The following is a 121,896-nucleotide window of genomic DNA, read 5'->3' on the forward strand; positions in this document are numbered from 1 at the left end:
CCCACCCCCACCTCCAATCAAACTCAGGCCCTTAAGCATATGCTCTATCACTGAAACGCAACCCCCAACCCATTTATTTTTCTTAAAAGAGAAAAGTTCTGGGCTGGGGATGTGGCTCAAGCGGTAGCGCGCTCGCCTGGCATGCATGCGCCCCAGGTTCGATCCTCAGCACCACATACAAACAAAGATATTGTGTCTGCCGAAAATGAAACAATAAATATTAAAAATATTAAAAAAAAAGAGAGAGAAAAGTTCTCACTGTGTTGACTAAGCTGGTCTCAAACTTGCCATCCTCTCGCCTCTATCTCCCTTGTAGGTGGGATCACAGGTATGGGCCACTATAGAGCAATTTCTAAACAATGTCTTACAGGTAATAAACATCTTTTTTGAGTACACATACAAAATGCTTCTTCTCAACTGTTGTTGGTTATGGTTTTTTTTTTTTTTTTTTTTTTGTGTGTGTGTGTGTACATATATCCTCAGCCCTTTTTATTTTTTATTTGGAGACAGGGCCTCACTAAGTCGCTGAGGCTGGCTTTGAGCTCAAGATTCTCCTGCCTCAGCCTCTTGAGTAGAGGGATTACAGGCATGCCTGATTACTCTTTTAGCAGTAGAATTAGAAGCCTTGTTTCAAGTTGTCTTTTACAAAATGATCTTCAGTGGTTTGACAATGATTTCATCAAGAGGTTGTGCTTGGTTTGAATATGATTTGAGTGTGTTCCCCAAGGGTCCATGGTTAGAAGCTTGGTCCCTAGTATGCTGATATTAAGAGGTGGGACATTAAGAGGCCTTTAATAGGTGGGACCTAGGGGAAGGTCTTAAAGGGTACTTTTGCTCTCAGAATGAATTGATTGGGGGGGGGGCAGGTTTGGCAGCAGGGGTGAAAGTGCTTGAAGTAAGGAGATGGAAGCAGTTGACTAAGGGAGATTCTGGACTTCCCTAGAGACTAGGTAGGGGGATCCCTAAGCTGTCCTCAACTCTTCTCTTTATAAATCCCTGAATTTTCACCAGGGAATTGGAATGACATGAGATTCTGAAACCGAAGACTAGAGCCAACACCTACTTGCTGGATGGCCTTAGTCATATTACTTAACTTCCTTTAGTCTTTTTACTCATTTATAAAATTACGATAACAATATTCCCTCCAATGATGTAAAGATCAAATCAGATAATGGATGTGAAAAAAAATTGAAAATTATAAAACACTGTAAAAGTATTAGTCACTATTATCTAATAGATAAGTCTGGTTTATTCTATCTTAGGTTTGTCTTTCTTCAACCTTACTTCTGTTTCTCCTCCTACCCTGATTTGTTCAGGATTTTCTCCATAACAGTAGACTTCTTTCTGGAGTCTCAAATGTTCCTAAAGGACTATTTCCAAAGAGTATACTTAAAAACTGTCTAAGACACTGGAGTATGTATAGAATAAGCAACAAACTCCTCAGCTGAGCACAAGGCTCCTCTTGAATTTGATTTGACCTGCCTTTTTAACTTTAGCTCATGTCCTCCCTACACTTCAGTCTCACTGAATTTCTTCCCATTGTTCAAATATCCTACTCTTACATAGTTCTTCATTTTCCCCTTCTCAGAATTCCTTTTCCCTTTCTGAACCCTTCCTTCCACTGCTTTTTTTTTTTTTTTTTTTTTTTTTTTTTTTGAGCCAGGGATTGAACCCAGAGGTACTTAATCACTGAGCCACATCCCTGTCCTTTTTATTTCTTTTTATTTTGAGACAGGTTCTTGATAAGTTGCATAGGACCTTGCTAAGTTTCTAAGGCTGGCTTTGAACTTGCACTCCTCCTGCTTCAGCTTCTCAAGTAGCTGGGACTTATAGGTGTTTGCCACTATTACCAGCTTTCAATTTCCTTTCGCACCCTGTTTTCACTTTTCTGTCTGGCTCATCTATTTGCCTTTCAGGCCTGACTCAAGTGTTGTCTACTTCCCAAAGCCTTCTTTTATACCTTTGTCATCAGTTCTCTCAGTAGCACTTTGTACACCCTTCTATTATGACACTTATCACACTGTTTTGTAAACATTAGTTCAAGAGCCTGTTAGATTATGAGCATCTGGAAAACGATACCTGTTTATTGTTGGATCTTCCTTACTACTTGAAACAAATGGACCTTTCCAGCTGAAGTAAAGGTTTCATTTGAAAGATTAGAGCCAGAGGTAGGAAAAATGGATTGAAGAGAGAGATTAAGGTTTGGAGATGCTATAGACCCTTACTTCAGAAGTTTTAGTTCTATCCTTTTTTAAAAAATTATTTTAAAAATATTTTTAGTTGTAGATGAACACAATTCTTTTTAATTTTTTTTAGTTGTAGATGTACACACAATATCTTTATTTATTTTTATGTGGTACTAAGGATGAAACCCAGTGCCACATACATGTGAGGCAATTGCTTTACCACAGAGCTAAAGTCCCAGCCTGACACAATAACTTTTATTTATTTTTATGTGGTGCTGAGGATTGAACCCAGGGTCTCACACATGCTAGGCGTGCGCTCCACCACTTTAAAGAGTTAAAAAAAAAAAAAAGGCATTGAACTTAGGTAAGAAAGGAATTAACAGTGAAAGGCATAATCTAATGGACCCCAGAAGCCCCTAGAATATGCAAATCTGGTAACTAAGCTTGAGTAAGCAAAAACAAAAATAAAAGTTTGGGGACTAAGATACCACACAAAGATGACCACATAGCTATTTGCTGTCCTATCAGATTTCCTCTTTTTGCTAAATGTTATTTTAGCATCCATTGTAAATGACAGAAGAATTAATTCCCCTCTGAATTCTCAATTTTTGTAGTAGTCCACCATTTTGTTATAATGCCTCTATCCTAGAAGAGTCAGCTACAGGAATCAGGAAAGTATGTGTTTGGGGTAGTGGAGCAAGAATAGAGATGTGAGTTGTTGGTTTGTCCAACTGGTTAAAGAGACTGAGCTTGAAAGGAGAGGGTTTCAGTGATCTACAAAGGCAGGGAATCCACTTTTTGGTTGTACAGAGCAGAAATTCAATACAGATTGATATAGAAAAAGAGAATTAGCTTGGTGCAGTGGAATATGCCTGTAATCCCAGTGATTGGGAGGCTGAAGCAGGAGGATCACAAGTTAAAAGCCAGCCTCAGCAACTTAGCAAGGCCCTAAGCAATTTAGTGGAACCTGTCTCAAAATAAAAAAAAAATAAAAAGACTGGGGGATGTGGCTCAGTGGTTAAGCACCCCTGGTTTCAATCCCTGGTACCAAAAACTAAAATAAGGAAAAAAGAGAATTTACTAGCTTTAATAGCATCTATATGTTTATGATTTCCAAATTGATATTGCCAGTCTGAATCTCCAGACTTATATATCCAATTGCCTAGTAGATACCTCTAGTTGGCCATTCAATAGGCAAATCAAACTCAACACAACCAAACACTGATTTCTAATCTTCTCTTTCCAACTTCCCCTTACCAAACCTACTCCCTTATAACCTTCCCCTAACCTTCAAGTATTACTTGATACTTTCATATCAAGTAATGAAAAATCTACCCTCCCAGTTGCTCAGGTCAACTACTTTGGAGTTATCTTCCATTCACTGACCATAAATTGTCAAGAAATTTTATTGACTCTACTTTCAAATCCATCAAGAGTCTGACATTTCTCTCCATCTGTACAGATACCACCTTGGTCCAAACCACCATCATATCACCTCAATTTATTTTAATAGCCTACTATGGGTCTCCCAGCCCATTCCTTTATTTACTTTGTTTTCAATGTAAGAACCAGATGGAATCTATTATATAAATTAGAGCATGTCACTCTCCTCAAAATTCTCCAAAGGCTACTTATCCTACTTAGAGAAAAACCAAAGTCCTTACAATAGCTTATAATGCCCTACACAATATGTCTTCTAGTTACCTTTCTGACTTCATCTTTCACTACTCTTTCCCTTGCTCATTGCATTACAGCCTCTTTGCTGTTCTTCTAACACATAAGACATAATATGCATTGGGAGTTCCCTCTGTCTGAATAATTGTCCCTCAAATATCCATATGGCCTTTAAATGCAATTTATTAGCAAGGCCTTTCTTTTTTAAAAAAATATTTATTTTTTAGTTGTAGTTTTCAATACCTTTATTTTATTTATTTTTATGTGGTGCTGAGACTTGAACCCAGGGCCTTGCATGTGCTAGGAGAGTGCTCTACTGCTGAGCCACAACCCCAGCCCCAGCAAGGCCTTTCTTAATCATCTTACTTACAATCTTAACCTCTCCCCCACCTCTATCCCCTTTCAGTTTTATAACTACTGATCACCAACACTTTTACATTTTACTTATTTAGTTTATTACCTGCCTCTTCTTCTACAATGAATACCAGGAGGGGAAAATATGTCCTTTTTTCCCCCCCCTTTGGTACTGGGAATTGAACTCAGGGGCACTTGACCACTGAGCTACATCCTTCTAGCCCTATTTTATATTTTATTTAGAGACAGGGTCTCACTGTATTGAGTTGCTTAGCATCTCCTGTTGCTGAGGCTGGTTTTGAACTCATGATTCTCCTACCTCATCCTCCTGAACTGCTGGGATTATAGGCGTGCACCACCGCACCTGGCTGTATGTCCTTTTGGTTAACAAATGTATCATCAATGCCCAGAACAGTATCTGACATATACATTTCAATAAATACTGATTTAATAAAATAATAAAACCCCTGATGATAACTTAGGCATGATTCGATCCAGGTATTCAGTATGTCATTAGAATTGTGTCTGTATCTCTTAGCTTTTTTTTTTTCTCTGCACTGGCTTCATTCTCATGCAGGTTTTTGGTGCAGAGGGTGATGCCAAGATAGCCACCAGCAGCTGCAGTTTTGCACTCTAACAATTCAGCAGCCAAAATGGAAAAAGAATGCCTATTTCCTGATTGTTCCTAAGAAAGTTTTTTTGTAAATGAGTCTTATAGTCAGAGTTTGGGTCAAGTGACAATCCTTGATACAGTCTCTAGGGTAGAGGAAGAAAATGTTGTAACTGGTCATGGAATCATAGGGCCTCCTGGAATGATAAAACTGGCTCCAGTTGGACTGGAAATGCTAGAGTGGTAGTTCCTTAAAATAAAATGGGGTGCTATCCCTGGAAGAAGAGGAATGAAGGCAGGCTGGCAGAAATGACAGATGTCTACCACATCATCAGTGATGACCCGCCAGTAGATGAACCCAAAACAACACTGTTCTCCTGCTCCTGGGTTTCACACCAGCCAGATGAACCTTGACAAGGTCCTTTCCTCCTAAAAGCCTTTCACCCAATAAGGTCTTTTTCAACGCTCAATGACTTTTTTTTTTTCTTTTGGTACTGGGGATTGAATTCCAGGGGCACTCAACCACTGAGCCACATTCCCGGCTCTATTTCGTATTTTATTTAGAGACAGGGTCTCACTAAGTTGCGCCAATGCTGAGGCTGTCCCACCTCCCTAGCCGCTGGGATTACAGGCGTGGACCACCGCACCCGGCTCTTAGTGATTTTTAACAGACTTGGTCTCTCCGTTTTCTGAGTGTCTTAATGTATCTAATTCTTTGGTAGGTAGTTTTGAACACTGTGCTTTATACTTATTTGAATACAATAGTGCCTCATGCCCTCCCGCGACCCTAACGACCTGATACCCACCTGAGCCGCCAGGGCGCGCTCCGCTTCAGGCGCAAGGGCATAGGGGGCGGGAGTCTCTGTGATTGGCAGGTGCGGTCGTCAATCGATCGTAGGAGGGCGGGGCGGGCCGCCCGGGAGGCCGGCGGGCGGGAGGCGGGGCCTGCATGAATGCGGCGCGCGGCACGCGGGCTGCAGTCGGCGCTAGTTCTCGAGCGAAGCTCGAGTTCTGGCGGAGAGTGGGTGGGAGGAAGCGAAGTGGGGGGAGGGGAAAGAGCGCGGGGGGCGGGGAGGGGCAGCGCCCAGGCGGCGCGCCGAGAACTGAGAGGCAGCGGGTGGGAGCCAGAGTCGGCCGTCGCGGTCCCGGACGCTTCTGTGTCACTGTCTGCTGTGCTCTGCCCCCATCCTCGCCGCGCGCTGCCCTCACGGGACTCGGAGGAGCCCCAGCCGCTCCCGACGGGACCGGAGAGTCGGGACTGGGAAGCCGGCGCTAAGGGAGGGATCGGGTCCGAGCGGCCGAGCCCAAGGCCCCCGGGCGTGGAAGGGGGGGCTAAGGCCCCCGAGGGGGCCCCGCCGCGATGGGCAACCTAGAGAGTGCGGAGGGGGGCCCGGGCGAGCCGCCGTCGGTGTCGTTGCTGCTGCCGCCAGGCAAGATGCCGATGCCTGAACCCTGTGAGCTGGAGGAGAGGTTCGCCCTGGTGCTGGTGAGAGCTGAACCCAGCCCCCTTTCCCCTCCTACCACCCCCCGGGTCCCGACGCCCCGGGTGGGATTTTGTGCTGGTCCTGGTCCCGCCCACTCCTTAGCCAGGGCGGACGACAGACCCCGGCCTCCAGTGTCCGCCCGGGAGCCTCTGTGCAACCAGTGGCTGAGCGGGGACAGCGGGTCGGGGATCTCCAGGGGTCGCTTCAACCAGTGGGCATTCTGGAGGAGGAGAGGGACCCCAGTTCGGTACCGCCCCAGGATCCGGACTTTTCCCTCCTTCCTTCCTCGGTGCTCACTTCTCCCCACTTTTCGTCGTTCTTACGGGTCTGAGAATTCCCTTTTCGGAGGCTTTTGATGGGGCTGGCTCACTCCTCAGCTACTTCGGACTTAAGTTAGTAGGGAAACTGCCTTTCAAGTTAACATGGAGGCTTCTCAGGGAGTGGGTCCCTCTCCCAGCCCAGACCAGATGTTTTGGGGGAGAGGAGGAAAGAAGAGGGGGCTGGCTGCTCTTGAAGCCAGTAGAATAAAGAGTAATGCCATTCTACTTATTTTCAGGACAGCCTGCAGGCATCTTAAATTATAGTGGATATGCCTAAAAGGCTGAACATGTGGATAAGCCATTTTAAACTAGAGTGTTTTTCCAATTGAAACAATACGTAAACCATCCCATTCTGCCTCCTCCCCCCCTCCTTTTCATGTTAAACCCTAGTGACTGGTTTGTGTTCTTTTGCTTGTGCTTCTTTGTAGTTGTTCTGTGGGTTCCAAAATGGTCGGTATGGATAGATTTTTAGAGCTGACTTTTTGAGATTCTACTATGGCATGGGAATTGGACCTTGATGTCAATCAATGATCCTGAATAGAGGTTCTGAGCTGATATCCCTAGCATGAAGCAGGAGAATATGTTGGAGCTAAACATTAAGTTTTGGAGAAAGAAAATGAACATTTGCTAACAGATGAAACTTGCAGAAATACTTAGTTTACCCAAAGAACTCTCTAAGAGGTAGCAATAATTGTGGCATTATTATTGGTATGGCTGAAGGGGCTAACTTTGCCAGTGTTGAGGGATAAGCATGGAGTTAGCAGCCTTATTGGGTTTCATCTGCTTTAGAAGAGGGAGATTAGATCTTTTGGCAGCATTGGAACTGTCTAGAGATCCTGGTCTCTGGTGGAGAGCCTGCCATCAGCCCATTGGCACCAGAGCTGGCTCAGAGAGGGTCCATGATGTTCCAAGGGGGAGCCAAGTCCCTGGCACCTCTGCTTGCCAGTACTGTGAAGGGCCCGAGGGATCTGGGCCACACATCCTGTGGCCCTCCTCATTTCCCCCAGCTTCCTCAGAGGAATGGGGGGGGGGGTGTGAGTCAGTGATTACTAATGTGCTGTGACCATCTCAGGCTGAAGAGGAGAGACCGGGACATAGTGCCCTTGAGAACAAGAGCTCAACTGTTGGGAAAAAAGAGTGGGAGGGAAGCTGCGCTTGAGCAGGGGTGTGAAAACCCCCAGGGAGCTGGCACCAGTTAGCTATAGAAATTAGAAAGAGATGGTCTGAAGTGTATTGAGTGAGGGGCTGTCCAAGGTAGGGGCTGCCATGCTTTTGGGGGAATACAGAACCAGTCTATCATGCCCTTATTGGGGTTTTGTTGGCTAGTTTGTTTAATCAGCAAATTGATGGCTTAATATTCACAAAATGTACATGATGTCCTGATTAATAACCAGAGCACCCAAAGAGCCCAGGTCAAGTGGGGGACTAGACCACCCATTAATAACCAGAGCACCCAAAGAGCCCAGGTCAAGTGGGGACTAGACCACCCACTTTCAGTCCTTCCTTTCTGTATAAAGATTTGTTTCCTTGTGGCTTTTGTTTTGGTCCTGTTTCTGTGTGTCTGAGCTGCTGCTGATGGAGGGTTTGAACAGGGCAGGCCAGGGCTGGTTAGCTGTCTCAGAAGAGGAGGGAATTTAACCTCAGTTTTCTAACACAGAAATATCACTTGAAGATTTGAGTTTTTCTCTGGGGACTCTTCAAGCTGTCTCCTTCTACCATCCTTTGGGAACAGTACTGACTGTGAGTTAGATATTTGACTTAGGTATAGGCTCATGTATTTCCTGACCAGTTAGGAGAAGAAGCATAGTAGTAGAAAAAGCAAGGACTCTTAACCTCTTGAACCTAGATTTCATCATCTATAAAATGGGGCTAATAATTCCTGATCTGGAGGGATTGTGAGACCCAGATATATGTAAGGTGCTTGGCACCAGTAGGTACTTGGTATAGATGAGTTTCTTTGCATGGTAATATGAAACAGACAAGTTGCTCCTTAGTTTTTTTCTTTCTTAGTTTGTCAGCTTCACTGTAATTGGGTTTGTGAAAAAGCTATTTTGGAAAGGAGGGTTATAGATGTGTAACACATTGGTGTCTCAGTTAAGCATGTGGACTTTCAAGTCAAAATGAGTTTAAATACTGAGAAGGAGACACTTTCACTCATAGAAAAGTATTTGCCTTAAGTAAGTTACTACTTAATCCCTTTATGTTCTGTTTTCCTCTTATAAATGAGAAAAATAATATCATTTGCCACAGGGGTTGTTGTGTGGATTTAGTGAAATTAGAAGTCAAATACTTAGCAGAATCTGTCATGTATTATATGCTCAGTAAATGATAACTTTTAAGTGTACCTCTCAGCAGTGACTAAGATCTAAGATCACTTGAATTCCCCAAATGTGTTTTATTTATTGATTGATTGATTGATACTGGGAATTGAACCCAGGAATGCTTTAACTGAGCTAGCCCTTTTTATTTTTTATTTTGAGAAAGGATCTCACTAAGTTGCTTAGAGACTCAATAAATCACTGAGGCTAGGCTCAAATTTGTAATCCTCCTGCCTCAGCCTCCTAAATTACTAGGGTTATAGGAATGCTCCACCATGCCCCACCCAAAAGTGGTTTTAAGTTCAGAAATCTGATGAATCTAGTTACCCCATTCTGTATACCGAGTCTCAGGATATGCCTTCTGCTGTCAGATGGAGGCCCCTATGGAAACCCCCCTGAAAAACACCCTGATTAGGGAAGTTGTATCAGTGCTGAGTCAATACCAGAGGCTCCCTCTTTTTATGTACAAATTACATGATTTGACCTATAGCCTGCTAGCCAGGTTGACTGCATTTGAGGATTCCCCCACCCCCACCCCAGCAACAATTTGCATTCTGTTGAGTATTGAGAAATTTGGGGTTTAGACAATAATTGGAGTTCCTCTTTATTAATATCAGAATAAGAGCCAGTCTCTAATCTGATAAGGCATTTTGGTCCCAAGCTGAGTTGCTCTGAAGCTAAAATTTTGGCTAGAGCTGGACTTTTCCTTAGGGGAGGTAGAAGGCTCTGAGAAGATAGCTTTCTGCCTTTGGTTGTTTGTATCCTGATTATTCTCTTTGTTAACTTATTATAGGCTCAAAAGAGATCTAAAAGTTCTGATGCTGAGGAAGCCCTGACTATCCTTCAGATGGAGGCTTCCTGCATGAGGGTGGGGTTGTTTGGCAGAGTTGTCCCTGCTCTTTCTCTCACATTTCCTGGGTGAGGACTGATAACTTGGTTTGACCATAAGTGTACTAGCTAAGCTGTTGTGGGTACTAGTTGTCTCAGAGGCTTTGAGGGGCCTCCTTTGATACAGAAAGGGGCTGGGAAAAATTTGGTTTAAATATCAGGTTCCAAATTGCCATGGTTGAATTTTTTCTCCCCAGCCCTGGGGATTGTGGTGAATTAGTTCAGGCTGGAATAGAAAGAACTTGGAGAAGGGAAAGGGCCCTTGACAACAGCTGGTTAGAGGAACCTCTTCCTTGTTCAGAGAACCCACTGAGAAGACCAGAGGCCACAGAGAGGAACCTCATTCCCTTGCTTGATTTTTCTATATGGCCCAACCTTAGTCTGAGGAAGGCGTTGTGTGTTAGGGATGGGTAGAGTAGATTGTCATTTGGGTCTGTTTTCACTGCCCACAGGGAGAGTCAGCTTTTGTTTTTCCTCTTTAATTCATTATCTAAAGTATGGGACAATTCTTAAAGAAGATGAGATTGAAGGAAAATATCTTTTCTTAGTACCCTTACCAAATGCAGCCAATGTAGTTTAAATTCTGTCTCCTTCCTTCCTTCCTTGCATAGAGTGTTATACAGTGTTATGATACATGACAATATGTATTTATCCACTTTTTAAAATTTTGCTTTTGTTATATCATTAGTTTTCCTAGACTAGTAATTGTAAACATTTCCAAATGCTTGTACAGTGGTCCATGAAGTGAATGTACCATTGTTTACCTAACCATACTCCTATTGTTGGACATTAGGTTATTTGCTTCTGTTTGTCATCATACACAATGCTGTGATGAACATCTTGCATACAACATCTTTTCAATATTTAGAGTTTTGCTTAGACTAGAAACCTAAACTTACTGGATTGTGGATACAAATTTTTTTTAAGGTAGTAAATACATATTTTTAAGTGTTTTTTTAAAAAAGAGATTAATGTGCTGGGCATTGTGGTACATGTCTATAATCCTAGTAACTGGGTAGGCTGAGGCAGAAGGATCACAAGTTTGAGGCTTCCTGGATTTAGGATTGGAGATGTAGCTCAGCAGTAGAGCACTTGCCTAGCATGCTTTATCCCGGGGTTCAATCCTCAGTACCAAGAAAAAGAAAGAAGAAAGAGTTGTGTGTGAAGGTCCTTAAAAGGAAAGAAAATGATTAAGAATAGTTTCTTGGACAGGGGATGCTCAATGGTAGAGTGCTTGCCTAGCATGCTGCAAGGTTTCAGGTTCAAACCCCAGCACTGCCAAAAAAAAAAAAAAAAAAATTTCTCTTGATTATGATTTTTTTTCTCCTAATAGCATGTTTATTAAGCAAATTTGGAAGATACTAAAAAGTATAAAGAAATTAAATTAAAGTCACCTATAAGTTCACCATCTCGGGCTGGGGATGTGGCTCAACTGGTAGCGCACTCGCCTGGAGTGCGTGCGGCCCGGGTTCGATCCTCAGCACCACATACCAACAAAGATGTTGTGTCCGCCGAGAACTAAAAAATAAAATTAAAAAAAAAAAAAGAAAAAAAAAAAGTTCACCATCTCCCCCCCCCCATGTTTTGTTTTGCAGTATTGGGGAAATGAACCAGGGGCACTTTACCGAGCTGCACCTCCATCTTTCTCTTTTTTTGGAGGGAAGATACTGGGGATTGAACCTAATAGCACTTTACCACTGAGCCACATCCCTGGCCCTTTTTTATTTTGAGACTGGGTCTTGCAAAGTTGCTTAGGTCCCTGCTAAATTGCTGAGGCTGGGCCTCAAACTTATGATTCTCCTGCCTCAGCCTCCTGAGTTGCTGGGATTACCATCTACTATTAACAGTGTGTGTGTGTGTGTGTGTGTGTGTGTGTGTGTGTACAATTGGGATCATACTGTGCATATTGTTTTATAAAATGAATTTTTCTTTACAGTTTTATGCATCATCTCACTTGCTAAATGTTCTTCATTAGCATGATTTTATAGCTGCATAGTACTCCATAATACAGTATTTATTTACTGCATTATCTGGCACTTTTTTTTTTTTTTGTACTGGAGATTGAACCCAGGGGCACTTACCTACTGAGCCATATCCCAACCCTTTGTATTTTTTATTTTCAGACAGAGTTTCACTAAGATGCTTAGGATCTGCTAAATTGCTGAGACTGGATTGAATTTGTGATCCTTCTGCCTCAGCCTTCTAAATTGCTGGGATTATAGGCATGTGCCACCATGCCTAGCTTCTTGCATTTTTTTTTTTTTTTTTTTTTTGGTACTAGGGATTGAATTCAGGGGCACTTGATCCCTGAGCCACATCCCCAGCCTTATTTTGTACTTTATTTAGAGACAGGGTCTCACTGAATTGCTTAGTGTCTCCTAGTTACTTAGTCTGGCTTTGAACACACAATTCTCCTGTCTCAGCCTCCCAAGCCATTGGGATTACAGGTGTCCGCTACCGCACCCGGCTCTTGCTTTTTTTTTTTTTGATTTTCATTTTAGTTGTTGCTGGGCACAGTACTTTTATTTTATTTATTTATGTGGTGCTGAGGATCGAACCTAGTGCCTCATGCATGTGAGACAAGTGCTTTACCACTTAGTCACAACCCCAGCCCAGCTTCTTGCATTTTTAAAATCTCTCTTTTTCTTTCTTGTTATTATAAATAACACTGTGATGAACATCCTGTGCATAAATATTTGTGTTCATCGCTGATTATTGTCTTAGATAAATTGCCAGAAATGGAATTGTTGTGTCAAAGGGTTGTACTTTTTTTTTTAAAGACAGCCTTGCCATGGGCTGGGGATGTGGCTCAAGCGGTAGCGCGCTCGCCTGGCATGCGTGCGGCCCGGGTTCGATCCTCAGCACCACATACCAACAAAGATGTGTCCGCTGAGAACTAAAAAATAAATATTAAAAATTCTCTCTCTCTCTCTCTCTCTCTCTCTCTCCTCTCTCACTCTCTTTAAAAAAAAAAAAAAGACAGCCTCGCCAAAGTTCATTGCTAAATATACATTACGGCCTTGTTTCAATAGCTGATCCTTTCCTAATTGTATGGACCTTTATTTTATTCATTTATTTATATGTGGTGCTGAGACTGGAACCCAGTGCCTCACACATATGAGGCAAGTGCTCTACCACTGAACCAGGATCCCAGCCCCAAGGGCTATACTTTTTAAAGGCCTCTAACACTTAAAAATTTTTTTAATCAGTTACTTTTTCTACTGATATATACTTATAGTATATAAGTGGCTCCTTTTCTCTATAAACTAACCATTTCTGGGTGGTTTAGCTTTTTTTTTTTTTTTTTTTTTGTGGTGCTGGGGATTGAATCCAGGGTGAACCCAGGGCCTTGTGCATATAAGGCAGGCACTCTGCCAACTGAGCTATACCCCCAGCCCCTGGGTGGTTTAACTTTTTAAAAGTCTTCATTAACTTGATTAATAAGAATTGGTATCTTGCCTTGTCTTGAATTTTTTCTGAATATTTCATCATAAATATTTTGGGCATCGTATGTTTGTGTCCTTTGCTCTCTATTGGGGATTTATTATATATACATATGTCTGTGAAATAAATATATATATTTTTGGCACTTTCAATATAAAATATTTTTCACTTATGAAACTGCATAAACACTATATGTAAGAATAAATACTAAAATGAACACCATTGTATCCACTGTGGAGTTCTTGGAATTGCTTCCTGCCCCTTGTTTTCTTCTTCCTGCTGCCTTAGCTGAGATGTGAAAGGGTTTTAGTTCAGGACTCCTTGGGTCTGTGTTTTGCAGCTGGGACAGTCCAGGTGGCAGCCACACCAGTGCTTCCTAACTTTGTCTCTGAGGAAGCAACTGCTACAGCTGGTGAGAACAGGAACTGGTCATGGTGGAACTAAGTATTTTTTAATGAAAATCTTAATAATCCTTTTTTATAACATGCTCAGAATTGGCACATTTAAAAAAATTTTTTTAGTTGTTAGACATTTATTTTACTTATTATGTGGTGCTGAGGATCAAATCCAGTGCCTCTCACATGCTAGGCAAGCGCTCTACTACTGAGCCATAACCCCAGCCCCTTAATAATCTTAATAACTAATCTTAGGTGAAAAAGAAGCCAAAGTTGAGAGGAAATGAGATCACAGATCCTCCTCTGCTCTTGGATTGCTTGGGAATGCTGGGTAGAACCAGAGCCCTGGTTGTGTGATAAAGACAAAGTATGCACAGTAAGAACTGACTAGAGTGAACCCAGGGAACAGCAGCACTGTGTGCCTAGTCAGCATGTCATCTGTTCTGCCAGTCAGCTGGTCACCTCCATTCTGGAGAATCATTTCTTCTAAATCTGAGTTGAGTTGCAGCAGAACCAAGGAAAGACCAGGGGGTTATTCTAGATCAGAAATGACTTAGAGAAGGAGAAAGACCTTTTTCTTTGAAGATAAGAGAGGGTGCTGTCATCACATAGCCTCCCTCTCTTCTCAGCCTCTCTGGATACTTCAGGACATCGTATGTTTGTGTCCTTTGCTCTCTATTGGGGATTTATTATATATACATATGTCTGTGAAATAAATATATATACTTTTGACACTTCAGGGAAGTGATTAGCAGGGAAGGGATTAGCAACGGATAGGAATTTAGAGTTTTAAGGTTGTCTTTCATGAAGAGGAAGGAATTCCAGAATAGAGCCTACCTGGGTAGCTAGAGTTCCTCAGTTTCTGTTTCCGGGCCTTTTTTTTTTCCCCCACTCCATGGCAAAGCTACACTTTTTATCTTGTTTTCCATCCACATGGGAGTGAGTCCTCATGAAGGGTGTATTGGTATCAAGCTGCCTCTTGGTCCTGAGATCCACTTCTTGTCCTTTTCACAGTTCTTTTCTTTCCAGGTTCTTGCTCCTGCTGGCATGTGCTACACTATTGAGCTATACCCTGAGCCCCTTTCCAGGTTCTCTTACCCTTTCCGCCTTCTAGCACCTCACAGCAAAGGTGTGGGTTGGGAGTTTGTGTGTTGGGTAGGGGAGGACCTGGAGAGCTTTGGGGATTAGTGTCAAAGTCCAGCTTTACTAATCTTCATGCTCTTCTTAGTTTGTAAAGAAGTATGAAGTTGTTGAAAGGTGTTCTAAGTAATATTCAGAACCATGAGGTGCTAGCAGAATTAATTACATGACAGATTTTTTTTTTTTTTTTTTTTTGGCCTATGGAGGAAGGATTTAGGCTGTTGTTTTTCAATGGCTGTTCAGTTATTGTCCTTATCTCCCCTACTTACCTCTTTAAACTACTTTTCCACCCTCACCCAGGATTATGGCCAAGGCTATGTTAAGAACCAGAAGTCTTGCCTTTGGGTCCCCAATAGGAGAGAGAGGTACTGTTTCTCCCCTACTTAATCATCTGTGCTTAAATTCTGACTGGAGACAATCAAAGTTCTCTTCTAATTGCCCCAGACCCTTTCTCCAGGTAAGAGCTGGATATGAGCCTGAGGTTGTTATTTTGTTATAAGAACTATTTAATCCCTCTAAAATCTGGAACAAGACAGGGATGCCCTCTATCAGCACTTCTATTCAATATAGTTCTCGAAATACTGGCCAGAGCAATTAGACAGACGAAAGAAATTAAAGGCATAAAAATAGGAAAAGAAGAACTTAAATTATCACTATTTGCAGATGACATGATTCTATACCTAGAAAACCCAAAAGGGTCTGCAAAGAAACTACTAGAACTAATAAATGAATTCAGCAAAGTGGCAGGATATAAAATCAACACGCATAAATCAAAGGCATTTCTGTATATCAGCGACAAAACTTCTGAAACGGAAATGAGGAAAAACACTCCATTCACAATATCCTCCAAAAAAATAAAATACTTGGGAATCAACCTAACAAAAGAGGTGAAGGATTTATACAATGAAAACTACAGAACCCTAAAGAGAGAAGTAGAAGAAGACCTTAGAAGATGGAAAAATATACCCTGTTCATGGATAGGCAGAACTAACATTATCAAAATGGCGATATTACCAAAAGTTCTCTATAGGTTTAATGCAATGCCAATCAAAATCCCAATGGCATTTCTTGTAGAAATAGATAAAGCAATCATGAAATTCATATGGAAAAATAAAAGACCCAGAATAGCAAAAGCAATTCTAAGCAGGAAGTGTGAATCAGGCAGTATAGCGATACCAGATTTCAAACTATATTACAGAGCAATAGTGACAAAAACAGCATGGTACTGGTACCAAAACAGGCGGGTAGACCAATGGTATAGAATAGAGGACACAGAGACTAATCCACAAAGTTACAACTATCTTATATTTGATAAAGGGGCTAAAAGCATGCGATGGAGGAAGGATAGCATCTTCAACAAATGGTGCTGGGAAAACTGGAAATCCATATGCAACAAAATGAAACTGAATCCCTTTCTCTCGCCATGCACAAAAGTTAACTCAAAATGGATCAAGGAGCTTGATATCAAATCAGAGACTCTGCATCTGATAGAAGAAAAAGTTGGCTCCGATCTACATATTGTGGGGTCAGGCTCCAAATTCCTTAATAGGACACCCATAGCACAAGAGTTAACAACAAGAATCAACAAATGGGACTTACTTAAACTAAAAAGTTTTTTCTCAGCAAGAGAAACAATAAGAGAGGTAAATAGGGAGCCTACATCCTGGGAACAAATTTTTACTCCTCACACTTCAGATAGAGCCCTATTATCCAGAGTATACAAAGAACTCAAAAAATTAGACAATAAGATAACAAATAACCCAATCAACAAATGGGCCAAGGACCTGAACAGACACTTCTCAGAGGAGGATATACAATCAATCAACAAGTACATGAAAAAATGCTCACCATCTCTAGCAGTCAGAGAAATGCAAATCAAATCCACCCTAAGATACCATCTCACTCCAGTAAGATTGGCAGCCACTATGAAGTCAAACAACAAGTGCTGGCGAGGATGTGGAGAAAAGGGTACTCTTGTACATTGCTGGTGGGACTGCAAATTGGTGTGGCCAATTTGGAAAGCAGTTTGGAGATTCCTGGGAAAGCTGGGAATGGAACCACCATTTGACCCTGCTATTGCCCTTCTCGGACTATTCCCTGAAGACCTTAAAAGAGCATGCTACAGGGATGCTGCCACATCGATGTTCATAGCAGCACAATTCACAATAGCTAGACTGTGGAACCAACCCAGATGCCCTTCAATAGATGAATGGATAAAAAAAATGTGGCATCTATACACAATGGAGTACTATGCAGCAGTAAAAAATGACAAAATCATAGAATTTGCAGGGAAATGGATGGCACTAGAGCAGATTATGCTTAGTGAAGCTAGTCAATCCCTAAAAAACAAATACCAAATGTAGTCTTTGATATAATGAGAGCAACTATGAACAGAGAGGGAAGAAGAGCAGGAAGAAAAGATTAACATTAAACAGAGACATGAGATGGGAGGGAAAGGGAGAGAAAAGGGAAATTGCATGGAAATGAAGGGAGACCCTCATTGCTATACAAAATTACATATAAGAGGTTGTGAGGGGAATGGGAAAATAAACAAGGAGAGAAATGAATTACAGTAGATGGGGTAGAGAGAGAAGATGGGAGGGGAGGGGAGGGGGGATAGTAGGGGATAGGAAAGGTAGCAGAATACAACAATTACTAATTGGGCATTATGTAAAACTGTGGATGTGTAACCGACGTGATTCTGCAATCTGCATTTGGGGTAAAATTAGGAGTTCATAACCCACTTCAATCTAATGTATGAAATATGATATGTCAAGAGCTTTGTAATGTTGTGAACAACCAATAAAAATTAAAAAAAGAAAAAAATAAAAAATAAAAAAATAAAAGTAAAAAAAAAAAAGAACTATTTAATAGTTTAGAACAGAGTTTCTGCTTTGTTTTTACCAGTTTCATTGCAAGGTTGCAGGGAACTGGGTGGGGAACCAGATACTAGATCTTCCTAGAGTTTCCTATGAAACAGTTAAAAAAAAAAATGCTGGGGATATAGCTCAGTTGTTTAGAGTGCTTGCCTCACATGCACAAGGCCCTGGGTTCAATCCCCAGCACCACAAAAAAAACAAAACCCCTCTATTCTGGAAGGAAGTAACAGGTTTGAGATTTCTAGGCTCAGACTTTCTTTTTTGAAAGAAAGACCATTTTTATTACATGGATGAGGATAAGACTTACTCTTCAAGGTTGTGAGGATACTAAGGGAATCAACATAGTGAAAAGACTTTGTAATCTATAAAGGTTCTACAAATAAGAGTTTATTACATATACATCACTTGGTATACCACCTCTGATCTACATTTCATGTGGTTTTCAAACAAGGAGGAGGTATTGTCCTAGAAGGGTTTTTGAGAACAAGTGAGGAGGTCTTGTATCATACTGACTGGGAGTGGACTTAGTGTCTGAGGAGTATGGATTTAAAGATCTACAGTGTTGGGTCAATCCTCCTCTTAGCAGGAGCTCCAAATGCTGGTAGCACTCCTGTTAAGATTTGCCTTTGCTTATCTGAACCTTCCCTGTCCTGTGTCCCTATAGGGAATGAAGCTCTAAGAGGAGTAAAAGTCAATGCAGGGTCATAGTTCCTGGGCTTTCTGAGATTTCCCATTTCCTGTTCACCTCAAGAAGGACAGCCCTCTTGTTATTTCTGCCTATGTGTTAAGTGCCTGATTTTTCTGTACTGTGGGCTCTACCCTAAACCAGCCTAAACCTCATCACGGAGCAGTTTGGAGTATATATACTACACCCACCCCTTGGTTAGTCTCTCAAGTCAGTGTAAAAGTCTTTGTAAGTTGGGAACGAATAAATAAATAAACAAACAAACAAATAATTCCCCCCCCTGTATTTTTATTGGTACATTATAGTTGTATATACTGGTGGGATTTGACATATGCACACAATTTAACAATATATTTTGGGGTATATCATTGGGAATATGTTTGAGAAATATTTTTTTTCCTTAAATATTTTTTAGTTATTGATGGACTTTGTTTATTTATATGTGGTGCTGAGAATAGAACCTAGTCCCTCACACATGCTGGGCAAGTGCTCTTCTACTGAGCTACAACCCCAGCCCTTGAGAGTCTTTTTGACAGTGCTTCTGAATCTTTTGGGTAATAGATCCCTTTGAAATAGATAGATAATAGATATAGATAATAACATCCTTTTGAAATAGATCCCTTTGACCAGGCCAGGTGTAGTGGCACAGACCTGTAATCCCAGTGGCTTGGAAGACTGAGACAGGAAGATTGCCTCAGCAACTTAGCAAGACCCTGTCTCAAAATAAAATATAAAAAGGGATGGGGATGTGGCTCAGTAGTTAAGTAGTTAATGGCACCTGGGTTCAATCTCCAGTACCAAAAAAAGAAAAGAAAAGAAAAGAAAACCTGTGACCTCCCCTCACGCTATGTGTGTATACACAGTATTTTGGGAAGCTTAATAAAATTCATTCTTGAATCTCCTTGGGAAGTTCTGGTTTCAAATCTGGAGGAATGGGAAGGGCCAGCAGATGAGGACACTCCTATAGGAGCTCCTCTGCGCCAACAGTATTCTGAGTCTGTTATCAGAACAGATAAAGTGATGCCTCTGTTGGTGGTTCCAACGAAGAGAGCTTGTTGGAACTTGGCTGGTTCCCATTCAAAGGGAGATAGGCCCCTGGACACTTTGGTTTCACTTTAATTTAAAGATCTGTTGTGATGGGGCCTAGCTTTCAACCTCCTGGAATATTCAGCTAGAGGTGATAGAACATTCTTTGATAAATCCCAGGAAACTAGTGGTTCCTTGCAGTGGGGCCAAAGGTTAGGATCCATCCCGAGTTTGGGAGATACAATGCTGACATTTAAGAAGAAGAAGCTGGGTGTGTTGGTGCATGCCTGTAATCCCAGCAGTTTAGGAGGCTGAGGCAGGAGGATCACGAGTTCAAAGCCAGCCTCAGCAAAAGCGAGGCGCTAAGCAACTCAGTGAGACCCTGTCTCTAAATAAAATACAAAATAGGGCTGGGGATGTGGCTCAGTGATTGAGTGCCCCTGAGTTCAATCCCCAGTCCAAAAAAAAAAAAAAAAAAGAGAAGCTTTTCTCTTTCTCTCTTTTTTTCCATTACTGGGGATTGAACTCTAAGCCTTACCTGTACATGCTAGGCAAGTACTCTACTACTGAGTTACATTCCCAGCCTAGAACTCAACTTTTAGTGTTAAGAAAGAAAGCTCTGTCTCTTCTCTTCCACTCTCTGCACTGAACCAAAAGAAAACAAGAGAAAAGACATCAATGGGGTCAGCAGCTTGCCACAGCCCCATTCCCTGTCCTGTGCTGAGTTTATCACTGGTTTTTAAGAATCCTAAGAGAGGGTTGGGGATGTGGCTCAAGCGGTAGCGCGCTCGCCTGGCATGCGTGCGGCCTGGGTTCGATCCTAAGCACCACATACCAACAAAGATGTTGTGTCTGCCGAGAACTAAAAAATAAATATTAAAAAATTCTCTCTCTCTCTCTCTCTCTCTCTCTCTTAAAAAAAAAAAATCCTAAGAGATATACTCTTCTGCCCTGGGGCTATATTTTAAGTTCTTAAATATATGCATGATCCCAGTTCCCAGGCACAGGCAGATTGTGTATTTTTAGTATTTTTCATTTCCAGGCCAGTGAAAGCTGTAACCTGCAGTCTTGGCAGAGCCATGGCAGTGGAGTAGGCAAAGGGAATAAGCCCAAGCTCTGAGCTTCACTGAACCTAAGCTTCTCAAAGTCAGCTCAGTAGCCCTGACCCCCATGGAAATAATTTTCTCTAGATTCTTGTCTCCTAGGAATAAGTATGGCAAATAATTTTAAGAGCTTACAATTATTTTTTTTTTATGTTTTTTTTTTTAATATTTATTTTTTAGTTCTCGGCAGACACAACATCTTTGTTGGTGTGTGGTGCTGAGGATCGAACCCGGGCCGCACGCATGCCAGGCGAGCGCACTACCGCTTGAGCCACATCCCCAGCCCCAGAGCTTACAATTATTGAATAGTTATCCCAAGCACTGTGCAAAGCACTTCACATACATTATCTCACTTAATCATCACAACTGCAAAGCAGGGTTTTTTTGTTTTTGTTTTTGTTTCTGGTACTTGGCATTGAATCTAGGGCTTCATGCTTATTGGACAAATACTCTACTACTGAGATACATCCCCAGTTGAGTTTTTTGTGTGTTTATTCTTATTTTGTTTTGTTCTTAACTGAAGACCTCGGTTCTTATTATTTCCATTTTATAGATGAGGAAACTGAAGTCCAGGAAGGCTAAATAGTTCACTAGAATTATACAGCTAGTAGTTAGTGAAGTCAGGATTTTTTTTAATATTTATTTTTTAGTTGTAGGTGGACACAATCCGTTTATTTTATTTATTTATATGTGGTGCTGAGAATTGAATCCCTGCTATCCCACTAGGACATTTGCTATTTAATAAGTTTGTTTTTTTTTTACTTGCCATATGCTAGTGAAACCAGTGGGTATAAAGTTGTTAAAAAAAAAAAAGCAATGCCATTGCCTTTATGGAGTTTTGAAGAAAAGACAAATATTAACAAAGATTTAATTACAAATTAGGATGTGTCCTTAGGAGGCAAAGAACACATTGTTAAGAGAACATAATAAAGAAAATTTCATTTAGATTAGGAAATCTTGGGTCTATTCTAAATGTTCATTTTGTTTTCCTTCCTTTCTTGATTTATTAAGAAAATATATTTTAGATACTTGCTCTATACACAGCACTTTTCCAAGTGCTTTGGAGTATATCAGAGAAATAGGAGATAATGCCACCTGACCTGTTGTAATGGAGTCTTTTTGCTCTAGTCTTTTTTTTTTTTTTAAATATTTACTTTTTAGTTTTTTTTAGGTGGACACAATGTCTTTATTTTTATGTGGTGCTGAGGATCAAACCCAGTGCTTCACGCATGCCAGGTGAGTGTGCCACTTGAGCCACATCCCCAACCCAGTTTTGCTCTAATCTTGCAGGACATTTCCCTCAACCCCTGCCCCATCCATTGTCCTAGCTAAAAGAATTAGGGAAAGGGTTTTCTTTCTTTCTTTCCTTTTTTTTTTTTTTTTTGATACTGGGGATTTGAACCTGGGGGCACCAAACCACCAAGCTATATCTTTAGCCCCCTTTTTAAAAAAATTTGAAACAATTCTCGTTAAGTTGCTTAGGGCCTCACTAAATTGTAAATTGTTGAGGCTGGCTTTGAACTTGTGATCCTCCTGCTTCAGCCTCCTGAGCATGGGGCGGGGGGTGGGGGGGAGGGAGGGTTTTTGAGGAAAAAAGAACAACCTGTGCAAAGCCTTGGGGTAGGAACTGAAAGGCCAGATTGGTTGACAAGGATGCTGAAGAGAGGTCCAAGAAGGCATCAGGGAGGTGAGCAGGACCCAGATCATGTGAGAACTTCTGGCTTTGGTAAGAAGTTTTAAAATTAGTTGTAGGGGCAGTTTTAGACATGGTAGTACTCTGCCTTGCTTAATAGTGTTAAGTTCACTGTGGCTTCTGTGACAGTTCTAGAATCTGTTTCCCTCTGGGCAGCAGCCACCCTGAATGAGAGCCTGGCTTCTTGCGAGGCTCTGCTACCAGAATGATGGCACCCTTTGCTCTTTCAGGTTTGACTGGTACTCAGCCCTCACTCCTGTACCCACCCTCAGGCCAGAAAGGGCAGTGTCTGAACCAGGCTGTCCCCAGTGTTTGGCGTGCCTATCAGTGGCCTGAGCCTATAATTTGGTGGGTTGGATGGTTACAAAAATAAAAAGTGTGACCTATAACTAAAGCTGAGTGGATTCAGTGAAGAGGGAGCTTTTAATTTGCAGAGATCCTGGGCTGTACTTAAGTGGAGGAGAAACGGGTCTCCTCCCCGACTCTCCTGAGTTCTGCTTTAGTACTTGCTTTGGGGTGGTTGAGAGCTTGGGAACTTGGGGGTGAGATGTGGGGCACTTTAGGGAGGTATTTGAAAGGATGATGGGGGTTTGATAGGGCTTCCTTGGAAAGTAGGCATTATTCAGCCCACTGGAAATGGAAATAGTTGAAAAATGCTTGCTGCATATTTGTTTATGTGTTAAACAACTATTGAATGTATATTGTAGACATTAGAGATACCAATGGCAAAAGAAACAGACCATTCTCATAGAATTCATATTGTAATTGGAGAGACAGAAAACAAACATACAGATATATAATATAATGTTAAGCAGCAATCAGTGCCATGTAGTAAAAGAAGGTAAGATAAGGAGATTGAGAATAATGGAGGTGATAGTGTAGAAAAGGGGTGATAGTGCAGAAAGGTGGTCAGGAAATTGGGGGGTTAAAGTAAACAAGAAGAGTTAAATAGGAAAGGGTCTTTCTGTGGACTCTGAATCACAGTGCCTGAGTGTGTCTCTGAGGAAGGGGGACTTCCAGTGGTAGTGCAGCCATGTGGGCAGGGATCAGAGGCAGTGTTCCTCTGGGGACCCAGCTGGTTCCTAGGCCCAGGTGGGTCCCAGTCAGGGTCTGTGGTTACTTCTTCCTGGCTCCAGTTGCAGAACTGTCTACAGAGCCGGGCAGGGTGCTGATTAACTGTAAATTGACACTTGTCTTTCTAGGGCTTGTCAAGCCTGATTCTTTCAAGATTTCCTAAAGTTGCTATGTATTTTGGGCTAGAAGAGGAATACAAAGTCAGGCCTGGGAAACAGCTGTGAGGAGTGAAGGGATTCCTTCAGCCTGTGTGCATGTGTGTACATGGGCATTTTGTAAGAGCTTTGAGGCTCAGTGGATTTGGATTTGAATCTTGACCTCTGTGTATTGGCTCTGTGACCTTGGGCCAGTTCACCTACTTGAATGTAGTTTCTTTTTCTGTAATTAAGATAGTAGTACTTACCTTTCAGAGATTTTGTGAGGATTAGCTAACATATATAAAGGATCCAATGCAATGTCTGGTATAGTTGGTACTCAGTAATAAATTTAAGTAGAAATATTCTAAGGCTATTAACCTTTTGAATCAAGAATCTGATATTGAGGAGCCAAGTGAGAATGTTCAAGAAATATGAATTGTCATTGATAGGTAGAAACTGTTTCTCTGGCCAGGCATGGTGGCACATGCCTGTAATCCCAGTGGCTCAGAAGGCTGAGACAGGAGGATTGCAAGTTCATGGTGAGGCACATAGCAACTCAGTGAGACCCTGTCTCTAAATAAAATACAAAATAGGGCTGGGGAGGATGTGGCTCAGTGGTTGAATGCCCCCGAGTTCAATCCCCAATACCAAAAAAGAAAAAAAAGAAAGAAAGAAAGAAAAGAAACTGTTTCTCTGTACCTCAAACTTGTAAAATCTCTGAACTGCACACCGACATTAGTCACTGTTTTTTCCAGCTTGATGATATTAACCTAGTCATGACCTCTCCACAGATCTTAGGGGCCCCTCAGGAGCTGTGTAACACCTGGATCCTGTGCACCTGTCTCTTAGCATATTTTTTCTCTGATGTAGCTATGGAAAGACTCAACTTTTTTTTTGTGCAGCAGAGGGCTGCTGGGGATTGAATCCAGGGGCACTCTATCACTGAGCTACGTCCCCAATACTTCTTTATTTTGAAACAGGGTCTTACTAAATTGTTGAGGCTGGCCTTGAACTTGCAATCTTCCTTCCTCAGCCTTCCAAGTCACTGGGATTACAGGTGTGCGCTATCACACCTGGCTAGGACTTGACTTTGAGAGAGTGCTGAACTGGGGGCTTTTATAAAGGTCAGAACAGCCATATGGGCCTGTTGAAGCCCAGATATGTCTTCCTTGGACTGTATTGAACTCTGGAGAGGTAGGGCCATTGCTGTGCAGATTCATTTTGCAGACTGGAGATCACCTCCTCTCCTCCCTTCATTGTGAAACTTGGAGAGGCCTGAATGTATCTAGAATGGATGCACCAGTAATATCTAAATAGGTTTATTTGAACCTTCTATGTCCAGAATGTATTTGGACCCCTTTGAACAGAGTTCTTGATTGTGGTTGTGGTTATTTTGTTTTTACTTGCTGCTCAGCAGAATCGGCATCACAAGCACTCATTATCTTCAGGCCCTTGGCAGTCAGGGCACTTGGTGAATCCTGTTCCCTTGGGATGTGCTCACGTCTGCAGATTATTTCCTGATGCATCTGGCATGAGTTCCAGGTTGATGGTCCAATAGCAGCTACTAATTGCTCCCTTTGGACTTGTTTAATTACTGCTGGCATGGTGGGTGACTAAGGAGTTAAGAATCTCTTGTGCATTTATGGGGCAACAGGCCCTGGTGAGGTCCCAAAGCATTTATCTGTTATTTCCCTAGAAAATCCTTATTAAAGATTGTAAACATAATCTTGGGTCTTGAGCCAGCTAGAGTGTTGGGTGGCATTTGGTCTCTTACTGGATTCCTTCCAAGAATTATAAAGAAACTATCTAGGGCTGGGGTAGAGGCTCAGTGGTAGAGTCCTTGCCTAGCATGCATGAAGCACTGGGTTCAATCCTCAGCACCACATAAAAATAAAATAAAGATATTGTATCTACCTAAAACTAAAAAAATAAATATTAAAAAAAAAGAAACTCTCTAGTACTTGTTGCCTACAGATACCCAAAGAAATGTCAAGATGGTATCATAACAGTAACAAAGCACAGTAGCTGTTTCCAAGGTCTTGGAGGCATAGAGCTTATTCCAGCCTTTTTCTGCAGCAAAGTCATATGGAGATTCCCATTGGGCTGGAGATATGTATGTATGTATGTATATATATATACATACATATATATATATATATATGTATATATATATATATATATATATATGTATATATATATCTCATTTGATAGAGTTCTTGCCTTGCATGCACAAGGCCTTGAGTTCAATTAATTCCTGGCAACACACACACACACACACACACACACACACACAGATTCCCATCAGTGAACCAAGAAAGGCTAAAGTATCATCTTCCCTGTCTGAAAACAGGGAGAGGGACAAGATACCAGCCCTCAAAAACTCAGCAGGTGCAGCATAGTGCTCATCCCCTTAACAAGCATTTATTGACCACTAAGAATTGTATTAAGCACTAGAGAAGTAAAGATGTCAAAGACAGTGTCTGCCCCCCAGGAGTTCAGCCTAGAGAGGGAGAAAAACACATTAAACACATAATTATAATATATAGCTGGGCAAGTGCAATGGTATAGATATACAGGGGTGCACAGAGCAGAGGTGGGGCTTGGGGGAATACTGCCTACATAAAGAAATATTGCCAGCCAAAAGGCTAATTAGGAGTTGGACAGAAGCATGGGAAGAGAAAGCATCCAGGTAGAGGGGACAGCATAGGCAGAAGCATCAGGTGAGACAAGCATGAGAATTTTCATGAAGCTGCTCAGTGCTGTTGAAGTGTGGTTGGAGTGGTTGAGAGTGGTTGGAAGTGAAGCTAAAGTGGTCAGGAGAGGGCTGGGGATGTGGCTCAAGCGGTAGCGTGCTCGCCTGGCAGGTGTGCGGCCAGGGTTCGATCCTCAGCACCACATACAAACAACGATGTTGTGTCCGCCGAGAAATGGAAAATAAATATTAAAAAATTCTCTCTCTCTTAAAAAAAATAAATAAAGTGGTCAGGAGATATTGCATGCCACAAGGAAAAGAATGCACTTCATGCTTTTCGAAAGGATAACATGGTCAGATTTTGACTTGTGGGAAGGTTAGTCCTGTGAGTTCCATGGGAGGGAAATCAGCATGGAGGGAAGCAGCTAGGTAGAAGGCCTTGGTAGTTTGTTATGACAGGAGCCTGATAGGAGCCTGTTGTCACAATGGAGATCATGGGACAACATCAATTGATAGTTAAGATTAAATGTTCAAGATTTCATAACATCTTGATTAGATTTTTGTAGGTGGTATTGTTTGTTACTGGGACTTGAACTCAGGGGTGCTTAACCACTGAGCCACATCCCCAGCTGGTTTTATATTTTATTTTGAGACAGTGTCTTGCTAAGTGGGTTTGGGCCTCGCTAAGTTGCTGAGGCTGGCTTTGAATTTGTGATTCTCCTGCCTCAGCCTCCTGAATCACTGGGATTACAGATGCTTGCCACTGAGCCTGGCAACTTGATTAGATTTTAGACATTGAGCTTGTGGAGATAAGGAAGAAGGGAGCAATGCAGGATGACACCCAGGTTTCTGTTAGTTGAATGAAGGTGTTATCAGCTAAGGAACACAGAAGAAATATCTGAGAAGAGAAAATGATGAGGCCAAGGCCAGTTTAACACTCGTGAGGTTGCAGAATCTGTGGGCATCTGGGCAGAGTGTCTAATGAATGGTTAGATATTTAAAGCAGAATCTCTCTTTCTTTGGGGGGAGAGGTACCAGGGATTGAACTCAGGGGCACTCGCCTACTGAGCCCTATTTTGTATTTTTTTATTTAGAGACGGGTCTCACTGAGTTGTTTAGCACCTCACTTTTACTAAGGCGGGTTTTGAACTTCTATCCTCCTGCCTCAGCTTCCTGAGCTGCTGGGATTACAGGTGTGCCCTACCTCACCCAGCTTAAAGCTGAATCTCAAAGGAGAAACCTGGGATAGAAGTGTTTGAGAGTTACCAGTGTACAGCCAAGTAAAATTTTGAGGACTTTCTCTATATCCCCATGGACATTTCCATGCCTTTCTCTGTATTTCCAACGACAGCACAGCCCATCAGCAATTGGGAGGGACAATTCCTACGACTTAAGTAATGTCACAAGGAACAAAACAGATTTGTTGAGTAGAGTGTTTAGTTGCAGGGAATGAAATCAGAAATTTGTGGCAAAATTGGATCTTAATCTGAGGAAGTCTAAGACAGATAGTTGGGGAAGTGAGGGATTTGAGGTTAGCCAGGATCATCAGAGATAACTTGGCAAAACCTCTAAATCTTCACAGAGAATGAAACTATGGCCCCAAAAGTTTATTTGGACTGTCTCAGATCACCCACCTACTAAAATACAAAGCCACTTAGTCCTTGACTCTATTCTGTCTCCCTGAGTTCTGGTCACAGCTTTATGATGAATCCCCTGGGTGACTTTAGGGGTCTCAGTCTTGTTTTGAAGTAACACATACCTCGCAACTGCTTTAACCTAGAGAATTAGTGGATCATGCAAGATAATGGAATTATGTTTTGACTGTGTTAACCTATACTGTTCAGTTATCTCTCTCTCTCTCTCTCTCTCTCTCTCTCTCTCTCTCTCTCTCTCTCTCATGTGTTTTAAGTACTGTGAGATTGTATTTAACATATGTGCTGAGAAGCCAACTTGAGTAGGTTATTCCAGTTACCATTTATATGTCCTTCTGTGCCTGGCGCTATGCAGATTCCTTTTCATTCATAATTTGCTTAATTTAATGGTTATAAATAAGAGTTATTTTATAGATGGAGAAGCTGAGGTTCAGAGAAGTTCAATAACTTTCCCACTGTCTCATGAGATGAATGTCTAAGATTCATGATGCTGCTCAGAATTTTATGACCCAGGATTCAAATGCAGGTCATTCCTTGATTCCAAAGCCCATGCATGCTGTTAAATAACACACTGGAAAGTTTAAAATTCTGCTCAGGTATAAGGAATTTATCACCACATGTTGTTCAAGAGGATAGTTTCTTTAACTCTGTCCTCTGTGTAGTCTCCCTCTCCCTCTTGAACTTCAGGTGTCTGTACACATTCCTCAATCAGCTGGTTTTACCCAGTCATTTTGGATAGGAAAGCATTGTTTAATGATCAACCAAAGCCATCAGGCAAATTCATTTGGACCTTCTAAAATTAGAAACGTGGAGGGTTTTTTTGTTTGTTTGTTTTAAAAACTTTAAAAAGCCTATAAGTTGGGCTGGGGTTGTAGCTCAGTGGCAGAGTGCTTGCCTTGCATATGTTTTTTTTTTTTTTTTTTAAAGAGAGAGTGAGAGAGGAGAGAGAGGGGAGAGAGAGAGAATTTTTTTTTTAATATTTATTATTTTTTTTTTAGTTCTCGGCGGACACAACATCTTTGTTGGTATGTGGTGCTGAGGATCGAACCCGGGCCGCACGCATGCCAGGCGAGCGCGCTACCGCTTGAGCCACATCCCCAGCCCTTGCCTTGCATATGTAAGGCACTGAATTCGATCCTCAGCACCACATAAAATAAATAAACAAAATAAAGATATTGTGTACATGTATAACTAAAAAAATATTAAAAAAAAAAAACCTAGGGCTGGGGTCTTGGCTCAGCGGTAGAGTGCTTGCCTAGCATGTTCGAAGCCCTGGGTTTGATCCTTAGCACCACATAAAAATAAATAAATAAATAAAAGGTATTGTGTCCAACTACAGCTAAAAACAAAAATAAACAAATATTAAAAAAAAAACAAAGCCTATATGTTGGAGGCCATATGTTTGGATTTGAATCTGCTTTCTGTGTGATCAGGTGCCAGTTGATTTCAGATTCTTAATTCCCTGCCTAGTTAAACAGGTACAATAACTTTTACCTGTAGTCATTGCTGAGAGCAGTAAGTGAGATAATGTGAGAAAAACGCCTGGCATATAGGAGATGATCAGTAATGCTTGCCTCCTCATTCCTGGCCCTTGAGTAAATATGGCATTTAGGACTCCAGGAATTTTAAGAAACAGAGTCAGTATCTCTAGGTGATTGGAAAGGAACTTCAGAAGATTACAAAGAGGTATCTTTTATAGCTGGACAATCAAATGAAATATAAAAAAGCTAGGACAACTAAAAAATTAGCATTGAGGTGTGGGGAGCCACAACTATATCTATGTCAAGCTGTTGTTTAAAGGTGCTACAGTGTTCAGAGGACAAGAGCAGCCACAGGTAGTTATGATTCCTCCCCAAGGGGATAGAAGCACTGAGGATGTATTCTCATTTGAGAGCTGCTGAAAAGCAAGGAGAGACAGAGGACTAGAAGCACTGAGGATGTATTCTCATTTGAGAGCTGCTGAAAAGCAAGGAGAGACAGAGGACTATAGTGTGTTTCTTTAGCTCATACAATGTGTGACAGTTGTATGTCTGGACTGAGCCTCAGTTTACCTTTCCATAAAGTTATGGCCCTCCTACCTAACTCTGAAAGTAAGAAGGGATTCATAAAGTTGTATGGTGGGATAATAAGCTCCTAGATATATAATGAGGCTCCTGGAAAACCAGAGCTATGCACACTGGGTGAGTTGGAGTGCTGGTCCTCACACAGCCTCTGCTGTCCACCTTGTCAGCCCACAGTATCTATTAAACTTCTTCAGTGTGCTAGGCATCCTTGCCTAGGAATAAATGTGTTCAAAGCTAAGTCCATACCCTCACACAGCTTACAGTATAATTCAGGAAATAATACAAGATATAAGTGATGAATAACAATATGAAAAATAAGTAATTTTCCCATGAAATCTTATAATTAAATGTTCTAGCATAGAAACTGGCCTAGAAAGGATGTTTATAATCTTAGCTTCCCCTTTTTTGTAAATATACAGGTTTTTCTAAGGCAAAATAGGTCCCCCACTTGGCACAGTACACTGTGCATAGAAGATATTAATGCTGTGGAACCAATGATCGAATGTGATTGCTAATACAGGTAATGGCAGTAAATCCTGCAGAAGTTCAGAGGTCTGAGTTGTTGGGGGCAGATTTGATGAGGAAAGTTGCTATTGAGCTGGTTGGTCCTGAAGGATTTGTACAATTTAGAAAAGTGTGAGAAGGGCTGATGCATTTCCTTGTCTCAGAGGAGGCACTATGCGGGGTTAAAGCTAACGCTTTGGGGTCAGGCTGGGGGTCCAATCCCAGCTCTGCCACTTATTTGCTATTGACCCTGAGCAAGTTCCACAGCCTTTCTTCATTTCCTCACTTGTAAAATAGATAATAATCGTCTCTACTTCATTGGGGTTTTGTGAAAATTAGATAATCCATATAGAGTGCTTATTACATTTCTGTTAATAAATGTTAGCTTTTGTCATTATTATTATTTTCATTTTGATAGTATTATCATTATTATCTTACCTTTGCCCACCTACTTAACTCATAAGACCCTTTGTTATCTCACTGCCTGCTGCCTGCTGTAGTTTCCTTATAAAAACTTATTTCATTATAGCAAATCACCTACTCTTAGATTTGTTGTGGTGCTTCGTGCTTCCATGTATTTGTAAATACTGTTTCCTTGTCTAGAGTATTACCGTCTTCCCCTCTATTGCCTTTGTCTGACTCTGCTTGATGTTTAAGACTGAGTCGTGAAACATTTCTTCCAGGAAACCTTTCTTGACAGGGTCTGATTAGATGTTATCTCCCTGGGTTCCCACAGTGCCATCTCCACCTCTTTCATAGCAGTGCCAACTGTGCTTACCCTGGTTCGCTCACCTACCTTGCCTCAGGATATAACTTCTTGAAGATGGTGATCATACCTAGTTTATTTTGATATTCCCAGATTCTAACTTAGTGCTTGGTGTATAGTTGTTTCCCACTAAATGATGGATTAAAAACCTAAACATAGAGCTGGGTGTGGTGGCAAATGCCTGTAATCCCAGCTACTCAGGAAGCTAGGGTGCGAAGATCACAAGTTAAAGGCCAGCCTGCACAATTTAACAAGACCCTGTCTCAAAATAAAAACAGAAAAGGGCTGGGGGTTGTAGCTCAGTTGCCTAATGCATGCAAGACTGTGGATTTTATCCCCAGGACTGAGGGGAAAAAAAAGAAACCCTAAACAAAGAAATGTAGCTCGCATTATGTGTAACACCTACTACGCACGATCATTTACTCCATAGTTTTAAGTGCTGTATGTATTTTAACTTATTTACTTATAGCAATATTATGAGGCAAGTACTATTCCTACTTCCATTTTATAGAAGAGAAAACTGGGGCTCACAGACATTAAATTACTCCCCCCCAGGCTACATAACTAGCAAATAGGTAGAGCCAGAATTCAAACCCACCATCCTGTAGCTCCACAGTTGTGCTTTAACCATTGCATTGTGCCTATAGGAGTGTTACGGAGATTTGTTTTTGTTTTGTATCAGGAATTGAACCCACAGACATTTTACCACTGAGCCACATCCCCAGCCCTTTTAAAAAATTTTTTGACACAGGGCCTTGCTAAGTTGCTGAGGCTGGCTTTGAACTTGCGATCCTCCTGCTTCAGTCTCCCAAAATGCTGGGATTATAGGCATGCACCACTTCGTCCAGCATGTCACTGAGATTTGTGATAAGGATGTTTATTGAATGTCCAAGAAAAGGTGAAGAAACATTAACCATAAATCACTCCATGACACATTTCAGAATTAGTCAGTGTATGGAGAAACTGTTGTGGATGGATCTTACCACTCATTTCTATAAACTATTTGCTAGAGAAGTGGAACTTTATCTGTTGTGAACCTCTCTAAGGCGTGATGAAGTATAAAATTTAAGGGCAAGAGGAAGGAGGGAGTATGTGTATGGAGAAACTAAATTTGCCCTGTCTTTATTGAGCACCTATTATGGTGGTTAATAGGCTAATGGTGATCCCTGTGCTGAAGAGCCTATGGTCTAGCAGGCTATAAAAAGATTGATCTGGTTAAAGAGAAAGGCAGGAAAAGAGACTTAGATTAGGCATGAACTGAAGAAAAAGTTGAGACTCCAAATGAGAAGTCAGAGTTTGCTGAAGAAAAAGCAACATATAAGGAAAATTACTGAGGCTGTAGTACAAAAGGCAGATTATAGGTGAGAGAGCCCAGAAGTAGCAAGGACAGTGATGAGAATGCTCTCTGCCAACCAGACAACCAAGGGACAGCATAAGGGACTTGGTGGTAGGAAAGGTAGTAGAAGAATCAATCAATTTTTTAAAAATTAAGTGTCTGCATATGATTCAGAGAAGAATAGGAGGTATGGGGATGTAGCTCAGTGGCAGAACACTTGCCTAGCATGCATGAATCTCTACCAAAAAAGAAGGAAGAAGGCATAATTTCTGCCCTCAAGGAGTTTCTGTTCTAGTTATGAACAGAGGAAACACACACATAAAAAGACACTATATAGAACACATTCAGTTTGTACTAACAGGCCATGGTACCAGGGATCAGGCATTTTTCTTGATTGTTAGATTTCATTTCCAAGGTTACTTCATGGTCCAGAGTAGCTGTTGAAGTTCCAGCTGTTACTTCTGCATTCCAAGCAACTGGAAGAAGAAAGGAAAAAAGAAGATATACTCCTTCCCTTTAACAACACTTCTCAGAGGTTGTACACATTACTATTCACATCCTACATAGTCACAAAACCATACCTAAATGCAAGGGAAGCCTTCGACTGCATATTACTAAGGAAGATGAGAGAGGTTGGGGGATAACAAGTAGGTCTCTGCCATATCATTCTTCACATATATTTATGCTTGGAGCTCAGAAGAGGGGCCTATTGTTTTAGGTTAGGTAATTTGAGTTAGGTAGTTATAGGTAGGGATTCTGGAGATCAGGGAAACACTAGTCACAAACAAATCCTAGGGTTAGGGAATGGAAGGAGAGCTGTCCCAGGAGGGAGTCCAGAGTAGGGGAGGATGAAGTTGATCAGAGGTGCTGGGCCAGCTTGTGGAGAATCTTCAATCAGAAACATTCTTTAAGATACTAAAAGCACCAGCCAAGGAGTTCAGATTTCTTGTGTAAATGAATAAAGAATATTTCTGAACCAAGGAGAAATGTGATCTATTTTCCATAGTTGGAAGTTCCCTCCATGTGTGCAGGAAAGTGGGGAAGGCAGTGCTGGAAGCAGATGTGCCAGCTAAGAGGTCATCCCATAGGCTGGGAGTGAGCAGCGAAGGCCCGGCTAGGTGGGATGGAAGAGAAGGTGCAGGTGAGAGGCCTTGGGAAGGAGACTTACTGGGCCTCAGTGAGAGATGGGCTGTGATGTGGGATAGGGAGAGATGTGACCCCAGAAATACTATGTCCTCCAAGTGCAGTTACTGCCTATTGGGCTTCCCAGGCTGGAGGACAGAGCCTCATGAAAAAAGAGTGAGGACCTTGCTTGGCTGCAACAAGATGTGAGGCTCTGCCCCAAGATTCCCTGGCTTTGGAAAACCAGCTGCCCCCAGTGGAATAGTTTCCATTCTGCGTAACTAGGGAGTGTGTGGGTCTGGCTAACCACGGGGAGGGGCTGAGGAGCCAACAAACAGATCAAATTGCTCTGTGGTAACTTTTTAGCTAGGGCCTGGGGGCTTAGCTGGGAAACAGCAGTTCTCCTATCTGAGATTGTATACTTCTTGACTGGTAGGTGATGTGTGGTTTCAGCCCAGATCAAGTTACCTGTGGAGGTTACCTGATGTCAGGTATGAGGTCAACAGTGGGGCAGAGGGTAGAACTGGTACTTTGTTGGCATTGGGGACATGGTCAACTTCCTTTGCCTTCTCAACATCCAACAGAGGAATCTTCCAGGGTAAAGAAGAGTCCTCAAGAATGTAATTGAATTTAGAAAAAGCCATCTCTTTGTCTGAGTGATGCTGGCCTTCTAGGACCTCTCCTTCATTTGACTTCCCTGGTGTGAATTGCAGAGCTCAGCCGGAGACATCTGGCTAATCCATTTCTTTTTCCTGCAGGCTGCTCAGGAACTTGGCCCATGATTGCTCAGCAAGTCATTTCTGGTTATAGAGTCATCAGTGACCACAGAAGCACGTTCTCCAGACATGGCTTTGAGCCTGGCAGTTTGTCCCCAAAATGGCTTCAAGCTATTGCAGACACTTAAGTCAAAGAGCACCCACTTTTCTGATGCCTTTTTTTCGGGGGGGGGGGGGCGAGGGATTGAACCCAGGGGCACTTAACCACTGAGCCACATCCTCGGCCCTTTTTAAATTTTGTTTAGAGGAAGGGTCTCGCTGAGTTGCTTAGGGCCTCACTAAGTTGCTGAGGCTGGCTCTGAACTGGTGATCCTCCTGCCTTTGCCTCTAGAACTGCTGGGATTACAGGAATGTGCCACTACACCTGGCTGATGATGCCTTCTGTTATAAGGAGTCTGAGCAACTTTCCCAGACATCTAACAGAGCATCCCTAGAGAAATCTGCACGTGTGGCTAGAATTGTGATGAACCCATGTGCTTCCGTACACAAGGTCCTATTCAGAGGGAGAAGGGGAACAGTGGGGAGCTGCGCTGTTGAGGCTGTGGAGTTTGACAGAAAGGGACTGGAGGCCTACAATCCAGGGAGGCCCTACATTATTAGAACTCTGTGTCATTCTACCAAGGCGGAGAGGGGTTGCCTGTCTTGCTAGTGTGTTTGTTCCAGTGATTTTCCTTCTGCTTTAGGATAGATAATTCTTCACCCAGAACCTTTTGCAGTTGGTTCAGGCTCATTCTAGACTGTCTCAAATTCTCCAAACCCAAGCTCTGGAGAGGAGCATAACAGGAGGATGGGAGGGAGGCGGGCGAGAAGAGCAGGTTTGAGCTTAATCTCCCCAGGATGGCAACAAAGCCAGCTTTGGATCTGTTGGTTCTGCAGTGAGATATGGCCATCCGTCCATTCCTTCTTCTCCCCTGTGCTACTCCAGCCAGTCATGGGACTGGGGAAAAGTGTGGGTGTTTGGAGGGGCTGCTGTACTTCCCGTGTCTGAACATTTTTTAATTTTAGCTCTTGGCCCTTTGATCAAACTCTGATTTTTTTGGTTTCCCTTTGACAGGATTGCAGTTTTGCGGGGGAATTAGGAGAAGTTGTGCTAAAACAAGATAAACAAACAGTGACGTGGAGGTGGCAGTGTTGTAGGCCATGGGCTGGGCTGGCTGACTGGCCAGCCTGCTGTCTGGGAGGGCTGGATGGAAGAGGACTCCCGCCCTGCACACCGGCCAGCTGGCTTGTGTTAGAGCACTGGCTGAAAATAACTCTCATTGTCTGGGAGCTGCTACTGTGGCAGACTGTGTCTGCCAAGGAGCCAAGCTGGAGGAGTTGGTGCCTTCTACCTCCTTGAGTCCTCACCCTTTGGGAGTAGTGCCCAGCTTTGCCCACTGTCCACCAGTAGACACATGGAGGGCAGGCTGGACTATTCTGACTTTCTTTCCTTTGTGCCTTGGGTTGCTTTGGCCTGGGGGGGGCAGATTTGTTGTGTAAGGGGGATCCTTCTGCAGCAGCTTCCTGGACTCCCATGCATTGTGCCTCCTCACTGCTTTCCACCTCTGCTTATCTTTCCAATGGGCTGATCGGCAGATGCCAGGGAGGACTTAGCAGGAGCTTGAGCCAGGGGCTTAGTGGCAGGTTGAGAAGCATAAGGAACCTCACTTCACCTGTGGAGTTGTTCTAGATTTCAGCTCCCCAGGGCTCTCCATCCCTGTGGGTTGAGCACAGGAGCTGAGGCTTTCCCACTGGGAGATAGTCCAATCATAGCAAACTTGATAGAAAGTGGTTATAAGAAAGAAGGCATAAATAGAATCACTAACTCACTTTCTTCTGTATTTGCTCAAAATAAATGGCCTCTTTGCTGGCCTTCTCTAAAGCCTCCACAATCCCTTTCCCAGGAACATTTCAGAAGTCTTTCTGCCTTTCTCTCAGAGGAGCTATGCCATATTTATCTCTGTTCCTAAGATTTATCATGATCAACTAGAACCAACAGAGACAGCTGAATAGGGAATTTTTGGTGGTTCCTATTTCTGTTACTTGGGTTTTCCCCAGGCGTGAGAAGACTGGCAGAGTAGGGGTAAGTCCCAGAGCAGGGCCTACAACTTTGAAGGAAACTCCAAACCCCACCAGCATTTCCCTTCTCCTGCAGTGGGGAGGAAATGGGGAGGGGCTAAGTGGCCTGGGGGTGCAGAGCAGGAAGGAGAAGGGAACCTCTGTGGGCAGAGCTACCTCCCTCTCCTGTGGCTTCACTGGGGCCAACAGGGATCAGGTAGGGAGTAAGGAAACTTTGCTGGCAGGACTGGGCCCTTGCTCACATGGAACCCACCAAACAGGCAATCTGCCTGGCCTCCAATTTGCAGTAAGATAGTGCAGCTATGCTGGAGGAACATCAGATCCACGCCTTTTGGCTTCTTCCTATTATGGGTTTTTATTACCAGGCTTCTTGCTGGTTCCCTCTGACTTAGGAATCAGTCCCAGAGTTGCTTTCAGTTTGAGTTCATCTTCCCCTTCTTCTCCTGTTTGGTATTGTGACTGTTTGGATTGTGACTTGTCTCCTCTACTCCATCTTCCTTTCCTAACTCCAAGGATGGTACTATTCAAATTACCTACTAGTCTTATATGAAACAGAGGGATCAAAGAAGGAGTAAAAGATTACTCTGTAGCCAGAGTGTTGAAACAATTGCTGAAGGAGAGATGAGCAGAGATAGATAAGCCAGAAGCAAGAAGACAGGTCCCTAGATGTCAGACTTTGTACAGATTTTTGGGGAAGAAGTAGAGAAATGTGTCAACACCCACAGTGTTCCAGACACATACAGACATATGTTGTTTATCATTTGACCCTCATAAAGCCCTGTGAAGTAGTGAGATTATCTCCAATTTATGGATAAATTCACTGAGGTTCCATAGTTATTTTGGGCCCTCTGGCTCCATATTCAGTGCCCTGTCCTCTCCAACACAGCTACTGCCTTCCTTGTTTAGTGAGGCTCTCACTGAGGAGTTAAGAAGAACTTCACAAATGGTAGAGAAACAAGTCTTTGACTGAGACCAGAACCATGTCAGGACACTGGAGCCCTGCCATCATGCATATTATCAGGTGGAGTAGGAGCCTTGGTTCCTTGTCTGGCAGGAAAAAAACTGTCCTGGTCCTGCTGCGTTGGCTGGTAGCTCCCCCCAAAGTTGGTAACCCGCTTCTTTTGAGAATCCTGAAGGTTGGGGATTACCCCCTACCCATCTTCTTCTCATCATACTTTAGTCCTCCCTGAAGAAGTAGAGAAGGCTGGGGCCACTGTCCAGAAAGTGCCACCAAAGTTCTAAGACAAAAGGATGTGGGCATATAGTCAGGGCTGTTTCCTGCTTCTGCCACCTGTTTTCAACTCCAGGAGTCCATTTTTCTGAGACACTAAAGTTTGACTAAGTCCCTGATTTGTCTCTTCTATGTTTTCAGATTAGGGTTTCCAAAGGGTATGATTTTGTCCATTCTTGAAGCCCAGAGAGGATCAAGCATTTCATCACCAGTTCACCTGGTGAGGAAGTGTGATGCTGTGGCAACTGACAGTGTTGGCCATGATAGGAAGCTGGCATAGACAGGACATGAGTGAGGTCTGCCATAGTAGCAACAGGCTACCCCTCCCTCTCCCAACAGCTTCTGTCAGGGGAGACAACAGCAAACTATTTTCATGGCACATTCTTGGGAGAAGCAGTCAGATGACATTGATGTGCTTAGGATATGTACAGCCAGGACCAGCCCTAGTGACTGTGTCTACTCAGTTCTGTCTTGTGTTCTGCTAGTAGAATCCTGGCCCCCAGGTAGGATTAGAGACCAGCTCTGGGCCTGCCTTAGACCTTTGGGTTCCCTATTTGTTAAGGTTTCCTGCTCCTGTCCTGTTATCTAAACAAACATATTGAGATTGGCCCTTAGCAAAGCAGTTCCAAGGAGAACGTGGACTTCGCATTTGCCCCTCCTGCTGTTAACTGCACAGGCTGTGGGGAGGACTGTTAGCCCCTTTCCTGTGGATGTTAAGGCAGAGTGGTGGGGAGAGGTGCCATGAGGTAGTCTTCTCCCCTTCTTTCCTCCTCTTGCCTTCTACACTTCTCTTCCACTTGTAAAATCCAACCAGAGACCTCAACCCTGCTTCCTTTTTTGAGGCATAGTGACCCTGTTTCTATCTAGTATCCCAGAGCTATCTAGAGCCTCTTTCCTCGTGGTTCCTCTACCCTCCAGAACTGAACTAAGGACCTTGCCACGTGCTCTGCACTGAGCTAACTCCTCTACCCCTACCTGGTGCCTCTTAACCCTCAACTTACCCTCAACTTATCTTCAGCTTACCCTCCACTAGGTGCATGCCAGCATGAGAGTCTATAAAAATAGACTAATCATATGTGAGATAAGTACAAGATAAATACATAGTATGGTAAATAAGTGATATTTAAGGATCTCCTCTCAATCCCTTAGAAAATGGAGGACCTCCTTCCAGTATTCTGCTTCTGGAATAATGCAGGGCCTATGTGACTTCTCCAACCCTAGCACACATAATTCATGTCCCCAGGGATGAGGATGTCAAGGAGTAGGTAGAGGTAAACCAAGTGGTCATGCTTGGATTACCAGGGAGTGGGAACTGGACACAGAGCAGTAGGCAGAGGAGACAGATGAGAGGTTGGCTCTCCAGGAGGCTCGGGAGAGACTAGATCCTTGAAAAGTCATGTGGCTTTTCAGATGGCTATGGCACTTCAAATGAGGGATCATATTTGATTTAGGTCTGTGGGCAAGGTGCAATGATCTGAGCAAAGTGTCAGACTGCTTAAGAGGCATGGGTGGGACCTGGCCCAGGTAGCCCTACTGATGAGAGAGGAGAAGTGTGTGCAGGGAATGCGGGAGGGGAAAGGAGGCTGGCCTCTCTCACACATACTTTACTCAGTCTGTTCATTTAGCAAATAGTAATGTAATAAAATAAAATGATTCCTAGGCTCTCCTTCAGTATTCTACATTAGAGTATCTCAAAGAGGGTTCTTGATAGTGCTCTGTGGTGTGTGTGTGTGTGTGTGTGTGTGTGTGTGTGTGTGTGTGCGCGCTCATGTTACTACAGATTGAACCCAGGAGCATTTTGCCTCAGAACTATATCCCCAGCCCTTTGTTAATTTTTATTCTGAAACAAGGTCTTGCTAAGTTGCTGAGGCTGTCCTCAAATTTGTGATCCTCTTGCCTCAGCCTCCTGAGTCACTGGGATTATAGTTATATCTGGCTACTGCTGTGTCTTAATTGGAAGAGGTGTCATAAAAATACTACTAATACACAATTATGTAGTTTATGCAGATATCTCTATGTTGACAAATTGTTCTCTAGCTTCTCTATTTGGCTAGATTTTAATGACTCATTTTAACATTTGCTATGTTATCTATTAGTGAAATTAAATTATGATTGATACAATTTCTGAAGAACTTCTGAGATTTGGTTTTAAATTTAACTTTACTGCTTTTGTTTCATAATTGACTATCAAACTGTTTTACCCCTAAATTTTTATTTTAAAAAGCCTTCAAAAATAATCCCGGGCTGGGGATGTGGCTCAAGCGGTAGCATGCTCGCCTGGCATGCGTACGGCCCGGGTTCGATCCTCAGCACCACATACCAACAAAGATGTTGTGTCCGCCAACTAAAAAATAAATATTAAAAAATTCTCTCTCTCTCTCTCTCTCTCTCTCTCTCTCTCTCTCTCTCTCCCCCCTCTCTCACTCTCTCTTACAAAAAAAGGAAAAAAAATAATCCCATGCTGTTTAATAAGTACAGCCATTTATTATTAGATTAAAAAAAAGAATACTACTAATACTTGAAGTTCTAAACTTTTGTAAAAATGTTTCTAAAAATATTTGAGCAGTTTACTTTGCACATATGTTCTTTTCATTCACTTGCATCCTGATCCTGATTCAGGGAAAAGAGGTAAAGTGGATATATATATATATATATATATATATATATATATATATATATATATATAAAATAGATAGATAGTCTCTGGGTGACTCAGAGAACTTGCCTGTGCAAGTGTGTGATATAGGAAAGTTATCCATCTTGCAGGTGGAAAACCAAATTGAAAGTTGTTGCTTTAAATTGATTGCTTTCAAAGTTTTTTTTTCTTTAAAAAAGTTTTTTTAGTTGTTGATGGACCTTTATTTTATTCATTTATTTATATGTAGTGCTGAGAATTGAACCTAGTGTGTGAGGCACACTAGTAGAGCACTACTGAACCAGAACCCCAGCCAGCTTTCAAAATTTTGACCTGTTTCATGTTAAGTACATTTTACAGCATGACCTATGTGCCTGTGACACATATATACATGAAATATATGAAATGGAAGCATCATGAAACATTGCTTATGCTTCCTTTGCAATAAGTCCTGTTTTCTTCTATCCTATTCCAAATTAAAAAAAATTTTTAGTTGTAGATGGACACAACACCTTTATTTTATATATATATGTTGTAGTTGGACACAATACCTTTATTTCATTTATTTTTATGTGGTGCTGAGGATTGAACCCAATGCCTCGTACATGGTAGGTGAGCGCTCTACCACTAAGCCAGAACCCCAGCCCCATTCTAATTTTTCTCTTTTTTTTCAGTATTGAGGATTGAATCTAGGGGTACTCTACCACTGAGCTGCATTCCAAGCCCTTTTTATTTTCTTTTGAGATGGAGTCTGTTAAATTGCCCAGTCTTGAATTTGTGATCCTCCTGTCTTAGCCACCTGAGTAGCTGGGATTATAGTTATGTACCACCCCACCTGGCTCTGTTCTATTTAAATCTGTTCATTTTAATGGGAATAAAGTTAATATTGATTCAATAAATTGGTTCCACAACCTGTTTTAGAAAACCTTGCTCAGCCAAACTCAACTAATAACAATGGGAAGGCAGGAGGACTGTCTCTCCCTTCAGCAACAGTCATGATGAAGTCTGATGGCATAGGAGGGCAAGGTATGGCAGTCTAGCCTTTCTGTCCTCCAATGGGGGAGGTTTCGGCCTGTTGACTCAGCTTTTCTCCTCAGAGCTCCATGAACCTGCCTCCTGACAAGGCCCGGCTCCTGCGGCAGTATGACAATGAGAAGAAATGGGATCTGATCTGTGACCAGGTACAGGTTGGGAACAGCAGGGAGGTGGGGAGTTGCACAGGGCTGGACAAGGCGATAGGTAGCAAGGTCAAAGGCATCATCTGCAGCACTGACCAGGGCTTGGCCTTAGTCTATGCTGATTTTCTGTTCTAAGGAGACACAGCTGATAGGCCAGTCTCCCACACAGGGCTCTCCTAATTTCTCCCAATGGACAGTGGTGTCAAAGTATGTAGGGCTAGCTGTGGAGCAGGTTGTTAGTTTTACCAGCAGAGCCTGTTTCTGCCTTTCCCAAGGGTCAGGGTTCTGCCTGGTAGGGTATCCCAGAAGACCCTTTATCTCCCTCTGCTCCAGACTTTACAAATAGCAGGGAGTATCTCAGTATATACAGACCTCTAGGAATGAGGCACCTCAGTCCTCCAGTGTTCTGTTCCCAAATCTGAAAATAGTCGAGGACTGCAGCTATCTCTATATGAATAGTGTTTAGAGCTGGAAGAAAAGAGAGATCATTGTTTTGCTCAGAACCAAGGTTTTCTAACATCTACCACTTGACTCTTTACCCTGCACATATTTAAGGTCCCAAGTCTTTGAACTCAGCCTGACTGCAAGGCTGAGAGAGCTGACTTCTTTATCTCTTGGTATATATCAAAGTAACTGGCACAGAGTGTGGGCAGTGTGTTTATGTGTTTACCTGGCACCTTGCCATGGAGTTTTCTCACCAACAAATTTATTATTTCTTTTCAAGCTCTGAACAAAATCATAATTACTAATGTTTTTTGAATGCTGATTGTGTTATCACATTCTCTACACATATTAAACAGTCTCATTGCATTCTCACAAAAACATGTTAAGGAAGGCACTAGTTGCATTTTATAGATAAAGAATCCAAGGGTTTATAACCTGCCTAATGCTAGGAAGTGGTGGAGGCAGGACTGGGCTAGGGCAAGCAGGTGCCAAGTCTTTGCTACCTATTCTCTTCCACTGCCTCTCAAGTCATGCTGCTTGACCTGAGCTAGAATTATGATACAGATGCCCCAGTTCAAGCTCCTCCTCCTCCTCCTCCTCCAATGAGTCTGGTTTCCTTGCTTTCTGCATTTAAGAAGAGTTGGTTAGCACCTGCTTGGGTTTGGGAGCACAACAGCTCTTAATACTGAGATTCTCTAATTGCTGATTTCTCAGTCTTTTTCTTTTTTTGTGGGAGCTACTGGGGTGCTTTACCACTGAGCTTCATCCCTAGTCCTTTTTTAAAAAGTATTTTTAAAATTGTAGGTAGACACAATACCTTTATTTTTTATTTATTCATATGTGGTGCTGAGGATTGAACCCAGCACCTCACACACACTAGGCAGGCATTCTGCCACTGAGCTACAACCCTAGTCCCCATCCCCAGTCCTTTTTATTTTAAGACAGGGTCTCATTAAGTTGCTAAGGGTCTTACTAAGTTGCTGAGGCTGGCCTTGACCTTGAAATCCTCCTGCTTCAGCCTCCTGGATCTCTGGGATTACAGGCGTGCACACGCACACGCACGCACGCACGCACGCACGCACGCTCAAGATCATGTGATTATTTCAGCTTTCTCAGATTTTTCTTTCCTTTTTTTCCCCCTTTCATTTGTTTTCAAGAATGCTTTTCTAACATTACATCATTCACCTGGACCCCTCTGGCCCTTCCACCCCAAGTTCATTTATCTCAGTTGTGGAGTTCCTTTACAAACCAGAATGCTAAATTGTTTTCTGAATTTCCTATTGGGTCAAATGAGCTGGTTGAGTCAAAGTAGGGAGGGCATAGTTCTGTGCCCTGTGTAGAGGGGATTGAGAAGTGATCTTGCTGAGGAACAACCTTCAGCATTTGAGGTTGTTTTGGATCACTGGGGCCCGGGGCTTGGGCAAGTAGTAAAAAGTGCATTTGTAGCCCCGAACTGTTGCAAAACCAATCCAGTCCCAACTGCAGAGTTTGGAGCTGTGAAAGCTGAGTTTTGCAAGGCCAAGCTCTTCTCCCCTTGGCCTACCTAACGTCACCCATGAGTTGGCCAGGCAGAGAACAGCACTTCTCAGCTGTATCTTTATTTTGTGTATTATTCCCAGTTCTGAAACCCCACAGACTAAAGAAGATTGCAACAGGTGTGATAAGGCAAAGAACCCCAACCATGATATAGGCAATGCTAAGGACAGGTGCCAACTGGGAGACTGAGTCTCCCCAGGTTGAGCATTGTAGGCACTCTCCTTCCTTAGTTTCCTTGTTTTATCCTGTGATTCTGTGCATGCACATAATTATACATATGTACATTTTTCTTATAGGAACGATTCCAGGTGAAAAATCCTCCCCATACTTATATCCAGAAACTCCAGAGCTTCTTGGACCCCAGTGTAACTCGGAAGGTGAAGTATTTAGACAGTGGGGCCCTGTCTTGTTGCCCTTCATAGCTCTGTGGGGTTTGGACTCAAACCCTTTGCCATGGGGGTTAGGACATCTTCTGAGCAATGGGAGGTGGATTTCTGGGCTCTGAGGCTAGGGGCCTGGACTAGCTGCCCAGTACTGGAGGGGAGGTCTATAATTGGACCCTTGTACCCCCTCCATTTCCTTTTCTGCCCTTTTTCTTGTACTGTAAGTTGGATGGGGGGACTTTAGTGACAGAAGATTCCATGTTTACAGAAGTTCAGGAGGAGAGTGCAAGAGTCGACCAAAGTACTAAGGGAACTAGAGATTTCACTTCGTACCAACCACATTGGGTAAGTCAGATTTGGCCATCCCGGCCTTTCCACCTGGTCCCAGGTGTTGCCTACCACACCGAGGATGATTTGCTTATTTATTTTCCTGCCATAGGACAAAGTAGCCTCTTGAATGGTTCTTTGCTCCCCAGAGCATTACACTGTGCCTTTCTGGCTTTTCTTCCCTTCAGCTCTGCCAGCAGCTGATTGGATGCTTCTGGCAAGCATGGGGCCTCTCCTGGGTCCTCAGTCTGTGGCTTTGAGTGGAAGACATTCCCACAACAGCTGAGAATGGAGTCTGCCTGTGGCCTGGTGCTGGGCCAAGGAGGGCCCAGAGAAGTCTGAGGGTGGGGGAAACATACTCCAGTGAGTAGCTGAGACCTAGTTCTTATTCAGCAACTCTTTGCACTTTTTAGCACCCAGAAGGTTATTTGCTTAGTTGGGTGAAAACAGTCTTAGTTCGTGAGGAGAGGAAGCTTCCTTAAAGCACCAGGAAAGAAGATGTACAGTAGTGCAGCCAGGAGTTGAATGTTTCCTGTATTCACAGAGCCTGTGTTGCCAACCCATTGAGAGGGCCCTCAGGATCTGTGTGAGTCTTTCTTTGCAGCCTCTGAGTCAGGTAACCAGAACTGCTGAACAGGCAGAGGGCTAATTCAGGGAGGTACAGTGAAAGAGGGAAATGCCTCAGTTTTATGAAACTGTCACCAGCAAGGGTATATGCAGCAAAAAGCAGAAAATGTGTGTGTACATGCAGAGAGGATAGTTAGGGACACCTTATATAGAGCTGGAAGCAGGGGTTCCCTCCTGATAGAGGGGTCTTGCATGAATGGTGAGTGAGAAGTGGAGCTTAGGGTAGGATGGGATAGCTAGGCATGTGCCAGCCCCAGGTCCCTGAGCTTCCCGAGAATGGGGTGGAAAGAGCCAAATAACATCATCAGCCTTTCCTCTCCTGTCATAGCAGCAGCCTGCTTGTCCACCATGAGGCCAAGCCTGCCTGGGGCTCTTCAGCAGGAGGGGACACCTGTTTGTAGCTAGCTGCAGCAGTGCTCAAAAGGAAGCGGCACAGGAGAGAACAGGAAAGGGATGGTTCCTGGCCTTGGAAACTGTGCTGTGGGGGCCAAAATATGGCTTCCATACCTCATCTGTGAGCCTGACATGCAAAGCCAAGCCACTGCAAAATGTGTGGCCAAGCCTTCACCTATGGTGAATTCTATCACAAAAGGAGCACTAGCTGGGCTCTTTAGTTAACCTGTATATGAGGGTGAGAGTGACATGGGCAACGTACCACCAGCCACCTACATTACTTGAATAGGCTTTCTCTCCCTTGTGGGCTCTGTTGTTTTCCTTAAATCCTGTTGAACAGTCAGGGCAAAGATAGGGTTCTACTCCTTTTGGAAGAAGGCCAGAGAACAATGTATGACAGTCTCCTCTGTCTTCCTCCTTTACCTGGTGCCTGCCCTCTGGCATCTGGCCAAGGACTAGGGCCAGAGCAGCCTGGTTCCTAGGCCCTAGGCCACTTGGCAGTTAGCATACAAGTTAGAGGTCTAAACCTGGTCCTTTGTTCCCAGAGAATAGCTTAGTGCTTGCATTTTAGGAGCCCTGAATCTGACCTGAGGCTTCTCTAGGTAGTTATGTAGGAGAGCCAGGATCCTTCCTGGCAGGAAGTTTGTCAGGCTGGCTTGTGGGGGCTACAAGGTAAGAGGGGGCCAGACAAGGTAAGGAGAGGAGAGTTCTGCTTTGGCCTCAGCCTGATCTGGTTGGGCTTGCAGAAGCATGTATGCAGTCCTGCAGATGGGAACTCAGTCTTTGGAGTTGGGGACAGCTCTGAAGTGGGATTCCAGAGCCCCATCACCTCCTTCTTCCTCTCTGGTTTGTATTGGTTTCTTTGCCTTGCCTAACTGCCCTTTAACCTCTTCTTAAAGTGTCAAGATCCCGAAAATAGCAGTGTAGACTCAGACAGGAAATGAGAAGGGGGTGGGGAGCTGGAGAGCAGACAGACAGGAAATGGGAGGCCTGTAGGCCCCCAGAGAGGAAGCTAACTTCAGGCAGCTCCGGTGTCAGTCAGCTTCAGCCAGAGACTGCTGCCAAATCTCAGCCAGCACTGGTGTTCTAGCCCCAGCCTCTCTCCAGACCTTGGGGTGTGGCAGGCCAAGCTGGTGTTCCAGCTGTGGGGAAAAAACAGACCTTCAGGGGGTGGGGAAGTTGGGTGCAACTGGTTTATATAGATCCCCTAGACATTCCAAGAGAATAGAGCACTCAGGAGAGCAAGGTTTCATCTGAGGGTTTTATGTCTTTGCAGTAGAATGAACCTATCTTATAACAATCACATTCAGAATTCACTCTTAACTTTCTTCCCAGAGATATCTCAGCCCCAAAGGAGCAAAGGCAGAAGGGCAAAAATGCCATAGGACATTGTCCTTTAGGTGCCCTGTTGTGTACCTGCTTGCTTCCCTGGCTGAGGGGTCCACTTTTTCAGTCAGGCTCCAAGTAGTCATGGTATTCTGGAGTTCCTCCAGTTCCTGATCATTTCCTCAGGCATTTCTAGTTACACCAGGCTCACTGTCTAAACACACAAACCATTATCCCTTTGCTCACTGCTTCTCAAAATTGCTATCCTTGAACTCAGAGCCATTTGGCCCAGTGAGACTCTGTTCCAGGGTACTTACTGGCCCTTCCTGCCTGTGTCTTGACTGAGACATCAGCCAAGCTGGGGACTTTCTGGCTCTGTCAAACACAGCTCTACACATGGGCTTGTGGTAGCTGCTCTGGATGCCTCCCCAATTCTTCCAACAAATACTGAGCAAGGACAGTGTGCCTAGCCTTGTGTTAAGCCTAAAAGATACAGAGGATTATTGAGTCAGGGTTCCAGGCTGGTAACATGACCACAAATGGGTCTGTCAGGGGTTTTGGTCTTCAGAATTTTCCCAGCCTGGTGCTAAGTTCTGGGAGAACTGAGGAGGGGGCGTTGTTGAGTCAGAGGCCAATCATCCTCTACTCACTTTTACTCTGTTTCCTGTATTTGCAGGTGGGTCCGGGAGTTTCTGAATGATGAAAACAAAGGCCTGGATGTGCTGGTGGATTACCTGTCCTTTGCCCAGTGTTCTGTCATGTAAGTACCACTCCAAGGCTAAGGGTGGGGACCCATTGGGGAAGACACAGTCCTGTTCTATTGAGAAGAAGAAGGGTGAGATTCCAACAGAGAAGATGGAAATGGGACTCCCAGGACAGGAGGAAGTAGCCCAGAAGTGGTATGGAAGCGGACAGGCAAACCAAGGGCATGTCTTGGGAACAGGGAAGATTGGCCTATTGGCTGGAGTAAATATGTTTTGGGGACTGTAGTGATATGGAAAGGGAACTTGGAATCAACCCAAAGAATCCAAATGCCAGGTTGTAGGCAATCCAGGAAATGTCCTGGCTTGTGGAAGAGAAACTCTGGGGGGATCCATCCATCTCTGCAGAATTAAGTCTTCATAAAGCCACTCTAGGCCCAGTTGTGAATGGGTTACTTCAGGTCATTATTGAACCCAGGAGCAGTGAGCATTACTTTTGATCTGGACAGATGGATGAAGCATTTGGTAACCTTTTTAAGTCAGCCTGGGGACTTGGATGTGGCCACAGGAAACAGTGTGGTATAGTGCAAAGAATGAGGTCTTTCAAATCATACGAAGCCAGGTTTGGCCCTCAGTTGTGTCATGTACTATCTGTGTAACTTCAAGCACGTTTGTCCTCTTCTATGAAAGACATCCATGTTTCAGAGTTGTTAGGATTAGATGGTAATATGTGTAAAACACTTAGTAGTATTTGGAACATATTAGTTCTACATTGTAGTAGCAGCTTTGTTATTAAATGTTATTCACATCAGTATGCCTTACCATAATTATCTGAATATGGAAAGAGGAGTGATACTGATAATAAATGAGATGGCCAGCACATTCAGAGTTATACCCTAGACAAGTCAGCCCCAGAGAGAATGATCATCCTGGTTTGCTAATGACTTTCTGCAGTTTACTGAAAGTAAACTTTCACTGAAAGTCCCATGTCATGGGCTATGATGGCCCCTACCTAGACTTTTACTTTTCTACTGTCTCTGTTCCCCTAGCCATTCTCTTTTGTCCAGTAGGTCTTCAGTGTCATGACCTTAGGGATACAAACTAAGGTGCCTCACCTGGGTTTGGTCTCCATGTCACCAAGAATAGTCCACTCCTCATCTCCATCCCTGCTGAAACCATACCTCATGATCCTCCTATCTCTTTAAATGTGGTTTTTTTTTTTTATATTTTTTAGTTGTAGATGAACACAATACCTTTATTTATTTATTTTTATGTGGTGCTGAGGATCGAACCCAACGCCTCACGCATGTGTGGCAAGTGCTCCACCACTGAGCTACAACCCCAGCCCCTTTTTTTTTTTTGGTACTGGCAATTAAACCCAGAAGCACCACTTAGGAGCCACATCCCAAGGACTCCCACCCACACGTATTTTTTTTGTGGTTGTTGTTTTTTCTGGAGACATAGTGTCTCACTAAGTTGCTTAGGGCCTCACTCAGTTGCTGAGACTGACCTTGAATTTGTAATCTTCCAGCCTCAGCCTCCCAGGTCTCTGGGATTATAGGCATATGCCACTGTGCCTGGCTTCTAAATGTTCTTTTTATAGAAAGAAATGAAAAACATTTGCTAAAGTGAATTTTTAAATCTTTATAGTAAAAAGATGTAGATCATTTTTCCAAATAAGCCTAGCTTATTTGGAAAGCAAACAAATCCCAGCTGCTTTAAACCAAGAGCACACTGAAAACTTAGTACTGTATTAAGTGTCCATGGAAATACCTTTGATTCTTAAAAAGACTCAGGGAAGTGAGAGAATGTGTTTTGGGAAGGGATGAGGCCAGATAGAATCTGAATAAGGCATAAGCTCTCTCTCTATCAAGGAGGTTCCTCTGAGGTCTACTGAATGGCTCCCCATTAATTACTTCCTGATTCAGGACTCTGATTCTCACTCTACCTCATTTGGGACATTTGGGCATCTATAGATATCATTTGTTCTACAAAGCCCCAGCCTCTGTACCTTTGACCTGGGGCTGTGTGTGTGTGTGGAATGGAATGCTCTGTGGGGGAAGAGCCTGTGAGAGATGTTCCTTATTCCTTCATGACCTACAGGGGAAGAGGGCAGTAAGAATGTGCAGGACTGCTTCTCAAAGCATGTACCTGGATGAGCATGTGTGAACGAAGACCCTGTGGGTCATTGAGCTCAGCTGTCCTGTTTGCCCTGGCTACACTCACAAACTGCTGATGTTGGGAGACATGTGATCCCAGAAGTAGGAAGTGACAAACTGTCCCAGCTGCTGTAGAGGCTAGACTGCAGGTCCTTAGTCCATAATCTCAACCTGCATATTTCTTCCCCCAGGAAAGCTAAAGCTCAAGAAGCCTCTATATCAGAGAAACCTAGAAGCCTCAAGTAGCCAACCTTAGAAAACCTGGTCATTAAAACTAGTGTAGGCACCAAGTTCAGCCAGAGGTAGTTGTTGTGCTCCATTTGTATACAGTGTGTCAAAATGCATTCTACTGTCATGTATAACTAATTAGAACAAAATTAAAAAATTAAAAGAAAAACAATATAGTGTGGGGGCTGGGATGTAGCTCAGCAGTGGAGTGCTTGCCTAGCATTTAAGGCCTTGGGTGGGTTTCATTACCAGCACCTTGGTATGGAGAGAGGGGAAGCCAGCCAGAGCTAGGTTAGGGTAGTGGTGTTCCTTTTAAGCAGAAAAGACTATGCCATTCTGGGTTTGGTGGGACCTCCTTTCCTATCCATTCAGAGCTACTCAATGCATTGGCCAACTAGCAAGACCACAGTTGGCACATTCCCTACCCTCCTTCTGGAGTAAGATTCTCCATGTGGAGCCACAGCTGCTTTGAGATGTCCCATCTAAGGCTGGGAGTGCAAAAAGATAGCAGCCCCCACAGTCCTTGGGCCATGGGGACACCATTCCTCCTGGAGTTGCCTGGCCAGTGGGGAACAGAAGAACTGGCCTCTCAGCATCCCATCTCCTCAGATCCCTCTTCTGGAGCTGCCTGTGCCTATTCTGCCCTGTCCTGTGTTGGTGGCTCTCATGACCAGGACCAGGATTGGGTCTCTGCTTCCCAATTTCGCTTTCTCTTTTTGCTACCCTTGCCTGAAGAGTCCGGGACAGGCTCACTGGGGGGCTTGGCACAGAATTTCTCCTGTGTATGTGCCTGTGTGTGCGTATGTGTGTCCTTTCATGCTCCAGGTTTGACTTTGAGGGTCTGGAGAGTGGTGATGATGGTGCATTTGACAAACTCCGGTCCTGGAGCAGGTCAATCGAAGACCTGCAACCGCCCAGCGCCCTGTCGGCCCCCTTCACCAACAGCCTCGCTCGCTCTGCGCGCCAGTCTGTGCTCCGGTATGTGTGTGCTCGCTCTTCCCGCCTGCCTCCCACCCCAGCCCCAGTCCAGGTCTCAGTAACCGCGGTGAGTGCTCATGCTCCTCCCTTCACTCTTGCTTCCAGGCTCAGCTCTCTTGCCCTCTGCCTGCCAGTCTGTCTCTGGTCTGTCCTCTCTGTCTCCTTGACTCTGCCCAGCGGTCTGTCCTGGGTAAGTACATGGTCCTTAGCTGTGCCACCCACCTGGGGTTCCAGCTCTCCCCCTCCTTCATTCCTCACTCTCTTGGCTATTCCTCCCCAGCCTCTTGGGCAGGGCCTGGGCTTCGGTGGCTGATCTAGCTCTTATACTCATGTATTTTCCTCTAGCTCTCATTCTGCCCATCAGCTGCTGGGAGAGGAGACCAGCTCCCATTCACCTCCCTGCCTCTCACCTTCCCTTCTTCCTTCAGGCCTTATCTCTCAAAGGCTGCTACATGTTCCTTTGTCTATGATGTCCTAAGAGCCATTCTGCCTGAAGGCAGACAGATGTACTGGATGACTTCTCAGAACTCCTATCCCAGGAGGTTGTCCTTTGGACCCTGTAGCCTTTTCCTTGGCCTCTGTCTTGTGGCCATTCTTCTCTCCTACTCTCCTATTTGAGTTTTTTGTCCCTCAAACACTGCTAATCATTCTAATAAATGCAGAAGCAAATTCCATTCCTGCTTCCTCTTTTTTTTTTTTTTTTAACAAAACATTATTGAGGCAGTGGAGGGGTGATGCAGAGGCAGAAATAGCCCCCTGGCCTTTCTAAAGCCTTTGGGGTTCTGTTCTGCCTTTTGGGGTCACAGAAGTGGAATAAGAACCAAGGTGCTCCTGCCCCACTAAATGTGAAGAACAGACAGCAACTGAAATTGGGGGGGGGGATCTCTTTGGACTCAACTCAAGGAGTAGGAAGGCCTACACAACTTCTGAGTATATTTTTGAGGATCTCTGGGATTAGCATGATATGAACACTGATTATGGAACTGGGATGTTGGGAAGTTGCTGACAAAGTTCTGTTCTGGGAGGTGAACACAAGCTGACAATCTGCCTTCTGCACCCTTCTTGTGACTGATGGTACAAAGTCCTTTTCCTATTTCTGCTGCTAAGGAGCAGCCTGGTGTTTGGGTGATGGTGAGCACTCTTTGACCTTTCATCAGCAGCCTTAAACCCCACCTGACAGCCTGGCCTTTTCCCCAGGTACAGCACTCTGCCTGGCCGCAGGGCCTTGAAGAACTCCCGCCTGGTAAGCCAAAAAGATGACGTCCACGTCTGTATCCTTTGTCTCAGAGCCATCATGAATTATCAGGTAAGGGGCAGCATTAGCCATGGGTGCTCTACCTCTTCTGCCTCATCTGGTGAACCAGGAGAGCTAACAGGGCACCAGCTTATGAAAGACAGGTTTGCTAGTGGCCTATGGCCAAGGAGATCTGCTGGGTTCTCCCTTCCCCATCAAGGTCCTCTCCATCTTTTTCCTTTTCAGTATGGCTTCAACTTGGTCATGTCCCATCCCCATGCTGTCAATGAGATTGCACTTAGCCTCAACAACAAGAATCCAAGGTAGGTTCTTGCCTTCCCCACTCTTCTCAGGGCTCTAGAGGTCTGGCCTCTACTTGTCCCTGACCAGTCTGCCTATGTCGGAACCTTGGTTTGGGCCTCTCTCCTCTGTTGGGGAAGTGTCCTGGCTGCACAGCTGGTCTGCACAGCTGTGATCCTGGGAACAAACCTTCCTTACCCATCTTCTTCTTCTTCTTTTTTTTTGATACTGGGGATTGAACTTGGGGTATTTAACCACTGAGTCACATTCCCAGTTCTTTTTATTTTTGAGACAGGGTCTCACTAAGTTGCTGAGGCTGGACTTGAACTTGCAATCCTCCTGTTTCAGCTTCCTGAGTTGTTGGGATTACAGGCTTACCCATCTCCTTCCAAAACCCATCACCTCTTTTGCTGCCAAGGCTGTCTCAGTCCTCCAGAAGGACTCCCCTAGTCAAGAGCATAAGTTGTGTGGTGGTCAGGATGGGGAGATAAGAGAATTAATCTTCCTTTTTCACTCCTTAGGACCAAAGCCCTGGTCTTGGAGCTCTTAGCAGCTGTGTGTTTGGTGCGAGGAGGTCACGAAATCATCCTGGCTGCCTTTGACAATTTCAAAGAGGTCAGTCTCCTGCTTGCATCTGTGTGGAGAAGGTGGGGAACCTGGTATTTATTTAAAGCACCATTTCATGGGATTTCTAGTGATTTTAATGCTTGAGTGTTTGGCTAAGCAGCCTGCTCCCCAGATTAGGAACAGCACAGATTAGGAACAGTGGGCTATAGTGTAATGGTCCTAACCTGGCTTTATCAGATTCACCTTGTTAACACAGCTAGCTCCCTGTGCCCCATTCCAGACCACTGGAGACTGGGCATCTGTAGTTTATGAGAACTGCCAGGCAATTCTGCTGTAGTGAACCAAAGCAGGTATGTTTATTAGGGGAGGAAAGGGATGTCTCTCAGATAGTTGTCCACTGTTAGTGAGGGGAGAGAGCTTCTATGTGGAATGTCCTAAGCCTCTGGGCCTGGTTCTGAAACCCCAATCTGCTTGAATGTAGGATTCCTCGACATTCAGCCATAGTGTGGTCCCACCCCTTCCTCCTCTCTGGACCTCTTCCCTAGCATCCATTGTTTAAGTCAGGAAATAGCTCTTCCTCCTGGAAGCCCAGGGACTCACAGGAGCCTCTGGACCCCCGCCGGCAGAGGACTTTCCTGCACACTGGCTCCTCCTTTGCATTCCCCTGGGACCTTGGCCTCTTGCTTCAGCCATGTCCTGATTCCCTTTCTCCTGTCAGTAACTTGGCAGCATCAGACTTATGTGTTTCTTGTTGGCGTAGCCCCAGAGGCACTTAAAATCCAGCCTAAGGGCACAGGCTTTACTGGTTTCCCTTAGTGAGTTGGTGAGAGACCAGAGACCCAGGGCCAAATTCCAGGTCCCAGGTTTTCTTCAGAAAGTATCCAGAATGGCTCATTTCCTAGATTAGCTGTGGTTAAACTTGGTCTGAACCAATGCCTTTGCCATGATGTTTCTGGGAGCCTCAGCTCAGGGGCTTAGTTTCTGCATGGGGCAGATCTTTTCCCTGAGAAAGTTTGCTCATCCAGGTGTGCAAGGAGCTGCACCGCTTTGAGAAGCTGATGGAGTATTTCCGTAATGAGGACAGCAACATTGACTTCATGGTGAGGAACAGCCCAGGGCAGGTGCATGCCAAGCAGGGCCATGTGCTCCTTAGGGAAAGGGACCATGGTGACATTGTATTTTGATATTTTTATTCTTCACTAGGTGGCCTGCATGCAGTTCATCAACATTGTGGTACACTCAGTGGAGGATATGAACTTCCGGGTCCACCTACAGTATGAGTTTACAAAGCTGGGACTGGAGGAGTTCCTTCAGGTGAGCTGGCCAGGTGCTTTGGTATAAAGATCCAGCTTAGAAACATCAGTGTTTCTTTTATAAAAACTTAGTCCTTGATGCCTTTGGAACTTGCCTGTTTTCTCTGGTCTGGGTTTTAGGATATCCTACAGATACCTCTCTAACCAGGCAGCTCTATGAGGGCCAGATACTGACACAGCAAGTAGCAGGAAATCCCTGCATTATAGGCTGTGAGAGGGTGACAAAGACCCAAGAGTTTTTAGGTGGTTCCCCAACTACTACTATTTCTGATTTCTCCCCAGAAGTCAAGGCATACGGAAAGTGAGAAGTTGCAGGTGCAGATTCAGGCATACCTCGACAATGTGTTTGATGTAGGGGGTTTGTTGGAAGATGCTGAGACCAAGAATGTAGCCCTGGAGAAGGTGGAAGAACTAGAAGAGCATGTGTCTCACGTAGGTGGCCTCCTTTGTCTGCCATAACCTTTGTTGAGTGTCAGGGAGGATGGTGATGACTGAGTTTCAAAATCCTGTGTTTACCCACTTGCCTCCAGATTGAGCCTCAGAAAGACTTTAGAATCCACTGAGGCTCTCTAGAATATGCTATGGTGTGAGTCACATGCATTCAGACTGCTGCCATTTGCCTTGTATGTGTTGCTGTTTCATGTGGGGTCAGACCTTGGGCCCTCGGGAGGTGATGTAAAGAAGCCACCTAACCAAGCTGCGTTTGGGGACCTATGGGGTGGGAATGTTGGGCCCAGGTCTTGACTGGGCATTAGGGTGCCTAGGCTTTAGGGCCAGCCCCAAACCTGCCCTTCCCAACCTGCAGCTCACAGAGAAGCTTCTGGACCTGGAGAATGAGAACATGATGAGGGTGGCAGAGCTAGAGAAGCAGCTGCTGCAGCGAGAAAAAGAGCTGGAGAGCATCAAGGTACCAAAAAATCTGGGGAAGGAAAGCCATGGCCACCCCTGGGCTCCAGTGCTTTGGGACCTTGCTCTTCTGAGTTATGTCAAGAAAAGATCTTGATCTACCCTTGAGTTACACAGATGGTGGTGTTCTGATGATTTCACTCTATTTTTTAGTTTGGGAGGGAAGCTGAAACCAAAGTGGGCAAGACATAAGACATACTGGAAAGGGTAGAGGCAGACTGTGCACCCGCAGGTACCCCTGGAGTCCCTTCCAGTCTCCTCCCAACCCATCTTGCTGCTTTTTCCTCCACGTGCTTCTCAACCCTGCTTACAGATCAGGGTTGGAGTAGCTGTTTTTTAGGCCATCCACAAAGTATCCTAAATTAGGAATGCAGAGGCTTCTTATATTTCATTCTCTGCTTTATCCTTCCCCCACTTTTTTGTTAGTTATACAGTCATGCCCCACTGGATGTGGTGGTGCACACCTGTAATCCCAGCAGCTCAGGAGGCTGAGGCAAGAGGATCGCAAGTTCAAAGCTAGCCTCAACAATTTCGAGAGGCCCTAAGTAACTTAGCAAGACCCTGTCTCAAAAAAAAAATAAAAAAAGGGCTGGGAATGTGCTCAGTGGTTAGATTCAATCCTGGTATCAAAATAATAATAATGATATTGTCATCCTGCCCCAACCTTTTTCTTCCCAAGGAATATGATCATGAGCTGAGCCTCTGTTAAGTACCAAATTAGGAATATGGAGGGTTCAGAGATGGCTAAGACAAAGCCTATCCATGAGGCTTCCAACTGTGCAATTACACAGGGCCAAATTTAAATAAAAGCAATAAAGAAGGGCTGAGGTTGTGGCTCAGTGGTAAAGCACTTGCCTGGTGTGTGTAAGGCACTGGGTTCAATCCTCAGCACGCATAAATAAACAAACAAACAAACAAACAAATAAATAAATAAATAATGGAATTTTGTCCATGTACAACTAAAAAAAATATTTGAAAATTAAAAAAAAAGGGCAATAAAGAGACCCAAGGGGGCTGGGGGTTGTGATTCAGTGGCAGAGCGTTTACCTAGCATGTGTGAGGCACTGGGTTCAAATCTCAGCACCACATATAAATAAATGAATAAAATAAAGGTCTATCAACATCTTAAAAAAAAAGAGAGACCCCAAGGGCTATGGAGAAAGCAGCTACATCAGACTGGTAGTAGCTAAGGAGAATTTCATAGTAGCATCCTTTATCCTGGGTCCTGAAGGATTGGTGCTGTGAGAACAGTCCTGAACAGAGAGAATGACATTTCATGGTGCCAGCAGAGGGAGGCCAGCCCTTCTACTCACCTCCTTTGCTCTGCTGCACTCTGGCTTCCCTTACTCTCCCATCTAGAATTCTGCCACTCTAAGCACCTCACAAGACCCTTATTTGACTATCCTTTGGGTAGGAAATCTTTCTTACTCCTGGGAGTAATGACTGCTGTGCCTTTAGCCCATCCTTCCCTCAATGACACTCTCTGCCCAATAGGAGACATATGAGAACACAAGCCACCAGGTGCATACCCTGCGGAGGCTCATTAAGGAGAAGGAAGAGGCCTTCCAGCGCCGATGCCACATGGAGCCAAGTGCTCGTGGCTTGGAGCCCATGGGTGTTGAGGCCCTGACCAGAGCAGGCCCTGCAGAGCTGAGCGAGGGCATACCACCCTCAGACCTGGACCTGCTAGCTCCAGCCCCACCTGCCGAGGAGGCCCTTCCTTTGCCCCCACCACCGGCTCCTCCCTTGCCCCCGCCTCCTCCCCCTTTACCAGGTAAGTAACCAAGATCTCTAGGCCCAGCAGGGCAGCCACATTGTGGGGCCAAAACCCTAGTCAGCAGTGTCTTCTTTAGCAGCCAGGAAATGGCATCATTTGAAGGATGGAAGGCTATCAAGTCAAAGTGAGAGAGAGAGAAAGGGCTGATGGGGAGCTACCATCTAAGGAAGCTTGGGTTACTGGTACAGGGGTGGGCCTGTTTCAAGAATCATCAAAATGCTGCTTCAAAGCAGCCAAGGAGAGGCTGGAAAAACTGAGGCAGAGACTAGATTGAACCGCCTCTGACAGGACTCCTGGAAGTGACTTGAGCTGAACTCAAAGCCTCCACAGCCTCCTCTCCTAAGAGTCTGTAAGGACAGGACAGGTGGGCAGAGGAGAGGGCAGCCCAAGAAGTCTCATGACCCGTGGGTCATTGTGCCATTTCTTTTTCCCCTAGGCAAGTGTCCCCCAGCCCCACCTCTCCCTGGAGCTGCTCCCTCTGTGGTATTGACAGTGGGCCTGTCAGGTGAGTGCCTCTAGGACCTTGGACAGGGCTGGTGGAATCAGGGGAATGTGTCCTTGGCTCCATCCTCAATGATACTCCTTCCAAACTAGCCATTCGCATTAAGAAACCTATCAAGACCAAGTTCCGGTTGCCGGTCTTCAACTGGACAGCACTGAAACCCAATCAGATCAGTGGCACTGTCTTCAGTGAACTGGATGATGAGAAGATCTTGGAGGTGACAGGGTCTGGGGCCCAGAAGGGTGGGGCTGAAGACCAGGTTGCCAGACCTCCTAGACTTCTGTCTTCAGGCAGAGTGGGACCAGGGTCAGCTTCATGAACCAGAGCTAGGCTCGTGCTGAGTGTACTGCCAGCAGATCGTTGCGTAGTATGAGGCTGCAGTATTTTCCCTTCTCATCTACTCTTGCCAGGACCTGGATCTGGACAAGTTTGAAGAATTGTTTAAGACGAAAGCTCAGGGCCCTGCCCTTGACCTCATCTGCTCCAAGAATAAGACAGCACAAAAAGCTGCCAGCAAGGTGACCCTGTTGGAAGCCAACCGTGCCAAGAACCTGGCCATCACCCTGCGCAAGGCTGGCCGCTCAGCTGAGGAGATTTGCAGGGCTATTCACACGTGAGGCTCCCACTGACCTGGCTCTGGTCCCCAACCAGTTGGCAACCCAGCTCTCCACCCAGGAACCTGGTTTTTCCTAAATTCCAGGGTTCCTGACAGTTCCTCCACCCCTCCATCATCCACTGTCCTGGCTAGAACTTATTGCATCCATGCTATGTGCCAGAAGCCATGTGAGGTGCTGGAGATGAACCTAGACCTTCACTCAGGGAGCTCCTAGTCTAGTGGGAACAGTGCAGTAACACCAAGTGACACCACCTAGAGGGCAGAAAGAGCAACATGACTGAACTTTGTGATCAGGGAGGGCTTCCCAGAAGAGGTGACATCTCAACTGACATCTAAAGGAAGTGCACACTTTAGTCCAGTTCAGGGCCCAGAGGGAGGAGCTTGGTACCCTGGGTACTAAAAATGGAATCTGGCTTTAATGTAGGGAGGAGAATTTAGGAGGGACAGGGTAGAAAATTGGACAGAAGCCCTGCAGGCCCTGCTCAGGTGTTTGGACTTTATCATAGGTACAGAGGGCAGAAATTGATGGACTTACATTTATTGACTGATTGGCAGTACTGGAGTTTGAATTCAGGGCCTCAGCGCATGCTAGATAAATGCTCTACCACTGAGTTACATCCTGAGTCTCTCCACTCCCTTTTAAAATCTTATTTTGAGTGAGGATTTCACTAAGACCAGGCTGGTCTTGAACTTGTGATCTTCTACATGTGTGCACCATTGTGCCAGTTTGAAGGGCTCTTAAACAGGAGTATGGAAGCTGGGCACACTGGCACATACCTGCAATCCTAGCAATTTGGCAGAGTGAGGCAGGAGGATTGCAAGTTCAAAGCCAACCTCAGCAAATAAGACTCTCAGCAACTTAGCAAGACCCTTGTCTTAAAACTAATTTAAAAAGGACTGAGGATGCAGCTCAGTGGTAAAGTAACCCCTGGGTTCACTCCCCTATAGCAAATAAAAAACAGGAACATGGAATGTTCCCAAGATTTTTGGTGCCACTGTGATGGTGCTCTGCTTTCTAGCTTCGCCTCATGCAGTCCTCACCCCCATTTCTCCTGGAGGAAAGACATATGCAAATGATCCTGTGATCCTCCCTCCTACACAGGTATGACCTACAGACACTACCTGTGGATTTTGTGGAATGCCTGATGCGCTTCCTGCCCACGGAGGCTGAGGTGAAGCTACTGCGGCAATACGAGCGTGAGCGGCAGCCTCTAGAGGAGCTAGCAGCTGAGGACCGCTTCATGTTGCTCTTCAGCAAGGTGGAGCGGCTGACTCAGCGAATGGCTGGCATGGCCTTTCTGGGCAACTTCCAGGACAACCTGCAGATGCTCACACCGGTATAGCCCACATCCAAATAGTTATCCTCTGCTGCTGCTGCTCCATCTCTTTCTATTGAGCACTTCCCCTGCCCTGCTTCTCCTCCTAGCTCTTCCCTGACTTTAACTCCACACCACTACCCCAGCCTGGAGTGACTCAAGTATTCATCTCATTTTCCAGCAACTCAATGCCATAATTGCAGCCTCTGCCTCTGTCAAGTCTTCACAGAAGCTGAAGCAGATGCTGGAGGTGGGAAGAGGGGTGAATGGGGTGTTGGCCCTGGGGGCTATAGAGAGGGAGCCTTAGGGCATGACCTGACCTGCTTCCCACACATCTGCTGAACAGATCATACTTGCATTGGGAAACTACATGAATAGCAGCAAGCGAGGAGCTGTGTATGGCTTCAAGCTCCAGAGCCTAGATCTGGTAAGAAAGTGGTGGGTAGCATGGGCAGGGAGCCTGGGTACAGTGGTGGTGGAGCCTGTTTTTAGCTATCTGGCACTGCCTCTCCCTCCCTTCCAGCTACTGGACACTAAGTCCACTGACCGGAAGATGACTCTGCTGCATTTCATCGCCTTGACAGTGAAGGAGAAATACCCAGACCTAACTAACTTTTGGCATGAGCTGCACTTTGTGGAGAAGGCTGCAGCAGGTGAGGCGAGTTTGCCAGGGTAGGCAGGTCCTTATGTTCAGCCTAGGACAATCCCAGGAAGCTATGAGGAGAGGGAACTCTTGGTCCATTTATTTCTAGTTTTTTGTTAACTTTCTGACCACTTCAAAGCTTTCCGCTAGAGCCATGAGTGCAGGCCATCCCAGGGTGGGCCTTTCTCTCTAGGCATCAGGCCTGGCCTAGCCTTCCCAGTGAGGTACAATAGGAGCAGGAACAGGAAGGGGAGTTGACTCTTTCCTCCCAACTTCCTTAAGTTGGTTCAGAGGCATTTCTCTATGGTGCATGCAGTATTAGAAAAACCATGAAGCCCTCCACAGACATAAAGTAGCTGTTATTTGTGCCAGTTTATGGAAGCTGGGCAAGAAGTCAGCTCCACTTTGGAGACCAGAAACAACTGTAGCTTGCCTCCTTTTGCTACCTTGTTCTCTGGAGTTGCTCTACCTGAGAGAACCCAGCTCTCCGGTGTGCACTTCCTTCTTCATGTCCATACCTGGGTGAGAACCTTAGTGAGCTGTGCCAAGGGACAGGGTGTTTGCTGTAGCTGGGCTGGGCAATGCATATCCCAGGCCATAGGTGGGCCTCAGCAAGGCCTCTGACTACTACAGTGTCCCTGGAGAATGTGCTGCTAGATGTGAAGGAGCTGGGCCGGGGCATGGAGCTGATTCGGCGAGAATGCAGCATTCATGACAATAGTGTCCTTCGGAGCTTCCTCAGCACCAATGAAGGCAAACTGGATAAGCTCCAGCGTGACGCCAAGACAGCAGAGGTGAGCAAGAGATGGAGTGGGCAGGAGCAACCCAGGCTGTCTAGGTAAGCCTAGCTGGTTCTTTTATATAACACAAATGTCAGAGAGGGGTTTGGGGGTGGCAGACAGCCATCTCTGGAGACATGGGCACTTGGGGCCCTCAAGGACCCCAAATTCTCTCCAGTTTACCTTGGCTTGAGTGGTTGATTTTCCTTCCTTTGACCCTGTGCTTGCTTTCTGTGGGCCTCCTGTTCCTGGGCTTCTTCCTGCCAGGCTGACCCCCTTCTGCCAATCCCTTTCCCCAGGAGGCCTACAATGCAGTTGTGCGCTACTTTGGAGAGAGTCCCAAGACCACACCTCCTTCTGTATTTTTTCCAGTATTTGTCCGATTCATTCGTTCTTACAAGGTAAGCTGAAGAGGGGTTTTTAAAGAGAGGTTTGACAGTGAGAAACTCCTCTTTTAAAAAGGATTGAGGGGGAGAGAGCTCGGGCTTCAAGTCTTGGCTTTTTCAAACTCCTCCTCTGGGTCCTGGGAAGGGAGCAATGGAAGCTGGCGAGAGGCCTCATAGCTGAACTGGTGTGGCAGGGTGGGGGCCCAGGTTCTTCCTGTCATTGTTTGGAGCAGGAAGTGCCCCTCCAGAAGGTGGCCACCTGGGGTTCACTGGTCCCACTGCCACCTACTCTCCACTCTGTGTCAGCTCCTCCCCTCCTAGCCTGTAAGCCTCACTGTCCACCTTGGTTCTCTGTAGGAAGCAGAACAAGAGAATGAAGCCCGCAAGAAGCAGGAGGAGGTAATGCGGGAGAAACAGCTGGCTCAGGAAGCCAAGAAGCTGGATGCCAAGGTGCGTGGGACCAAGAACTGGGGCAAAGAACTGGGGACTGAGGGGGAAGTAGAGCTAGAGAGAAGATGGGAAACTGCAACAGATACATCTGAGGCTAGAAGGATTGAGGCTAGAATCCAGAGGGATGAGGAGCTGGGCTTTGGGAGGGGGATACCCAGTAGCACATAAGCCAGGAGCATCTTGGGACAGGAGCCAGCCCCTTGTCAGATTACTGATGACTTCCTTCCCCTTTCAAATGCTTGGCCATAGACCCCATCCCAGCGGAACAAATGGCAACAGCAGGAGCTAATTGCAGAGTTGAGGCGACGCCAGGCTAAGGAGCACCGACCAGTTTATGAGGGAAAAGATGGTACCATTGAGGACATCATCACAGGTGGGGTCCTTCTGCCCTCCTTTGGGGCCTGGTGTTGGATCCAGATCCCAGAGCCCAACCTATCCAGATCCACCCCTGCCCCACTGCCCACCAATGAGGCCTGACCACTGTGTCTCTCTCCTGGGCCAGTGTTGAAGAGTGTCCCTTTCACGGCTCGTACTGCCAAGCGGGGCTCACGCTTCTTCTGTGATGCAGCCCACCATGATGAGTCAAACTGTTAACCCCCAAGGCTGGGGCCCCTGACAGGTATTGGGCACCACAGCTGCCCCTTCTGCATGCCCACCTCCCTGGACACCTGCTGGAGCCCATAGGCACTCCCTTGCATGCTCTGGAATCATTCCCTAGCTGCCTCTTAGTATGGGAACACATACTTCTTGCATGCCCCACGATGCCAGAAGCATGGCTTATCCTCTGCATTTGCCCACACAGAAGTAGACTCCCTCTCACTAATGCTGTCCTGGCTTCTACTAAGACCCAAGGGCCAGGTGTGGGAGCTGTGCCAGAGTAGGCAGGACCATAGGCTTATTGTTTTGATTGCTGATGCTGAGGTTACATTTCTGGGTCCAGGGCATCTTGGTCCTTCTCTTCTCTACAGTTCCCTCCTCATAAGAGCTCTGGTAGTAGGTGCTGCCCAGGGACAGTTAGATGCCCCCTCATGTCTGCTTCCTGACATTCGAAGGGTCTCTTCCCAGGTTGTGGCTCTGCTTAAGTCTACTTTGTTTCTGCCTAGTGGCCTGTAGTCTCCCCACCTGATTTTTTTCAAAGGACAGAGTCCCAGCATTTTCCCTAGCTGGCCTTAAAGCCTCGCTTCAAATTCCATGGTCCACTTCACGGCTGGTTCCTCTGCTGTGGGTGCTCCTGAAGATGCTGTCCTGCCTAGCTTCCTGCCTGTTGATAAGCTCCTTTGTCTTCCCTATAGGCCTCCAACACCAACCCATTGTTGTTCGCCACCAAGCGCGGAATGCTGCACCACCCAGTGGCCCCCCTCGGGCTCCAGGCCCCCACTGAGACCCTCTTGGAGGCAGAAGCACTTCAGTCCTCAGTCCTGCAAAGTTCCGCCAGTGGACCTGAAGCCAAGGGTCTGGCAGAAGGTTATGCTGCTCTCAGCTGTGCCACCCCAGCACTCGGGCTGGATCTTACCTATGCCATTGTGGGCACTAGGCCTATTACAGACCTGGAACTTCCCTAGTGCCTCCAGTACTGTACTTTGCCCCTGTGGTCTTCAATTTCATTCCTTAAAAGGTCATCAAGGGGTTAGCTCAAAGCTGGGAAAACCCATTTCCAGCTTTACCTTATACAGGGGGCACCTAGGCCCCTCTCCCCTGCTAGAGCCCAGTGAGAAGAGAGGGAAAAAGCTAGTCTCCCTGCTTTTTTCCCCTCTCTCTTCACAGTTCCATGGTCAACACTAGTCTAGCAGTATACAGGCATCCTGGAACCCTGCCAATCTCAGATCATCTCTTATGAGGAGCAAGGAAGGCCCTTTTATGCTTGGACCCACCCAGCTGCACCCTCATGATAAGTGTAGAGGAGTGATGCCAGGCCTACTGTCCTTCTCCTTGGCCCATTCAAGTCACATGCTGTTCTTGCTGCAGTGGCCTGAAGAACAGGGTTGTCTACACCAAGACCTCTAGAGAAAGGGCATGCAAACAACCTCCTCACCTCCTTTTCTCAGCTAGGTGGTTTTTTGGTGGGGGGTAGGAAGCATGGTGGTCTCTGCAGACTATCTGCTCAGTTCCCTGCCAGTTTTGTCTCAGTCCCTGGAAGAGAATCAGGGGCCACCTCTTTTTGTACATGTACCATTTCCCTTCTCTCTTGTACATAAACCCTAGTCCTTCCTTCTCTTAACAAAAGCTTGAAGCACCAGGCTGTCTCCTCTTTCTGAGCTTGGGGGAGCCAGGATGGTTGCTGAATTAAAAAGTCTGGGGAAAGGAGCACAGAAGCTTGCCGGAAGGAGGCTGGGTGGTTTCTGATGACACAAAGGGAAGCAGGCCTGTGTGAGACACTAGTGCCCTCTGCTGGGCATGTGTACACCAATCCAGTTCCCAGCCTGCCCAAGTAGCACATGGAGAGGACAAAAGTCACCAGCCATGTTATAAATATTGTTATTTAAAAAACAAAAACAAAACACACATACGTCAGGTCCCTGGAGAAAGCAGTGGTGAAGCCCCTGGGCAGGCACTGATACTAGAGGGTAAGAACTCAGCCCTATGCCACCCAGGCTGTGTCCACCAGCCTGTCTCTTCCCTGGAGACCCCATTGCTCATACTTGATCTACTGGTATCACCCGCCCCCCTTCAACATGGCCTGGGGCTGTGGGCAAGGACTGCACTAGTTGTCCGGGAAGTGGGGAACCCTTGAACACCAAGAGCAACCTTGACAGGTGCCAACAGTGGTGTACTGAGGGTGGATTTACTTTAGGAAAAGTGGACACCGAACAGACGAAGGAGTCTGAGGCATACGGTAAGGGTGGTCAAGAAGCCACCACCTCAAGCAGGCCCGAGGCAGAGAGCAGCTTATCAGGTCACTGGTGGTCATCCAGCTGCTGTAGGAGTGTCCGCCGCCGCCTCTCTAGCTCCCCCTCACTCAGCTCGCTTTCTGACGTGTCCCAGCCTGTCTGTTGGAGCAGAGGCATGGCTCACCCAAGCCCCCTGGACAGAGTGCTGCCTGGCTGGGGCCGGGCCCCTGCCTCTGCCTCTCACCTTCTCCTTCTTGACTCCAAAGCCTGGGGAGCGATTAGGGAGCTCTGCCTGCCGAAGCTCCCTATCCTTGTCTTGTTCTTGTTCTTTCTCTTCACTCTCCTTGCCAGCTTTCTCCTCGGGGTCTGTCTCACTCTCAGGGCTGTTCTGTAAAAGTCCAGAGCCCAACTCCTCAGCTTCTGTGGACAGCTGGGAGGTAGGTGGAACAGATCCCACAAAATAGCAAGGTCTTAAGCAGAGTTCCTTCTCTACTCACCGACTTATGTCTTCTCTTTTTAGTTTTCTTTTTTGGTTTCTTGGCTTTCCGAAGGCCATGATCTGGAGATAAAAAATTCCTACTAACTCCCATAGGGAAAAAGGAGAGCTCGGTCTCTTCTCTGCCACAGCCCTCTCTGTTCATTCTTTGTAGACCTGGGCCTTGTGGTTTGAGAAAGGTTGAATCTAGTTTTCCTTCCTTCTCCTGGTTTCCTGTCTAGGCAGGAACAGGAAGTTCTTCCCATCCTCACAGGTCAGCCCTCCTAATCCACTCCACCCTCAAGGGTGCTAGAGCTTGCTGAGTTCCTCCTCTTAATAGTCATCCACAGTTCTCCATCTTCCAGCATCTGCTTACCTGATCCAAGAAGAAGGTGGGAGGATGGGGAGCCCCGTCCTCCAAGGGCAACACCCCCACTTTCAACTGAATCAAGTGAGGATGAGGGATCAGAGCCAGACTCTGAGAGGTTTCGCCTCCTCCGCTTGGGGGGCCGGAGGGATGGTGGGGGCAGCTCCTCCTCTTCCGACTCGGAGCCCTGGGCACATAAACAGATATGGGTTAATGCAGAGGTTCTCTGGCCTCTAGAGCTCTTGTCTGTGAATTGGGGATAGAGAAGAGGATCCAGGATTCCAAAAAGAATCCTCAAATCTCCTTCCAATGGAGGTGACATAGGGAAAAACAAAAAGTGTCGAGTACCCCAAAACAATCCAGCCTCACCCCCACATCCCTCTACCTGCCAACTCACAGAGGGTGAGTGGGAACGCTTGTGATGGTGTTTCTTGCCCTTCCTGCCATGCTTTCGGCCTTTGGTGTGGAGGTGCTGGCATTCAGTCTGCTAGAAGCAGAGGGAGAAAGGTGAGGACTATGCCTCCCTGTCTTAGGCTAGGGCCTTTTGCCTATCCCAGGTCTCCCTTAGGCTTCTATATCCTTAGCTGTCCAGGGAAAGGAGAGACCTAGGATAGGATGTGAGGCCACTGAGGTCTCTGAGGAACTGGCCTAGGGAATTCAAGCATTTAACGACAGCTCCAAAGCCTGACTCACCTCCAGCACCTGCAGGAACTCCCGGAAGAGCCGGATCCTTTCCGACTCTAGGGTGATCTGCTCAAAGGCTGAGTCGCACACAAAGCGCTCACGGACCTTGAACGGGGAGAGCACTGCTGATCAGACCAGGCTCCACCCAGCCGGGCTTGAACACCTCCACGAGCATAGGGCAGGGCAGGGGCAGAGGAAGGAAGGGAACTGGAGCCGGCCCAGGGCTGTGCTGTGACTGGGGTGGGCCCTCAGTGGTGGAGAAACTCCGCTGCCCTCAGGCTTGAGGGGTGACTGGGGCCAGGCTGCGCTCCTGACCTCTTCCCACGCAGTGCCCAGCTCCAGAGCAGGCACGGCCTGCCTCAGCATGCTTCGAAAGGCAGCTTCTCTGCGCCGCATCCTTCGTGCTTCCTCCTTTTCCCGCTCCCTCTCCCGTGCCTCTGCTTTCTCCAGCAGCTGAAGACAGAGATGCAGAACAAGGTCACCCAGAAGGGTGAGTGCCCAGGGCCCACTCAGGCATACCTTAAGAGGTAGAAAGTTGGGGTCTGGCCTTCTGTCATGATCCCCTGAACCCAGGACAGTCAGTAGGACAAGAGTGAAAAGGGAAGGAGTAAGACAATGGGATGAGTAAAAAAAAATCCAAGACCCACCCCACCCTGCCCCTCACACTATTGAAGGTCAGCTTGATGTTGCCTGCGTCCAGCGCAGCAGCCCTCTTGTCAAAGCTTATGACGTGGGCGAAGTCTTCAAACGCTGTGTTCACCTCCACGCAGAAGCCCCGGTCCTGTAGGCACAGCAACACATGAAGCAGAGGGCACCACAGGCCTGAGGCCTAAGGCTGACAGGCATAGGAATCAGACCAGAGGATGTTCAAAAAGCCCCTGTCCTTAAGAGGATCCACAACTGTGCCACACTTCAGAAACCACACTGTTTAAGTCATCATCTGACAAGCTCCCATGCCTACCCCTGGTCTGGTTGTCACATGGAGCTAAAGGGCTGGCGATGTCTCTGTTTGCTGAGTGATGCCTAAAGTTCTCACAATTAGCTCTTTGTTCCTTTGGCTTATAGCTCTGGTCCCAGTTAGATCTTCCTATTGCTCAGGGAAGTTTCATGAATTCTCAATCAACATCTGCTGGTCTCTACATTTTGGTTCTAATTATTGAATGCCTATTATGTACCAGATACCCTCTGTGAGTGCTTCACACACATTTAATCCTCCTGGTTATAATTTGGAACAAGTCCTAGTATACTAATTTTACATAGGAGAAATGAGAGCACCTGCTCAAGATCTCATAGGTGAACCTATGGCTGGGAAAGAACATTATCCCAGGTCTTTCTAGCAGAAATGGAGGCCATCAGGTGAGCAACTCTCCAGCAATGTTAGAAACATGCCCCATTTTCTGGCACCATGGCCAGGCTCTGTACTTATCACCATAGCCTCATATCCCAAAGAGACAGAGGCTTAGAATGATTCATTTGGCCCAAGACAACACAAGTGATGTGGAACCACTAGGGCTCAAGTCAGCAGGGACACAGCCATATTCCCTACTCTCACTCTACATCTACACAGCTCTAACTTCCTCTGATCTACCCGCTGAGGGAGGAGGTTTGCTCTTCAAGTACTTCCTCAGCTTACACTTCTCCAACCCTTCTCAAATACATTCACTCTTTCTTAGGGAAGTGAAGGCTTCAATATCATCTGTACTGGCTCCTTCCATCAAGCACACACCTCACTTTACCTGTAACATCCCTTACATCCTGCTCTCACTTCTTCAAGCTAACTACCCTTGCTTTTCTTTAGTTACAAAATTTCTTAAAATGCAGCACAAAGGAAAAGGAATAAACATTGACAGCCTGTTATAGGCAAGACGTTTTACAAATTTTATTTTAATTCTCTTGATCTTGCAAATGGATTATCCCTACTTTACTGAAAAGGAAAAGGAAACTGAAGCTCAGAAGTACTATATAACTTGCAGACGTCTCAGCCAATAAGAGCCAGGAGTTACTTGACTCTGAAACATGTTGTCCCAAAGCCACTGGCTTCATGGTCACACTCTCCCAAGTCACTCATATTGTAATAGTCAAATTCAAGGGTTCCTGTTCAGTCCTCATTCATCTGGTCCTTGGTGCTTCTGCTGTTTACTTCTTCAACACTACCCTCCTTCTTTAGGTCCCTCCTATACCTACCTCTTGTCACCTCTCTTATATGTGTATGATCCTAATAATAGCAGTTTATCCTTTTCTCACTATCTGATTTATACTTTCCCTGACAACCTCATCCTTTACCTCTGCTGATTTTCAGACCCATACTAGACTGTATATTTCACAGACACTTCAAATTCAACAGATCCTAAGATATATGCTCCCTTGGGATATGCTCGCATATGCTCCTCACCTCCAAGCTCTTACTGATCTCCCACAGGCCCAGTCATCTACCTCCAATTATCTACCTGTCCCAAGTCCAGGCCCTGTGTTATCCTACAGATGAGAGGGGCCACCATAGTTCACCTGGCTGTGGATGGCCACAGAAAACTCCTGAGCTCATTTGTCTTCTAAAAGCAGTAGCCCACATGGAGGAACAGGAAGAGGAGCTGTCTAAAACAGTATTTCTCAGGTGCTGTGGAAAGACAGAACTTAGCAAGGGCAGGAGCCCTGCAGAACAATTGTCAGTATCAGCCACTCTATGGCTAAAGTTAACCAGGCAAAAAATTAACTATATCGGGATATTAGTTTATGTAACTATCCTATTCAAAATACAGTATTTGCTTTATTCTTCCTTGCTCCAGGTTGCTTTTGAGAATAATTCCCCTATTGGAATTCCTACTGTAATCCTGCTCTTCCTGCTTATTCCTTACTAATGGTGACATCATTCATGGCCCCATCCCTGCACCTCCTCCTTTTCCCTCAAGTTTATAAAACAACCTGGCAATTCCACTTTTCAGTGACTCAACCGCACTGTTTTTAAACTTTTCAAACAAGAAACTTTTTTTTCAATAAAAATCATATGTAGCATCTCAATGTATTAAAGAGATGCAAGCTCCTCCATTCAAAAACAGAGGAAGAAGTATAGAATCCCCAGATACTAAACCTCCACCCCTTGCTTTTCTCAAGGTGCCTATGGCAGCTCAAGCCCAGCTAGATTCCTACAGCTCATTCTCCTCATGTGCCATCCCCACTGCCTTGCCTGGAGATCACCACCAACCTAGACCCTGAGAAGGTCAGCTGACTGGTCTCCCTGTCTTCATTCCTCCTTCCTTCATTCCTAACCCAGCCTCTGGCATTTAGTACTGCTCTGACTTTGGTACCAAGTAGCCTTGGTATCAGAGAAGAGGCCTGGGGATAAGTCAGAGGATGACTAAAATTTAAAAAGTATCTGAATTACTTGCCACTGTCACTTGAGGTTTCTACCACTGTCTCCACCACTAATATCTCCCCTAGTGACATAAACACTCCAGACTGGGAGGTGCTACCACACACTATCACCAATGGCTTTTCCAAGATGCCATATGATATTACTTACAAGATAAAAATCCAAATTTCTTATTTTAGCATTCAAGACACTTTACATGCAGGGCTTTACTTCCACACAGGGCATATGGTTCCGGAGAAACAGAGGAAGTCACAGGACAATATGATACATCTTACCTAATAGTAACTTAAAAATATTAAATTCATATTAAATAGGAAGGTGATGTGGGATTAAAATGCAGCATGTGCATGAGTTTGTAAGTTAAAATAAAAGACTTCAAAGAAACTTCATGGGGCTGAGGATGTACTCAGTGGTAAAGCACTTACCTAGCATGTGCTAGGTCCTGGGTTCAAGCCCCAGTACCCCCCCCCAAACAAAAAAAGGTGATATGTGCAATGGTACTATCTTATTAACTTTATTCCTAGGTCCTTCTCAAATCAGACACCAAGTTAATCTCACCTGTAATTAGGTGTCCTTTGGTAGAACACTCACCATTTTTTAAATAAGGAAACCAAGGCTCAGAAAGGTTAAATGGCCTAGTCAAGGTCACATATTAGTAAGGGATTAATCTGGACTGTTAGCCCAGTCTGCCTCAGGTTCTGCTTCTTACCACTGGACTGGACTGAACTATCTCCTAAAAATTCACTGGAATGTTCTTCACTTCCAAAGGAAAAATGCTTTCCTTTTTTCTTTTGAAACATTAGAGTCTCTTCACTTTCATAATTACCCATCTTTTCTAACTGTGACAGACATGGGCACTATTTCTTCAGTATAAAGAAAGTGGCAGTGCACATGGGATGGTACATGGCAGCTGACACTCAATGCAGTATTAAGAAGGCAGTAAGGAGTAGTGAGGCAAAGAACAACGTGCCCTTTCTGAGAAGGCAATGGCATCTCAGTCTGATTCCTCAGAATGCCTCACAAAACCAGCCCAGTGCTGCCTGTCTTTTATGTTAAATCTTCCAATTTAAAAATGTTAATAATGAATTCCAAATTTTTCTAAACCACCATGCTGGTCAGAAAGCATATTTCTATAGCCTATTAATTTATAATTATCTATACTTTTTGCTCCTCAAACTCGCCATACACTTTCCACCCACCTGCTTTTTTATGCCTAGGACATTCTGCCCTCCTCTACTCCTTTATAAAAGTGCAGTTCAAATGACAATTCTTCCAATTAATCTCTGTAATAACACCTGCCCCCCTGCATAACTGTTCTCATGTCTATCTTTGTATAATACCATGAGCTCCTATGAGCAGAAATCTTGTCTTATTCATTACTATATCCCAATTCAAGGTAAAGAACCACAGTAGATATCTGCTGAACAAGCTGCTACACTCTTGCAAAATGGGACTCATCAGGGAATCTGTGCAGGGGCTGTGGCTTGCACATAGCCTGTGTTCATCCATAACCTCAGGTTCCCCTCACCTTAAGAATGTCCTTAATGATCTTCTTCTCATCATGAAATCGTGCCTTCAACTCTTCCACATAGAACTTGAACAAGTCCAGAGGGGTAGAGCCTGCAGGGAGGGAGGGAGGGGGGGCCTGGCGGGCGGCAGCTTCCCAAGGCCTGGGGTGGGGTCGAGGACCAGGGAGTGGGAATGCAGAGGCGTCAGGGCAGGAAGCCAGACCAGAGAAGGGGGAGCCTGGCTGCCTTACCCGGCTGGCCCAGCATGTTGGCAAAGCGGACATCAGTGCTGACTGCTGGGTACAGCTCCATCCAGGTGGACATGGAGTGCAGCTGCCCTGTCTCGTGCAGCTCGTCCAGGAAGGTCTAAGCAGGGAGAGGCCAAGGATAGGGAAAGTGAGATAGGGAGAAAGAAAGGGAATGGCAGAGGGAAAGGCAGGGGCAATCCACAATCAGGAAATCCAGGCAAGGGAGGCAGAGAGGAGATACAGATGTAGAGGAAGAGAACATTACTAAAAGAAGAGAATATAAATATGGAGGGACAGAGCAAAAAATGAAAACAAGCCAGCCTGGGAGGCAGCACCATCTTCCATGGCTTGGTTGCAACTTTCTTTTGTGATCCAATCCAATTAAATCATCCCCATACTGCCACCCATAAGCTGGAGGATAATCTCTACCTGTCTGCTCCCCACCCAAAGGAAATGTACATGGCCTAGCTGCCACACTGCCTGCAGGGTGCTCTCTGCTGGTGGCTTCTGAGAGGTACAAACATCTGGTCTCCCTAGAGGAGCACAGTCCAGAGTTGAAGGGACACAGCAGGGAGCAGAACTGGAAGCAGAGAGAGGTCTTGTGAAGCTTGGACAAAAGAGGGACAAAGCAGGCAGCCTAGCCCAAAGCAGGCAGGGCATGGGTAGAAGTTACTGTCTTGGGTAGAGCTGAGCTCTGATCCCCAAGGGCAGCAAAAATACCTGGAAAGCCTCCCGGTTCTTGCGCTGCTGTCGCCGTTCCCGAAGTCGGGCCCGTTCCCGCTCCTCCTCCTCCTCCCTCTCCAAAGCTCGGATATGCTCTTCAAAGCAGATCAGGGCATCTTCCTTGTCCATGTCTGTAGGTAGGAAGGAGGCTCAGCAGGTGCCATACTAGCAGGATACCCTCTCAGATTCAGTACCCAGTGTCTCATGGTTGATGTTCCTATGGGTACTGGGGACACTCAGGTTAGTGGGGAAAGCAGAGAAAAGGACTCTGTGGGAGTAGCTACTTCAACGGCAGTTCTTGAGGGAGATCATTCATTGCATTAGAAAAAAATCAGCAAGTTTTCAGTCCTGATGTGATTTCTGGTGTGAGTTACTAGAAGCCATCCCATGAAACCCGTTTTCTCAGGATCTGAGGTTTCACATCATAGGGAAGCAAAGTCAATCAGGCTTTGATGTAACTTCCGAAAATAATTTGTCATATCATCAGTGATCACAGGTCAGCAACTGTTTATTGTAGCATCCGTGACCAGTTAATGCCCTGATGCTATGACAATCTAAGACTACAGTCACATAAACTACAAATATGATCATCATCTCCAGGAAAGGGAGGCAGAGAGGAGGAGATACAGATGTAGAGGAAAAGAACACTGATTCCTATATCCCAGAGCTCTTCCTCCAAGAACACACAATGTCCAGGTCAACAGTGAACTCCAGAGGGAGGGAGAGGATATCTAGTGACTTGAGTATTGGAGACTTCTAGAATGAGCAGGAGGTGCAAGGGAGTGGTATGAGGCAAGCTCTGGGGTCCCAAGTCATGTAAAAAGGGGAAGGGTCAAGTGGGAGTGGAGACTCAAGCTTACTTTGCAGCTGATGGTCCTGAGCAAAACTGGGGTTATCCATGAGGTATTGTTGTGCCTGGGACCATGTGGTCTGGAAGTTGACACTACTCATTCCATCCAGGATGCTCTTCAGGGCCTGAATATTTCGGCGCCGGAGCTGCTTGGCCTGTTCCTGGGGAGCCACAGGATCAAGATGAGGCTAGGCAAGCCAGAGCTACCCAAGTGGGCCTGGCAGAGGAGAATTTGGGAAAGGAAGTATCTCAAGAACCCTAGGAGGAGGAATAGACTTTCATGTCCCCAGGTAGGGGAGGAACCAACCTGTCCGATTCCTCCTTGCCCTCCCAGACCCAAGACTACAGGCTCAGGGCAGAAATGGAGGGACCTATAAGTGTCACATCAGCTTCCAAGTCAGGAGCTGGGACATTGGGGAGTAGAGAAATAAATGGCCAGAGTCCATAAAAGAGCAAAGATAAGGAAGGTCCAAGATATTATTTGGTCTGAAGGATCTGGTCCAATGACCATTTACCTTTTCTTTCTTGGCCAGGAAGAAGAGGACATCATCATAAACCTCTTTTCGATCCCTCTCAGGGACCACAGCCCAGACCTCCAGTTCCCCAAAGGTCTGTTCTGCCCGCCTGTGGAGCACATGGGCTGTGAGTAGGCAGAGAGCAGATCACTGAGCCTCTGTGTTCTCCGGGTTCCCAAGTCCCAGCCCAGCCCGGCCCCCTAACCGGTAGCGGGTGGTGGAGGTCATGCGTTCATGCTGTTCCAGGAAATGCTGTAGGGTCTGCTTGGCCTCCTTGGCCCTTAGCCGGGCCTCTTCCTTCTCCTCCTTCTCCCGCTGTGCCTTGTAAGCATTGAATGCCTGCTTTTTCTCACTTAGTTTGGGCAAGGCACTAGGGTACAAATGGCAAGAATGGAGTGGAAACAAAAGAGTCTGCTTGAACCATCCTCTGAAGCCCATAAAGTAGGATCACAGGACACTGGGGGTCTCCACAAGCTGAATGGGGGGCAGGGCATGTAAGGGCTCAGCCTACAGATGTGTGGGATATGGGCAGGAGAGAAGTAATAAGGGGAAGAGACACAACCCCTAGATACTGCTAACACTAGGCACTTTTGCTTTGGTGTTCTCAAGTTGCTATCAGACCTCTGCCCTACTCAGGTCTTTCTTTCCCCAATTAATTCAATTCGATTCAATTTAATCCAATAAGCATTTATTGAATGTCTCATGTCAGATACCGTTCCATTTTCTTGTCCTAGCTTTTCCTCCCCTTGCTCTCCAATCTGGTCTGTCACTTTCCTAACTCCAGACCCCTTGAGCCTGATCTTGAGTTGGGGCTTCTCAGAGAATTCCTGGTCTGGCTGCTCTCATGAACATGGCCTGGCTCCCTCTGCCCAGGCCTACCTGTAACGGGGATCTGTGACTACCATCTTCATGGCCTGTTCCCATGAGGCATTGGAGGGGACAGCCTGGAATAGAGTAAGTAGGGGTCATGGGGCCTGCCCACCTCCAGATTCCTCCTTCCAGGTCTTCCTCCAGGAGCCCCACCCTCAGCACCTTGTCCCTCAGCAGTTCCTTGAATGCCTGCTTTGCCTTCTCTCGGTTGCTCCAACTGAGGCCAGACCTCTCTGGTTCTGGCTTGGATTCTTCCTCCTCTTGCTGTGTTAGCTGATGCTGTCCAGCAGAACTAGGGGGCAGAGGGGACTCAGCCACAGGGTACCCAGCCCTCACTGCTTTCAGTGTGCTGTACTCTCAGCAACATTTTACCCTCCTTGCTTCCCATAGTAGCCACTTTCTTCCCTTCAGAGGTCATTGCCCAGATCTTTATACCCCTCCCAAGAGGCCTGGCAGAGAATGAAGAATGAACCAGGATAAAAGCCTGAGGCTAACATCTGGAATGCTGTTGGGGGCAGCCCTCACCTGCTGGGGCCCTCCTCTGGCTGCTGCAGAAACCCCTGCTCCAGGGGCTGGGCAGCCTCCGACACATCACAATCTTCACTCCCACCTGGCTCAGGTTCCAGGAGGCCCTTGGGCATTGGAGTGGGGCCAGGAGGTGCAGGTGGGGGGTCAGGCTGAGGCTGAGGTGGCTGTGGCTGTAGTGTCTGCGGCTGTTGCATTTTTCTGTAGATAAGCCAAAAGAGTGGTGTTGGAGCAGAGCAGGGATAGAGAAGGGCAGGTGCTTGCTGGCGTTTTTACTCCGGGAAGGACTGGGGCCAGAGCAAATGACCTCACAAGGAGACTAAGAGCTGATTCCTCTCACAGAGTAGGGATACTGCAGAATTCATTCCCACCCCCCAAGTATGAATGGATAGGTGGGTGAGTCACTCACCCTGCAGCCTCTTGTTTGACTAGAGCTGCAATGGGAAAAGAACACAGTCAGAGTAGCAAAGGACCCCCACCACCTTGCCCAGACCTCCCCTTCCTCCCAGGACCCCTCACCCTCCAGGTCATCCAGGTCCTTGGGCCGGGTCCAGCAGGACTCCTGACTCTGGTTATTATAGTAGTAAGGTTTGCCTGTGTCTGACTTGTACTCTTTCCAGGGACACTGAGACAGCAGCAGCTGCAAGAGGATGGGTCAGAGGATATCAGTAGGCTGGGGAGCTCTCTGGTCACAAGGGAGCTAATAAGACCCAGTGAATAGAGGTAGTCTTGAGCTACCATCTAACCTGGCTCAAATGGGGGAACATGGACTTCCTAAGATCCTAGGGAGGTATTTCTAGGGAGCATGGGGGTGGGCCAGGCAGCTTGGGACCTCTAATTATAATTAGTCAGAGATTCAGGGGAAGGACTTGGAAGGGTCAGCGCAGCTGAAAGGAAGGGCCAGAAAGCCCCACTCAGGACCTCCGCCTTGGACTTGAGCACGCTGGGCTTCTCCCACACGGACTGCTTGTCGTCAGCATTGTAGTAGTAGATGCGCCCATCAGGGGCCACATGCTCACTCCATAGGGCCCTCTGGGAGGAGGGGGGCACAGAATGGTGGTCAAGGCTCCTTTCCCAAAGCCTCTTCTTCTCACCCCAAAGATTTAAATACCAACCTCCCATTTTCAGCTTTCCTACCCAGAGACTCAAGCTAGAAACTCACCGGAGGGCCTGTCCCAGCCACAGCAGCTAGAAAAGAAGCCAAAGGAAATGTACTAAGTTTTTGTTTAAACCCCCATCTTATCCCCACTTAGTCCTCCCTTATTCCATCCCCAGTAAATATCTCCCTGGTCCCATCAACATCCCAGGCTCCCTGGCATCCCAACAGGCATGATCCAGGGTGGGTTCCAGTCCATGGTCCCCTCTCCCCTGTACCCCCCAACCTCCGAGCCTGGGGGGAGCAGGCCCCCAGAAGACTCACAGCTGGCGGTGTCCGCACCCGGAGCCGTCTGCCGAAGAAAGAGGAGGGGGAAGGGTTGGGGCCAAGCCCAGTGGCCCCCAGGACCCAGGCCATGGGGGATGGAGAAGCAGGCCAGGCCAGGATCTGTGTGTCCTGCTCCCAGGGATCTCTCCTCCCTAACAGATCCCCTCCCTCCTGCCAGGGCTATGGCTCTCAGATCCCAAGGGGAATTGCACAACAGCTCCTTTCTTCATTGTCCTCAAGTCAGAGTATTTTGAGTCAACTTCAACTCCTGAGGCCCATCTCTTCAAAGTGGATGCCAAATTCTATATCCCACTCAGACTCTACTATACTGAGCACAAGAAGGTTTAGCGAGATCCCTGGATGCCACTGCCTCCTCCAGAAGCAAAGAACATGTGAAGAAAGGACTGTATTAGTGTGTCCACAGTGCATGGCCATGTGATGGAAAGAAGTGTCTGGTATGAGTGTGCTCCTGAAAGGTGCTGTGTGTGCACGGAGATAACAAAGAATATATATGCCTTTGGGGACGATCAGGAAACTAAAATTGCTGAGTACGCAGTTGGGGAGGAAGATTCCAGCATGGGGAATGCTGCTGGGGACCAGGGTGGATATAAGAAGAGGGAAAGAAGTGGAGTCCACGCCCTTGTACTCCAAGTCAGACCCACAGAATTGCAGGGTACAGCCTGCTTCTTGCCAGCCCCTAGAGCTTACCGCGGCAGTGACAGGCACTGCTGGCATCAGCATTCCTGGCATCATCGGAGGTACCATTCCTGGTATCTATGGATATAAAACCAGCCACTGAGGTTAGGTCAGGTGGATAGCGTCCCTTTCAGTTGGGGGTCCTAACAGATCCCACTGGGGTGGCCCAGGCAATCCTCAGGTTCTGGGTTTTCACTTTTCCTAAGAGTTGTCTCAGTCATTCAGCAGACAAATCCACATGGGCCTGGATCAAAGATCATTTCTCTTCCCAGTTTCTGAACTCTGAGTACCTCTCATTTCCACCCCCAATTAAACAAACAAGGTTTCCTGAGGCCCTCTGGAGGGAGACAATTACCTGTGTGAGTGGTGGTGGTGCCCCCATTGGTGGAAGCATTGGGGGCAAGATGCCAGGTGGCATGGGGGGGATGGCTGGTGGTCTCTGACTCATGGGTGGGAGCCCCATCGGAGGAAAGGGTGGGGGGATCCCTGGAGGGGGCATCTGGAAGTGAGGAAAGGAAGAAATATTGAACAGAGGAACACTGCCTTGCTAGGGACAGAGAAGACCCGTCAGGAAGCATCCACCTGTTGTCCACCCAGCCCTCCACCCTGGCTTGGAGGTATTCCAAGGCTTTCATTTGAGAAGCACAAGGCATGAAACTGCCTCCCTCCTCACCACTGAGAAAGACAGGTAACTGGGGAGTTCTCTGGGTTTAACAGGTAAGCACACAGCTTCCTAAGAGGCAGGAAAAGGAAAGGGAACTGAAACAGCACCAGACTGGGGGAAGGCTATAACCCTTCAGCACTGTTCCCCAAGAAGCCTCTCATGTTAAGGGCGGAAGGCAGCCATCCCCAGTTCTTCTGCCTCCTCTTTTTCTCTGACTCTACCAATGCAATTCCAGCCCAAATTCTGTGGCTTTTTAAAAAAGAGCACAGGTAAGGAGTAGTGAAAGAGAAAGACAGACCCATCCTGCGCTCACTCTAACGGAGTCTTTTCTCTTCCACTTCTACTTCCATCCCCAGTGTGTCCCAGGGACAAAAGGACAAAGGGGGAACTGTCACCTTTTCGGACTAGAGCTTAACAGTAGCTCTCCCCACCCCAATGCCCAGACAAAACCACCCCTCTTCCAATGGCAGCAAAAAGGTGCATTACAGGAGAACCGTGCTGGCGATGCAGCAGTGGCAAGGGCTGGGGAGTTGAGGGTGCAGGCTGGAAAAGCCAAGCCCAGGGAAACACATAAAACTTACGAAGGGTGGTGGCATCATGGGGGGCCCCGGTGGGAAGGGGGCAGGCGCTGCTGGGGGCCGGGGACCAGAATCGGGAACCGACTGTTGAGGGAGAGAAAAGTCATAGGACCCAGGATGGGCAGAGAGATGGGCTTTTGCGGAAGGGAAGCAGAAAGGGTAAAGTTGAAAAAGGAACACAAAGTTCAGATGGGGTCTCCAAGCCCAAATTCCTACCCACCCCAAGTTCTGAGTCCTGGGAAGATCTGTTCTTTCCATGCCAGTCTAGAGCCAGCTGGCTGAGACCTTCAATGTCATCTTTATTTTGGGAGTTTCCATTTTGCCAAAGCCACAGAAAAGAGAGAAGACTCCACTATAGGCATCCAGCTTTTCCCATGGCTTTTAACCATTTTCCTGCCAGTGGCTAGGCCTTTCTCAAAGCAGCGGCCTCTTTTTCTATTCCTCTACTTCCATTAACCCAGTTAGAGAGTCAATCCAAAGTTCTCTAAACACAAACAGTTGTCAGCCTTTTACAGTTCTAGTCTCACACACCTCTTTTCACTCCAGCTTCCTCCCCTAACTAACCTCATCTTCAGTCTTCTGCTTTGGGTATCTTTCAATTCCAATCAATAACTTCATCTCTTTGTACCATCCCCATACCCTGATAGACACCCTTCTTTTATAAATCCTGAACTCATCTCACTGCGGATAAAGTCTATGAACAGCCTAAATCTCCCTGTTCTACACCTAATGGCAAACCACATCCCACCCTTTAGTTCTCGGCTTAAATATCATTATTCCAAGAAGGCTTCCTGACTATATTTAAAGACATTCCTTCCAATTTATTCTGATCCCCCCTTTTTTAGTATCCTTGATTTTTTTACTATGTTTGCTGGCATAGGTATTTCCCCCACTAGAGAGTAATAACATTCCATGAGGGCGGGATCACATCTGATTTGTTGAAAGCTGGGATTCCTAGTAGCCAACACAGTGTCTGGCACATAATATGTACTCGATAAATACTGAATGAAAGAACAAATAATACAACAAATCTTCTCTATACAGAACCTTAATATTCTAAAAAGACATCCTATACTTAAAGCTGCACGTGGCCAAAATAATATGTGCACATGATTTTCATTTCAGTATCAGTCATAAAAATAGAAAATCATAATCAGTCTAAATATCCAACAGTAATGAACCAAGAAACCAAACACAATGTAAAATGGAATACTATGCAGTTATAAAGAACCCACTCAACTGTCTCCTTACAGACCAATCTCTAAGATGTATTACAAGTGGAAAAAGGAAAGGTACACTAAAGTTTTATCATTTGTATATAATAAAGGGTGACACATAAGACAATGGTGGAAGATGGAAAGAGGTGGAAGGAAGACTTCAACGTATGCCTTTTTGTATTTAAAAAAATTTTTTTAATTGTAGTTGGACGTAATACCTTTATTTTATTTATTTACTTTTATGGGGTGCTAAAGATTGAACCCAGGGCCTTACACATACTAGGTGAGCACTCTACTAGCCACAACCCCAGCCTGCTTTTTGTACTTTTTGAATATGCAATCATAGGACTATATGACCCATTCAAAACATTTTTGAGTGAATTAAGGTTTGGAGGTACAGCTAAAAGGCCTATCTTCCTTCCTCTCCACTTGAAAGTTGGAGAGCTCTAGGGAAAGGTGGTAGTTGGATAAACAGAAGCAACCTCACCACTACCTATGCTAAAAGGCTCACATTTAAAATGCTTTCTAGGGCTGGGGTTGTGGCTAAGTGGCAGAGCACTTGCCTCACACATGTGAGGCACTGGGCTTGATCCTCAATACCACATAAAAAAATAAAAACATTATGTCCACCTATAACTAAAAAATATTTTTTAAAAATGCTTTCTGATCTCTTCCTTTAGCAAATATCTATCCTTTACCATGTCCTAAGAAGAGAATGAAATGAGCTAACCTACTCCAGTCTGACTTACCTTTTCTGTGTTCAGCTACTTTAGCCCTGTATTTACCTCTTCAAACTTTCCTCAGCATGGATGTCAGAAACTATCCAACATGGGAAGCAATTTGATTTTCTGTATCTCTTTCCCACCTCAAGCTGCCTTAGGAACCTAACCTTCCAGATAACATTTTTAGTTCTCAACCCAGCTCAGGGCCTGTGAGGTTATAAGAGGTCTATTGACAATCACACTGTCAGCCTCATCCATGTCCAGGTCTGTGCTCACCACACTCAACCATATTTACTTCTTAGTTCGCCCACCTCAGGGATCTTACCTATAGCTGGGACAACACTACCAACTTACCTAGATACACTTCACACTGTGCCATCCCCTTGATAGCCATTTCCTGGGAAAGCCTTTACTAACCTACTATACTAATCAGAGCCCTTATTTATATACTCATTGAATACCATATGCTTTCCCTTTAGCAACTGTCCATTGGAAATTTAGTTATTTGGGCAATTTTGATGGTACTAGTATCTATGTGACACTAATAAAAAGAAATGCTGCCTATTATGATAACCCATTGACTTTCAGACACATCATGACTTCAGAAATATTGAGTCTTAGAATCAATGAAATATGCTAAGTGCACATCAATCCCATTAACTTGGGAAGGTGAAACAGTAGGATCAAAAGTTCTAGGGCGGCCTCACCAACTTAGTGAGGTCTTAAGCAACTTAGCAAGAACCTGTCTCAAAATTAAAAAAAAAAAAAAAGAAATTAATGAGATATAATGTCTGTAGTCCCCACCCCAAACTCTGAGGGACAGGGGTAGGTGCTAATATTAATTGGCTTAACAACTGAATGGTCTTTCCACCAAATAGCAGGGATCATTGGTAAGGCCTAGGAGTTACTGAGGGAACACAAGAATGTCAGAGGTGGAAGGGACTTCAGCAGAGAGGACTACTCAAGGTAGTCCTCTCTTTTCATATGAAAAAGAAAAGGGAGAGTAATATCCAAGGTCCCATGACTAATTAGGGAGAACCAGGACTGCCCTCTAGCCTGTCTTCCTTAAAAGCACAGCTCCTGCCATAGAAAGCATCTGTTTTTCACACTAATCTCCCCTGCAAACTAAGTGGTTAAATCAGCAAGGAGCCAAGATTTTTTTTTTTTTTTTTGCTTTCTCTTAGAGTGGTTTCTTATAATTTAATCTACAAAATCTCTAACATTCAAAACCTTTCAATAGGGGCTGGGGCTGTGGCTCAGTGGTAGAGCGCTCACCTGGCACCACATACAAAGTAAACAAAAAAAAGACATTGTCTCCACCTACAAGTAAAATAAATAAATAGATAGATAAATAAATGTGTGTGTGTAAATAAATGTGTGTGTGTGTGTGTGTGTGTATCTCAAACCTTTCAGTAAAGCCCATCTCATCCCATACCCTTGGCTCATCCTGACTCAATGGCTTTCCTCCTCTTCACATAGGAACTGTTAGATTACTTTCATGTATTTTTTAAAATTCTGTTTTGTCTATTGCTTTGTTCAAGATGATTCAATATTCACCTCCTTCAGGTTCCCTTTATACTATCCCCCACACATACACACATTCCTACCTGTGTGTATCCCTCTGGGATAAATGCTACACTTTGTAGCAGTGACATGCTGCTCTGTGAATGTTTGCTGAGTAATGTGGGACGAGCTCACTCCTCACTCAAATGGGGATTTCCCTACATTTAGGAATCAAGTTTTCTCCTTTTAAACATTCCTTGAATGCCTAACCCTTGCGCTGTACACAAAGTGTTGTGATAAAATTTAGTCTCATCCCTAACTTTATTAGATTTTTGCATACATAAAAGTGTGCTGCAATTGTGTCCAGGTATGTTTGTATAAATTCCCAGTACATTCTTTGTTGTGAGAGAGAGAGAGAAGTATCTTGGCAGAAGTCTCTCTGGCTTAAGAAAAGCAAACTGGAATCAAGTACTGGCATGGGAAAATCTAAATAATAAAAATTGACTGTATATGATCACCTTCATCTTAAGATGAATAACCGTGGCAAGAATTCATACACTGGCCTATTTTGGTCAGTTCCCTGCAGAGGATAGAACAAGGGAATGCATATAAATTACTATGGAATTCCCAAAGCTCACCCTTCCCAGAGATTCCCCTGTGCTATGCATGTCCTTTCTTTCCTTAAACACCTGTCCCTCTTCCACTTGCTGCAATGGCAGCACAATTGTGGATCTGCTTGCATTTCTAGGTGAGACTATGAAAAAGATATTAGTTTAAGAGTTTTAAGAATGGGAGCTGAAAGAAGCAGATCCTGCATCTTCCCTGGAATAAAAACATACTTAGGGGCTGGGAAGAGATAATAAAGAAACACATGATCAAGATGAAGGACCCCTTCCTTGGATATGCCCCCAACAAGATTTATCAATTATTCTCAGCATTCATATTTGAGGGTATTCTTAGAACTGAGCACTCAGGAAAAAGAACAAAAAGAGAAAATGACAAAAATGAAGAGACAGAGAGAATGGAAAATGGGAATAACAACCATTAGCAGATAATCTTTACTGAGCACTATTATGGGCCAGATACTATGCCAAACACTCCATTTAATCCTCACAACCCCATCTAAGAGGTTTTTATGCCCATTTTATATGTAAAAAAGTGAGGTTCAGAGAGATTAAATTACTTACTTGACCAAGGTTTCAAGAGATTAAATGGCAGAGGCAGGTTTGGAATCCAAGCAGTCTGATTCCAAAGCCTGTGCTTTCAACCACTCCACAAAGCTGCCTCCCAGCAAGGAGGAGGGCACTACAGATGGTACTTCTCATTCTCAGATTCAATCCCCTGTTTTCATATCACCCCAATCTTCATACACTCCTGAAATCCTCAGAGAACCAAGGGATCCCAAGGTCCGCCTGGTCTGACTCATTCTCCCTCCCTGGAGGTGTTGGAAAAATGAAGACTGGAAGGCACATCTCTCAGAAAGAGGAGGCAGTCATCAAATAGAAACAGCCGAGGGCTCGGGCTGTAGCTCAGTGGTTTAGCATCTGCCTAACATGAATAGCCTTGGATTGGAACCCCAGCATTGTGTGGTGGCAAGGAGAGAAAAAGAAATAGCTAGAGACCAACTGATTACCCTGAAGTTTATCTACCTGCTATCCTTCTTTAGCCACCCCCATAGAGCATTAACCTTTCCATTCCTGATCCAAGACATTCCCACTCGGCACTCCTGTACTAGCTCTACTGTTCCTCCTACTCTCCAAAGAGCCTGGGGGGCCTTTCTAGAAAATGTATTCCCTGGCTTCTTTGACTCCCTCATCACCTCCTCACTCTCCCTCTTTAGAATAGAATGTTACATCTGGTCCTGGTCTTTCTAGAGTCAGGGTTCAACCTCCTCCCATTCCTCCAACAGAATTCCAGAGGCCCTGGCTAGCGGGCTGAGCCTTGGAGGCTTTATGTCTCTCCTCCCCCACATCCCTGGGGATTTTCTCCAGCCTAGCTGAAGGCCTTGCCTCCTTCATGCTTCCTCACGTACTAGAACCCATTGGCCTTAATTTCATCCTCAAAAACTGCCCGATTTCGGAGCTGAAAGAGATCTGGGATACCATTTTCTTTTTCTTTTTTTTTTTAAATCAATGAGAAATCCGAGGCCTAAAGAAAGGTAGTGACTTGCCCAAGGTCACACAGAGTAGTTACAGTTTGCTGATGGCAGAGCCAGGGCTGGGACCAAGAGGCCTCTGCTCTTCAATCTTTCGGACCACCCAGCACCGCGGTGAGGGCCAGAAGCCCTCCTTACCTCAGGAGACAAGGCTTTGCAAATGCGGGGAAAGGAGGGAGTCCCCTAGCGGTCCTAAGGGGCACCCAGGGCTTCCAAAGGGAACAACCACTGGGACTGGGGGAGGGGGAGGGGGCATGCCAAATAGCCCAGGAAAAGAAACTGTGGTCACTACCTCTCCCCTTGTCCTGTGGTCTCCTCATCTCTCACCCTCTCTTTTCTTTCTCAACCTTTCTACCCAAACCCATCCTTCACTTATTTCCTCCCAACCCTCACCCAGTCGCGCAACTCTCGTCCGCCTCAGCACCCGGCCGCACGCCCCCCCGCCATGCTTCATCATGGCCTCCCCCGCCCCTTCTCCCCCAAATCCCCGCCTCCATCCCCTTCCTGGGCTCCTACCTCACCCCTTGCTCCCCTCGTATTCCCTTGGGGTCCTGGGGACCCCGGTTGACCTCCCCGCCCCCCAGGCCACGGCCCGGGCCGCAGGGGGCGCTGTGGGACCGCCCCGGGCCCCTCCACCCCCGCGCGGGGACGTTACCATGCCAGAGCCTCCGAGCAGCTGGGCCGGCTCGGCCCACCCGCCAGTAAAAGCCGCTCTGATTGGCCGGGCCGTAGCCGGGAGGGCGGGGCCAGTCGGGGGTCGCACCCCTTCATGGCCGGGACTCCGGTTGCTCCCGCCGACTAGCGGAGCCCCCAACCGGCCCGGTGCGCCCGGTCCGGACCCCGCCCCCCGACACGGACAGCCAGGCCCCACCCCCGCGCCGCTGGGTCCAGGACCCGCCCCCAGGAGGCGGGGCGCGCCTGCCCCCCGCCTCTGACTGACAGACTCTGGGCTCCGCGGAGCAACTATAAGCTAGGTTCCCGCCGCCAGCGCTCTTCAGCTACTCTTACCTCCAAACCTGCCTCCAGCACCACATCGCCTGAGGCCGCATCCCCCGGCCTTCACTACCCCGCGGGCGCTCAAGACCAGAGGATGAACCGAAGCATTCGTTCCAATATATAGGACACTTTAAACTTTTGTTATTTTTGCACTTTTAAATTAATTAACCCATGAACTATTTACTGAGCGTACCTTTTTCAGGCACTAAACAAAATATGAAATTAAAACAAAATATGTTTAATGATAAATCCCCCAAATCCCTGCCTTTATGGGCTGTACACGTGCTTTTCACTTGACCCTGAAGTTACTTACGGAATCTGGAAGCTACTTTTGAATTCATAAAGTGGTGAACTCAAAGAGAGCGGGGACCTGATCTTTTATAGGAATTAAAAATGTGAAATACGTATTACGCAAATAAGAGACTTGTAACCCCAAACACCCTTGGAAGGCTCTGCGAATTCTCCAGGAAAGAAGATATTTCAGGTCCGTCATTAGGCGCATGAACCCCAGTTTGGAAGCCACCTTCTAAAGCCAAGCAGTGGTTCTCGGGCCGCAAGTTGTGTAGATAGGCTGCAAGGACACGAAATTATTGACAGTTGAGATATACTTTTTAAATCACCTTCTATAAGTCCTTGCACAGAAGGTGCTTCTTGCTACGGACAAGTCTTCGAGGGAATTCCAGTCCTTTGATCTCTCTGGGCTTGGTCTCCAAAGACACTTGGGCGCGGTAGTCCACGACGGTAATCCCCGAGACTGGAGAGGCTGAGGCTATAGGATCGCAGGCTAGCCTGGGCAAATTAGCGAGCCATCCTGTCTCAAAATAGTGTAATAATCTAAAAAGGGCTGGGGGTCTAGCTCAGTAATAAAGTGCCCCTGTTCGATCCCCAGCACCCCCCCACACACACACACACACAAAATGACAGCTACGGTTGCTGTTGCCCTAGTCTCTCCACCCTGCCCCAAGGTGACAAGGATGGGAAGTGATCCTGGTTTCAGAGCCTGCACCAGCTTCTTGGTTGGATACCTGCCTCTCAGAGGACGTTGCTGATGACCTGGGCCTAAGGAGTAGCCAGTTGGCAGCTGTTTGCAAAGAGAGGCATGAACACAAGCTGGGGTGTCCATAGGACTCTCTATGAGGCTCTGTCAAGAGCACAAAGGGGCCAGGCAAGAACATTTTCTAGTGTAGAATTCTGGAGAGTTCAAAAATTCTCATTTAGAACCTGATCTGCCAGGACCTTATGAAGGTATATTTTTATAAAGTTAGCAATTTAAAACATATTTAATAATTTGTTAACTTAGTCTATGACGTTGAAATATTTAGTATGTAGCTAGGCATGGTGTCACATGTCTGTAATCCCAGCAACTAGGGAGACTGAGGCAGGAGGATTGCAAGTTCAAGGCCAACTTTAGTAACTTAGTGAGACCCTGTCTCAAAATTTTAAAAAAGGGCTGAGAGTGTAGTTCAGTAGTATAGAACCTCTGAGTTCAATCCCCAGTACCAAAAAAAAAAAAAAAAAAAAGAAAAGAAAAGAAAGAAAGAAAGAAATAGTGTGATAGTGTGTGAGTCATTTATAGTCTTGCCTCATAGTCTTGTCTCAGCCTCCACAAATAACATGGGCAGGGCAGATTTGAGAATTTAGTTCTTTTCCCATCATCTGCTATCTGCCAAATTTAATTCTATAATAATTTTTTGTTAGTTCAATCTTCAGTTCTTACAACACTATGACTACTTATGCTATTAAGAGTTGAGTCAGGTAAACAACTAAAACTTCCTTTCCTGCAAAAAATTTTATTTTTCCTGGAATTAATCATTATCTTGTGTTTTCTTTCTTTTTTAATGATTAATAGAAGATTTATGAAAGCAAGAAAACATTAGTTATCATTGCCAGACTTAATATATTAAATGTTCAGTGTAATTTCCCTTCCCAGGTAAGTTTTTCCTTCCTATCCTATTAGTTTTGAAAACATAATACCATAAAAAAAGAGATCCAATTCCAATCAGAGCACCTAAGATTAAGTTCTTGGGAGTGGGTCTGAAATTCAGATAGATATTTGCTGATCTTGCATAGGTCCAGTGAATTAAGGCAGGATCTTCCATGACCCTTTTGTGGTTATGGTCATGGTTCTGAATGAAGCAGATAATCCTGTTTAAAGCCAGGCTTTTATGGCCAACCACTGGGTTTGAGTCTTCCTGATTTCCAGAGAAACTAGGCTGGGTCCAGAGTAGGGGGCAGAGTGGCCAGGTGTGACACGTTATACTTTGGGAATGACATCTTGGAACCCTGGTGCCTATCTTGTGTTTTTATTTGCTTAATTTTCTATGTATTTATTACAAGATTTGCTTCAACTCTTCCCACAAGAGTTTGTCTGCATCTCTTCTCAGAATAGCAGGATACAGTAGATATTCTACACATTTCATCATCTGTTTTTTTTTAATTAGAGCATTATAGTTATACACAGTAATTGGGTTCATTTTGACAAAAAGCAAACATGCATGAAATTTGATTTACTACATTTCTGTTCCCATTCCACCCCTCCTTTCCCTTCCCTCCTGACTCTCCCTAATTCTCCTTCCTCTTCTGATCTTCCTTTCACTCTTATTTTGTTAAATTAATTCTGCATTTCCTTCCCTTTCCTGTCCCTCATCCCTCCTGATCTCCTTCAGTTCCACTGATATTTCCCATATTTTTATGATAACCAATCCCTTCCCCCACGACTTTTCTCCCTTATTTTGCTCTAGCTTCCACATATGAGAGAAAACATTTGACCCTTAATTTTCTGAGTCTGGCTTATTTCACTTACAGATGTTCTCCATTCCATCTTTAATTGCAAATGCCATAATTTCATTCATTTTTATGGTTGAGTAAAACTCCATTGTGTTTGTATTACACTTTCTTAATCCTTTCATCTATTATGGGCATCTGGGCTGGTTCCATAATTTGGCTATTGTGAACTGTTCTGCTATAAACATCGATGTGGCTACATCACTATAGTATACTGATTTTAGTCTTTTTGGATTAATACCAAGGAGTGGGATAGCTGGATCATATGATGGTTCTACTCCCTAGTTTTCTGAGGACTCTCCATACTACTTTCCAGAGTGGTTGTACTAATTTAAAGTTCCACCCACAATGAGTATACTATTTTCCCCACATCATCACCAACATTTATTTTTATTTGTGTTCTTGATAACTGCCCTTCTGACTAGAGTGAGATGAAATCTTAGTATAGATTTGATTAGCATTTCCCTCATTGCTAGAGATGTTGAACTTTTTTTCTTTTCCTTTTGCCCTGGAGATTGAATCCAGAGGTACTTCACCCTGAGCCACATCCCCAGACCATCCCACCTCACCCCCACCCTTTTTTGTTTGAGACAGGATCTCACTAAGTTGCTTAGAGCCTCACTAAGTTTCTGAGGCTGGCCTAAAACTTGCAATCCTCCTGCCTCGGCCTTCTGAGTCACTGGGATTACAGATGTGCATCATTGCACCTGGCTAGTGATGTTGAACATTTTTTCATATATCTGTTGGCTACTTGTGTTTCTTCTGAGAAATATCTGTTTAGTTTTTTTGCCCATGTATTGATTGGGTTGTTTTAAGCATTTTAAATTCTTTATATTTTCTGAATATTAATCCCCTTTCAGAGGAGGAGCTGGAAAAGATTTTTTCCCATTTTGTCCATTTCATCTCCTTGAAGCAATCTCTGCTGGAGTCTTCTGACAAGCTCCAATCTTTATCCCTGACCCTTGCTGCAACATCTGGGAACCAGGCATCTTCTTTCCCATTCTCTTGGCCACTTTTTTTTTTTTTTGACACTGTGCTTTGTTGGGTCTTTTATTTTCTATATTCCTTGTCTTTTTCTTTCTTTCTGGATTTACTACCCCTGCCCCCACTTTCTTTCCCAGTCCTAAAGATCAAACTCAGGGTTTCCCTCATGCTAGGCAAGTGCTCTACTACTGAGCTACAGCCCCAGCCAGGCAATAGACTTGAGTTATCCCATTGATGATTTTCTCCCTTCCATCTTCTCTGTTCTTTTTTAGAACTCCTATGATTTGAAAGTGAGAGAGGAGAGAGAGAGAGAGAGAGAGAGAGAGAGAGAGAGAGAGAGAGAGAGAGAGAAAAAGAGAGAGAGAGAGAGAGAGAGAGAGAATTTTTAATATTTATTTTCTAGTTCTCGGCGGACACAACATCTTTGTTGGTATGTGGTGCTGAGGATCAAACCCGGGCCGCACGCATGCCAGGCAAGCGCGCTACCGCTTGAGCCATATCCCCAGCCCCAGAACTCCTATGATTTGATGATGAACCTGCTGGGCTTGTCCTTATAATTTATATTTTTTCTCTCCAATTTTCCATGTTTTTTATGTTTCTGGGAGAATCCATCCACTTTATTTCCTTCTATTGAATTTTTTTCATATTTTAAAGATTTTTATTGCTCTCACTTTATTTTATTCTCCAAATATTTCTTTTTGCAGCATCTTATTTTGTTTCAGGTTACAATAGCTTATCTTGTCTTGAAATATATTACTGGAAGCTTTGTTCAATTTTTCTTCTTTCTGCATAATCTCTGTTTGCTCCAAATTTCTTTTTCTGTGGGTTTGGTCTCTGTCTTCCATATTACGTTCTTTTCTTGGAATTCTTATAATCATTGGTTGTCTGTTCACACTTAAGGATAGGCTACCAAGAAGATGATTGGAAGTGTAAGCCCCCCCCACCCCATGCACTCAAGTACACATGTGGGTTTGTTGATCATGAACTGCTCTGCACAGTGATCTGGCTGGGAACTTCTGATGGTAGTACCTGTTCTTTCCTCTCAGAGGGTCAGACAGTTGAAACTGCTAAATCTCTGGTCTGGCACAACCAATCCCCTTTGCCATGCAGTTGCCCTGCTAGCTTTAGTATCTCTTCTCTGGTCTGAGTATTTGCTCATCCAATTGGTTTCCTTTTTTCCTAAAATTGTGCTCTTGTCTCCTTTCCTGTTTTCCTGTCCTTAGTGGATTTATTCCTTTAAAAATATTTGTTATAGTTTTAGTGGGCTTCCAGTAAAACAAATTTAGATGCATGTGTTCAACCTACCATTTTTACCCATAAATCTTAAATATAGTCTGTTTTTAAATAGCAGTTTAAAAATACTCATATATGTATGTTCTATAAATCCAATTTCTGGGTTCACCAAAATAGGCTTCTTGACATTGAATGACTTTATAATACAAAGATGTCATGAAGTTGAACTTTTAAATATTTACTAATAAGATACTATATTTATTTATTTTAATGAGGTTAGCATAAAGGTTTATTTGAAAAAGGTTCAGCATAAAGGTTTATTTGAAAAAGGTTTATTTGGTCACTATTTTTTAAAGTTTGTGACCATCTCTCCTGGGCTAGTGACCACCCAAGTGTAGTCTCTGAACTGTGATGAAAGCGTTGCAGCTGGCCACAGAGCTGCCCATAGGGAGAAGGGCTCAGAAGGACTAATGTCTGGAAAATGAAGCCAGAGTATGAAAAAGACTTGCCACACAAGAGAGAAAATATTTACTTTTTATTTGTACAATAAATTTATTTTGTTTATTTATTTTTATGTGGTACTGAGGATCAAACCCAGGACCTCTCACATGCTAGGTGAGTGCTTTACGGCTGAGCCACAACCCCAGCCCCGAGTTTACTTCTTTGCTCCCTTCAGTGAATTCCTCACTTCTTACCCCTTGCATAACTCTCTACCCACAATTCCTCCACAGTCTTAGGCATATAAAACACTGCTTTTGTTGTGTGTATGTGTTGATATTGGGGGATTGAACCCAGGGGTGCTACACTGAGCTACATCATCAAACCTTTTTATGTTTTATTTTGAGACAGGGCCTAGCTAAGTTGCCTGGGCTGGTCTTAAACATACGATCCTCCTGCCTCAGACTCTCAAGTAGCTAGGAGGAGAGGCATGATCCTAGCTACTTGAGAGTCTGCACTCAGAAATGTTGCATTTTAAAAAATCAGTTTTATTGAGGTATAATTTAACTATAATAAAATGAATTAATTTTAAGTGTACAGTACAATGAATATTCAAAAATATGTACAGTATTGTGATTATAACCATAATCATGACATAAAACATTTCCCTCATTCAAAAACTTTCTTTGTGCCCTTTTGTAGTCAGTCTCCTCTTGTCTTATCCAGCTCCTGGCATCTACTGATCTGTTTTCTCCACTATCTTCTTTCTAGAATTTCATGTAAGTGAAAACATAGAGTTTGTAGGGCTTGTGTCTGGCTTCCTTCACTTAGTACATATAATTATTTTGAGATTTTCCATGTTATTGCATGTGAGTAGTAGGTCATTCCTTGTTAGTATGAAGCAGTACATTTTATCGCATAGACATACTGCAGTTTGTTTCTTCATTCACCAATTGGCGGGTTTTCATTGTTTATAGTCTGGGTTATCATAAATAGAGCCACTTATAAATATTTTATATAGGTATTTGTTTTGATTTATTTTAGTAAATACTTAGGAATGGGATTGCTAGGCTGTTTGGTAGTATGTATTTAACATTTTTTTAATAAAAATTGTCACATTGGCCAGTCATGATGGTACACGCCTGTAATCCCAATGAGTCAGGAGGCTGACAGAAGAATTGCAAGTTTCAGGGCAGGATCAGCAACTTAGCAAGGCCCTCCATGACTTGGTGATATCTTGACCCAAAATAAAAAAGGGATGGGGCTGTAGCTCAGTGGCAAAAGGCTCCTGGATTCCATTGCCAGTTCCAAAAAACAAAACAAAGGAAAAAAAAGAAAGAACTACCACACTATTTTCCAAAGTGGTAGTACTATTTTACATTCCCACCTGCAATATGAGTTTTTCATTTTCCCAATATCCTTCTAAACATTTTGGTATCTTCATGTTCTTTATCATCTAACTCATTCTTATCAGAGTTGGTATCTTGTGTTTTTAACTTGCGCTACCCTAATGCACTAGTGATGTTGAGAATCATTTCATATGTGCAATTCTCATTTGTATATCTTCTTTAATGATATGGTACCTTTAAATATTTTTTTAGTTGTAGATGGACAGCATGCCTTCATTTTATTTATTTATTTATTATTATTTTTAATATTTTTAGTTATAGGTGGACACTATCTTTATTTTTATTTATTTATTTTTATGTGGTGTTGAGGATGGAACTCAGTGCTTCATACATGCTAGGTAAGCGCTCTACCACTGAGCCACAACCCCAGCCCCCATTTGTTTATTTTTATATGGTACTGAGGATTGAACCCAGTGCCTCACATGTGCGAAGCAAGCGCTCTGCCATTGAGATACAGCCCCAGCCCTGACTTAGTACTATTTATTCAACTCTTCTACCATTTTAAAAACAGTGTTATTTGTCTTATCTCTGAATTGTAATAGTTCTTTACATATTTTGAATACAAGTCCTTAATCAAATATATGTTAGGCAAATAATTTTTTCCAGTTAGTGGCTTTTAATTCCTTTTCTTTTATGTCTCTGTGGGAGATATTCGTCTATAGTACTTTCTTCTTGGAATGTTTTTCTCTAGTTTTGGTATCAAGGTAATGCTAACATCATAACATGATTTGAAAAGTGTTCCCTACTATTAAATTTTATGGAAGAGTTAATTAGAGCTGGATTATTTTATTCTTCAGTGTTCTGTACAATTTATGAGCCATCTGGGGATAGAGCTTTCTTTGAGGGAAAGTTTTTTTTTTTTTTATTACAACCCCAATTTCTTTAGTATATTTAGGGCTATCCAGGTTTCTTCTTTCATCTTAATGAACTTGGATTTGTTATAACTTTCAATGAATTTGTCCATTTCATCTCTGCAACTTCATGGGCATAATACCTTTTAATAATACTCCCTTATTATTCTCATTGTAGAATCTATAGTGATGTTCCTTCTTTTTCATGATATTGGCACTATAATTCATGTCTTCTCTTAAGGAATCCTCTAGCCTCCTCCTGAGTAACTGGCACTACAGGTAAATGCCACTTCTCATGAATTTCTTTTTCTTATCTTTTTCTGTACTAGGGATTAAACCCAGGACCTCACACCTGCTAGGCAAGTGTTCTACCATGGAGCTATATACCCAGTCCATTTTATTTGATTTTGAAACAGGTTCTGGCTAAGTTGCCCAGATTAGCCTCAAATTTGTGATCCTCCTGTCTTAGCCTTCTGAGTAGCTGGGATTATAGATGTATACCACCATGCCTGGCTCTTTTCCCCAGTCTTTTTAACTTTTAATCTACGTGTCTCTTTCTATTTAAAATGTATTTAAATCAGGTACCATGGCACACACCTGTAATTCCAGCTACTTGGGAAGCTGAGGCAGGAGAATCACATATTCAAGGCTAGCCTGGGCAATTTACCAAGACCCTGTCTCAAAATAAGAAATGAAAAGGGCTGGGGTTGGGATTGTGGCTCAGCGATGGAGTGCTTGCCTAGTACGTGCGAGACCTGGGTTCGATCCTTAGCACCACATAAAAATGAAGGCATTGTGTTGTGTCCTTCTACACTAAAAATAAATATTAAAAAAAAAAAGAAAAGGGCTGGGGATGTAGCTCAGTGGCAAAGTGCCTTGGGTTTAGTCCACAACACCATAAAAGAAAAGAAGAGAAAAAAGAGGGAAACAGTGTGTTTTGTGTAGAAAGCGTGGATCTTAGGGTTTTCTTAATTGAGCCTTATAATACCTGAATTTTAATTATTTGTTTAGGTCATTTATACTTAATCTAATTATCAGTATGGTTGAGTTTAACAGAAAATAGGGAGGGAGGTAAGGAGGTAGAGCCCCAGATTGGGAGTCAGGAAACTAGGTTGGAGTCCCAACTCTCTATTTTCCAACTCTGTAACTAGGTAAATCTTATAAACCTCTCTGAGCTTTAGCTGGCTTGTATGTGTTTGTGAGGATAAATAAGTTATGTGGGGCTGGGAATGTTAGCTCAGTTGTAGAACACTTACCTAGAATGCACAAGGCCCTGGATTTAATCCTCAGCACCACAAAAGAGAGAGGGAAAGAAGAAAATGAAGGAGGAGGTGGAGGAGGAAGAGGAAGGAAAGCAGGAAGAGAAGAAAAGTCAGGCAGGCAGGAAACAGAAGTAAGTCATTGGGAAACCACAATATACTCTGAAATCATAAGGGATTGAAGAACCACCCAGGACCCAATGTGTAGATAGATAAGTATCCATAATCCAGGTGCAGGTACCTCAAAGACAGACTAGGTCTTACACATTTCTGTTATCTCCAGAACTTGGCCCTAAATACAGCACATGGCATGTTACCAAGGGTAAATGTTTGTTGAACCAATGAGCCAATGAAAGAATTAACTTTGAATAAACAAATGAATAGAAGGTGAAAGACAGGTCTCAGGTAACAAGTGACTAAGTGGCCATGAAATACTGAAAAAATGTACTTACAATGTTTAATTTCTTATCTATTAAATAATAATATCTTTAGTAGCAAGGAAGAATTATTTGCTGTATACATATTTGCATTTGCATATTCAGTGGTTCATTCATTCAATAAGTGTTTAGTAAGTACCTACTATGTGCCAGGTACAGTTCTAGGTCCTGGGCATAAAATGATGGTCATATATTTAAAAAAGATCTCTGGCCATGATTATCACTTTCAGTAACTAAAAGTGTTAATTGAGCCTTGATCCTCAGGGAAAATGCAAACATATTCCCATTTGGTTATTTACTGGTTCTAATTTTTAAAAATTTCAAAAGCTGTCTTTGCAGGGTGGGGTTGTGGCTCAGTGTAGAGTGCTTGCCTAGCATATGTGGAGCACTGGGTTCCATTCTCAGCACTGCATATAAATAAATAAAATAAAGGTCCATTGACAACTAAAAAACACTAAAAAATAAAGGAGAAAATGGTCATTTTGGTTCACAGTTTTTAAGCTCCAGTCCATGACTAAGGAGCCCTGTTGCTTCTGGTGGAGTGCTAGATGGCAATGACTAAGTGTGTGGTGATAGAGCAAAAGCACTTACATCATGAGTCAGGCAACAAGAAGTATGGGGTCCCACAATCTCCTCCCAGGGCTCACCTCCAGGGACCTGAAGACCTCCCCACAGAGCCTGCCTCCCAAAGGTTCTATAACTTTCCAATAGTGCCCACTTAGGGACCAAGTCTTTCACGTATGGACCTTTGGGGGACATTTAAGACCCAAACTATAGCAGAAAGTAATTATTTCTAATTGTTTTTTTTCCTATTTTTAGTCATTAGTAGTTTGGGAGCAGAACGTTTAAAGGTTTTTTTAAAGAAACATGTTGCCAGATGTGGTAGTGCATGCCTGTAATCCCAGCAGCTCGGGAGTCAGAGACAGGAGGATTGCAAGTTTGAGGCTAGTCTCAGAAACTTAGCAAGACCCTGTCTTGGAATTTTAAAAAAGGAGGAGGGGGATGTAACTCCTTAGTGGTAAAGCGCCTCTGTGTTTACCACTGTACAGAAGGAAGGAAGGAAAGAAGGAAGGCAGAAAAAAGAAAGAAAAGCAACAGGTCACATAAATATAATACTAGATAATGGATAAAAAGCTAGATAACCAAGCAGGCAGATGGCAGGAAAATTTAATTTGTGTGCATGCGCATGGTACTAGATATCAAACTTAGGGCCTTATACATGCTAGGCAAGTGCTCTACCATTGACCTATTCCTGGCCCTTTCTTTCAAATTTATTTTGAGAAAGAGTCTCACTGAATTGCCTAGGCTGGCTCAAATTTGTGATTCTCCTGTTTCAGCCTCCTCACTAGCTGGGATTATAGGTGTGTAAACTTGCATCCAATTTAATTTTTTTTTAATTTTTGCATTCTTTTTTATTTATTTATTTATTTATTTTTTGAGAGAGAGAGAATTTTTTTAATATTTATTTTTTAGTTTTCGGCAGACACAACATCTTTGTTTGTATGTGGTGCTGAGGATCGAACCCGGGCCGCACGCATGCCAGGCGAGCATGCTACCGCTTGAGCCACATCCCCAGCCCTCTTTTTTATTTTTTATTTTAATTTGTTAATGCAGAATGCATTACAATTCATATTACACATATAGAGCACAATTTTCATATCTCTGGTTATACACCAGTTTAATCTTTTAATTCTTTAAATCAAACTGATGATGTCACCAAGGAAAAGCAGATCAGTTGGAACCTGGGTGTCTGGCAGTTACCAGAGGAGCTGTGGCTGGGCAGAGGGTACCCAAGAGCCAACCTGGGACCTTTAACTGCCAAAACAATCAACATTGTATGTCCAGGACTGTGTACCAGAGACCCAAGACATCTTAGAACTGAAGAGTTATCCAGAATGGAAAAGGACAATTCCCCACAGTTGATGACTCCCGCATCAGTAAAAGCCATCATCTCAAGGATTGAGGCTGCCCAGCTAACTCGGGCTCAGGAGGTAATCCATGAGATGAGGGAAACACCTTTCTACTGGGCTCTGATGTAGAGACTGGGGACTAACCCCACGTGTAAACAAAATCCCAGGAATACTCAGCAACCTGGGTTGCAGACAGATTAAGCAAATGGGCAGAAAGCTCCAGGATAGCCCATAGTGGAGGTCTATGAAGGCAGGAGGGCAGGAGGAGTGGTCCAGAATTCTTGATTTAGGGTTTGTTTGCCAAGGGCAAACTGCCAGATTACTCAAGATTGAGTGTTGGAAATACTTAGGGATAATGACCTAAGGTTCTAAACACCCTTTATATGAGACTGTGGCATATTTTTTTTTATTTGAGGCTCTGATCCTGAGGGTTTCTTGGGGCCTCAAGGGTGAGGAGATATGTACAGATGTACAGGCCCCAACAAGTTCTGATATTCTGAAGACATTTTTGATATATATTTTTAGTATTACTGACCTTAATAATCAAAATGATAATAAGAGCTAATGCTCTTACTGTGCCAAATACTAATTTATTTAATTCTTACAAAAACCCTGTGACATAAGTACTATATTGATCTCTATTTTACAAAAAAACAAAACAAACAAAAAAACCCTGAGCTCCAGGCATCTGAATCCAAAGTCTATACTCTTAAGCACTTCAATCTGCTGTCTCCTATATAGGATATTTCTACCCAACTTTCAGACATCTTGGACAATGTCAATTTTATTATCAACCGCTTCCAGGAAGAATTAGGATACAACTTAAAAGAAAAGGTGAAATCTCATGAGATAGAGCAAAAGGGCAAGAAGAGATTTATATTGCTGGAGAAAATTGCCTCCTTCTCCAAAGATGCCAAAATGAAAGAGAAGCACCTGTATGAAATTCTCCGCTGGTTGGGTGACTGGGGTGAGTCTGTGGGCCGGGTAACTACTAGGATGGATTACTTCTTCCTAGCCCCTGGTCCCTGCTGGCTGAGTCTCCTTCTTTTTTACCTATATCAGCATTTGCTGGGAGGGGTGTGTGGGTGGCGGAAGCAGGGACAGCATAAAGGACACATTGTAACACCCTTCCCCATAGAAACATTCCACCACTCATGTAACCTCCACTTCTCAGACAAGCAAACATGTAATTGTCCAAAACATAATAGATCATACATTAGCTGAACATGTGATGAATCCTAAGTCACAGATCCATCATGACACCTCATTTTTTTTTTTTTTGGCAGGATAGAAAATGAATTCAAACCCACACTAGCTATTTTATAGAGAAGAATAAAGTGACCCTTACTGCATATACACTGATGCTAGACATAAGCAACTTACCCAACCATTTGGACACAGGATACAAACAGACCTGAAACCAGGCGCTACTCCCTCCCCCTCATTCAAATCAGAGTCATCTAATCACAGGACCTGAGGTTTGCTAGATCTTACAGTGTTGGGAGAAAAATGATATGGAGATGCACCCTAGCTACCTCACACTACTGTTTCCAGGGAACTCTCAAATCAGTGATCCTTCAGCTGCTCTCAAGAACTAACAGAGTTAGTTGTTGACTCCACTTAATTCATTTAATTGTTCAGATGTTGGCCTAGGCAATGGACATAAAGCAATAAAAAGACACCTCCCTGGCCTCAAAGTACAACAATAATATGTAATGTTTATTGTGTATTTGTACATGACAGGCCTCATGTTAACAATTTCACATGCATTACTCATTTAAACCTCACTCAATCCTTATACAGAAGGAAACTGCGGCTTAGGGAACTAAGTGACAAGGCAATATCACACAGCTAGTACAAGGTGAAACCAATGCAACCTCAAAGTTGCTGCAACCCCTAAGTTACAGGGCTGCTTAGAGCTCCCTCAAGGACAGGATGTCCTCAGCCTGCACAACTTACTCCTTGTCCAGGTGACAGTCTGACCTATGAGATCAGGAACATGAAGAGTGAGGAAGAACAGGAATCTCTGGATGAATGGATTGAGGTGATGGAGAAGGTGTTACCTCTCTCTCTCACTGCTACCAAAGGAGGCATCCAGTCTCTCATTTCCCTTTGCTCCACTCTCATTGAAGAACAAAAGAAAAGGGCACAAAGTAGGTTCCTGGAGCACCTGGGAGGGGAGCTGGGTGGGGATGGGCTGGATGACATCTCTGAAGAAAAAGACCCAGGCTGGGTCTACAGATGTGGTCTCTCTGACCTTCCTCCATAACAAAAGTGCAAAAGACAGTACAGAAGGGGTGGGGGTCGGGAGGGAGTGCTGGATTCAATTTGAGCACTGAGCAGTTCTTAGCTGTCCCTTAGGTTAGAGATAGGAGTGAGGTGGAAACAGGTGGTTCAGGTGCTTTCCTTATTCTGGGGAACAAGTTTTGAAGGCCAGGAAGGCTAGAGTTTGTAGCCAGAGTCTGAAGAACATCCTTTCTTCACTTCAAACCTAGCTGCTGAGCCAGAAAGTTCAGTGAGGCTCAGCTGGAGGCCCCTCTGGAGCCTTCCTGTACCTGCTCCCATGGTGGTGAGTTGACAACATAGATAAACCTTAGAATCTTACTCTTGTTGACACTGTAAGTGACCTAATATTATCTAACTCATGCGTTTTATAGATGAGAACACTGACACCCAGAGAAGGGACCACAAGAAAGCTTATGGCAAAGCTGGGCGCCACACTTAGGTGAGTCTTACTTCAAGAGCATGGGCTTTGAAGTCAGACAGACTTGAGTGTAAATCCCATCTCTGCCAATTTCTGGTTGTATGACTTTGGGAAAATTACTTCAACTGTCTGAGCCTGTTCCCTCATATATAAAATGAGAAGGATACTGCCAACTTGCAGGGTTAGGAGAGACTTCCACGTATGTGAGATAGCTGACATCATGCTTTGAACATGCTTGGGACTTAATAAACAATACCTGACATTTGCATTCCTATTGATTCTTATGGACAGGTTCATTATCCATAAGAAAGGTCCACAGTTGCAGGGAGGGAAAAGACAAGGAAAAATGGATTTTTCCTACAGTCTTTACCATTCTGTCTTGAAATATAATTTTTTATATACCTGTTTCCTTGCTAGAGCATAAACTCTTAAACAGCAAAGCAAAGGCTGTGTCTCTTTCTTTCTTCCCTTTTTTTAAATTTTTATTTTTTAAAAGGGCTTGACATGTCATAGTAGTATCATATCAAGTAGCATTCTACCTCTGCGCCAATAAATTGCCCAGGCTGGCCAAGAACTTGGGATCCTCCTAAGTAGCTGGGATTACAGGTGTATACCGCCATGCCCAGATTCTTTCTTTCTTTTTAGGGATTATTAAGTATTTGCTAGGTACCTAGTACTGTACTTGCCACTAAATGTACATACTGTAAATCCTATGAAGATGCTATGATTATTCTCATTTTTCAGATGAGATACCGAGAACTTAGGAAACTTGGCCTGCCCCCCGCCAAAAAAAAAAAAAAAAATTGGGAAAAACAAGATGTAAACTTAAGTTATCTGAGTCCAGAACCAAAGTTCTGAATCACTGGACCATATGGCCTGACAAAACTAGCTAGATGCTAGCCTGACCTTAGTATCACATAATTTCCAGATTTCCTTTAGTCCCTCATTTAAAGTTAGCCATTATTTTTTTCTGACAGTGATGTTCATTGACTTGGTGCTCCAAGATGATCACTCCACCAGCTATACAGATAGTAGGTCCGAGGGGATACTACTATGACATGTCAAGCCCTTGAAGAGCTGAGCACACACAATCTGTGCTGAGTACATTTTCCTGGGGAGAAGACCTACTGCCTTTGTCAGACTATTAAAGGATAACCATTTGCTCAAAATGAAAAAAGACTAGTCATTAAAAAAAAAAAAAACAGGAGCATAATTGCATGACCATATGATAAATTTTCTACAGGCCCAGCCCCAGGGTAACAGAAAAAGGGAATGAAGCTTCTAGGTGGGCTTAAGGGGTTTGGGTAATTGACATTAGGGTGCTAAATGTAGATGTTGAGGCTGTGAAGTGATATGATAAGAAAAATTACTTCAAGAAAATATGGAGCATAAGGAGTAGGATGAATTGAACCCAGCTGGATTAACTAACTGTTTTAGTGTCCTCTGGGCTTGGGAGCAGCTGACCTGAGGGTAAGTTCTGGGTAAACTCAGGCCCAGCAAAAGTCTCTCCCAACAGTATCTCTGGCTCACATATAGTCCCGATTCCTTATTTTTACCCAGTCCCAAAGAGGATTAAGTGAGAATTTTGACCAAACAGAGTCTGTAGAATCAGTGTATCCTAAGAACCCACAGGAGTTTGTGTTGCCTTTTTTCTCTCCACCTCTCCCAGTATCCAAATGCACGTTCTGGCAGGGCTGGCAGGAAAAAAGCCAACAAAAATCTTCACTCCACCCTCAGCCACTGAGCCCAGAGCAGATGCTCCAAGACAAGCACACCACCTGCACAAAGGTCTCTGAAGTGAAGTCCATGCTACAGGAGCTCCTGGACTCCACCATGTTCAACAAGGGGGAGGTCAAGGCCATTAGATACATATCCACTGTGGTGGAGAACCTCAATAAAGCCTTGATCATCCAGCACAAAGAGACTAGAAGCCTGGAATCCAAATACAGGTACCTGCAAATAGAGATGACCAAAGAGCTCAGCAGCCAGAGATTGCACTTCCAAAAGTCCATTCAAGTCCTTGAGAGCAAGAGGGATGCTCTACTAAAGCAGGTAGAGGTTCTAGGGGCAAAGTACCATGATCTCCTCCTGATAAAGCATGCCCTAGAGTTCCAGCTGAAGAAGGTTCAGACCTCTAGAGGTTCAGCTAGAGACCCAGCTGAGGTTTATATTTACTCCCCAGGCACCCTTGAAAAAGAAACACTTTCAAAAAAAGGAATAGTCATAGAGGAAACCCAACAGGAGCCCAAGGAGGAGGAGCTATTGTTTTCACCACTTTCCCCACGTCCCATGGCCACAGCCTGGGACAGAAGGGTTATGCATTCTACATGCCAGCTACGCTCCACCACAAACACACATTTGAGGATCGCAGATGAGTTTAGCAAAGACACCGACAGTCTTGAGCCTGAGTTGCCACCCTCAGTGGATTACAAGTTTCCTACAAAATGGGAAAGACTGGTAGCAGAAAACTCAGGTCATAAAGACAAAGACCAGGAGGACCACTTCCCAGAGAAGGAAAGAGTCCAAACTAAGTTTCAGATTAGGAATCATCACCTGTCCCCAGGGAGCTCCAGGAAGGTGCCCTTGGAGAGCCAAGTGGAGCACTGGGAAAAGGAAATGAGCAGGGAGAAGCAGAGGCAGCAGTGGCTGCAGGAGGAAGAGATTTGGCAACAGCGGCAGAGGCAGTGGGCCCTGCAGGAGCAAGAGCATCAGGAAAAGCTGCGGCTGTGGGAGATGGAAGCAGCTGCCAGGCAACAGCAGCAACTTGCCCCACAGGAAGAGAATCAAAAGAGCCTAAGGAAGGAGGAGCCAGGGGAGGATGTGGAGACACCCATCTTCACAACCATCAATTGGTGGAAGAACTTAGAGAAGGCAGAGACATTGCCAGTACCTCCCCCAAGCCGGGTCCAATCTGCTTGCCAAGGCAGGAGGCCACGCTTGCTCAGGTCCCCTCATGCCCAGCATCCCAAATCCTTAAACCAGAGGACTGTGAGTTCAGTAGAGTTTACCCAGATACCACAAGTCCCCAGGATTCCCACCAAGCCCCAAAATTCTACTTCCCTTCCTATCACCAGGACATTCATCCGAAGGGTAACACGGCCATCTTTCCAGAGATCCCCAGTCATCCTTAAAGAGAAGGTATATCACATGAAAACAGAGGCCCAAAGGAAGAATCTGCAGCTCCTGGGTGGGGATTCAATGCTGCCACGCTACCTGCGCAGCAAGGCCTTGGAGCTTACCACCACTACCATGGAGCTGAGCACACACATGTTGCAGTGCCTGTGCCATAAGTACATCCTCTACAGACGCTTCCAAAACCTCCGGTAGGTGCCCCCACAGCCACCTGGCACCTGCCCACACCCACTGCAATATGTAGGAAGAGCCAAAGCCCAGTGGGAGAGGAGGAGTATGGGGGATGGGGAGAATCACCCAGACCTGGACACGGTCTCCTGAGGAAGGGCACTAGCGAAGGTTGTCTATCCTTAGGCCTTTGAGCAACTGTAGAAAGTGTAGGAGGTAAGGCATTTACATGTTGCTCTCCTCATAGTGGCCTTTCCCTGCAAGCCCACTTCCCCATTTCTTCCTCATTTCCTTTCCTATCTGTGAACCACTCAATATGCTTTCCCCTTTTCTGTGGCTTTCTCTTCCTGTTTCCAGCTCAGTCCTAAGGCTTCTTACCTGATATCACCTCTCACTTCTCTGCCCCTCTTTCCCCAGCTCTCTACTTATGATCCCAGGAATGATAGAAAACAGAGTCATCTCTGGTCAACCAAAATGGAGGGAGGAGGAGAAGACCTCTCCACCCACTAGATCACTTCTCTCTTCCCAGACAGGAAGTGATCAACCAAATACAAGACGTGCAAGAAAAAAGGGCCACCTACAAGGCCCAGAGCCTCTATGTTTTCCTTGAAAACATCAACCGACAGCAGAGACAAAGGCTGCAGGTTTGGACAGACAAGCAGAAGGACCTGGAGGTGAAGCGCCGAGAGTGCCTAAGCAGCATGGTGACCATGTTTCCCAAGGTGGGCCCCCTGCCCTGCTACCTGCTTGGGAATGGGGCAGGGCCAGGGCCAGAAAATGAGCCCATGGGATTGTGGGGTGTGACTGGGAACTAAGGGGCAGTGGAACTGCTGGGAAATGAGAGAGTAGATTACAACTCTGATTTAGGAAGAGGGGAAGACTGGAAGTGGTTTGATTGTGAGGGAGGGCAGCTTTCCAGTTTATATAAATGGGGAGAGCAAGCAAAAAGGACACCCTTCAAAAAGCTGTGGAAGAAAAGATCTTCCAGAGGGGTTGGATAGCTGGGTCCTGCAGTCCTGACTTTGTGCTGGGATTTCCCTCCCTGTGGTTCTCACTGCCCTGCTTCCATCACTACTGTCTTCAGCCTCTCACTAGGGACTTCCTTTGCTATCCTTCTCTTTTGCTTTCTAGATTCCAGGTCTTCTCTTTTTTGGTTCACTTCCTTGTTTTAGAGAACTCCTTTTGGTCACTTCTGAAAAAGGGTGCATAGGAGGGTAAATCATTAAAACCCTGCTTAATTGCATTCTAGGTTTTGATGTTGCTGTTGAGAGTCCAGTCATTCTAAGTTCTGTTTCTTTGGGGTTTGGCCTGTTTTTACTGAGGCCTGACAGTCTATCTACTTCTCTCTCTCTCTCTCTCTCTCTCCATTGTTCCACAATTTTATTATTATCATATTTTACTTTAGATCTTTGGAGGTGGCCACCCTTCATATTTGCTACTTTGTATCTTTTGACATATGATTTCTGATTTCTTGCCTCCCACCCCAATCCTGATAAACACTTTTATTTGACTTTTTTTTTGTTTGTTTTAGATTTCACATACAAATATGAGATCATGTAGTATTTGTCTTTCTGTGTCTGGCTTATTTCACTTAGCATAAGGTCCTCCAGGATCACGTATGCTGTAGCAAATTGGTGGGGTTTCTTCTTTTTTTTTTTTTTAAGACTAAATAATATCCTCTCTGACACTACCCTTACCCACACAAGTGCATGTGCACACTCACCCACCCTTACACCAGTTTCTTTGTCCATTCATCCACTGATGAATACCTGGGTTGTTTCCAAGTCTTGATTATTGTGAATAGTGCTGCATAGTGGACATTAAGGGTACAGGTGTTCAATACTCCTCCAAGTATTCCATGAAATAGAAAAGGAGGGAACTCTTCCAAACTCATTCTATGAGGCTAATATTACCCTGATACCAAAACCAGACAAACACACATCAAGGAAAGAAAACTTCAGACTAATATCCCTGATAAATATAGATGCAAAAATTCTCAATAAAATTCTGGCAAATAGCATACAAAAACATATTAAGAAGTTAGTGCACCATAATCCAGTGGGGTTCATCCCAGGGATGCAGGGTTGGTTCAACATATGGAAATCAATAAACATAACTCATCATAGTAATAGACTTAAAAACAAGAATCATATGATCATCTCAATAGATGCAGAAAAGGCATTTGGCAAAATACAGCACACTCTCATGTTCAAAACACTAGATAAAACTAATGATATACTTCAACATTGTAAAAGCTCTATATGTTAAACCCAAGGCCAGCATCATTCTAAATGGAGGAAATTTAAAAGCATTCCCTCTAAAAACTGGAACAAGACAAAAATGTCCTCTTTCATCACTTCTATTCAACATTATCCTTGAAACTCCAGCCAGAGCAATTAGACAAAAGAGAGAAATTAAAGGGATACAAATAGTAAAGAAGAATTCAAACTATCACTATTTACCAATGACATGATTCTATATCTAGGAGATCCAAAAAAAAAATCCACCAGAAAACTTCTAGAACTAATAAATGAATTCAGCAAAGTAGCAGGATATAAAATCAACAGCCATAAATCAAATGGATTCCTATATATCAGTGATGAATCCACTGAAACAGAAATTAGGAAAACTACTCTATTCACAGTAGCCTCAAAAAAACAAAACAACAAAACAAAAAACTTGGGAATCAATCTAACAAACGAGGTGAAAGATCTCTACGATGAAATCTACAGAACACTAAAGAAAGAAACTGAAGAAAACCTCAGAATATGGAAAGATCTTTCAGGCTCCTGGATAGGCAGAATTAATATTGTCAAAATGGCCACACTTCCAAAAGCATTATACAGATTTAATGCAATTCCTATTAAAATTCCAATGACATTCTTCATAGAAACAGAAAAAGCAATCATAAAATTTATTTGGAAAAATAAGAGACCCAGAATAGTGAAAGCAGTCTTTAGCAAAAAAAGGGAAGCAGGAGGCATCACAATACCAGATCTTAAACATACAATCGAGCTATAGTAACAAAAACGGCATGGTATTAGCACCAAAGTAGATTTGTAGACCAATGGTACAGAATAGAGGACATAAAGACAAACCCACATAAATAAGATTATATCATGCTAGACAAAAGTGCCAAAAAATTCACTGGAGAAAAGATAGACTATTCAACAAATGGTGCTGGCAAAATTGGAATCCATATGTAGCAGAATGAAATTAAACCTCTATCTCTTACCCTGCACAAAACTCAAAGTGGATCAAAGACTTAGGCACTAGAGCAGAGATCCTGCACCTAATAGAAGAAAAAGTAGGTCCAAATCTTCACCCTGTCGGCCTAGTATCTGACTTCCTTAACAAGACTCCTAAAGTGCAAGAAGTAAAATCAAGAATCAATAAATGGGATGGATTCATAATTAAAAAGCTTCTTCTCAGCAAAGGAAACAACCAATAAAGTGAGGAGAGAGCCTACAGATTGGGAGAAAATCTTTACCACATGCACCTCTGATAAAGCTTTAATCCCTAGGATATATAAAGAACTCAAAAACCTTAACACCAAAAAACCAAATAACCCAATCAATAAATGGGCTAAGGAATTGAAAGACACTGCACAGAAGAAGAAAGACAATTGATCCACAAACACATGAAAAAGTGTGTAACATCCCTAGCAATTAGAGAAATGCAAATCAAAACTACACTAAGATTTCATCTAACTCCTGTCAGAATGGCAATCATCAAGAATATAGGCAACAATAAATGTTGGTGAGGATGTGGGGGAAAAGGCACACTCATACATTGCTGGTGGAACTGCAAATTGGTGCAACCACTATGGAAAGCAGTATGGAGAGTCCTCAGAAAACTTGGAATGGAACCACCATTTGACCCAGCTATCCACTCCTTGGTTTATACCCAAAGGACTTAAAATCAGCATACTATAATAATGCAGCCATGTCAATGTTTATAGCAGCTCAATTCACAACAGCTAAACTATGGAACCAACCTAGGTGTCCTTCAATAGATGAATGGATAAAGGAAATTTGGTATATATATTCAATGGAATATTACTCAGCTTTAAAGAAGAATAAAATTATGGCATTTGCCAATAAACAGATTGAGTTGGAGAATATCATGCTAAGTGAAATAAGCCAATCCCCAAAACCAAAGGCCAAAAGTTTTCTCTAATAGGCGGATGCTAATTCACAATAAGGCGGGGGGCACTAGAGAAGAATAGTGTTAGATAGAGGGAAGTGAAGGGAGGGCAGGGGAGGGGATGTGGGGATAGGAAAGATAGTAGAATGAAACAATTCTATAACATGTACACTCAGAAAAATGAGAAAGTATATCCCATCCATGTATGATATATCAAAGTACATAAATGAATTCTACTGTCATGTATAACTAATCAAAACAAAAAAGATTTTTTTTAAAAAGTGCATGTGTTGGGGCTGGGGATATGGCTCAAGTAGTAGTGCACTCGCCTAGCATTCGTGAGGCACTGGGTTCAATCCTCAGCACCACATAAAAATTTAAAAAATAAAAATAAAGGTATTGTGTCCACCTAGAGCTAAAAAATAAACACATTTTTTTAAAAAGTGCATGTATTTATGAAGTGACTTCATTTTCTTCATGTACAAACCCAGAAGAGAAATGGCACATTCATATGGTAGTTTTATTTTTAACTTCTTTAGGAACCTTCATCACATTTTTCATAATGGTAATACCAATCTAAATTCCCACTAATAGTGTACAAAGATTCCTTTTTCTCTACACTCTTGCCAACACTTGTTATATTTTGTGTTTTTGATAATAGCCACTTTAAGGTATGAATAGTGATATCTCATTGTGGTTTTGATTTGTATTTCCCTATAATTGATGATGTTAAACCATTTTGATGTCTTGGATAAAGTCTATTCAAGGTCATTTGCTCATTTTTAAATTGGGTTATATATTTTCTATCTATTAAGTTGTAAAACTATTTTCTTTCTTGGCACTGGGGATAGAAACCAGGGGTGCTTTACCATGGAGCTACATCCCCAGCCTCTGCCCTTTAAATTTTATTTTGAGACAGGATTTTACTAAATTGCTAAGGTTGACCTTGAACTTGCAATCCTTCTACCTTAGACTTCCCAGTTGCTGGGATTACAGGAATGTGCCACTGCATCTAACGTAAAACTATTTTTATTCTAAAAAGACTTTTCCTGCTTTTTTCACTGTGTTGACATTTGTACCAATAATGCAAAAGTAGAAACGAGGCCAGTGTGGTAGAACATGCCTTTAATCCAAGTGATTCAGAAGGCTAAGACAAGAGGATTTCAAGTTTGAGGCCAGCCTCAGCAACTTTGAGATATTCTGTATCAAAATCAAATATAAGGGCTGGGGTTGTGGCTCAGTGGTAGAGCACTTGCCTAGAACGTGTGAGGCACTAGGTTCAATTCTCAGCACCACATAAAAATAAATAAAATCAAAGTCCATTGACAACTAAATATTTAAAAAATAAAATAATAAAATAAAAAGGACTGCAGGGGTGGGGGGGAACTCAGTGAAAAAGCATCCCTGGATTCAATCCCCGGTAATAAAAAACAACAACAACAAATACAACAACAAAAGAAGTAGAGACAAAACTGCGGGCATATTAGCAAGAGTCAAGGCAGTAACAACAAACTGTACTAGTGGTTGCTACATTCTTCTCCACTGCACGTTCATTTAAAATTAAAAAAAAAAAAAAGTCCATTTCACCTAGGAATGTAGGATGATTTATTTGGGAATTTTAGATGAAGCAATAAAAAATATTAATCTCAACCCCTAAGTACACACATTTTTAATGTTTTTATGTGACAACATGGAAAATATTCATAAAGCACTTATGTGTATAAATGTACAAGAGCTATCTTGAGGAAAAGCAACTGTATGGATTGCAAACAGAACCACCTGCTTTTTCCCTGGAGTACAATTTTTACTTGAAAGAAGGACTGACAAAAAAATTCTGGCATTTGGTAGATATTTTCCCAGTAGCGAGTGAGACAAGTATATTTTTTAAAGTAAAAAAACAACTGACAATATTCTTTGTTATCAGCGATAGAATTTCAGCTTTCAAGAGAAAATTTAGGATTTTGGGAAACTATATTCACTACTAGGAGCTTGACATGCTGCCAATATTTAAAGCCTTCCCTGACGAAATTGGTGATGATACTAACAAATGTGATTTTTTTTGTTATTGTATAATGAAATGTGTCACTATTGGGAAGAATTGCATATTTCAGTGACCCAATATTCTATTCACCAAATGCATGAGGATTCATTCTAGTTCCAAGATAGACCAATATATTTTAGCCTAATAGAGTATGAAATGTTCACAAATACAGTTCAGATTATATACTGCAACTAACCTTTGAGAACCCTCCATTTGTATCTGGGAGTGCTGTGGCACATCTGTAATCTGGCTATCAGGAGACTGAAGTGGGAGGAGTGCAAGTTCAAGGCCTGCCTGGACAGCTAAGTGAGAATCTATGTCAAAATAAAAAACAAAAAGGGATAGGGATGTAGCTCAGTGATATGGTGCCCTGGGTTCAATCCTAGTACCAAAAAAGAGAAAGAAAGAAAGGGTGGTCATTTGTGGAGTTCTGGTGTAGCACTGAAGAAAAGTGTCCACAATTATCTGAAGACTATGCCAATGCTCCCGCCTTGTCCAGTTATATAGCTGGTGAGGCTGCCTTTCCTTCATATACTTCAACCAAAACAATGTAATACAACAGATTAAGAGCAGAAGCCAGAACTGAGATTCCTGCTGTCTTCCAGTTGACTAGGTATCAAATAGATTTTTTTAAATATAAAATAATACCACTCTTCTGACTAAAAAAAAATTATTTTTGTTTGCAAAATAGTTATTTTTCATAAGTATATTTTATTTTTATTAATAGAAAGTAGAATTATTATTGTGATTCTTTAATAAGTTAATAAGTGTTTTAAATTTTTTTCTCTTTCAACATCTAACACAGTGAACATTGATAACTCTGTACATCCCTTAATAAGTTTTAAGAAAATGTTTGAGAACTGGTCCATTCATCAACTCCCTTTTATTCTCCCTATTTTCTTTTTAAAACTCCTGTGATTCAGATACGGAAACTTCTGGAAAAAGTATCTCTGTTATTTCTTCATTCTCTTTATTTTGACTTTTATTGGAGAATATTAGATGAAGCAGTAAAAATTGTTAATCTCAACCATGAATACTCATTGCCTTTTGGGGACAGTATCGTTATTGAGTTTTTCATTTCTACTATTCCTTTTTTTGTGTGTGTGCACAGTTCTGGGTATTGAACCTAGGACCTTACTGTTGAGCTATCTCTCCAATCCTTTTTAAAAATTTCATTTTGAGATAGATACCCAGACTGGCCTAAACTTGCGATTCTCCTGCCTCAGCCTCCCAAGTGGCTGGGATTACAGATGTAATCCCTCACCCAACTCTACTATCCTATTTTTAATTTCCAAGAACTCAATTATTTAAATTATATATATATATATATATATATATATATATATATATACACACACAATATTTTCTTTTGCCACTTTGAGAATGTTAAAACTAATTTTGGTAAGTTTTAATATACTGGGATAGTCTCAATGCCCTTCAAATTGCTTTGTTTCAATTGGTTTGGTCTCTATCAAGTTTCTCATTTTAGAGTGTTCTGGGTATATGGTGGTCACTGGCTCTCTGCTCATATTTAAGGAAGAGACACAAGAGACTCAATGAAAATTTTTTGAGTGTGTGTGTGTGTGTGTGTGTGTGTGGTAGTAGGAGGAACTTGTCATCTGTGGGTTCTGGTTCTAAGAAGGATGATTTGAGTTATTACTAATCTCATGATGGATAACACATTACCCCCAAATTCAGCGGCTTAAAATAACAATAATCACTTATTACGTATCACAATTTCCATGGTTCAGGGATTTGGGAGCAGTTTGGCTATTTGATTCTGGCTTATGGTCCCTCATGAATCTGCAGTCTCATGCCAGCTAGAGCTGCAGTCTGCTGAAGATCTGCTTCAAGATCACATACCTGGTAGTTGGTATTGACTGTCAGCAGATCTTAGTCCCTCTCCACAGGACCCTTCCACAGTGGTCCTGAAGTGTGATCAAGCATGTGTCTGACTTTTCCCAGAGCTAGTAGTGCAAGAGGCCAAGGTGTTATGAGAAGCCACTTCAGAAAACACTCTAAGTCTGAATTCAAATCAAAGAGACCTTTATTTACCTGGCCAGGGGACTGTCACCCACCCCTAGAGATTGAAGCTCTGTGGGAGAACAGCAATTTCCTGGCCTGTGTCTTGAGAATTTAAGGACAAAAACCACAACTCTAGGGCTTTTCGCAGCATTATGCAAGCAAGCAAGTTACAGAAACTAAAAAAAAAAGCAGTTAGCTTAACTGCATCTCAGTTTCAAATAAGTGTTAGACAACCTTATCCTGAGTTTCAGCTGACCAGGGGCAATAATCTATTTTAAAAGTTATGTTGGGGGCTGGGGATGTGGCTCAAGCGGTAGCGCGCTTGCCTGTCATGCGTGCGGCCCGGGTTCAATCCTCAGCACCACATACCAACAAAGATGTTGTGTCCGCAGAAAACTAAAAAAAATAAAATAAAATAAATATTAATAAATAAATAAATAAATAAAAGTTATGTTGGGCTGGGGTTGTGGCTCATCAATAGAGCGCTCGCCTCGCACATGCGAGACCCTGGGTTCGATCCTCAGCACCACATAAAAATAAATAAATAAATAAGTAAAAATAAATAAATAAAGATACTGTACCCATCTACAACTGAAAAAAAATAAAAGAAAAATATTTTTTAAAAACCACGTTATATAGACCTATAAATGTACTCAAACCCAAGATGTAGCTCACCATGATCACCACCATATCCTGAGTTGGGTACATTCTGTGGGGTACAAAGTACAGAAAAACAATTTTTAAAAAGAAGACAGCTTTTGTTTCTGTTTCTCAGAAATGGGCCATGCAGTTCCCTCTTCACAGGAGCAGTAACAGAGAAACTAAGATGGAGTCTAGAACAGCTAAGATGGAGTCCCTATGGCCACACTTTTTGTTTGTATAGCCACAGTGACTCCATTTCTGCTATCCCAATATTGGTAACTTATTTGATGCTTGCAGTTATCTCATTTATTCATCATTTTACTACTGATATCTAAAAGCCTTATGTCTACATGGTCAAGCTAATACAATTGTTCACAACTATGCTGATTTAACCTTGTTTATATCTATATTAACCTATCAGCCTATATTGATCTATAACTATACTGGCATACCTTTCACTGTTCCATATCTTTTTTCCTGTGGCTTAAATCCTATGTCTTACAGTTACATGATTTTATTACTATTACTTAGGCTTACTCCTGATGAATTTATGTCTTCCTGTTGCTTATCTATGTTTGTAAAATCAGGCAAGGCAGGCAGCGACCATCAGCGACCTTTAAAAAGGCCGCCGAAGGAGGCTTTATTTGAGATATCACTACCAGGCAGAACTCGATCAGGATCAGATGGACAGTGGACAGGAGAAGGGTATGAGGAGAAAGCACGTGGGAGCTTGACCTGATTGGGATTTTTATGGGGCTCACAGCAGGAAGGGAAGGGCTTGGGACAGGAAAGGGGATTTTTAGGGTCCCTCGTCGCTGGAGTTGGTCAGGGGAGCTGGCTGAACTTCAGGATTGGCCAGGGGGTTCTGCTGATTGACAGGCGTTAGTCAGGAGATCCTTCTGATTGACAGACGTTCCCGCCAGCGCCTGATTGATGTTCCTTTCCCACACAGGCTGCTTTGTCCTAAGTCACCGCCATCGACCTGACAATGTTACCTTACCTTATTCCTATAATCTATAACCTATGTCTATGAATTGATTATATTGATCAGTTCACACCACAACAAAGGTATAGCTACAAGCTAGGCATGAAAGTCACACACCATCACCTCTGTCATCCCCTCTAGATTCCAGACTAGTTCTACTCAGTTTGGAAGGAAACTACACAAAGGTGAAATATTCAGGGCCAGGAGCCTTGGGGGCTATTTTGGAGGCAAGCTACCACATGGTGCTAGGCTATTTCACTGGGGAGCTGTTTTTATCCGGAGGCCCTTTCTTTTAGAACTGCTGATTTTTCCATTTAAAAAGCTCCTAGTCTGTCTCTAAATAAAATACAAAATAAGTCTAGGGATGTGACTCATTGGTTGAGTGCCCCTGAGTTCAATCCCTGGTACTCTGCCCACCCCCAAAAAAAGGTCCTAGTTATTTGTATGGACAGTGTTTAACTGGGAGCCAATAAGAGAAGGAGGTTGTAAACTTTCATCACTACCCTGTTTTCAGAATATTATCCCGCTCTCAAGTCTGCCTAGTGTACAGCGAATCTGTATTACTCTTTCCAGAAGAAACAATTCTAATCTTCTGCCAGGATTAGAAAGTCAGCTAGCCATGTAGGGCAGCATAGGAGGATCTAGGACTCCAACTGCCTCCTAAACAAATTTCATTCTATCTTCCTGCTATTTAGTCTTATCTTTATTCCCTCCTCTAGGGAACCTGGTGTCGGCAATTCCTGAGATTTTTTTTTTTTTTTAAATTTAAGTTCTTCATTGAGACTTTGGTTGTTGCTGGGCTTTTCCTGCCACTGACTCAGGAATGTGCTTTTTCAGATCGATTAAGTCAAATTGGTTGTGCCATTTGCACTTCCATAAGCAATGAACAAGAGCACCATTGCTCCACATCCTTGTCAACACTTTTTTTTTTTTTTAAAGAGAGAGTGAGAGACAGAGAGAGAGAGAGAGAGAATTTTTTTTTTTTTGGATTTTTTTTTTTTATTGGTCATTCATAACATTACATAGTTCTTTTTTTTTTGTTTTTTTAAAGAGAAAGTGAGGGGGGGAGAGAGAGAGAAAGAGAGAGAATTTTAATATTTATTTATTTTTTTTAGTTCTCGGCGTACACAACATCTTTGTTTGTATGTGGTGCTGAGGATCGAACCCGGGCCGCACGCATGCCAGGCGAGCGCGCTACCACTTGAGCCACATCCTCAGCCCAACATTACATAGTTCTTAATACATCATATTACACGGTTTGATTCAAGTGGGTTATGAACTCCCGCTTTTACCCCGTATACAGATTGCTGTATCACATCAGTTACCCTTCCATTGATTGACATATTGCCTTTCTAGTGTCTGATGTATTCTGCTGTCTGTCCTATTCTCCACTATCCCCCCTCCCCTCCCCTCCCCTCCCCTTCTCTCTCTCTACCCCTTCCACTGTAAATCATTTCTTCCATTTGTATTATCTTGTCTTACCCCTCCTTTCCTCTTATATGTCATTTTGTATAACCCTGAGGATCGCCTTCCATTTCCATGCAATTTCCCTTCTCACTCCCTTTCCCTCCCACCTCTCATCCCTGTTTAATGTAAATCTTCTTCTCAAGCTCTTCGTCCCTACCCTGTCCTTGTTTACTCCCCTTATATCAAAGGAGTCATTTGGTATTTGTTTTTTAAAGAGAGAGAATTTTTTGTTTGTTTTTTTTTTTTTTTTAGTTCTCGGCGGACACAACATCTTTGTTGGTATGTGGTGCTGAGGATCGAACCCGGGCCACAGGCATGCCAGGCGAGCGCGCTACCGCTTGAGCCACATCCCCAGCCCGAGAGAGAATTTTTTAATGTTTTATTTTTTTCAGTTTTCAGCGGACACAACATCTTGTTTGTATGTGGTGCTGAGGATCAAACCCGGGCCGCACGCTTGAGCCACATCCCCAGCCCCAACACTTGGTTTTAAGTCTTTTAAATTTTTAAATTTTAGTCATTCTAGAGGGTATATAGTGGTATCTTATGATGATTTTAATGCATATTTTCCTAAGGATTAATAAGGTGAGCATCTCTTCATGTGCTTATTTGTCATTTGTTTATCATCTTTGGTGAAGTATATTATTGAGTTATATAAATTCTTTATTATTCTAGGTTCAAATCCTGTATCAGATGCGTTTTTTTTTTTGTGAATGTTATCTTTGTGGCATGCCTTTGCATTTACTTAACAATATCTTTTGAAGACAAAAGACTTTAATTTTATGAAGTCTAATTTATAATTTTTGCTTTCTATATTATTTTTATTATTATCTTATAGTACTGGGAATTGAACTTAGGGGGGATTTACCACTGAACTACATTCCCAGCCCTTTTTGTTTTTGAGACATGATCTCACTAAATGAGATCACCCAGGTTGGCTTCAAACTTGCAGTCTTCCTGCCTCAGCCTCCCAAGTTGCTGGAATTGCAGGCATTTACCCCAGCAGTCAGCTTGTGTCCTATTTAAAAAAATTTTTTTTTTTTTTGCTTAATCCAAGGTCACAAAATTTTTCTCGTGTTTTCTTTTAGTAGTTTTATAATTTTATTCTTACATTCTGGCCTATAATTCATTCCAAGTTAATATTTCATATGATATGAAGTAAGGGTTGAAGTTGATTTTGGCTTTTGGGTTTTTTTTTTTCTTTTTATTCCTCTCTATCTCTCTTTCTGGATAATGTGGATTGTACACAAGGTAACTCTATCACTAAGCTACAGCCCTAGCCCTTTTTATTTTTTATTTTAGTACAGCATCCTACTAAGATGTTGCCCAGGCTAGTCTCAAATTTGTGATCTTTCTGCCTTAGCCTCCCGAGTAGTTGGGATTACATATGTATGCCACTGCAACTGGCTTGGTTTTCTTGTTTTGTTTATATATGGATATACAATTGTGCTAGTATAATTTTTTATTGTAGATGGACACAATACCTTTATTTTATTTATTTATTTATTTAGGTACTAAGGATTGAACTCAGGGGCACTTGACCACTGAACCTTATCCCCAGTCCTACTTTGTATTTTATTTAGAGACAGGGTCTCACAGAGTTGCTTAGTGCCTCGCTGATGCTTGGGCTGGCTTTGAACTCACTATCCTCCTGTCTCAGCCTCCCAAGCTGCTGGGATTGCAGGCGTGTGCCACTGCAGCCAGCTTATTTATTTATTTATTTATTTGAGAGAGAGAGAGAGAGAGAGAGAGAGAGAGAGAGAGAGAGAGAGAGAATTTTTTAATATTTATTTTTTAGTTTTCGGTGGACACAACATCTTTATTTTATTTTTATGTGGTGCTGAGGATTGAACCCAGCACCCCGCGCATGCTAGGCGAGCGCGTTACCACTTGAGCCACATCCCCAGCCCAAGCTTATTTATTTTGATGTGGTGCTGAGGATTGAACCTAGTGCCTTACTCATGTTAGGCAAGTGCTCTACCACTGAGCTACAATCCCTGCCCTTGTTGTCATACATTTTGCTCCATATATGTTATATATTCCCTAAAACATTGTTAAAACTTTTTCTTTAAATAACTGATAATCTTCTATATTTACCAACACATTTGCTATTTCCAGTGCTCTTTATCCAAATTTATATCTGGCATGATTTTCCTTCTATCTTAAAGCTTTCCTTTAATATTTCTTATTGTGCTCATCTGCTGGCAATTAATTTTCTCAGCTCTGGTATATCTAAAAAGATATTTAGCTTTCAGTTTTAAAAGATATTTCTCTGGATATAGAATTCTAGGTGCCCAGATATTTGGGAGACCAAAGGGAGGGGCTGTGAGTTCAAAGGCCAGCTTGGGCAACTTAGTGAGACCCTGTGGGGGGAAAAAATTCTTGGTGGACAGTTTTTTCTTCCAGTTTTGAAAAATGTAAAAACATATTTTACCCAAATATGAACTCTGAGGACTGTCTCCCTGTTCTTGCCCAGAGGTTCTTCCTCCAGCTTTGGTGTTCCCTCCCATGCCTGTGCAAATGTCTGATGGGGCCCCTATTCAGAGCTCCAAAGTTTTCCTACTGTATTACTTCCTCCTCATTGTTACTCTGCTTTGCAAATTCTAGTCACCTTGCCTTCCCTGAACTCCAGACAAACACCATCTCCTCTACTCAGAGGTTACTGGAATGGGCTGGGGGTTACTGTTCTGTGTTGTAGCCTGACCACTCTCTCATTTGATTCATCTCTCTCAGGGATCACTGACCTGCACTGCCTATCTTCTGAATGTCTGTCTTGTTTCATATATTTTTTTAGCCTACTAGTTGCTTACAGCAGGTAATCTGTTATCCCACTATCACCAGTTGATGCCCTGTAAGAGAAACTAAAGTTTTTCTACTTCGGCTGGTGGTGGGGTCTGCTTAAGCAGCCAACCTCTGCAGCTAAGAAAAGTGTTGCAGCTCTTAATGACAGGCTATGCCCTGCAGTGTTGCAGCAGACCCCAGAAGCTCACTGACAATTTCTTCTTTCTAGGTTTTTGTCTTGAAAATTTGAGAAATGAAATCCACTGATGAGGATGAATATGTGAAAGAGTAGGATTTATTCCAGTGTAAAGAGAAACAGAATTCTTCCAGGGGCAAGAGGGGACCCAAGAGGGGTTGCTGCCTGAGTGTGTTAGTCTGAGGATTTATATAGTACTTGGACTAATGCTATTGATCCAAATACATGTTAATCAGGGTTTAGAAAAGTACTACAGCTATTAGTTAACTCTGAGTCTAAACTTTCATTTAGATCTACCTCACTTCTGTTTTTTCACTGGCTTGTCAAGAAGAGGGAGTTTGAGGTCCTGAGATGATAGATGCACAGTGTTCTGAGCTGTAGTGCAGTGTGCAGTAGGTTTCTGCAGTAATCCAAGCCATGCCACCAGGGGGCCAAGGTTGGCACACCCTGGGTTGCCTCAGTGCTGGCTAGCCTCACCTCAGGCCCTGGCTGGCCTGGTGGGCTCTAATGCAGCTGAGGCCGGTGCTCACCATCCTGTTTCTACTTGTTGGTGGGATTAGTAGGCCAGCTGTGTGGCTGGGGAGCTGGGGAATCGTGTCATTAGGATCAATTTTTAATGTTAAGTTCCAAAGATTCCTATATTTATCCAGTGTATAACTTTTGGTATGTACTTGAATTCTTAGACTCTTTGTAAACAAATTCATTGCCACTCAAGATACCATGGTCCATGGGTTAGGAAATACTGGTATAGGCCACCAGAATTGAAAAATCTCACTCTCTGTTCCTAGGGTCTACCCTTAGCTTTTCCATATCCTTGCTGAGAAATCACGTTTTTCCCTCTGGGCACTGACACTAGGAAAAACTGTGTTCTTTCAAACCCACCTATTTTACCTTGTAGAATTCAGTAAGGTTCCCATCCAAAATGTGCAGACCTGGTTCTATCATTCACGTATTAAGTGTGCCTAAAATAAATCCTAATGTGATATATAATCCAGTTTTGCCTTTGTATGCCACCCAGGGATTCAAGGCTTAAAAACCAAAAACAATTAAAAAGTAACCCTCTAGACTAGGAATATAGCTCAGTGGTAGAGCACTTGCCTACCATGAAGAGGCCCTGGGCCCAATCCCTAGTACCAAAAAAATAAAAAAATTTTAAAAGTAACCTAATTTTTAATGGGGTAACTTGCATTACTAAAGAGGGTTCAATTTTTACTCCATAGTAATGCTTATTTTATCTTATCTTCTCTCCCATTCCCACATATCCAGAAAACCTTTTTAAACTCCAAAATACTCTGACACCAGAACTTCTCCTTTCTAGAAAAGTGATTATAAATTTATGAGCCACATGAGGGACAGTGAATCCATGTATCTACCAATAATCCTCTATATACTGCAGAGCATAATGGTGCAAGCCTGTAATCCCAGGGACTTGGGAGGCTGAGGCAGAAGGATCACAAGTTTGAGGCCCTAAGCAACTTAGTGAGACCCTGTCTCTAAATAAAAAAATCAAAAAGGTTGGGGATGTAACTCAGTGGTAAATTGCCCCTGAATTAAATCCCTAGTACCCTAATAATAATTCTCTACATACCAAATTATAAAAAATAAATATACTTATCATATGGATGGTAATCCTTGAAACTTCTGACATTTAGAATGGATCCAAAGGGATGGAGATATGGCTCAGAGGCAGAATGCATGAATGCATCCCTGGGTTTGATCCCTAGCACCACACACATGAAAAAAAATCCAAATCCAAAATAGTACAGGAATTTTTTTTTTTATACCAGGGATTGAACTCAGGGGCATGCAATTACCAAGTCACATCCCCAGCCCTATTTCATATTTTATTTAGAGATTGGGTCTCACTGAGTTGCTTAGCACCTCACTGTTGCTGAAGCTGGCTTTGAACTAGAGATCGTCAAATCCAAGCCTCCCAAGCTGCTGGGATTATAGGCATACACCACCAGGAACTTTTTAAAAAATCAAAACTCATAAGGCCAAAAAGATAATAGCTTAAATTTTGGGATAATGGAATCAAAGACCCCTATCTCCTCTTTGGATTCTTTATTATACACACTAACACAACACATAACCATGTTTCTATTAACAGTGTGAATATATGACAGTGATTCTATGACATCATAGGCATCACAGTGTCATAGCACAAGGCATAACACATTTGTGGTGATGCTGGTTTACACAAACCTACTGCACTGTCAGTCATGTAAAAAAAGAGCACAGGGGCTGGGATTGTGGCTCAGTGGCAGAGCACTTGCCTAGCATATGTGAGGCACTGGGTTCGATTCTCAACACCACATAAAATAAATAAATAAATAAGGTATTGTGTCCATCTACTACTAAAAATATTTTTAAAAAGAAAAAAGAGCACAACCAGGCATTGTTTTAAAGGTTGGGGTAAGCCAGGCATGGTGGTACATACCTGTAATCCCAGCAATTTGGGAGGCTGAGGGCAGGAGGATTGCAAATTCAAGCCCAGTCTCAGCAACTTAATGAGACCCTACCTCAAAATAAAATTTACTAAGGCCTGGAATTATAGAAGCTTAGTGGTAGAGGGCCTCTGGGTTCAATCCCCATACCAAAAAAAAAAAAAAAAAAAAAAAAGAGCCAACAACAACAAAATGCTGGGAATGCATAACATTGAAAAAGTGGCTTGACTAGAAAGTGTGAAACCCTGAGTTTGATCCTCAGTAATGAAAAAAAAAACTTAATAATGATGATAAATGGCTATATTACTGGTTTATATATTCACTATACAATACTTTTTTTCACTCGTTTAGAGTGCACTCCTCTTTCTTATAAAAATTAACTATAGTGGGGCCAGGTGTGGTGGTGCATGCCTGTAATCCAGGCAGCTCCGGAGGCTGATACAGGAGGATCATGACTTGAAAGCCAGCCTCAAGGCAACAGTAAGGCACTAAGCAATTCAGTGAGACCCTGTCTCTAAATAAAATACAAAATAGGGCTGGGGGTGGCTCAGTGGTCAAGTGTCCCTGAGTTCAATCCCTGGTAACAACAACAAAAAAAATTAACTATAAAACAGTATGCCATATTATGCCAACAGCAGCCACATACATCTCATTTTTCCTGTCTTTATTGCATCAAGAGACCACATTGATTGACATATACCGTGTTGGCTTGTATAAGTATGCTCTATGATGTTTGTACAATGATGAAATTGTCTAATGACACATCACTTAGAATGTGTCCCTATAATTTTTTTATTGCTATTTTGCCCCTTTTCCAGATTTCCTATAACAAAGGAGAAAACAGGAACCAACCCAGAAAATAAGAACTCATATCCTTTAGGAATATCAACAATTTTGTCCCTATTATACAAAATATATATCCAGCCTTAATATGGCAGAAACAGCTCTATGCAGTAGCTATGAGTATTATACCATTCCTTGCTAGACTCATTTGCCAGTTCTCTATGTAAGTGTCCATGGGATGAATCACCTTAGTTTCAGATCTGAGGCTTAGGAAGGGTTGGAAAAGGAGGGCTGGTTTCAGTTTCCTCTGCTTTTTTCTCCAACTACTAGGAGCAAAGAAACAGCAAATGCTGACATGCATCATAGGGGGATAGCCAGCAGTTTGGAAATATTGTAGAATCTTCCATCAGTGACTCAAACTGCTGTTTTCTGCCCTGGTGTTGGGTAATAGATGTTTCCTCTGAATCCGGAGCAGAAGACCTGAGTGTGGGAGAGACAGTATATTAAGGGATTCAGTGAACATGCTGGCATTGGACAGTGGAAAGAGCCTTGGCCCCGGAGGTTTCTCCCAATTCAGTACATGTCATCTTGTATCAGTCCTGATAATCTGTAACTGACTCAACTTGCTAAATTGGTTAAAGAAGGAACAAGCATCATGAAAGCTCACACAGCTCCTTGCCCAGCACCAGGGCTAGGTTTGTGTGCACGCAGGGGTAAGTTTGTGTGCACACCTGGCCCCTTGCCATTAACCTTGCAAGTGCTCTTGCACTTGCAGCTGCCCTCTGCTTTGCCCGGTGTTGATTCTTCACAACAAAGGAGAAAGCAGGAACTAATATAGCAAATAAGAATTGAAAGAATTCCTAGGAAAGGTGTGATACCTGGGGGTCCCAGTGGTTTTCTAATTGGGCCATACCCTCTCTACTCAGCCCTGAGCCCAATAAGGGTACCAACAGTCAAGCAATGCCTCCTCTTGTCCTACAGAGGAATAACTTCCTGTCTCCCTGATGCCTCTTTGCTGGTTCCTCTAGCTTAAGATGGAGTGGAATATTTGTCTGAACATTCCTGTGGTCACCTCCCCAAATTCAAGGAAATGCAAGTCATCCCCAGTTTCACTCCGGCGTATTTACTCCAGCAGCCCTGCCTGTCAACAGCCCCTTCCATCTAAGCGCCAGGAGTATGTACCTTTGCGGACGGCCAGGTAAGTGCCGGGAAGCTGATAGGATAGCCATCTATATGGGTGGGGAAGTAAGAAGTAGACGTGGCTACCCTGAGGAGGTAGGCAGCAAGGCAAAGGCACAGACAGACAAAGATTGTCCCATGGGCTGCAAAGAGCCTGTCTTCTCCGTTGCCCTGCCCAGCTCTGACCTACAGGAAAGGTTGAGGGGGCTTCAGGGGCTAGCCTGATTGTGTTCCAACCTACGCAACTGAAAGACTCTGGGGACGCACAGCTGAGCATTAATCCAGCATCTGCCATTGGTCTATCCATTTATACAAGCCTGATCCTTCCCCACCTTGTGACCCCCTGGCTCAAACAGAAACACTCTGGGCAGCGAAGAGAACCCACATTCACACCCATTCCAGCATGGCCTGGTTCAGGGCTTCTGCTGCAAAGTGTGTACCTGGAAGCACAGAGTACCCTGAGAGCCCCTTCCAGCAGCCTCTTAGCTAAAGGAGATCCAGTAAAGTGAGACATAGAGCCAATAAAAGGGGAGAAGAAGGGTGATAAGGAGGACAGTGACAAATTCTATTTCAGAAGGGAAGAAAATAAGGTCCAGTGTGTTGGGTCTTGTGATCCTGAAGAGCTTATGGCTCCTCAGTTTGTCTGTCTCTGTGTCTCTCTTTCTGTCAGTCTCCTTCTCCCACCCCCACCTCTGATTCTTTTGACATTCTCTGTACCCTCCCACCCCTAGTCAACAGGGGAACCAGATAGAGGCCATCTGGAAGACTAATGTGGCCTCCTCCAGGCATTCAATAGAAAAAAAGACCCTGTCAGTCTGTCCTGGGACCAGCTAGGCAGATACCCAGATATCCCCTGGTTTTTGGTACAGGATATACCTTCCTCCCACCACAAAAGCTTGATGCCCCCCAAGACCTGGTAAGGTGCAAAGCTGAGTACTTAACCTGGAGACCTGCCCACCAAGGACACACTGTCCCTGTCCAACAGTCCAGGCAATCTCTTTCTAAACATTAGTAATGGCCTCATTTTTTTTGTGCTACATCAGATAAGAAAGGCTAACCTGTCTCAATTCACTAGCCATCAAACTAGCCATGCCAATACCAGTTCTCTTAAAGGCTTTCCATAGTACTCCGAAGATCACTGCAGGGGTATCATCTTCACAGATTTCCTAGGCTGCACATGAATTTCTAAAGAGCCATATTCTAGCCCTTGACCTGGGGGTTATTCTCAGGAAGAGCAAGTAGAGGAATGGAGAGATTTGGGGAGACCATGAATTGCATGATAAACTTGAGACTTGGATCTGGACCTATCTTTATTATTTTCATTTCTTTATTGCCTTTGAGAATTGTCCCAAGAAGAATACCTAAGGTGAGTGTGGCAGATCTCAGTAGGTGAGCAGGAGGACTTTCTGTTTAGAACAGGTTCAGTTCTCCTGTGCCTCTCCTGGATTAAAGACATCAATATTCAGACTCAAGGCTCTTCCAAGGGACCTTTCCAGATTAGCCATTCCATCTGCCTCTTGTGGCCCTGTACCTACCCCAATTCTCCAACAGAGAAACAGCTCTGATGGCTGCCAGTCTAACCTAACCAGAACCAAGATGCTAGTGCTGCTTCATCCTCCCAATGGAGACTTAGGTAAGACATAGTAGTTGAGCAACATCAGAGAAAGCAA

General features: G+C 44.0%; 3 protein-coding genes and 1 pseudogene across 13 annotated transcripts; 2 read left to right on the forward strand and 2 right to left on the reverse strand.

The window, feature by feature from the left end:
• Positions 1-5,944: 5,944 nt before the first annotated feature.
• Fmnl3 (formin like 3) lies at positions 5,945-62,821 on the forward strand. 4 transcript variants are annotated; one of them, XM_026407044.2, is made up of 27 exons: positions 5,945-6,310; positions 41,343-41,426; positions 43,700-43,780; positions 44,055-44,131; positions 47,136-47,219; positions 50,373-50,525; positions 51,723-51,831; positions 52,006-52,082; positions 52,581-52,674; positions 53,652-53,726; positions 53,830-53,940; positions 54,222-54,371; positions 54,745-54,846; positions 56,340-56,619; positions 57,059-57,127; positions 57,217-57,341; positions 57,535-57,737; positions 58,843-59,077; positions 59,238-59,306; positions 59,403-59,483; positions 59,580-59,709; positions 60,333-60,493; positions 60,778-60,879; positions 61,222-61,314; positions 61,564-61,687; positions 61,817-61,933; positions 62,607-62,821. In XM_026407044.2, the coding sequence occupies exons 1-26, from the start codon at positions 6,185-6,187 to the stop codon at positions 61,906-61,908; spliced, it is 3,087 nt and encodes a 1,028-aa protein (XP_026262829.1). In that variant the 5' UTR covers positions 5,945-6,184; the 3' UTR covers positions 61,909-61,933; positions 62,607-62,821. The 4 variants fall into 4 exon arrangements, with proteins under 4 accessions (XP_026262829.1, XP_026262831.1, XP_026262833.1 ...); XM_026407046.2 differs by having other exon boundaries at positions 54,225-54,371; XM_026407047.2 differs by having other exon boundaries at positions 6,217-6,278.
• Prpf40b (pre-mRNA processing factor 40B) lies at positions 25,826-83,982 on the reverse strand. 8 transcript variants are annotated; one of them, XR_003302411.2, is made up of 27 exons: positions 83,888-83,982; positions 77,639-77,719; positions 76,749-76,892; positions 76,406-76,471; positions 75,695-75,722; positions 75,437-75,462; positions 75,196-75,306; positions 74,794-74,914; positions 74,684-74,708; positions 74,275-74,475; positions 73,912-74,041; positions 73,759-73,823; positions 73,085-73,249; positions 72,880-72,988; positions 72,375-72,525; positions 71,512-71,645; positions 70,795-70,909; positions 70,564-70,655; positions 66,333-66,449; positions 65,984-66,121; positions 65,678-65,773; positions 65,382-65,471; positions 64,994-65,171; positions 64,640-64,701; positions 64,387-64,530; positions 32,783-32,899; positions 25,826-25,910 (listed from the first exon to the last, which is right to left on the reverse strand). XR_003302411.2 is itself a non-coding variant. In XM_026407051.2 (26 exons), exons 1-26 carry the CDS (start codon positions 83,888-83,890, stop codon positions 57,451-57,453), a joined length of 2,685 nt encoding a protein of 894 aa, XP_026262836.2. In that variant the 5' UTR covers positions 83,891-83,982; the 3' UTR covers positions 57,362-57,450. The 8 variants fall into 8 exon arrangements, 7 of the variants coding, with proteins under 7 accessions (XP_026262836.2, XP_026262837.2, XP_026262835.2 ...); XM_026407051.2 differs by lacking the exons at positions 25,826-25,910; positions 32,783-32,899 and adding an exon at positions 57,362-57,543; XM_026407052.2 differs by lacking the exons at positions 25,826-25,910; positions 32,783-32,899 and adding an exon at positions 63,770-64,301 and having other exon boundaries at positions 65,382-65,468; positions 83,888-83,981.
• Positions 83,983-86,136: 2,154 nt separating this feature from the next.
• Positions 86,137-86,502, reverse strand: LOC113195465 (NADH dehydrogenase [ubiquinone] 1 beta subcomplex subunit 4 pseudogene; annotated as a pseudogene).
• A 9,016-nt stretch (positions 86,503-95,518) lies between these two features.
• On the forward strand, positions 95,519-121,060 carry Fam186b (family with sequence similarity 186 member B). Its single transcript, XM_026407079.2, has 7 exons — positions 95,519-95,614; positions 96,275-96,500; positions 97,504-97,686; positions 99,907-101,560; positions 102,067-102,259; positions 120,076-120,245; positions 120,958-121,060. Exons 1-7 carry the CDS (start codon positions 95,519-95,521, stop codon positions 121,058-121,060), a joined length of 2,625 nt encoding a protein of 874 aa, XP_026262864.2.
• The last annotated feature ends 836 nt before the right edge of the window (positions 121,061-121,896 follow it).

The sequence above is a fragment of the Urocitellus parryii genome, chromosome 5 (assembly GCF_045843805.1).
Source record: "Urocitellus parryii isolate mUroPar1 chromosome 5, mUroPar1.hap1, whole genome shotgun sequence".
Classification (NCBI taxonomy): domain Eukaryota; kingdom Metazoa; phylum Chordata; class Mammalia; order Rodentia; family Sciuridae; genus Urocitellus; species Urocitellus parryii.

Bases quoted from the DNA above. Each gene is read 5' to 3' on its own strand.
- Fmnl3 (XM_026407044.2), top strand. From the start codon at position 6,185: ATGGGCAACCTAGAGAGTGCGGAGGGGGGCCCGGGCGAGCCGCCGTCG. The intron at 44,132-47,135 runs GTAAGTCAGATT...CTGTATTTGCAG, and splicing joins CTTCGTACCAACCACATTGG to GTGGGTCCGGGAGTTTCTGA. The intron at 53,727-53,829 runs GTGAGGAACAGC...ATTCTTCACTAG, and splicing joins ACAGCAACATTGACTTCATG to GTGGCCTGCATGCAGTTCAT.
- Prpf40b (XM_026407051.2), bottom strand. The intron at 65,774-65,983 runs GTCAGGAGCGCA...TCCCCGTTCAAG, and splicing joins TGGGCACTGCGTGGGAAGAG to GTCCGTGAGCGCTTTGTGTG. The intron at 57,544-64,386 runs GTGAGAGGCAGA...AAACTTGTCCAG, and splicing joins TTGGAGTCAAGAAGGAGAAG to ATCCAGGTCCTGGCAAGAGT.
- Fam186b (XM_026407079.2), top strand. From the start codon at position 95,519: ATGGAAAAGGACAATTCCCCACAGTTGATGACTCCCGCATCAGTAAAA. The intron at 95,615-96,274 runs GTAATCCATGAG...TCTCCTATATAG, and splicing joins AGCTAACTCGGGCTCAGGAG to GATATTTCTACCCAACTTTC. The intron at 102,260-120,075 runs GTGGGCCCCCTG...TGGTTCCTCTAG, and splicing joins TGGTGACCATGTTTCCCAAG to CTTAAGATGGAGTGGAATAT.